This window comes from Camarhynchus parvulus, chromosome Z (genome assembly GCF_901933205.1).
Source record: "Camarhynchus parvulus chromosome Z, STF_HiC, whole genome shotgun sequence".
NCBI lineage: Eukaryota > Metazoa > Chordata > Aves > Passeriformes > Thraupidae > Camarhynchus > Camarhynchus parvulus.
In genome coordinates this window covers 43,455-165,350 of record NC_044601.1, presented here as the reverse complement: position 1 = coordinate 165,350, position 121,896 = coordinate 43,455, and the positions used below count along the sequence as shown (strand labels likewise).

Below are 121,896 nucleotides of genomic sequence, written 5' to 3'. Positions count from 1 at the left end.
ACTTTTGCTTATCGTACAAGGGGATAAAGTTCCTGCAGTGAACATCAAAAACATGCTGGGGAAAAGAGTCTGAGTTATCCCTACATCAGGAAAAGGAAAACCCATCCCTGGGATTGTTTTTGCTCAGGGACCTGGATGCATGTGGCGGGTCCCATGAAAGGATAGAAAAGTTTGGTGGTCAAAGGGAGATGATTTTGGGAAAGAATAGCCAATGAATTATATTAATTACTATGTAACGCTGTGAATTATCACTTTTATTATGGCCCTGTGCCCATCACCACATTGGCCACCCCATGGTGCCTGTCTGTGCTGTGCTGATTTTGGGGCTCTGACCCCAACTCCCTTTTGATCGCACATTAATGAACTTTGATGGAACCATCAGCACAGCAGTGATTGATTCAGAACTGCTTTCCACATGCAACAGTCCAACACCACACACCTTCTCTCCTGCCTGAACACTGGTTCTGACAGATGGAGCCCAGGGTCATGCACTCACTGAGCTCAATGGGCTTTTACAGGGATGGTCCACAATTTAAGGGAATTTTATCTCTGTGTGTGTATGTACCAAGAGAGGAAACTGATGAGGTTTTGGGAAGTGGGACCTGGCATTACAGAAATTATATGGAATAAGGGATGCCTGCTGTCCTGACTTCAGCTGCAATCCAGTGAATTTTCTTCCCAGCAGCTGTGAGTGCTGTATTTTAGATTCCGTGTGAGAATGCTTGCTAACACACGTGTTCTGCTTGTTCCTGAGCAGTGCTTATCTTAAACCCAGGACTTTTCTGTGCGTCATGCCCTGCCAGTGAGGATGTGTGGCAAGAAGCCATGACAGGTGCCCAAAGCTGGCCAAAGGGATGTTCCATACCACAGATTAGCATATCCAGTATATAAACGGGGGAGATTGACCAGGAGGGGCTGATCACTGCTGGGGGTGGGGTGGGCTGGGCATCAGTCAGCAGGTGCTGAATAATTGTACTGCGCATCAACTTGTTTTGATATTTTTCCTCTCAGTAAAAAATAGTATTTTTATCTCATTAAAATTGTATTTTATCTCATTTAAAATAATTATATTTTGTTGTAATCACTGTCACTTGCATTATTGAATTTTATTTAGTTTAAATTATTACACTGTTCTTACCTAGACCCCCAAACAACTTCTTTCCTGATTATCTTTCTCTGCATCCCATTGAGGGTGGGGAGTAAGGGAAGGGCTGGATGGTGCTTAGTTGCCAACTGGGGTGAAACCATAACAATTAGGTTGCTCAAAGTCCTCTCCAGCCTGGGACTGAACACTTCCAGGAACGGGGCATCCACAACTTGTCTGCACAACCTCTGCCTCCACTACTCTCATGGTGAAGAATTTCTTCTAATACAGAATAGCACAGAATTAAGACAATTGCTTCCTATAATAAATAAATAGTTTACTAAGGCAACCAGATTTCAAAACGTGCGTATTTCTTTTGGAAAACAATAATTCTCCCACCCACCCTATTTGCTTATGTTCTTCCACTTTTAATGTGGGTGCTAATGTCAGACGTGCAGACTGTGTGTAAAAAGAGATTTATTGTTACACAGATGCAAGGCAGTTACATGCATTCCAGTTCCAAGAAAAGCAGGCAGTTCTACTCAGCTTCACCTCTTGCTTCTATCTTCCCTTCAAAGTTGCTGCATGTTGTCCATCTGTACTTCCTATCTATAAGTACAACTATGCGATGCAACAGTGACTCCAGAAGTTAATTTATTTCTTTTTCTTCCCTTTACCTTTCTTGCCTCCCTCTCCTTGCTGAAGACTTTGATCACTACCTCCCATCTTCTGAGTTCTTGTTTTCAGTTTTGGAATGGTTTCTGCAGCATACAGCATCACTGATTTACCTAAAATACAGGGAGAGATCAATGCATGCCTGCTATGTTAACAACAGATATAAAGCCTGGCAGATCTGCTTCCTTCCCCAGGTACAGAAAGCAGCTTGTGAAAAAATCTTGGGGAAAAAAATGCAGGAGTGATGCAGTCTGGAAAAGCCACATAACCTGACAATCTCCGAAGCGTCTACATGCTTCCTGCTACTCTTTCCCTCCACCTCCTACTGGTCCAGAACACTGGTGACAGAATGATCAGGCAAATGCTGCTTGCATTTTCAGAAAGGCACTGCTGCCCTCCAGCAGTACTCTGGTTTTAAATCATCTCCCTCTGTCAGCACTCTTAGGCTACTGTACACCCAGAACTCTTCTTGCTCTTTCCTTAAGATATATACTGTTTCTCTTTTACACAGGGATTCATCTTCAGAAAAAATACAAAAGATGAAACTGTCATTCAAGATGAAAAAATCATATTAATTAGTTAAGGGCAGCTGCTTCATTGTTAATTCATGAAAATGGCCAGTGGAAAATTCGGTTGAACTCAGTATTGTGTTTTATCAATTTAACCTCCACTCTGATGCCCAGATGATGTATGTATCCTAAAAAAACAGTGGAATTTAGCCACTTAAGAACTAAACTGTTTTAAACGTCAACAAAGCAGTAAGCCAAAACTGAACAGATGCTTTGTTGCACGTAGCAATCACACAATGTTCCCCACAAGCCCCTCCACTGACACGGCTGCAGAAGCAGCAGAATCAAAGGCAACAGCATTTTACAAACTTTATTCAATGCTCACAATTTCATTTCGTTGACGTATACAAGCAATGAGATTTAATGGTAAACTGTAGGATTTATAATAGTTAAAACGAATTAAGCAGGCTGTTAACATAAAATAAAACAGGTCTTTCTGGTTTATTAACAGGTGAGGTACCTAAACCCAGGCACTCTACTCACGTGTTGGAAACTGAGGTAAACACGGGTTGCCATCATCTTGTTTGAGCTGGATTCGTACTCTACCTCTGTACTGCACATCTCTGTTCCATTCTCTGGGATACATCTTGTTCTTCTGTCACACAAAAAGAGAAATGTATTAACATTTGTTATAATTACGCATTGGAAGACACAACTGTTTCAGAGGCACTGCTGAAAGCAACTCCAGGTACTGACCAATTTTGTGAGTAAACTGTTACAGGGACCATTTTATGTCCCCAGTGGTCTGGACCACAGGGGCACAGGTTTTTGTTTTATCTCCACTGCTACAAACCCTTCTGGACCCCCAGGGATAGCAAGTGATAGGTTACAATCCCTGCTTATGGCTAATTACAGCCTTTATTCTTGTTGAAACATCACAGTTTTCTCAGTACAGATGGTGTGCACTGTCCAGACACTTCTGAAAAACAACCTGATTTTGTAGCAGGCTTTTGGGTACCTCTGGATGGGGACCTGTATTCTTCTTAGAAAAAATAACCGTTCTAAATTAATAATTACTTCAGAAAATGATGTGCGAAGTTACCTCTCCAGAAATCCAGACTCATTCCCTAAGGAAAAAGTAACCAATAAATTATTTAAAGAGCAAGCATGTACTGCAATAAAAAGCTAACAATGTCTGGCTGAAACGTAACTCCAAAGGACTATGAAGATTCCAATTATCAGAATCCTATTCCTATACAAGATTAATTGCAAAGGTCATTACCTTCCATTAAAAACATCTGGTTTTAGAAGCTTAATTTGCAGAGTTGCAGCTTGCAAGAACAGCTTTTTAAACATCCAGGAAAGTCTTCTAACAAGGATGGTAAAATACAAGTAATTTTTAATAAGCTCCAAAAGTCACATTATCTGAGAGATCTGAGATATTCCTGACTTGCATAAGGAATGCAACATTTACTTCATGATTATGGCCAGCTATCATATAAAGCAAGGAAAGTCAGTAACAAAACTTCTGAACCACAACTTATTAAAAAAAAACACGATGAGAGAACAAACAGGCATAATGAATTTGGAGGTGGTTTGTGGGTGGAGACTTTTTTTAATTACCTCTAGTAACACATTGAATCCTACTGCTGCACATACATCCTGGATTTCTGTAGATGTGGGATTTTCAACAGCCTGTTGAAACAATGTGTTAAAATTAATTAGTTTTCAACTATGACCTGCCAATAAAAAAAATTGTTACCAGTTTCCCATCCTATACTCAGTAATTAGAAAAAGCTGATGGAGAAAGAGAAGGTACAAATATAGTAGAGAAGGCATTTATCAGTGATGCTGTGCTTTAGAAAACATAAAAAAAAAAAAAAAAAAAAGAGAGAAGACACCAGGAAACAGTTGAGATAGAATTCACTAGGACAAGGGAGCAAGTTAAAGAATTGCTTGGAAAAAGTAATTGAAATTAACAGTTATTGTATGTGCAGAGGTACCAAAAGCTGTGAATCAACAACAGCAAACTTACAGTAGGGACTGAGGGAGGAAAAAACCAAAAATTTCTATCCACAGGGCAGCAGATTCCTCCCATAGGTAGACCTTTGATAGGCAATTTGCATACTCAAGAAAGATTTTATTTTTAAAAAAACCCAAACCCTAAGCAGTAAGGAAAGCCCTTTATATTCCCAGAACTGCTTGCTAAAATTATTACAAATGAGTGGCATGACAAACAACTACTTCTGGACAGATCCAAAGCAGCAGTAATTAGCATGCCTGTGTGTCACATGCACAGCACACAGAGTACAGGCGCATATAGTCAGTCACCAGCACCCAATCATTAGCTAGCTGCTCTTTTCTGCATTGCTTTCAAATTCTGCAAAGTATCTGTGTAGGCAGCTGAGTGTATTCAGCTCCTCATTACTTCACCTGCTTGCTCAAGGTGCTGCTCCCATGAAACCAAACACTTCAGCTCAGGACTCCTACTAAATTCACATGCTGGCACTAGGTTACCTTCAAATACACTGTTATTTCCATGCCATGGGGGAATGGAAAGATCAGAGAGATGTACTTTCCAGCACTCTACACACTGCTGCATTGCAAAACAAAATGTCCTATTTTCCCTGCCACCCATTAAATTACCTTGTCTATAGGTATCCTTCTTCCTTCTGCTATTGTCTTCTTGTTATTCAAATAAGCTGGATAAATGCAAATGAATCTAAAAAGAGAACACAGTGAGTTTTTAAACAAGCTATATCAACTCCTTAATGCTTACACAGTATTTTCCTAGTAGAACAGAAAATAAACGTCATGGCTACAACACAGAAGTTCTCACAGCAGCTTAGAACAACCATTTGTTTTCCCTAGACTGCTTAATAAGATGCTGCAAAATCCCACTTTGAGTTATCATGGACACTGCACGAGACCATTTTTCGGGCACTGTGTGTAAAAGGGATGGCACTACCCATTCTGAGGAAAAAAACCCAAAAACCCAAACCAAAACCATGAGGCTGAAATAGACCCCTTTGACCTATTCCTTACAATCTTGAAGCATGGTACACACGTATTTCCCTGAAAACAATTAACATTTTCTGAAAAGGTTTCACTACGCTATTAGCTAAGTTCTGTGATTGTTTTGGTCTTTTTAAAAGTCACACAGAGATCACCCCAGATTTGGGTACATTTCTAAAAGCTACTGAAACACTGCACTCTTAGAAACTGGCTTAAAGATTTTTCAATAGATTTACACTTGTCAAGCACATAGGCGGGATTGGCGTGACAGAACCTCAATTCTACTAATTAGACAATTTAAAAAACCAACTAGGTGAGACCAAGGGGATGTGGAAAAAGGCTCGCATTGATTTTATTAACAAGGATCTATGAGAGCATAATAAAATAGTTAAAATTAGCAAAACATATGGTGCAGACAGATTCCAATTACAAGAGAGTGACAATGATCACGCTCCTGGCTGCGTCTAAAAACCCTCAAATCACCTCAACTTCGGCTGTTTTCTCCTTCTCTTGTCCAGAGGTGTTCTCCACTCTGTGCTACTGCCATCTTTAGGGGCCGACTAGCTCTGGGTTCTGCCTGGGAACTCCAGTCTCGTCGCTGACTTCCCAACCACACAAGAGTCACCACCACCTCTTGTCCCACAGGGATTTAATGCCAACCATCATCCCTCGCTCCAAGAGGACTGAAACCACCACCCATTCCTCCGCGCACGTTTTCTCTTTCGCGAGCCCTGACTGACACGCCAACAAAGGAACCCAGAAGGACCCGACCCCAAACAAGCCATGCTCACGGTACCTCTCCTTGTCCGCCGGGGACGCGGCCCCGGCGGCGGCGGCCATGACAGCAGTACCTCCCCCCGCCCCGCCCCGCGCCACGGCGGCGTAGAGGGCCCGCCCCCAGCGGCACCGTGCGAGATTCTACTGGTCAATGGAGCCATCTGTCAAAAGCCGCAGCCTGTGAGAAGGCGCGACGTCGCACCGAGGCCGCGCAGGCGACTTCCGCCAGGCTGAGGGAGTGGGGGCGGAAATGGCGGCGGGCAGCGCAGGAGCTGTGGGGGTGTGCGGAAACGTTATGACACGCGCCCGCGAACAATGGGGCTGCGGGCGCCAGGGAAATACGAGCCCAGAGGGGGGAGGTGGGCGACGCAGAGTGTGTTCGGAGGGCGCCACGCCGCCGTGTGGTGTCCTTCACTCACCGAGCGCTAGCGGTGTTTGAATCAAAGACCGGTTTATCTAAGAAATGCCGGGAAATGTTTATTTGGTATTACCACAGCTTCCTGTACAATTACACGAGAAAAACAGGCAAAAGCTTAAGGGAAAAACTACGGGGTCAGTAGTGCGTCCAGTCCTATGTCGCACCTTCACTACGGCTGTGGGTGAGGGGCAGGCGCCCCCTCAGCGATGGTGACACAGCAGTGTCACCCTTGCTGGTGGCACCGAGCCGTGAGGGGGTGCTGATACACCACAGGGTGGTGGTGCTGTCCACAGGGACCGGGACAGGCTGGAGAAAGGGGCTGACAGGAGCCGCAGAGTTCAGCATGGGAAGAACCAAGTGCTGCAGCTGAGAACAGGCCCGAGCGCCAGCACGGGCGGGGAATGCCCCGTGGGAAGCGGTTTGTCAGGAAAGGCCCCGGGGCTCCTGCTGGACCGATGTGTGCCTGTTGACACCGCTATGACAAGGCCAGTGGTGTCTGGGCTGCACCATGAGAAGCGCTGCCAGCAGGGTAGGGGAGGTGATGCTGCCCCTTGGCACTGGGGAGGCCACACCGGGAGTGCCGGGCCCAGCACTGGGCTCCCCAGGACAAGACAGACACGGACACAATGGAGGGAGTGCAGTGATTGGTCACCGAGGCCATAGAGGGACCAGAACAGCTCATCCTGGAGAAGAAAAGGCTCAGGAGGTCTCACCGATGTACATAAACTCCTGCAGGGAGGCAGCAGGGAGGATGGATCCAGGCTCTTTCCAGGGGAGCCCAGTGACAGCACCAGAGGTGATGGGCACACACTGAAACACAGGAAGTTCCCTCTGAACATCAGGAAACTCCTTTTCCCTCTGAGGGTGACCGACCACTGGCACAGGCTGCCCAGAAAGGTGGCGGTGTCTCCATCCTTGGAGATACTGAAAAACCACGTGGGAGTGATCCTGGACTACCAGCTCTTGGTGGCCCTGCTGGAGCAGTGGTTGGACCAGATGACAGCCAGAGGGCCCTGCCAGCCTCAACCATTCAGTCACCCTGTGAATTTCACATCATATTTTGTGCACTCTTCATACAGCAGCAATGTACCAGGACAAAGAACTGAAGGTATCTATTCAGTATTTATCTGTGGCGGTGTCTTTTTCAATTTTTCTGCTTCACCAACATATCCAGCTGGCAATGAAATATGGAAGAGGGAATGTTAAGACCCAAGTGCAACACAGTGGTTTCCCCAGGGGAGAACTGCAAGTACCATTCATGAAAACTTGGAAGAGTTAAGAGTTACAGAGAAGCTTCAGAAGGAATCAGGGTGTCACAGATTTAAAAGTTATTGTCTATTCAGGTTTTTGAATGATGAGGAGTTTGTTGTCTTCAGTCTTTGCTCTCATTCTGTCAGAATGAATGCACTGCACAAAGTACTGCAGCAAACATGAGCAGCACAACTGTGTCGCATCAGCAAGAGCAAGCAGCTCTTGGAAGTGTGACTGCAGCTCTCTGGGACCAGCTCAGCGACTTGGCAGCTCCTCACAAACATGACTCAACAAGCTCCCCGGCTCAAAAACAAGGTTATGTAAATGAGGTGTGCTGGTTATGAAGGAAGTTTTTGCAATACTTGTTCAGTGCTAAAGACAGGTTTTTTGAGGGTTATCTCCAGATTACCTTGAAACTGACTGATACAGAGGAAAGTGTAGCTTTCTAAGAGGTAATACATTTACAAGTAATTACTTAGATATTTTGTTGCTTAGCAACAAAGCGTTCTCATCTTGTTAGCAGTAGCTTGATAATGGATTTCCTCTGCTTTTCTTTGCACAGTGTTTTTATTTTAAATCTCCATTCCTTGCACTCACTTGTCTTTCTGTTGAATGACTTTTTATTGAGATCCCTACCACCTAAGAGGTGTCAAGAGCTGCCATTACCTTGGGAGTTGCCCTGTTGTCCAGGTTGTCATTGCTTAAATCTATGCATCAGCCAACATGGGCATAAGTTTCTTCTGTCAGCTGCTGTCACCTGCTTTTAGCATGACAGATGTGGGCTGCCAGGGAGGAGAGGGGTGTTAGTGCATAGTGTGTGCACAGGGTGGATGTGGACAAACCAGGTACAATATATTCATTGTCTCTGTGCAGGCATGAAGTGTGCAGGGCACATTCATGATCTGACTATTGCATGAAACGTGGTCATCCTACACCTCATTACTGCCATTTGGTTTGAGCAACCCATGCATTGCCCTTTTTTGCTGGGTTACAGAGCTCTGAACCCACCAAAAGCATATAAACATAAATCTCTCTCTGCAGGACAGTGCTCTAGCAGGGTTTGAATCAAAGAACAATCAAATCTAATCTTTTAGGAAGTAATGCTAAGAAATATTTATTCGGCATTGCCACAGCTTCATTTTTTGAAATTCAAAAATAGCATAAAACTTAATGAAAAAATACTAAAATTTACTCCATACTATTCCCTTAGATTTCTATAGTGGTTTTAGTCTCTCAGATTGTAAAGCAATCTCCTTGGTGAAATCTGCTCTGGTGCATCTCCTGGAGAAACAGTGCTGTGATAGTTTGTTAAAGGCAGTGAACACAGCTAGCACAGCTGCAGTTTGTGAGTACCGTCGTTGCTTATTAAGATTGCCCTCAGCCAGTCCACCAAATAGACAGCATGAAAAAGGGTTTGTGTATTTTAATGTTGTATTATTTGACAGTTGCACGTTTTTTATTTCTTCAAATTCATGTAGCTTTTAAATACCAACATATTAATGGCTTATCTTGGAAAAGAATAGTTAAATTTAGTGTTGTGAAAAATACATAGCATGTGTCAGCATTTGTGAAATAGGGTGCAAAGACAAAAATTATTTTCCACATCTTTTTCAGATGGAAAAATAATTAAAAAGTTGTCAGAAATGGAGTTAGTGGAATTACAGACTGAATCACATGGCAAGCTAACTGACCACACAGGGGAAGCATGGGGTTTTTTTCTGCAGATCTTCTTATTACTTACCAGTCTCCTTTATAGGTGCTAGAATTCACAATGTCTTGAAATCAGGATGCCTAAAATGAAGCAGTGAGTAGAGACATATCAGTTTAATCCCCATCATCACTGTAGAATGGCTTCACTGAGTATATGGCATCCAATCACTGCATTTGTTCTAGTGCCATAAGAAATACATTTCAGAATTAAATTCTGCATATTTCCAGCCTGAGGAGTTCAGAGACAGAAGTAGGTCACAAAGCATTCCAGCTCAGGCACGCTGTAGCTGCATGCATTTCCCAAGTATCTGCTGGCCCTGGACTCAGAAATGGAATAGAGCACTCAGCACCTGACAGATTTTAAACAATTTAAAGCGGTATGAAGAGAAGCTACAATTGCTGGTGAGGATAGAACTTGTACACATCTGCAGCAAAACATCAAGACGGCAGCTAATGCCTTTGGAGAGCAGTAGCAGGGATACTGGTCTTGGAAAGCTGTGTATCACTTGCTGAGGTTATTCCTGTGTCTGTGGCCAATGCAGTGGGAGGGAAGGGGCAGGGAATGAAAATTACACTATAAAACCCTAAAGCAGAGAATTCTGTCTCTGTATACACTGTCACAAGCAAGTCAGGTGTCCTGATTGAGACTCTGTTTTTACTGTTAATGGCTTTTGGGGAAGAAAAATAACAAAACAAAACAAAAAAACCACAAACACACACACACAAAAAACCAAACAACAACAACAACAACAACACAAACAAAAAAACAAAACAAAACAAAACAAACCCCCAAAAAACAACAAAAACAAAAAAAAACCCCTCAAACCTCAAAGAAAACCCTTCCCAAACAAAACTATCCAGCAACAAGAGCCCTTTACAAATACGAAATAGCAATTCAAAGTGGTTGTGATAGATTGCTGCAATTCACCTGGGCTGAATGCAAATGCCCTGACTGGAAGTGGGAGCCCAAGGAAATGGAGATGATTTGAAGTGACACAGTTTGTATGTGACACAGAATTTTACTGGAAGCGTCACATACACTTTCTTATTCAGACATTGCATCCATGTTCAGTTTCTTCTCACTTGAGGCTACGCTCCACAGTCTAAACATGCTAAAAATACCTATATAATAATAGGACTAGTGAAGTTATTCAGGAGAAGGCAGATTTTCACTTAGATTGGTGGAACAGCTCTGTAGTGGAGTGCAGATAAAACACAGAACAGGGATGCAGAGGGAAATCTTGATTTGTTCAATGGTCACTGAAGGGAAGGGAGCACCATGGGAAGGATTTGCTTCAGAGTTTTCTAAATGAGAATTCCAGAAGGATATTTTTAAGTAAAATATAAGGGTGGGAAAAAAACCACAAAACTTTGTGAAAAATGCTTCATGAATTGTGACTCAAGTTGGATGTTACTGGCAGGTCTGTCCAACAGTAAATTTTCAACAGCATAGAGAGAAAATGATGCTGTCTTTCATTTAGTTTCATTTTGCTGGTATTTACTTACCATGAGACTTCAACATGCAGAATTAACCACTAATTGCCACTTTTACAAGACTGTATGCACCATTTTCCCAAAGCAAGGGGTGCCCTTACTCATGGCAGAGTTTCAGCCCAGAACTGGATGATTTATAAGGTCCCTTTCCTACTCAAGCCATTCTGTGATTCTGTGATTTTAAATCCACAGACTGCCTTTCGGTTTTAATGATCCAGAACCCTGTCTGCTACATAAGTGTTATCAGAAGATAGAGGCACTACCTCATGCCCATACAGAGAACACCAACACCAAACATTCTTTATGAATCAGCAGAAGCACCACTTCTGTTCATCTCAGTGGCAGAGGACTATAAATGTCAATAGCTTGTTTAAGCAGTGTTGGATGTTCTAAAGCCACTTGAGGCTTAAATGTTTCAATCTGTGAAAGAGCTGCACCACCAAGAGCAGCCGAAAAGTGGCCTTGAAACAACCAGCCTTACTTGTATGGTGTTTGGACCTAAAAGTCTTTTGGATTATGTCACCTAGACCCAAACCTTGACTTGCATGAATTAATGTACAGCAAACAATATATACAGTGTTTCACTGAGATCCTGAGGATAATGCTGGGCACCACAATGCCAAAATTCTATCCAAATCCCTATTAGCTGGCCACAATGGAACTGGCAAAGTGGAAAACCTTGTATTTCTACCCATCTCTCATTCCTTCTGATTGCAAAGGCTGTATCTCTTAAGTATGGAGCTCGGTTTTACACCCATCCTTTATCCTTCTGTTTTAGCTTTGTAAAGCAGCTGACAGCTGTGTAAATTCACAGCTGTGTACAGCCAGCTTCCAAGATCAAAAGAAACCATCAGTCATCTCTGTGTGATACAGTAATACAGGATTTGCTCTGAATTCATAGCTTTCACTTCAGCTAGATTTTGACTTCTAACAAGTCCAAATGATTGATGTTCTGGTTTTGGCTGGGATACTTAATTTTCTTTCTAGTAAGTAGTATAGTACTGTGTTTTAAATTTAGTATGAGAATGTTGAAAATGCACTGATGTTTTTGTTGCTAGAGTAAGTTTCTCATGCCTTGCCAGGAAGAGAGCTGAGTGGCACAAGAAGTTGAGGGGGGGACACATAAACCAGCCAAAATGATAGTTCCAGACCTTATGGCATCATGCTGAGGATATACCTGTGGAGAAAGTGGGCTGGAGGCCCATGCTCAGGGATTGCCTAGGAATCAGTCAGCAAGTGGTAAGCAAATGTATTGTGACTGACTTGTTTTGTAGATTCTCTATTATTATTATTATTATCATCATCATCATCATAATTTTCTTCTTTTTCTGTTGATTCAACTGTCTTTATCTGAATCTAGTCTTCTCATTTTTACTCTTCTGATTGTCTCCCCCATCCCACAGGAGGGGAGCGAGTGGCTGGGTAGTGTTTGATTGCCAACTGTGGTTAAACAATGCCACGTAAAACACTTAAAAGTGTCAAATACTCCATCACAGCTGTTCAGCTGCTCAGTGTAGTAGGAAAAAAAGGATGCCAATTCCTTTTCATCATCCAATGGAATAACAAAATATGACTACAAAAATAATAAAAATTGGGAGTTTTCTTACAAGTCATTTTATGGTTTAACTTTTACATCTATTTGTGTGTTCTTCCACCGTTCCAGTGTGAATGTGTGCCATCCCAGACCTTAGCAATAGTCAGGTAAGATGCACAAGTCCTTCCCTTCTACCAATGTGCTTTTTGCAGAGGACTGTTAGAGAAAAAAGGGCAGAATTAGGCTTAGCCTACCTTCATTTGTATTTAATACAATAATCACTCAAAGTCTCCTTGTTTTCATGATCCCCACTGATTTTAAATTGCAGGTGATAATTACAATGCTTTTAAAAATGTTATTTTAATAAAACATTTGAATTTCTGGCAAAGCAATTTTCTTTTCTGCATATAAACAAAGACTTAAGTGCATTTTTTTTCTAGAACAACTTGAAAATCAGTCCAGAAATTAGAACTCAATATGAAAAAGTGGTACAACTATTAGAAAACAAGGAATCTTAGTAATCAGCAATAATGCCCTTTTTGAGTTTAAATACTTTTGTGAAAGTCTAAAGTGAATAGGGGAGTGTAAAATATGTATGCAAGTATAAATATATATGTGTATGTGTGTTGGTAATTAATCAACTTAGGCCCCTTAATAGTCTAATCAGGGACTAAAGAATTCATTCTTTACAGGAAAAAAAGACTTTTTAAATTAGTCTCTGCTACGCTTATGAGTCATAATGAAATAAGCCTTGTGCAACTTTGGTAAGTAATAGAGGGATTATGGAATTATATTGTGTCAGAACTAGATTCTGTTTTGTGCAGTTCCTTCTAAGGTGAAACATGGAAGAGAACAAGAACTCTACAGATGAACCAGGTTTTCAAGGTTCTTTTTTCCTCTTATTTATCTGAAATGCAAGTATCTCTAAAATGAAAATGCATGGGGTTTTTTTAGAGCATTTGTTCTGATATATTGAATTATTGAAGTGTCTTAACAACAAATACCTTTTTAAATGAAATCATATTTCTAACATAGTGGACAGACACCTAACTTTCAGTAGTAGCCAAGAAAACAATTCCACTCTGACAAGGTGCAATCAGGAGGAAATTTTATGTAACACTGCAAGTAATAAATAAATTATGCATAGCAAGACTAAATTCAGAATAAGTATACTGTGAAACAAAATACATTAGAATAATTGAAGAAAGAATTAATTACAGAGTTAGGATATAAACAGTAATGCATCTCAGGCAGAAGCAAACAACAAAATTGAAGGAAAGATAATTGTGGGCCGAGTTTGTTCAAGAGAAACAACACTTACAGGTGGGCAAATTAATCTGATCTCACAGGATGACAGTTTACTTGCAGAGAACCAGCACAAGCTTTATTCATGTTAGATCCTACCAGAAAGGATGGCATTAGATATACTGTGTTTGTATGTATGGCTTGAGCTTTGCACAGAAGTGCATTTTACTGAGGGAACCAGCTCCCTCTACACCTTCCTGATATTCTAATTGCAATTCTACAGCCACTCAAGCAAAGGATGTTTTCACAAACAGCAACATTTGAATAATTTCTTTAAATCTTGAAGTGGCAGAAATTCACTAATACATAAGCCTGTAACTGTGTGGAAATTTCCTAAGAAAGGTAATTTGCAAAACTACTAGGGAGGTGTTCCCCAATCTTAGAGTAAGTAAACAGCATATCTGGTAAACTGAAACTTCACAGCAGAAAATTCATTTTGGCATCACAAGTTAATTGACACCTGCATTAATTATGTTGTGAACTCTTAAAGCACCACACCACATTCCCTTGCACTTCCAATATGTGACCAAACACAACACACGTAAGCAGTTAACTTACCATTCTGACTAAAAACTCAACCTTAGCTACGTAACATTCTCTATAAACACATTTACAGATACAAACTGTTATTCTGCATATAGGAAGCTATGATGCAGGAATCTTATTTCTACATGTGATCTGAAATGAAATTAAAAGCGGGCATCTCTTCTGGTTAAATGTCAAAGTGCAAAGGAGATGGCTGTGGAACCAGAGAGCGAATACACTTGGGTAATTTGGTATCAAAAAGGTCCTCAGAGTTTAAACATATGGAGAAAGTCATGCTTTACATTAACTGACACTTCACTTCTGATTCACAGCTTCATCCAAAACACACATCTCATCAAGAACAAAGCTGTCACACAGGTGGATCCAACTTTGCAAGGCATTACAGTAGATGTAGGAAGTTATATTTAGGTGGAAGTCTGTACGTGATTTTTAGTGATGCTCTTATAGCTGTTTGTACTATTTCATCAAAGCTAGATGGGAAAGACATTTGGGAGACATCTAGTAACTGTAGTAACTGTACAACTTCCTTGTAAGAAGAGTCCACCTAAACATTTTCCAGATCATCCCTACAATACTGACCTCATTAAGACAGGGAGATGTTATCTCCCTCTTCAAGCCTCTTCTAGGAAAGCAATAGTTGCAATAAATCTCTTCACTGGAAGGATTTACTGATTTACTGCATTGAATTTAATATTGCAAATCTAAAACAAGTCTCCCAGAAGTTTACATGTGGTAGACTTTTTTTTTTTTTTGAAGGGGGGGGATTTTTGATGAAGAAATGTATTTTTTCCACATCCATATACTGATGTAATACTTCTGAAGTTAAGTTGTCAGAATTTCAGGATTGAGGATTTACCCGAATATAAGGTACTTAAATGCAAAGCACTAGAGGCCATTAGGCAAAAATTCAAAAAACCCCAAAAACCCAAACCAAAAAAAACCCCAAAAAACCCAACTTCAATTTGCTTTTGCTGTGTCAAAATGGGTGAAGGTCTGAAACTTGGCACATAGGCTTAAAATTGCCTGTAATGGCTCAATCCAATGACCTCCTATAAAGTAAACTATCCCAACCTCTTTCAACCAGCCCTAGCTGTTTTATTTACTTTTTTGCTGGCTCAGGTGGCTCTTGTCCAACTATGCACTGAGCAAATTCAGCATGTCCAAGCAGCACTAATCCTACTAACCCCATTAGGTGAGAAGGTAAGAGGTGAGCAAGTGAATAGTCATATAAGAGCCAGGAGTTATAGCCAGAAGCATGGACTGCAGAAGAAAGCTTCTTTGAACAGCACATGCTATTTCTTCAGTTCTAGAAATAGTATGGATTGTTATCCTTAAGAAGAAAGAGGAAGCTAACACAGTTATCTTTGTTGGTAATATCAACTTCTGTTAAGGGGATCAAGGGGATGGACAGCTATGAAGTACTCCAAAGTAGACATCAAATAATTCAGTTTTCAGATTATCAGGCAAAGGTTATGCAGTTTTGTGGTCTACTGGTATACTTCAAAATAATGCCTCATTAATTTGTGCATAAGATGTTCTCTCTCTGGTACAGCTTATGTAATTTACTGAGGAAAAAAGGAAAGTACATCCCTAGGACAACATGACTCACTCTGAAACTGTCCCTTTTATCTCCCTCCTCCTTTACCAAAGACAGTGCAGCTAACTTCCCAAAGCCATCAAAGGTATTTGTCAATGTTGAAGAATACTGCAGCTCACTGACATTTATAGCATAAACTATGCTTGTATTCTGCAGCCAAATCTTACTTGAAATAATACTCCAGTCTCATCTGGAAACCATGGCAAGGCTTTCAATTTTTAAGCTGTCATATCTGACAGAGCTGTATTATCTTTAATCTTTCAGGAGAAAATACTCTCAATAGAGAACTGCACATGAAAAATAGAAATAGATTAATTCCCCTTTAAAGACTGCAATATTTAGTCAGAAGAGCTTATACAGAAATTGAGCAGTAACCTTAACTGTAGCACACTGCAAGAAACTAAAATGGAAGCACATTTTAAAAAGTGAACTAATTACAAATTGTGGGGTGGTCAGATCTCTGCTTTTCACACCAAGAGGACAAAGCTAGAAGACAGTCTGAAATGAGCTTTATGAGTTATTTTTCAGTATAAACTGATGTTTAAGTTTGGTATGCACTAGATACGATAAGCTAATTCAAGGACAAATAAAGGTCTGAGCATAAATCACAAAAAATTCTACCAAAATTGGTAGAAAGAAAGGCAGTGCATCCCAGAACAGTAAATTGAGTCTTGGTTTCCTTAGCTCCTTGCTATTCTTTGTTTTGCCTTGACATAAATAATGTCCTCTTACCTGCTGTGGCAACTTCATACAAATAAAACCAAGGAACGAGAGGTTATCTTTAGCAGCATAAATCAAATCTGACTATTGTGACTCTGACATCATTAACAAAATCCAAGACCAAATATACTTATTGCAACCATTTTTCGTAACTTTGATTTTATACTTCTGGGATCTGTTTTTTAGTTAAGCTTAAAGAATATAACTTTCTATCCCCATCATAAATCAAACATCATGGATGTCTTTAAATATTCTGAAAGGCTCTTAGTGGATACTAAGTATTTTAGATAAAGAGTCAGAGAAATGTAGATCTGGAAGAGATTTCAAAAGATCACCCATCTCTGCACACAGGCAATATGAAATATACTACAGTCCATCCCTATGAGATGTTTCATAAACCTCTTCTTAAAACTTCTATAATGGAAATTTAACAACTCCCATGGGAAGCATATTTTAGTGTATCACTACCCTTATAGTTGGAAAGTTTCTCTAGCTTGTCTTTGCTACAAATATAGGTTTACTTAAGTGGATACTAAGAGAAACTTTCCAATTATAATGATCATGAAGTATCCCCAAGTCTATATCAAGAAGCCACTATAATTTTCAAAGACATTCTGGTGTTTGATACGCATACAGTTATTTATATTTTCACGTTATCTTCTGATTAAAAAACTGATTTCAGTAGTTTTCCAGTAACAGACCTGAAACCAGAATTTCTTTTCTGAGACTGAGTTCACCTTTAATTCTTTAATTGACAGGACAAATATGTAATGCCAGTGTTAAACAACTATTCTGGATTATGTAGTATATTTTTGTATTAGTTGTTAAAAGCCCAGCACAAAATAATGATAAAAAAGAAAAAAATCAAAACATGTAGAACAAAAGTGGTCTTTCATTTAAAACTCAAGGATGGAGTTCCATATTCTACTCCAGCAGGAAGTCCTGACTTTAAACACATGACATAATCTGTTTCTATCTCATCTTTAAAAGGACACTAAATATTCATTTATATTAGAAGTTTAATGAAGATGCTTGTATGCAAAATATTTCAAATGCTAACACGAGGAGTGCTGCTTCTTAACAGGTTCACGATATGATACAGGAACATGGCATGTCTCTAAGAAAATCTGACAGGAAGCAAAGAACAAAACAGCAAGTAAGATACCACTTCTGCCAAATAGGTATTTTTGGTACTGGCTTCTATATAAAGTGACTTCTGTCTGCTGATAGTGTCTTGATTGTGTTCCTAAATCAGTGCATGATTTATAATGAATTCAATTGATTCATTTCAGTATCAGAAGTACAAAAGCCACAGAAGTGATACACTCTGCAACTGTGTTAAAGCTACCATAAAGGTAAATTGCTCTATTACAGGGCTTCCTGAAATCAGGGCATTCTGACATATCAGTTATTTAGAAAGCTACCTTTAGACAATCCAGTTGAGATACAACGAAACTGATATACCATTTCTTTTCATGGTTTGTTGAAACATGCACAGAATGGTTAATGTTCTGTTCTCTCATGTTACTACTTTGAAGTAATCCTCATCTAAACTCAGAGTATATTTATATTTCTAAAGCACAAATCTATTTTTTTTTCAGCATTGTTCTAGCAGAATCTATATTTGCATCAAAAAGGCTTGAGGCAGCAAATGTCATGTTTTGCATAAAATTCTTTTTCTACTATGGTAACAAATTTCTTGCTGCCATGGGATTCTTGTGATATTTTTCCCTTCATAATTTTTTAAAAAATAAATAAATTAAAAAAAAAACCCACAGAGCGCAAATAGAAGCAAAATTTCATCTTATAGTCATTATTTCACATTCTACATTATATCCCCAATCAAAAAATGTTTTGTTTTACAAATATTATTTGTATAGATACAATATTGTTTCAGGCTTGCAGTCGTGAGAACAATTATACTGCGTGGCTACTGGAAATACCCTGCCTTTAGCCTTGTTATGCACCTGAGATGTGTGAAACTGTTTCAATTACAAATATATTACAGAAGACCTAGGGCCTGATCCTGCAAATGTTAAAAGCATCCTACAACAGCCATTTGCCAGTGATAAGGAAGAACAGATATTGGAGGTGCAGGATTATCCTAAATCAGGCCTTAAGTGTTAAGTGCATACAACCACATTATATGGTGACATCTCAAAGTAAAATCCTGTATTTTTATGTAATGCAGAAGTAACACACACAACTTACATATAGTAATAATTTATTCTGAAATGTTCATTTTAGTCTCTGTTGAGACATCACCCACGTCTCATTAATAAAAGAGCAGCCATCTCACCTCAAATACCAGAATATACAACAAGTTACAGCTTAGCAAAAAAATTCTACCTACTTTAAGATAAAATCTAATTCAGGTAAAATAATTTTGTTCAAGGTTTTACAGTTACACAGTTGTTTTTTTGTTGTTTTTTTTTCTTTTTCAGCGCACAAAGAAAGTGTAAATTGTTACACCATAACTATCTATGCACATTATGTGACCACAGAAATGTTAATCATTACTTCATAAAATGAACCATCAGTTCCATTCATGCAGAAAAGCAGGCTAGGAAAGCTTGTTCAGCGGAAACCATATTACTGTGAATTTCACAGCCACATGATTAATTATTGGGTTAGATGAACTCACAAATACTAAACATGAGTATATTTTTTTTTGCATAAATAATACCAATTCTTCCCTGATGTAGTTTAGTTGGTCTGTAATCTAGAAATTATTGGTAAAGCAATATGACTGTATAATTTCTATTGTGCTATTCTATGATTTCAATGACAAGCAATATTCAAAGGATAATGGGATGAGATGCATGTTAAACATGGGAATACATGTTAAACATACTGTACAAATACACTTGCTTTAGCAATTTTATTCCAAACTGTCAATCAGGTATTCCTGCAAAATATCACCAGTGGAGACAAAGTATACTATCAAATATGGCTTCCAGAACAAGGACCATCTAACAGGAATCAAAGCTATTTACAACAAATAAAAACAAAACAAACAAACAAACAAAAAATCAATCCCCATTTTTTTTTGTTTCATTTGAAACAAAGTTTCTAAGTAGCTGCTGTATATAATACATCAGGTTTTTTTTTGTTGTTGTTGCACTTAAACAGAAGTTACCAGGTAAGAACCAGAGTGACGTTTAGGGCTTTGTGTTCCACTGGAGTCAGTGTTTTCAGACTTGGTGTCACGTTTCTTGGTGCTGTTATTCACCGGGGTTGGTATCTGTGAGGGCCGAGCAGAGCTATTGTCCACGCTGCTCTTCCTGCGGCTCGGGTTGTAGTTGAAAGGAGTCACCCTTGCTGCCACAGCACCGATGGGGGAGCTGTGCTTGCTTGAGCTACTGGAACTGAATGGAGTACGCTCGCTAACAGTACTTTCGTTAATTTCTGGTGCAGGAACGGGATTATTCTGCAGAGGCTTTGTTTCAGTGCCTTTCTTGTCTGGACTGTCTATCTGAAAGAAAGAGTTCAGACGGTTTTCTAAGCCAACGGTACGAACAGGACCACCTCCATTCCCTGGGGTTTGCTTTTCTTGAATCTCTTTAGGATCTTTACCATTCATACCCCCTTTCTCTGAAATACTGTCAATAACAGGGGGAGTATTTCCAGTTGGGGACCTTCCAGACCGAGGGTTGTTAATTGGGCAGTCCTCTATCCTCACCCACACATCCTCTGTCTTAGAGACAGCTGGAGCCATCTGATAGATGAGGGTTTTGGAATCAGAGCCATTTGCGGCACCTGAAGAAGAATGCTGAGGATCATTCATTATCTGAGGAATTTCATTTTCTTTTATTTTTCTCCAAGTACCTTTTGCTGGTGCTTGGCTTTCTTTACTTTGCTTGTGTCCAGGGAGAGAACCTCCATGCTGCTTTTCATCTTCACTTTTTGCCTTTTCACTGGATTCTGAAGAAGCTGACAGAATTGAGGAGGAACTTCCAGTTCTCCGCCAAGTGCTTACACGAGGAAGTGATGAGGAATGCTTACTGTGCTCGCGCTTCCACGTTCCTGATCTGTTGATCAGCAGCCTAGATGGACTCTCAGAATGAGAACGAGCTATGTCATGACGCTTTGATGGTCTCCCATCATATTCTATGGTAGGGCTCTGATTAGGGGCTACTTTTCGCCAACCACTACTCTGGGCAGGTGAATGAGTGGATAAAGACATGTCAGGAAGAGAAGGACTTAAAACTGGGGTCTGTAGTTGGGACCTTGTGGGAGAATCTGGCCTGGAAGGTGACAGAGATTCAAATGAAGCTGACTCTTCTAATTTCCGTCTCAGAGTAGGGCTCGGAGCCTCTTTAATGAAAGTTGACTGACGAACGAGAGCAGGTCTCTCAGATCTGTCAGATTCACTTCCACTAGACTTTGTGGATGGCATTCTGGATAGGTCAGTCTTTTTGTTTGATCCACCAGTACTAAGAGTTTGGTTTAACCCCTTTGAAGCAGATTCACTTCGTGGTATGCTACTGGTACTCTTAGGTAAGGCAGTTTGCTTTGTAAGGTTTTGCTGGCTCATCTGCCTACTGGGTGGTGTGTACGACATTCTACCTGAACTTGAGGATTTAGTTGAAGCCGTGCTAGGAGACGATGTTCTTGGCAACTGTGACAGTTTGTTGGGAGGACTGATACCATTTCTTCCTGGGGAAATGGAGCTTCGTCCAGGAGATTGCAGAGGCCTACTTAATGGCTGCTGTTGAGGTCTGGAAGGAGTGGAGTCTCTAGATCCTGATCTAGAAGGTCCTTTACTTGATCCACTCTGGTTCAACCCTGATGGCTGCCTAGTCACAGGAGCTGGCTCAGGTTTCACTGATGATTTGGCTCCTCTTGGAGAACTAGTCAAACTTTGGCCTTCACTGGGACTCTTGGAATTCATGTTTTTGAGTGGGGGTCCTTTTTTGGAAACAGGGCTAGTACTTGAAGAACTATTTCGAACCCCTGGAATATGGATCATTGTTCTACCACGTGAAATTGAAGGCACACTTGTCTGTTGTGGTTGCTTCAAGCTTGAGACTTCTGAATTAGAGCGTGCTTTTCCTGTGATCATACTTTTATACACTTTCTTCCCTCCTTTGATTCCCCTGCTTTCTGATTCTACTTTTTTAGACTCCAGTGTACTCTTCTCTCCTGGCTTAATAATTCTTGGACCTTTATTACTAGTGAAAGGTTTTTCTTCTTGGTCTGGGGTAAGATGAAATGGTGACCCTAGAGAAATACCAGACTTTAATGAAAGGATAGAGTCAGAGTCTGATGAAGCTTGTCTAGACAGTGATGCAGCAGCTGCAGCTTGATGCAAGCTACTAACTATAGAATTTGCACCTTCTTGTATAGCTTTCCAGTCAAAGTTTTCTGAATCAGGTGAAAAACCATGTTCTGAATCTGGCCTCTGTATCTCTCTTAAATCCAGTGTTAAATCTTCTGCTAGTATACCACCTGTGTTTCTGGAATTATTTTTTTCACCATCACTCTTCATTCTTGAGGGCTTTTTCTTTTTAGGCATAGCAGAACTAATGCATTCCTGCAGAAGATCATCTTCTGAGTCAATGCTAAGAGAACTCAGAGAGCTGTTTCTAGAGAAGCACACAGGAGTATCTTCAACATGAAATGATTTAGGTGCATAACCGGAAGTCTGTGGTCTGTTGGATTCCACCTGTGGCTCGGGAGCCTCAGGACGTTTTGGAGGTTCCCCTTCTTTGTTGTTATTGTTTTCTTGATCAATATCACTGAGGGAGCTAAGAGATGAATTGCGAGAAAAACAAACAGGTGTGTTTTCAATAGCAAAATTCTGCATTTTTTCATCTGTAGCTGCTCCTCTGTCTGGAATATCTTTAGTTGACTGAGAGAAAGTTTTTGTTTGGCTTCTGCCTGTGGGGTGTTTTTGACAAACTTGTGTCCTGTTACTTGGCTGCTGATTTGAAGACTGTTCTGCATTAGAGCACTCTTTACTTTCAATTTCCTTTCCTTCTTTTCCTTTTCTTAATTCTGCCTTCTCCCTTGAAAGGTCAACATCATCATCATCAAAATCTAATGAACTCAGGGAATCATTCCGTGAAAAACAGTAAGGAGTTCCCTCAATAGGTGTATAATGATGAGGGGAATCAAATGCAAAGCTTCCTCTTGCACGCTCTTCATTATTTGGCAATTTGTCATGAAACTCTCTTGAATTATTTTTAAGGTTCTGTTTCTTTGCATCTCTGTTCTCTGGATAGCCTCTTTCATTACTAGCATTGCTTTTGGGTTCTATGCTTTTTCGCACACGTGCTCTGTATTCATTGTTTTGGGAAACAGGCTTTACTGGTGATGTTGGCTTCTTTTTCTCACCTTCTGGTTGGTTTTTATTACTTGGAGATGAAGATGCTTGTTGAATTTGATCCATTATCTTCTTCACTCTGAAAGGTTTGTGACTTTTTCCTTTTGGCATAGCTGAGTTAATACACTCAGCCAGAATATCACCCTCTTCTGTTTTGTCATCATCCAGGCCAAGAGGAGTCACAACTGAGCTTTTTGCTCTCTGAGAATCATCAGTACTTCTGCCTTCTGTAGGAATGGTGTCCCGCTTTTCAAACTCCCCTGACTCTGCTCCCACACCCACATTGTCTGCATTGGCCAGCTCACTTGGGGGGGATTCTATTGTCAGGTCACTCAGAGATGTAGCTGTTGAAAAATTTATTGGTGTACCCTCAACACAATATACCCGTGGCATATCATCTCCTGGTGTAAAAGTCACGTGCTTTTGTGATTGCAGTCTGCTTTGTGAAGGCAAAAGTTTGTAAACTGGCAACTGGCTGGGCTTTCTGGCTACAGGAGGAGGTATTTTTGGAGCAGATGCTTGAGAAGGCTTTTTGGCTTTACGTGAAGACTTCGTTGGCATTGCAGAAATAATACATGCTTCCAGTATTTCAATATCATCGTCAGAATCATCCAGAATGTCTTTTTCTGCTTCAGCTGGCTTCTCTGGTTTCTTCTCCTGGTTATCCTTAGTATCATTTGACTGTTCAGGTTCTGCTTCATTCCCATGCTCGTTTTCATGAACTGGAGGCATAATTCTTAACTCCGCATCCTTCTGTATAAATGGCTCATCAAGGCTCAGAGCACTCAGGCTAGAAGAGCAAGAGAACCCATCCGGTGTGCTTTCTGTGGCAAAATGTAAAAGTGTATCAGCATCTGGCAGTACCTGAACTCTTTGAACAGCTGCATTTACAGCTGCCTGTCTAGGACCAGGCTCTCTTTTCTCTGTAGTGGTTGCTTTTCCTTTAGGTACCTCTCTTTTAACTTGAACTCCTTGAGCAGGCGGTGGTGTTTTACTTCTGCTTGGAGGCATTGTTTGTCCAGGGCTGTCTGGAAGGTCACTGGGACTTATAATACCACTTACTATTCCACTGCAAGGCTCACTTTGAACTGAACTAGCAATTGAACGGCTTTCAAAACTATCCAGGGAACTTACAGAAGTACATCTGCTAAACATGAGTGGTGTTTCCTGTACATAATGTTCTGGCGGGCTTTTAGGAGTTTGGGCACCACTCTTTGAGGGAGATTTGGCACCTGAAGAAAATTCAACAGCTTTATGTCTAGAGGAATCAGAAGGAGACAAGCTAGAAGTTTGAAGTCTAGTGGATTTTGTTCTGATGTGTTGTGCTGTTGATGTGATTTCACTTGCTGCACCTTCTGTAGGTAGAGCCCCACTGTTCTCCTTCAGTTCTGCAATCTGCAGTGTGTTATTGGCATCTGTGCCACGTGCAGATTGATCACGTCCTATTTCATCTTCAGCTGATGACAAGGATGACAAAGAGCTACACCTTGAAAAACATATTGGGGTATCTTCCACGCAGTAAGTTTGTATAGTTTCCTGATTAATAGAGGGAGTCTTACAGGAGGCGTTCTTCTGTGCATGACCACTTCTGCTCTGTGCAGAGCTTGGGTGAAGCTGGTTCTGCCTCTTTGAACCAGCTGAGGGGGCTGATGTGCTCCCACTGCTTGGGGCAATATGGTCAGTTTTATTGAGTTGCACTGAAGAAGTCTTTGGAAAAGTAAAAGATGGCTTCTGAGAAGGTGCTGGAACTTCTGTTGAATATTTTAAACTATAATCAATAGGCTGATCAACATGATGTTCCTCTTCATTGTACTTTATGCTGTAATTAGTTGGCCTGTCTTCCTCTTCATGTTGTTCCTCCTCAGAATAACGTTCACTATAGTTGGTTGGCTTATCATCATCATAATCATCAACCTGGCACAAGGACTGGTTTACTTTCTGATTCATTCCAAGAGTTGGGCCTACTCTGTTCTGATCTGAGCCACTGGATCCTCTTGATCTAAAGGAAGAAACACACTCCTGCTGCCCAAAAGGTGTCTGGTATTTAATGTGTTTATCCTCTCCACTTTCAGTATACACAGGGTAGGCTGCATTTTGGTTCCTTGACTGTCTTTGCTCATTTTGTTTCATTTCATCATCTATTATGTGTTTAGGCCTTGCCCATCTTTCATTCTGGGAGGGACTTTGCCTTCCAGAATTTAACTGCTCATCTGAATATTTAAGACTATAATTAATAGGAGTGTCTAGTTCTCCATCATTGTCATCCATGTGATTTGCACTGTGAATCTTGTGTGCCAAGTCAGCTGGATATTGGCCATAACTACAGAATTTGCTTTCATCATCTTCGGAGTAAGACTCAATGGAAGGTTTCATTTGGCCTCTTTTACCATAGCCATCACTGCTGCTGACACTATTTAAACTATCATTTGAAGCTCTTTTGTATTCCATTTTTGTATAAGGCACAGGACATGTCCTGTTCGAGTTCTCAGATTTTGGAAAGTATGTATTTGAGTGAGTATGGGCAGAGGCTGATCTCCTCTGGGCATTTCTGTCCTCTGTCAAACAGTGTGTTTCAGAAGTGGAACCAGAACTTCTGTCTTCCTGTGGAATGTGCATGCTTGTTACTTCTTCCATAACTTTGGCAATCTGAGCTGCAGCAGTAGAAATCTGCATTCCTATTCTCTTAGAAGAACTCCCAGTACTCTCTGCAGCTTGATGATAGGTATTTAAACCTACTGTTCGATCCCTTTCAACACTCCTGTCTTTCTCAGACCGAGAATTTTCTGCATTTCCTCTACTGGAAGAGGAGGAGGCAGGCAATACCGTAGTATTTACGGTATATGGTGAGAGCACAGTCATATTGCCAGCATTAAAGCTCTCTGACCTGCACACCCCATCGTCGTGGCGGCTGGCATCCAGGACATACTCACTGTATATATTTTGCTTATGTCTCTGCTTATTGCGGTGAGATGCTTTTGGGCTTAAGTTATCAATGTTGTCAAAAGTCTCTGATAAATGCTGAGCATCTAATTCTGCTTCTAGTGCCTTTTGCTTTCTGACATGGAGGGATGGGAGGCTTGATCCTGGAGACATGATGTTGGCATCTTTGTACTTTGCTGGCCTGTTTGCCATGAGGTTCCGTAGAGCTGCAGCACTCCCCATGGCTATCATTTTGTGTTTAGAGTGAATCAGGTTTTTCAGCATGCTCACGGCTCCCATGTCCCACAGCGCCTCCTGATCTTTTGCATTTCGAGCAGAGAGATTCCACAGGGTCCCACATGCGTTACTAACTATTGTCAAACTGTGCGACTTCAAGTGTTGTAACAAGGTTTGTAAGCAGCTGTTCTCTCGCAAGATTTGCCTGGTGTTGAGTAATTGAAAACAAATATCCGTAAGTGGCATTTCAAAAGGATAAGAGACAAAGCAAAACAGAAACCTATTCTTCTAGAAATTAGTTTTGCCTTTACAAAGGATAATTAAGAATTCTCCTGTGCAAGTAACTTGTATTTCCACTAGCTTTTATCTGAATGCTAACAAAATCCTATTACAAATATGAATACTTAGCTTTTAGTACAGTTCATCATTAGCAAGCAGCAGCTCTTAATCTGTTTACAATACATAACATTCCTGTTATGTAAGTGAAATACCCACTTCATCAAATGTACTACAAATTAACTGGTTTTAATTACTGTACTTAATACATGCATTCATATTAAGGCTTGGTCATAGAAACTATCTAACAAATATACATGTGGAACCACTAAAAACTGTCAGAAGTGTACCTACCTATGGTCCTCGTTAGTAGCAATTAGGCTAGAAACATTTCTTAGTATTCCTCCTCCACTTTCTATGATGGCTAAAGTGTTTGTTTGGCTCCGGTATGTCAGTGTGCCGACCAGAAATGCAAGAGCACCATCAACAGCACATATGTCAGCTTTGTTCCCAGTGCAGTGAGCTGACAAATTCCATAAGGCACTCAGAACGCTTTTCAGGGTGGATTCCTAGGAAAACAGCAACATGACAGGAGAAGTTTTCAGCTATTGACCTTAAGCTCTTAGAAACACATCAAGTTAGCTTCAAGGAGCTGCGAACATTCCAATTCTGCTTTCTGGGGTGGTAAGGTGGGTGCAGGCAGCAGTGCACATGTATTTCGTTTACTCTGCTCCTTCCTTCAGCCATGGATTTGGTACTGCCTGCCCCAGAAGTATCAGAAATATGTGCCTCAATACTTGTTTGCTGCCACAATGATAGAAGGGCTTGAAGACCAGTTGGCAGCAGTCTCTGGGATGGAATATACTCTCATCTACACACCAAAGATAGGTGCCTACTAACTAACTGAAAAGAGCTTTTATTAAATCACAAAATTATAAAAAAGACTATTTTAACAGCACAGCTCATGAAACTGAAAAGCAAAAGCAGTCAACCCTCATAAATAACATCAGATCAATACTAGTTTTGAGGTGCCATTACTCCATTGTGGTCTGCTGCTATGTTAAATCAAACTCTTCTTCCAGGCAAATTACATGAGCCACATCAACCAGTTCAGCAACTATTAAAAATGGTCAACGGTCATATTAGTGTTTTGTGTAACAGAAATGCAATCTTTCAAAAATTCAATTTAATCACTTATAGAAAGTACCTTTTTAACTTCTAAAGCACATTCCATCAATGCTTTCACACTTCCAACTTCTCTTAGAGTCTTTTTACTGTTTACATCTGCTCGCCAGGACAAGTTCCTTAATACACTTGCAATGACCTGCAAAATGAGAAAGAAAAGTAACATATTTTAAGATAGGTCTGTCTTTAGCAGGTTGTCAGACTTTCCTCTTGGTCTTATCAAATGCTATGTTAATTAACAGTGGTCATGTTCAGTTACTGAACTAAAATTTGCTAACATTTGCTTTTTGTTGTATTGTCTGCTACACTGGTCTAACGTTTCAGCATCAAGTTTGATCAAAAGTACTGGGTTTTGTGTGTTGGTGTTTAAAACAGAGATTGGAAATCAGGTTCCCTGCTTCCCACACTAGTAGAACATTTGTAGATAGATTTTCTTCTCTATTCTTATGCCTGTTTTAGAGTTATATCATCTCAGAGGAGAAATTTATATAACATTTTTCTCAGTTTTTTCACTTAGAAAATTGAACAATACCACTTGCCTGTCTCTTATATGGTATGATTATTTTGATGTTTATGAAGCTCTTTAAAGTATTTTTAAAATACACTCTGCCTTTTACAAGCAGAATAATTATCTCCAGAAGATGTCTTGGTACTTGGCAGCAGTTAGACTGAGATAGATTGTCACTGTAGTGGGCAGCCATTACACATTAAACTCCATCCATTTATGAGCAGCTGTAAGCATGCATACCCCTCATGAAATTAATTTGATAGAAAACTTTTGCTTATGGGTGTTCTCATGGTCACAGAAGTGCATAAACTTTTCAGTTTACGTGGTGAATGCTCCCTTGCTCACCCCCCCAGTGGAGCCCAGGGAGGCAGTGGCACATGGAAGGGCCTGGGAACACCCAGCCCTGGCTGCTCCCAAGGAGCCACCAGCCCCTCAGAACCCACCTCAACACAGCCAGAGCAACACAGGAGGAGCCCAGAGCCAGGTAGGAGCTGTGCCCTGTCCAGGCTCTTCCCAGAACTGTCCCAGGGAACCCACCACCCCGTGGCACGGCTGTGACACTCAGGGGAGTCAAAGGAAGCAGCTCTCTGCCCATTTTGGACAGAGGAGATGTGAGACACTGTGGGATCCAGGGGAAGAGCATTCTGGAACTGTAGAACACTTATTGCGGGATGGCAGGACCCAAAGGCTTCAAATGCAGGAAAGCAGACGGATTGAGGTGATCTTTCAGCACAGGAAAGCACAGGGGACAGAAAGGCACAGTGACGTCTGAACAGCTTACTGGCTGATACAGTTGTGTGGACATGCCTTTTGAGTACACTCAGTCCCATATTCTTACTAAATCCCATTTATAACTTGTGCTGAGTGGAGGACTTTCTGCTCTGTCTGTGTGTGGTGCCTAGGTGCCAGTGGCTGGAGACATCCCAGAGGCCAGAGGGCCCATGGAGCTGTGACTTTCTTTTCAAGAATACTCAATACCTGTCCTAATACCACATCAAAGAGTTTATCCAATAATCTCTACTGTAATTCTAATATTTTCCTCCATTGTAACTAGCGAGCTCCTCCTGTTAAGGAGAGAATATTTTGTTAACAGCATTTTAAGAGATAAGATCAATTTTATTTAAAATTGCTCTTATGTCTGATGATTCAGTCAGACTGCAAGGAAAAAGGAGGTTTTATTTTAAATAACTATTCCACTCTGTATTAAATAAGCATTAGTTAAAGTTGATTATAATTTAATATTTAGTGATTTTACACAAGTTCCAACACTTCTGCTCTCTCAGCTCTGAGGATTCCCCTAAGCACTTCCTAAAGGGTTTATTTCAGGCTGTTTTCCTTACACAGCAGGACCCATTAGAACAGACAGTAACAGATCAGAGTCATAAAAAAAAGATTTGCAGCCCACGCATTATGATTTACAAAAAATCAAACCACAAAAAAATCCCAGAACGTGATCCCACAGATAAGAATGTTTTACAAGAAGAATGTACTTCCTAATTAATGAAATAAGTATGAGAAAAATTTTGCATCAAAGTTAAGGCAGATAAGACAACAAAAGAAGTATTTTATCTCAAAAGAGCATTACCTGCTGTAAGTCTTCGCTTTCAGATTTCAGCTGGGCTACAAGAGCTCTCATGCAGCCCTTCATGGAACATAACGTAGCCTGTTAGGAATCACGAGAAAAAAGAAAGTGAGCAGTATTAAATAGCAGGTTAGATGGCTGCTTCTGCACAATGTTTTGATATTTTAAGCAAATCATATCTATGTTCAATAAAAACTTAGTAAATATGTTGTCAACAATAAATACTTGGTTTACAAACTACTAAAAATTTCAGCACAGCTATCAGTTTAAATATGTAAGTGGCAAAATTGTGCTAAAATTTTGTATTTTTTACAGCACTTCTAGGACATGATCTGGATCTTTACTGCCTTAGAAGCCTTCTTTCCTTTGCACCAGATAAAAACCCCTGTGAGCCAGCAATATGTTGTTACCTACTGCCTAGTGAGAGAACAAATCCTGAGTTCTCTGAAGTCTATTATTTCCATTTACTGCTGAAATGTCTTCCCTCTAGAGCAGAAGGGTAAGTCTTCAGTATTGAGTTATTTTAAGATACACAGACTGGCAAATCTATTGGAAGTTTCTAGTGTTTAAAACGAAATGTCCTTGCCAGAAATGAGGGGAACCAATTTTCTCTTATCATGATTGAAGTGGTGCCCAGTTTGATCCACATATACTCCATATATTTAAAAGCAAGCTCTACCCTGAATTGAGGTTGGAAAAATTTCATTAGATGGTAATAGTATTGTTAAGTGACTGAAAACTTCAGAAAACGACCCAATTATGTATTTTAATTCAACATTTTCAGAAAGAATCAGTTACTATAAAATCACTGTGTGCTGTACTAACCTAGTTCTCATTAAAAAAACTGGTCAACCGATAAAATCCTTGCTTTCAGTGACAAAAGTGATTTGAGAGCCAATACCATAGTTGTATGATGGAACATTCTGTTTGTGGTGCTCTCTGTCAGCAACAGGATGGAATAAGAGAGGTATATGAACTCAGCTGCCTTGAGTTTAAACTCAATATCCTATCTTGGAGATTTTAATCACCTGTGATGAGAACTGTAATTCAAACAGCTATGAACTGAAATTACTGCAAGTTTCTAGTTCTGCTCTCACCTTGTTTGCCACATCTCCAAAAGTCAGGTTTGTCAGAGCCATGCCAGCATACCTCCTTAGGGTAACACTATAGTGATCATTTGTGAGTCCATACATTTCACAATCCACTTGCAGCAGTTCAGCAATGGCCTGCAAACCTCCTTTAAAAAGATTCAGGTAAGAAAAAAAGTCATGGCTGTACTCTAATAGTTGTACATACAGGACATATGTAGCAATGAACAAATTGCATTTTTATGTATAGAAGAAACCTCAAATGTCTGAAAACTACAATGCTCAGAAAGAGATATGAATTGCTAAAATTTCATGCATGGAATTTACTGAGCACGGACTAAAAAAATTCAGGCTGTCAAATAAAAACATATGCAGGATGAAAAAACCCCACTAAAACACCAATCAAAAAACCACCCATCCTGGAAAGTAGTCTCAATTTTAAGTCCAATACTTGTAAAATTGCAAATATTTCCACAATAATATTACTCTTCAGAAATTGAGAATTCATGCCAGAATTGACAGTAACTGACATAATCATTTATCCACTGGGAAATGGTGTAGTTAATTTCAACTGCTTTCAGCACTTAGGGGGCAACAACTGACACAAGTGAATTGTTGTTAATAGCTTAAACTGTTAGTAAAAAAAAGCCATATATGCAGTGACATGCACAAAGCTTCTAGCAATTGTTTCTAGAAAGCTTCTCAAGTCTGATCTTACCAAGCTCATTCATTGCATGTCTGTGTTCTTCATCAAATGAAAGTTTCATCAAAACACACACTGCAGGACAAATCTGATGATCCACTGGAGCAGGCACTGATCCAGAAACAGGTAACAAATTAGTACCTTCCAGGTGATTTTGTCTAGATCATAAGTTCTCCAGAGCAAATCTAATCTTAAAAATAAACCAGCTGCAGTTTTGGTCAGGTCTGCATCTTCCCAGTAATCCATGAACACACAATTAGTTAAGACTATTACTAAAGGAAGTGTGTACTGTAAATATATTTGACGGTTGAAAACAAATTAGGGATATTTCTGAATGTATGTGCTGAGCTAGAAACATGACTTGCAGTGCAAAAAATATTACCTTATTACTCTTAGAAATTAACAATATTTGTGAAACAAATCAATATGATCAAATATTCTGGTGGCAATAAATAATATTCTGTTTCTTTGGGTGCCATATCCTTATGAATGGTTAATAAAACCTTCTGCTTCATAACCTAGAAGTTTTTAAGTTCATACTTTTGTGAGCTAGGTTCTGGATAAAGCAGAAATGGTACTGACACAGCTTGTGCAGAGGCCACTTCTGCTGAACTGAACCAGGCAAAAGGCTGCCCTGATTTCAGTCACACACCTGCCACAGACACCTACAGGCTACACTGATGGGATGCCCTCAATTCATAGGAGCAACGAAGGTAACTCTAAGCTTAAATCTATTTTTCTAACTGTTCCCTGAGAAAAAATCTATTAATTTACATTTCTCACATATAACATTATAAATAGCAGTTCATTTTGATAGATGGAGATTATTTAATTTGTTCTCTCCGTCCCTCTCCCAAATGGAAACTGCTATCTCCTAAACATCTGCATGAAGAACAATTTGGGACTGTTTATCCATAAAAATGTAAACCAGAATGAGTAAATATTCAGTATTATTATACAAATTACAAATATAAACCACTAGAATTACTGTCTGTAAAGCACACCAAAGTCCAAGATTTAAATAAAAAGCTTCTAAATAGGGCATCATATCTGTGACACATACTATTTACCAACAGTAGCTAAACTTAAATAAAGAAGAAATCACACACACATATATGTATGTAAGAAAACTTGCATACATTCAACAAGAAGTCAGATTAAAGCTGTACTTTCTGTAAATTCACTCTTTTCAATATATCTTCGAAATGTTTTTATATAGCTTGCAGAACCTACTTGGGTTTTTGTCTTGGTCCATGCCTTGTTCATGTGCCTCCTGCCATTCCCAACACGTTTCACAGTAAGCACGGATCTGCTCCAAGAGATGGAGCACACGGATTTCCCGTCTGCCTCGCTTATCATCGGGCTGGGAGTGAATGATGTTGTGCAGCGCTGCGCTGGCTCTGGCACGGGCCTCTTTACTACCACGGGAGTTTCCTAACAACACAGAGTCCTTATCGTTGCCATGTAAAAGCTGGATGAGGAGAGGGAGACATCCAGACTGACGCATGGCTATGCAGCTGTCCTGGGAGCTAGACATTGCTAGCAATGTTCTTGACATGTCATCTTTATCATGAGTACCAAGCATTGATAACAATGAATACACCATTTCCACCTGCAGGTCAAATGATTTTAAAAATACAGTTATGTTTTAAAAACACACATCAAATTGAAATGAAACTTGAATGGTACATATGAGCAAAAAACCCCCTTATTTAATGGTGAAAAAAATTGTGCTATTTCAATGTAATTAAACACTATTACTACTTCAGCATTCATAATCTTAATAAATTCCACTTAGTGGTTAAATGGCTGGAAGTGGGGTGTAGCTGTGTGTAACTGTATTAATCTACAAAACCAATAGCAAAGACTTCCAGATTTCCATCATACAAAAAGATTAAACAAATGTATAATGAAAGTGTTTCATTTTGGGAAACCAAAATACTTTCAAAATTAAATCTTTCTTTAAAAAGTTATCCTCTGTGTGAATTCATTACACGTTATTTATAGTCTACATCATGCTGAAAAAAACCTGACATCCGTGTATTTTAAAGTTTTCCTTTAAAATAACTCAAATTAACTGATAATTTTTTGTTATGATCACTGACTTTTATATAGACCAGATTATTTTGAGCAAATGCAAAATGAAAGAGTTAAATTAACACATTTTCAAGTTCACAGGCATAAAAACAGTAAAGCAAACAAATGCTTACTTAGTATGTATAAAATACTGAGCCTTTGTCAAATTAACTCGTGCCATGAAAGCCCAGCATTACTCATTTAACTTGGAGTGACCCACTTTTTAAAATTAAAAACAGTGATTTTTTAGTGAATCCCTTGGCTTTTGTGTAATATGGTGGTCAAAGCGCTATTTGTACTTCCACTCTTCAGTAACAGTTTTCAATCAAGAAATGCATTTGATTCTTCTAGTCAACTTTTAGCAGAGTAACAGGATGTAGAGGATGATCTTAGATATTATCTAAAAACTTAAACTCGTAAGGCCAAGATAAACAGAAACATTGAAAGTCAAAGCACAACATAAAGAAACTATCAAAGGGAATTATAAAGTAGCAGCATGTGTGTTTCTCTAGAATGTAGTAACTAAGGAAGAAATGAGACTTTGAACCATTAGACAAATTTTCCTACTAATAATTAGATATTTGCTGGTTACCCTGTCAGTGAATGATTTTATTTGGTGTCTTCAGTGACAATTTCAATGTACCTAAAGATTATTACACATACCAAGTTTAAAAAGAAATGAACATCACCAAGCAGACTAAACAGCAAGTCTGGTAACATGGACTTCTCTAAACACTACAGGGTTGCTGAGGCAATAGAAAATCTTAAGAGTTTGTTAAAATGTATGGTCACATGGCAAAACCCATTGAAATAGACTTCTATGACATCTAGTCTAGCATCCCAGTTTGGAGATCCTGTCTTCCTGGTCTGGGAAACCCCAAACGTAGATTTAAACAAAGCCTTTGATTCTTAAAGGAGAGTGAATTTAATTTGCTTTATGTGTATCTCTTTGCAGATGTTTCAACCGGCAGCTATAATACAGTGTTACTTGGATTTGGAAGGTTAAGTTTTTGCCAGAGAATAAAGCTGAAGAAGCCATCAAATCAGGCCTCCAAGTCACAGCTCATGTATTACAGGAAAAACAAACAAACAAATCTATTTGTTTCTCTTGTTTACACTGGCTGCCCACAGGCTCATCTCTTTTTGCACCTATAAATCTACTCCTCCATTTAGAATCTCTACCATTTTCCCTTTTAAGGCATTAATATTAATAATTTCCTACCCCAGAGTACACTCAGTTAAACCTGTGTCTTTGTCTGTATCCTTCCACACTCACTCCTCTTTCTGCCTTCAGGGCTTTCCACCGTTTGTAACTTTGTGGAGTTCTACTGTTTGCAGTGATAACTGGCAGACAGACAGCTGTTATCAACTCCATTTAGGATGTGCATACAGCGTGGGACGGAAATTACAACACTGTGACAGCTTTAAGGCCCAAAATCATTAACACTATGCAAAATTAATAGGTCCACCTTCCCAGAGGACTGTTCTTAGCACACCACCCAAAGTATCCACACTGCTGGTGATTCCAGAGGCAGTATGAGATCCAGTGGCTCATGAATTTGCCCTTTTCTTCCCCTCTCTTTTCATGCTGCCTATGTATTTTTTAGTGCAGTCTTCTATCTGCAGATGCTGTGAAGGGCTTAAATAATTTTTTTGGTCTGTTTAATTTCTTGGCAGCTGTGTCTGTTTTGTGGATTTGGACTCTGCAAAAGCATTCGAAGAAACGCTCTCAAAAAGGTTAATTTTCATCATGGATTGTAAAGCAACATCACAAGGTTTTTTGATATCCCAGTAGCTTCTAGGAATTGCTTGTTCCTTACTGTAACAACTCTTAACTCATCATCAAGTTAAAAAAAAGATTTCTGTGCACATATTTTCAAAGCTGAAAAAATACACTAAAATTTTAACTTAATAAAAATTACTATGTATGGACAAGACTGTTCAGATAATATTAGTACTACTGGCAGAAACAATGAGGTTATTGTATTAGTAAAAATGTAGCATTAGCGACCTGTGGTTTGTAATCTTCGGTTACCTTGGTACCCAGATGACTTGTCAGTCTGCGAGGAACAGAATAGTTACTACTAGAGCTCATAACACTGGCTGTCTCATGGTCCACTCGAGCAGCAGAACCCTACAGATTTAAACAACAACTCATATAAAACAAAGTCTGAGGGACAGAACAACATTGAGTTTCAGCACTGGATGATGCAGTTGTGCCGACAGCAATGAACTGCCAACCTGCTTCTCTTAGGTCCTCTCTGCCCTGACACAACAGAGGTCACTGTTAAACCTGGTTTTATTAACCTTTTTTCCTGAGATTCAGTCTCAATAGAATTGTATTTTCAACTGAATGGATTTAATTACTATTTTCACCAAGAAGAAGTTGATTTTGGAACAAACTGAGTAATAATTTTGACAGAGTGAAAAACACAGACTCCACTTTTACGTCAGATTTTGTAGTCCACTGGAGTTGTATCTGGGAACCCACCAGTAAGAAGAGACTGATCTAGGCAATGAATAACTCTACCTGAATTTGTTTATTTCAAAAGCAAAGCATAAGTGGTGTAGTGAAAACTATAGAATAATGCTGACAATACTTGATGTAATTTTCCTAGAATCTAGGTATGCTCCTACCTGTATTAGCAAGACTCAATTATTAGCATCTTTGTCTTATTTAAATTAGTTTCATGTATTTACATTTTTCCTTTTTCTGCCATTTTTTATCCACTCATACTCTTACTTTTTTATTTGCTGTTGTTTTCTATCTGTGATGTTTCCCTTACTATATCACTCCCTTCCCATCTACTCTGGGAAATTAAAAATATATTTGTTTAGAGAACACTTTTAGTACCAATAACTATTTTCCTGAAGTAGTCACCAGTTTTAATTTGATCCTCTAAAAAAGCTAAAATCAGTTAATGGAATTATTAGCCTAATTTGCAAAACATTTTCAAACTATGAGGATCAATGGATATAATTTTTTTCCCAGTAAAAATAGGTAACACACTGAAGAAAATTCAATGGAAGGCACTTTGAAATAATGTCTGTTTCTTCTATGTGCTCCATAAAGAAAGAGGAATTTTGCAGTTCATACAGTTCAAAATCTTAAACATGAAATTGAAAGAGACTTGTAAGTACAAGGTAGGAGAAACTCAATGAAGTGTTTGTATAGACAGAAAAGAATCTAGTTACACTGGAATATTTAAACACATTAACATTATTATACTCATTTCACTTCCATTTTTGAATCCAGAAAATGTGATACATGTTCCAGAAGTATTTTATGCTACAAGAGTATAACTGGAATTATTTATATTAACACCATTTATTCCATTCTATATTTCCTATGTAAACAAACCCTTATTTTCTCTGTTGACTACAGGGAAAAAATCAGATTCTAAAAGCCTAGGAAGAAAATCACACTACATTTTCTCCATAATTCACTTAAATAATGTTCAGTGCTATAGTGAAGTATATGGGAAATATTCCCATATACTTCACTATAGAATATGTGATGTATATGGGAATGAATTCCTGGAATTTTACACCCTGCAGTCCCTTCATACTTCCTCAAACTACATTCAGAGGATTACAGGTTCAACATAATGTACGTACCAAAATTATCCATTATTAAGCTCAGTGTGATTGTTTCATGCGAAAAGGTAAAAAATGACACAAGTCTGGGGCACTATCTATTAAAATTCACCATGGTGTAGACGGAAATAGCAACCTTAGTTCAGGTAACCAGTTCCCTCAGGGCCAGCACATGGCTCTGCTGCCTGCTCAGCTGAAGTGTAACTACATTTCTCACTGGCTTGTAAAGACTAATGCCAAGGAACTAATGTCAGATGAGCAGTCATTTATCCAAGAAAATGGGAAATGACAAGGAAATGTTAGGCAGACCCTTCCTGTGTAGGACCTTCTCCTTCAAAATCTTTTCCTGTCTACATCATCTTGTTTCTGCCTTTTATACTTCATTATCTTTCACTCATTGTTTTACCTTGCTATTTACCATGCCAGCTGAGTAATTTTCTCTGTTTTGTGATGTATTTTCTTAACAAGATGGACAATCTCAACAAATTCCTTTATAGAACTTCCAAAATGAAGCTACAAACAAAATTTTACTTCAGCAGGAAAGTAGTGAGTGCAGTGGAAAAGAAAAGACAGCTGAAAGATGGTGCTGAAAAGGACACACTTGAAAAGGGAAAAATCCTGGATTCAATTAACACTGACTACAGAACCAATTAGAACAAAATAAATTGGTGAAAACTTTTTTTTTCACTCCACTGAATGGTGATTGCTCTAAGTATAGTGAGCTGGTTTATCAGAAATAAATGTTATGTCCAATCCATTAAACCTTCTCTGTCTGGACTTGCACTGAAAGCAAATAATCCCCAGATGGCTGTTTTAAAACAGATACAGTGCCCTGGCTCTATCCCCCACCAGGAGGAAGGAATAGCCATGTTTTATAGATTTTTACAAGGTAAAGGTCAAAATTGCACAAATCCTCAACATTAAGGCCTCAACTGAATTATGAACAGATCTTCCATTTGCATAAGTCTGCCAAGACATGACAATCCCTTCTTCCTTCCTTCTCTGTAAAATACATTGTCCAGAAAAAACTCCTAATTCATTCTCTGAAGATGGATGATACAGCAACAATGCATCAATTATTTAAATACATTATGCTTTCAGCCCAAAAGCAGCAGTGAACTATTTTCTTCCCAAACAATAAAGCTGTCATAAGAATTAAGAGTCAGAACCACAATAAGATATGGATGATAAAATTTAATTCCAAATGGTGATCAAATGTATTTCAAAAGCAAAATTATGGGCTGTGCTTAATATTTAATCAAGTGAAATATTCCAGCCAAACCACAATTCTTTCTGATAAATCTTCTACAAAACACTTTCGGAAATATTTAAATAATTTTACTTCCCTGGAGTAACAAAAACATCCTGTATATGAATTCAGCTATTAAATCTGTAGTGTGAAGTTTTAAAAACCCAAATTACTAGTGGGAATGTCTAAGCTACAGTTGAAAATCATGAAAGAAAATACTCATGGTAAATAAATGAAAGTATTTTTAGCCAAAGAGAGTAGTAATAAATATTGATTTTAAAGGATAAGTAAAGAATTTAATGTATACCTCAAAATATTCCACTAATGTATTTCAGTAATAAAAGGAGAAACAAGCAATGGAAGATTATTTAGAAGCATTTATAACCCTTCAGCCAACTTTCAGGAGATTACCTCATTGATACTACAGTTTCAAAGCTTTAGATAATACAGTATTGAAGAAACATTAATAATAAACCTGTCATTTGCTTTTCTTCTTTTTTTTTTAAATCACCAGCATCTTAGTGGTAGTTTCTAAAATGAAAATTTGAACAATTTTCCATAATTTACTAGCACTTACTATATTACCGTTCACCTACAATGAAATACATTTCCTGTAGTCATTCTTGCCATCTCTTTCACACCATTAGGCTCATTAATCATTTAAACAAAAGAAAAATGCTCCCTGCATTACTGAATATTTATATGTCCCTTTATTCAATCACTTCCTTACAGTAAATACAATAAATTTCCCAGATATAGATGGAAAGAAGAAAAATATACTTTAAAAAAAATTATTAGGCATGCAAACACACTAAGTTAAATACCAGCATGTAAGCATCATATGTCTCAAATATTTAATTATATTAAAACAAGGAAAATACTCTACTTACCTGACCAGTACTGCTGGTTGCCACACTGATTTCTGCTGCTCCTTGACCTTCATTCTGCCTCTCTGTATCATGGGAACCTGCCTCATGTTTGCTTTGAGGTGCTCTCTGTTAATACAAGAGTTTATGAAATTACAAACAGAAATGAGGTACAATTTACCATTCAAAGCTTCCTTGGCTGTGAGCACATCAATACTGCATCCTCAGGAAGCCACTGAGAAGCACTTTGCATTTCATAACCCTGAGCCTCAAAAATTAAGAGCCTAGACTGAGCGCCTTCAAAAACTGCGAGATGAAAGAGAAGCATTTCCTCTGAGGATTACAGCCCTGCAAGACAAAGGATCTGCTGTGACACACAGCAGCACCATTTTCCACCAGCTGTGCTCACATCCCTATCAGAAATGTAACAGAATTGGAGCAAACAACTGTCTGCTCTGCTGGACACGTGATCCCTGCTTTTACTGGGGACCACGGCCAGCACTGTTCAATTAAGCTTCATGTTCAAAGATGAATAATTTCTGCTTGAACAGAAGGATGTCTCTACTATAAGAATATTTCTAAATGTCAAGGACAAACAGTGCACGAATTACCACTTTGACAGAAAAGAAATTTATACAGCCTGATACTGATCCATCTAAAATTTTGTCAAAATAAATTTAACTGACATGGCAAGCTGGTACAGAGAGGTTTCAGTTCCTTTAGGAAAACAGATTTTTATATATCTACATAAAAACTAAATTGGTCTTCCTGATGCTGGTAGGCATTTAAATGAGCAGTTATGAAATATGTGAAGTATCAAACATCATCTATTAATATGTTTAAAACATTTCAGATTTTCAGAAAGACATGAATAATCCATGGAAATGGCTGAAGTTTGGAGTTGAAAGCAATATTATTTTCTAAGTATTGCTTTTGTTGCCAAGCTTCATTTCACAGACTGAGAGGCTACTACCTAACAGACAACATAATCTTAATTAATTTGTTTAGCCACATATGGTATATGTCATCCAGTTTCTATGTAGCTCTGCAATGTTCTTGAGCTGGAGAGCCTAGGATAGCACAGTCTGCCTCATCTTGCTTTAAGGATTTTTATCTCTGACTTTTAGCAATACTTCTCTTCAATGTACACACCCTGAAACATCTTTGGATACTCTCAGTGATTAAATTCATACAGTATCACTGGCATAAATAACTCGGTTTTTTTCATCTAAGACAGAAGAGGCTCACTTAACATTAAGCGGAATTTCAGAAACCACTAATCAGCATGTGAAGTAATTAATTTAGGGAGAAATTTAAAAGTGTAAATATAGTTTAACTAAATGAATAAGGTATGTAAAAAAAATGCAGGCTATTATACAAACTAGTAATGTGAGGAAATTGGAAACAACTATAGGTTAAAAATTCCTTGATGTTATACCTTCACTTACAGAAAATAAGTAAGCCACAAAGCAAATCTCCAAGTATTTTAGCACACACAGTGTTACTTCTTTCTAAAATCTGATCTAATTTTTCACCCTCTCTGTCACTGTATATAAAATGAAACTGCTACTGATGCTCATACAGTAACTGAAGAAATTCTAGTTCTCAGTACAAGAGTGGGACACTCAGTCAAGATCAGGCCTTGCTTTACATGAGGTGAATCTGGTATAATGCTGAATTCCTGTCTCACAACACACTTCAATCTTGAATAAAATGTAATTATGAGTTTGACAAAATCAAGACAGATTTTTCCAGTCACTAAATGACTGCAAAGCACAAAGAAAGTAGTACTGGACATGCCTAGAGGTGAAAATCTTAATGGTTCATTAGCAGGGCTCTGACCCACTGGGTCACCTGAGGGGGAATACTACTCCTCTTCCAAGAACACTCCTGGGGGTTGGGACAGGGTAGTACAGGGGTGAATCTATTAAATAGTTCTGCTGCATCCACAGCACAGACAGAGAGATATTTCATTCCCTGACAAGAAAAGTTTCTGCTCTCCTTTAACACTTTCTGCTTCTATTAACATACATTTTTTTCTACAAGCTATTTATGAATGAGATGCTTTCCCATTTCCCCTAAGCACTCTCAAGAATATGCCAATACAAAATGTAGTCAACACACAAATTAATTTGCAAGGCAGTTTTTAACAGTTACTAGCAGGGTTTATCTGATTTGAAATGCAAAATGTGCTCACAACGTACAAACCCATTACTGTCACATGAGTTATCAGCTGGACTTGAACATCAAATCTGTGAGTTCTCAGTGAAGACTCCCTACCACTTCAGCCACTGAAGTCATTTGAAGTGAGCTGTTCTCTTCATGCAGACTGGCACAAAGGAGTTTATAACAACACAGGCAGCAGAAAGCAGGTTATTAGTTGAAAATTGAGTATTTATATAAATATGTATTATATTATTATAATGTACAACATGATTAAACACATTTATTTATTACATATGAAAATAGCACATATCCATGCAGATGAATAATGTAAATATATTTTTGTATAGATACAGTATTACTGTAAATGAATTAATATTCATCTGACAGACTGCAAATTAATGGTTAGAAAGGCAATATAACCACTGAAAGTATGCCCCTCCTTCATGGTGCATTTTAACACGGAACACAGGACCTGTGGAAGAAAATACAGAAGCCACCAACCACATCAGCAAAGAACAGCATGTGAACAGCAGCAGGCTCTGTAAACCTCACGTGAGGCACAGCTGCCAGAGAATGGCACACAGGTCCCCTGGGTTAACCTGTTTTGAAGCATGACTTTTGAGGAGGTCTAAGCTGGCTTTGTAACCCCTGCCATTGCTGAATTTTGGCATCGGACCATGAAAGTCAGTTTGACAGAGTTCTCCTGTTTGCTCTTGCAGCAAAATTGTGGGAGACTGCATGTGCTGATTACAGGGATATGGAGCTACTCCTTCCATCAGATTTGCCACAATGTTCTAAGTGCTTCTGAAGTCAGCAAGAATTATCATTATCAGTTATTAATTTCCATGTATTTATTAGTAGAAAATGATAAACTCTAGCTAGCACAGTAGACCTTGACTATTTCTGCTGAGAAACCCAATTACAAATAATTTTACCTAATGCTTTGTCAACCTGAGATGCTGACGCTTATATATCCATTATGAATTGCCATTACTCCATATTAAACACAATAGACATACATGTATAAATAAGAGATATAGGAGAAAATGGAAAATGCAACAAATGAAACTGTAAGAAATAATTTTGCTGTGGTTGATTCGAAGACAGAAGAAAGTCGTGAGAAAAATGATTGAGAATGCTCCTGTCCATCACAGTATAAAACCTGCTGAGCATAATTTCAGGAAGAAAAAAATCCTTTACATTTTATCTATGGCAACACTGCCTAATGGAAGTATTTTCAAGTTACAGATATTATGAAAGAAGGGCTTGTACAACTACTGCCAAAAATTTCCTTTTTCCTTTTAAATAATTTCATATTGTACCCAACAGCTGAAAATTCTTTCTGGACAGGTCCAGAATAATTTTTCTAGAATCATTCATGAGACTTAGCAATTTGCCAAACCTTAAAAATGTGCTAAAATGTGTGTGAGAATTTTCTCTGCTCCTTGATTCCCAAAAGCTGATTTTATGCCGCAGCATTATGTTTGGTCTTACTCTTCAAGATATACCGCACTTGGGTTCCACAGTAACTGGCATCACCACAGGGCCTACTGTATCAGCAGACAAGCTGTGATATTTATTATTGTTGTTACTAGATCTTTATAACAGAAGGAGCACATTAAATTTGGTTACTGGCACCGAAAACCAGGAAATAAACTCTCCAACCAATTTACCAGGTCAGAAAGCCAATATTTCTTTATTACCGGTGCTGAATGCATGGGGAACTCTGCTCAAAGCATGCTCAGTAACAGACTAACAGACCAGGGTATATTCCTGAAACAAATACATATTCATCACATTTCCTGAATACATGCATATATGCTAATTATCTTCATGGAGTTATCTGGATACGGTTCAGACCTTCTGATGAATCTTTTCTCCTTGAGAGTATCTCAAATATGTAATCATGCTATAATGTACTTCTCTTATCATTCTTTGCTGTCACACACAATCCTTGTTCTCAAAACTAATGTATCAGCTAGTACCTAATAATTACTGATATAAGTAAATAAGGAAGCATTAGTTGGACTACAACTTATTAGTCACAGGTGTAGGGAGTTAACACAAGGCTGTGCTAATCTCTAGCATTTGTACTAAGCACTGAATGGTACAAAACTAAGCAGTAACCACAAATACAGGGATCAAACACTATTGTGCTAAGGTTAAAAGAATTTTCCAGCTTTTTCCCACTACTGTATAGACTTCTTCTTTAAAAAATATACTTGTTCAGTATCAGGCACTGGGTAAAAATATAAAAAATGTCTCATGTTTGTATTTTTCAGTTATATGGACTTTGCAGTGTTACTGCACCACCAGACAATTTCAGATCTAGCTGCTCTCTGTAGGAGATGGTCATCACTTGGAAATGACTAAAACACACTGTAAAGTATTAGGTTGTGTCTAGGGACTGCCTCCTTTACCACCATCAGCATGCTGGTAAGTCTCTCCTAAAACATGTAACTACGCAACCAGATATCCACACACTTCCCAGATAAGACACATAATGCAAAAATTTCAATATATCAGACCTTCAGTGTATGAGTCAGCCAAATAATTTGGCAGGAGTGAAAAACTACGACAAAACCTTTTTTCTATAGTTGCATCTCAATGCTGTTTGAGTCTCTGAGCTCAAGTTCACAATACTGCTTCTTTTTTATACCAGAGTAGAAGATAAAAACTCTGACTATATGGGGCAAAAGTATCGGTTGAGAGGCTGGTCAACCAGGCAGTGAGAGCATTACACCAGAAATAACAGGGGACAGAAGGTAGGGCTGGCAAGCAGGAGCCCTGGCTGGTGGGAACACAAGGGCAATGTACACAGCTAAGGTAAGAGCATGTCCTTGAGCACAGGCATGCAAGGAAGAACAACGTGCAGCAGAGCTGCCTTGCTGGGAATGCTCCCAGGCCTGTGCTGGGCAATGGGCACGGCCGGGCGCTGCTCTCTGGCACGTCCCTGCACTGCTGCTCAGGGAGCAAGCAGGAGGGGAGGGACAGGGATGTAGACTGAAAACTGCTGGAATAGCTGGCAATCAGGGGAGTGCAATCAGTAGCATAAAGTACAGCTGGAAGCAAACCTGATCTGCATGATGGGACACGGTGCACCCTCCTCAAGCTGGAGAAGCTGATACAGCACAGGGTTCAGCTGCCTTCCAAAGGGGCCTGGATGGGTGGGTAGAATGGGCTGAGGGGAAGCTCAAGCTGTTCAATAAGGGGAGTACAATGTCCTGCATCTGTGAGGGAACAACCCCAGGCACCAGGACAGGCTGGAGCTGTGCAGCTGGGAAGCACCTGGAGGTCCTGCTGCACCATCCTTTCAAAGGCCTTGTGGCAAAAATTCCAACACTGTCCTCTGCTGCAGTGAGGGGCATATTGCCAGCAGGGCCAGGGAGGCGGCCCTTCCTCTCCACTCAGCATCCAAAGTCCTGTTCAGGCCTGCCCAGCACAATAAAGCTGGATTTATGACTGATTCACTGAAAGAAGTCCTCTGCAGGCTACAGCAGTCCTTAAGGGTCCTGAGCATCTCTCACACACAGAGAGGCTGAGAGAACCGAGACTGTTCAGCTGGAGAAAGACAAGGCTCAGGGAGATCTTGTCAATATATATAAACACCTGGACTGACTGGTATCAATAGCCCAGGCAACTTTAATTTCACACACTACGGTCTGCATCACTTATAAGAATTTATTTCCCCCCAAATCCTGGAACTATGAAACAAGTGGAAAATTTCCATTTACAAAATTGAAAAATATACATCTCCTTTAGTGATCCAAATGATGCTCTGAGCTTTTTCTGCAGTTATTTTGGGTGAAGGAAAGTCATAAAATATTCATGTCAAACACACAATTTAATTTACCAGTACAAGAAATGGAGTTGACATTCTAAGTGAATTTTCACGAGAGCAGTTTTTGCTAATGGCAATTACTGCTATGGACTTTGTAATCTACAGGAAACATCCTGCATTTCTTAATATAGATCCCTGTACGTAAACACTAAAATATACCAGGCTTTTTTTTATAATGAAGTCTGACAGAAACTCTATTCATCCATTTTTTACATCTTATCTCTTTCAAAAGACAAGCAAACCATGAAGGTGCTTATCACAGATTCATAATTACAAAGGCATGTACAACTGATTGTTTTAATTATTTCTAAAACCAGGACTCAGCCTTCATAAGCACATTGCACATTGACATTTTCAGTGAAATTTCAAGCTAAACTTTCAACTTACAGTCCTCATACTACTGCTCCACAGTAGTATGAGGACTAATCCAAGTATTCCATCCTCAGTTCATTAGAAACAGAGCAAGTAACAGTCCAAGAATATTGACTACCTGATTGTGACATCAACAGCTGATGGGAATAATCCTGCCTACCACTTTATTAAAGTATTTTGGGTTTTTTAGAGAAAATACACATCCCACAATAAAAAAAGGTAAGTTATTGCTCACTAACCTCTGCTTCAGCTGCTTGTGATTGCAGGAGCTGACGTATACGAAGAATGTCCTTCTCTATTTGTTGAATTCTGGCCACCCTTGCCTGAAATGAATGGATTTTCACATTTAATTTTATTCAAAAACTCCTTTCACTTACTGTACAGAGTGACAGCATGAAAAGTTCTTGGCAAATACTGCTGACTACAAAAAAACCTTCTTTAGTAGGTACAAGCAGAGGTACTACATGCAGTAATTCATGTGTTCTTTGTAATGAAAACAAGCAAGGGAATAGCTGGGGTTCTAATAACATTGAATACTCATTTGGATGTAATAGGTTGTCACACAGCACACATTTAGGTATTTAAAAATGCTCCCCTTAACTTGCACAATATTCCTGTTTCTGAAACTGACATTTTATGCAGATCTTTGGCAAATTACTTCACTTTCATCTCTAGTATCAGAATTTTACTTGCCTTTTAGTGATCTGAGAGATATTTTTATTTGCAGAGTGTCTTGAAGGTACGAGACCCTGACAGATTTTTATTACATTCAGTTACTATATTGATTTGAGAATTTTGCTTAAGCCCAGCCTTGGATGATTTTCTGCTCCTACAAATCTCAAAGAATTTAACAGACTAAGTGTATATATATATATAAAAAAAAAAACCTACATGCTGCTTCTTTGGTTTATCTGGGATTTTACAGACATATCTGAATCAGTCTTTTACAGGCCTATTGCTACACATTTCCCACTGCAACCATTCTGTGGTAAGAACAGGGAATGTTAAGAGACTCCAAATGTAACAGGATACACGTAACTCCACACAAATTGTAGTGAAGCACAGGATGCATTATCAGTCTGTAAAACAGTCAGTGTATAACCTTGATAATTTAATAAATTCACATTATTTGACTTTAAATGTGGGCAGAAGACCAAATTGATTAAACAGTATTTTTTTGGTGCCATGGATAGATTAATAAAATAGACATATTGTTGAAAAAAGTTCTAATGCCTTTATTTGATTAACATTTACAATGCTATACTAGAAAAGCAATCTAGTAGACACTGCAAAGATCAGCATTATAACCAACCTTATTTGACATGTTTATAATCTGAAAATGGAAACAAGATGAACTTTCAAAGGGTGCTAATGCCAGAAGATGCATGTGCAATAGAAACACAATGCTATCTAGAAAATTTAGAAACACAAAACGTAACCACAAGATATGAATTACTGAAACACACATCAGAAGCAACTGTGGGGAAAACACCATAAGCATCAACATTTAGCAGAGCTAGAAAGCTATAACTTTAAGCTATACATTTGATTTGATTTTGTAAAGCAAAGTATTGGAAAATACATAAAAGCTTCAGGACAGAGGCAAACAGATGATTTATCCCACCCTTTGCTAGTTCAAGAAATTTTTAAGTATTAGAAAGATAATAGAAAAATATTTCTGGGAATATCTATGCATTGGTGACATGATGCATGACTGACAAAATACATCTCTCATTGTCCTTAAGAATTACTTGAATTTTATAGAATTATGGAGCAGTCAGGGTTGGAAGGGACCTTGGAAGGTCATCCACTCCAAACTCCCTGCCAAGGATAGGAACATCTTCAAGTAAATCATGTTGCTGAAAGCCCAGTCTGACCTTGAATGTTTCCAGGGATGGGGCCCCTGCTGCCTCTTGGCAACCTTTTCCAGTGTTTCACCACTCCCACTGTAGAACATTTCTATCTTGTATCTAATCTGAATCAACTCTCCGTTAATTTTAAGCCATTACCTTTTCTCCTATCACTATTCCCTGCTAAGAAGTTTCTAACAGGTGCCCTTTCAAGCACTCAAAAGACACAGGTCTCCCCAAAATTTCCCATTAATCGAGTTTCTTTCTGTGTAACCAGCAATGTAGCCAATAAAGGGCATCAAGAATATCTGAGTATCTTTATATATGCACCTAAACACAGGAAAAAATGTTGTGCAGATGAAAACAATTAACTACTGCATGATTTGCCAAGTATTACTGAGTCCTCCAAAGGGACAAGAATTCTATCCATCCTTTCCAATTTCAGTCCAGAGATTGAAACATCAGATCATACTTCTAGTTAACTTTTTTTCTAGTACAGGGAACCTGGGGAGTTCCACTAACCAGGACTGTACTTTGTGCCAAAACTGCAGAACAGAAAAAAGGGATGCATTTCTTGCCACAAAGGGGTGAAGCCTAATGGCAAATGGGCAAGACAATGGAACAAGCAACAATGCTTTTAACTTTAGAACCTACTTGAGAAATATTACCTTTGATTTCTATTTGTTCATACTACATTCCCATTTATTATTGTATATACTTGTAATTTTTATAAACATAAAATAGTTGCAGAAAGTAACTTTACATTTGAAGTTATACATTATTTGGTTTTCACTGCCCCAGTAACATGTCTAACAAAGCAAAAATAAAATTCCTCCACACTCACTATTTTCTCTCAGTGAGAGAAAAATAATCACTATATAGAAAGTAAAAACAGGGAATAACATTTTGTTTTTAAAATGTTGTCTGCCTTTTTTGTTTGGTTGGGTTTTTTTTCCAAAATAAACATATATAATAGACAAATGCATTAATGGCTTGGTATATATACAAGACCACCATATAAATATAACAGCGATAAAATGTTTAGCTGTGTGAAACTCCAGGATCTAAATTTTCTTGTAACTTTAGTGTTCTGCTGTTTTAGCAGACTTTTAGAGATCTTGGGATAAATTCTTATAAGAATGGTAATTTAACGTAGGATTTTAAGGAACTCTTAACCTCAAAAAAATTAGATCCTTTTTGTTCTGGCTTGCAAAATAAATTGTATATGAACATGAATTCAGTCTTAGAATTGAAGTATTTTAAAATATATCTTACAGAAATTAACTTTGCTTCTACTTATAACTGAATATATTGGCTACTTGCCAACTATTGGTTGCTGCAGTAGCAACCTTTGAACAAATAAAAAAAGTAAAAATAAAACATCGTTAAGAATGCTTTTTTCCTTTTTTTCAAGTAGGCACTACTATATGAAATTACTGGCTTCAGAGAATACTCCCAAGTTTACAAGTTAGCATAAATCATTAAACTAGCTGAAATAAACTGCCAACAACCTTCTTTTTCATCTTTCTGAACAACTGCTGGGCAAGTACTTGTGAACAATCTTGATAGAAGACATCAACAGTCAATTGCTGTGAGTTAAGTTGCTTCAGAAGGAAACAAAGCCCAATCATGCCACACTAAAAATGGGAGAAAGCCATTGTTTCAAGGCTCACGAGAAAGGGCAGCCACGAGAAAAGTGCAGTGACTACTTGGGCAACTGCAGGTTTCCAGCTCCCTCACAGAATAATCTCTGAGACTCTCAGTTCAGAGATGTCTGCAATGGCAGCCTTTATGTAGCTGAAATATTCCCTCTCTTCAGCCTACATTTTGCATGGTATTATATACCCCTATCAATTTGGGTGGAAAGAAAATATGGAGCGGAAAGGAAATGGTAAAACTCCTAAGTTGAATATCCTTGCCAAATACAGAAGCTTCATTTTGCAAATTTAAAGATCACAGTGAAATAATGCAGAAACTGCTCTTATGTATTTGTACATCAGTGAGCTTCTACACATTTTTGGTACTGGTCCTTGGCAGAATGAAACCAAGGGGAATTACCAGTTAAATTCACAAGAAGCACATTAAAAGTAGTTACTTTGTATTCAATAATTATATATAATCACAATAGGCATGTAATTTCTGCAAGTATGTAAGTGTTACACGCATACAGAGAGAGAGTGAAACAGCTGTGATAGACCCCATGTCAAACACTAATTCAGAAACCCATAAAATGTTTCAACATCATCTTGGCAGCATTCTTCCCCCCACCAAATTTAAAATCCCCAACAACCAGGGAAGAAGCAAATGCATGGTCAGTTTGATTACTTCCATATAGTGTTAAAACTACAGCCAAGTTGTGTGTCTGAATAATTTCTTTTGATCTCTGCCTGAGTGCATTTAGAATGCTGCCAGCAGCCTAGCCTGTTTAGCTTATTTCTATTTAGCTTAATTCACCTTCCTCTCACTCAAGCCTGTTAGCAGCAGCAGAAGTTTCCCAGGAGTTTTGCTGTGCAGGACCTTCACCCGGGACAGGCTGACACAAAGTGCACAGCTGAAACTGTGGAGGGCATCACCCCTGCTGATAAACCTCGGTAACTGCCCTACAGCTCCCAGATCAGAGCCAGCGACTCCTCAAACACACAGAACCTGTGCCTGCCTGAGAACATCAGCACAGACAAATCCCTGCACAGCTGCAGGGTATCTCTTTGGCTAAATACTTTCAACTGTAGGAATTTTTTGAGAAGTCCTACTAGATTACGCACTTTAAAGTTTAAAGCAACTATTCTGATTACCTCTTGCAATCAGAACAGCTGCTTTACCTTAAATGTAAAACCAAATTAGAAATGTTTCTCATGTAGCAAAATTTTGTGTTGAGTCAACCTAGCGAGGGAGATAAAGCCTAAGAAGACTTTATACTGAAAATACTGATTATCGTCATTCACCAAAAAAACCCCAAATCTTACTAAGTTGGTTATTTAATACATATATTATCTAGAAATAAATGCTAATAAATAATTCAAATTGTTTTCCTACTATGGAGGATTCTTTTTTATAACCAGCAACCAAATGATTATTTAATTTATGATTTGCACATGACTGCATTCTAATTTATACTTCCAAATGGGTGGGCCATGTGGTTAGATATGTACATATCCTCATTATGAATGCAAAACAACTCCTGGTGAGAGCAAACAACTTCCAGATATGTATGTGAATTACATTTTACTTGAACATCTTGTGATACATCTTTTCTGGCTAAGGAAAATGAAGAACAGTAGCTGGATTTTATTCTAGACTTAGAAGCATGAAGAAACCCAGCAAAAAGATGCAAAATTAAGCAGTTGCAAATACATTGGCTTTTCTAAAGCTAAAATGGTAGTATATTGTAAGGAAATTATCATTAAAAAGTATTTTCTCTAGGATAAATTGTCTACATCTGCTGAATAAACAGGATTATTTACAACACGCAGAGGAGGGTACTTTTTGCCAAGTAATTATTTCCTTCATCCTGATTCCTATTTGTATATTTGAAAGGCTAACTAAGTGCTGTGTTTACACACAGTTTAAAGGTACGATTACCAATAATTTAATAAATATGCAGGAAAACCTTTTCCCTTGCTATTAATGGTGAAAGACAAACCCTACCTGTGCTCGCTTCTCCATGTCCTGACAAGTGCCCAGTTGTTCCTCCATTGCAGCTCTGATTTGCCTGGCTTCGTACTCCAGCTGCCTTCTAGTCATATCTGTTTGCAAGGAGAACTGAAACAAGAGTACAGGGAAGGCATTTTAGCAAATAACATTGATGCAACCAATGTATTTCTCAGAACGAAAGGCAGAACTATTACTTTTCTACAACAAATTTCATAAACAAACAAAACATAGTAATACATTCTTAAAACATGACTACATTATGAAAAGCAAATACACAACAATGTTCAACCAGCAGACTATACCTGAGTTTTGTCAAATGACAAAATATAATAAATAAGCATTGAGAAAATATAATTGCTTACAGGAACATCTGGCTGCTACCAACAAAATTGTGATGTGTGCCATCTGAATTGGCATTTTAAAAAAATATTCAGATGTATTAAGCTACTTTACATAGTGTTGGTATTCATACTGCTGCTATCTACATTATTTCTAACTACCCTGTGAAAAGAGCACAAGTGTTAAACCCAAGAGCAGCAATACAGCCTAAGGGACTTTTGAACTAAAAGAAATTTCAAGGCAGGACCAAAGCTCTTCACTGGCTTTGGACAATTACTCAGTCTGTAAATAAATGAGTTTCCAAGAGCCGTCCTTCCAGAAGACTTCACCAAGGTCTATTCAGAAAGTCTAAACAAGACAATCATCTGCAAGGACCAAATGGGACCTGCCACTTTGCTGTGTCTGGCCTAAGTAGTAATGGATATAAATTGCCACAAAAGACCTTTAGGGTAGATGTTAAGTAATGCATTCTAATCCTAAGAGCAGCTAAGTGAATTCATTATCTATGGAACAGAGGAGACAAAAACCTACAACAGAGTGACACAGAAACAGCTGACAGTGCTTTGAGAATGGGCTGCAGTTCCTCAAAATCTTTTTCAAGCTTTCTCCCTTGGTTCTGGTTCTCTGCTAAGCTCAGCCATGACTCAGTGTTACTTCTGCCCACTGAAGAAGTGTTTCTGCTGTTTCCATTTCCAAAAGGCTGACTGATCCTTCATCAGGTGCGATTCTCTCAACCACACCTTCCCAACTCTAAGTGTGAAGGATGCTCTGCAGATAGATGCATGTTGCTGACATCTAACAGGAAATCCTGCATTATGTGGGATATCAGACATCTTTATTATCCCAGAAAATGTGACTTGACTATAAATAGTTTGGCGGTGCCAAGGTAAAAGCTTACAGCAAACACCTGCATAGGTTATAGAATCACTTTACTGATTGTTATAAAAAAACAGCTCTTGTGTACACTGTCATATGCTAATATTATTCTCAAAACTAGAAAAATCCACCAAATAAAAGAACAGGGGAGAAGAGAGTTAAGGAAGTGTACTGACATGCAATTAATTTGTCACAATGACTTCTTAACGTTCCTCTCTTTTCACTGACATTTATACTGACATCTATGAATTTTGATGTGTAAAATTCTATATGAAATGCATTACTTAGGCTAAGTTATCATGGCGTACTGAATGAAAAAAAATTTGGAACTAAAGTGATAGTAGAGAATGCCACCAAATTAATAAAATACAGACAGCATCTAAACAGAGACACAACTCACCAAGCACTCTGAAGGTACTTACATTTTCAGTAAGGGGGAGACTATCAATTCTTTTAGTCAGGTTCTGAAGCTGGGCATAATACCAGTCCTTTTCTTTCTCTTCCTTCTCAAGCTCCGCAAGCAGCAGAGATCTATTAAAAGCAGAAGGAGGAAGTTTCTCACCATTAACACCTCATTTCCATGTGGACGTTTGAAGAAGGCACTAAGAAGACATTTGAGCTCAGTTCCCTGGCCCTGGCTAATCAACCTATCCACTCCTCTGTGCTAAGCATTTCAGGTCGTCATCTATGAGAGAGAAAAATACACATATTTCTCCAAAAAACACACTTCAAAATCCAAAGCTAAGAGACATTTTGTGAAAGCAAAACCAGTTATTAGTGGTGTGTTAACCTGTACCCTGCTTCTTTCAAAAATATATTTTGTATAGTGCAAACATTTAAGAAAAGGTCTGTCAAAGAAACATGTACAACCCTCAATCCCGAATTACTGAATAGAGAATCTTCACCTTTGTACTGTCCTTTTACTCATTTTGTCACCCATAGCAAAACTATGGGTAAAGCACACAAAACAAGCCATTTCTGTGTGTGTCTAAAATATTTTAAACCAGTATTGTCCAGCAAATGTTACAGACAAGATACGTTTACAGCTGTTAGAAACTTTATTTTAAATGGGTATGATAAGCACACTGCATGCCTCAGTAATAACTGGGAAAGACAAAATGAGTAACATATGCAGACTACCAGGGAAAAAAAATTATTAAAAATTTCACATGCTACTTTATCAATCCTTCATGAACCGAATTTTATATAATTCTAAATCTTATGAATATAGTAAAATAATGCTCATGTCTACAATACTCCTCAAAATATATACTAAAATTTTTAGCAAAATCTGTCTAGTAGGAATAAACAGAAAAGCCACTCTTTTCAAAATACAAGTTTATTATTTTCTTTCTAATGTTTTCTGTGAGTACTGTTCTTCCTTCTGATGTTTTAATATTGCTCACTAGCAGAAATTACAAAAATCAACACTTAGCCAGAAGACAGAAAGTTGAATACAAGTTTGCCCAGTATTATTTCCCATCCCTTAACTTTTGCATCCCTCTCTGGCTGTGGCAGTTCTGAGCAAAAGCATATGAACCTTTATAAAGCACACAAATACATTATAAATAATTACTGTAAGTCATTAAGGAACAATTACACAGCATACAACAAAAGTACAAATTTCCCCTGACTATTTTGATAATGCATCACAGACATTATTTGAGATGGTAATCCATCTTCAACACAAAACGAAGACGAAAGAATTTTAAAATTTGTATTTAAAAGAATCTGTTTGACTTATTTCCTGCTTTAATATTTCAAGCTAATTTTGATGATTTAACATTTATTCCATATCCTATACAAGTGGCTTGGCCTGTCTGCAAATGGAAAATTAAATGAGAGGATCCCCTTCAATGGGAGACTACAAAACTACACACATTTAAGAGTACTAAATGTTTGTAAACATGAACAAAATTACATAAATTTCCAGACTTGTTGAAACAGTTTTGTTTTAAGGCTGCCAAGGTTTACAATAAAAACGATTGAAAAGAAGTAACAAACAATTACCATAATTTGGCAGGTAACTGGAGCAGTATCACAGGACACCCATAGTTCTTCAGTCACAAGGATGTGGCTGGCAGAAATTCCTAAAGTCCTTTAGACAGACTGAAGGTATAACTAACTAATAGATGGTGTTTGGGAAAAGCTCGTTGAGAAAGCTTTTTTTGCCTCCCACCTGCTCATTCTCTTGCCACACAGCCCTAGTGCCTAATCTCTGGACAGAGTGGAATTCTGCATAGTTTCCCCTTTTACCACCTTGAGTGCCCAGGCACCAGTTGTGTCCAGGCTGTGAAATAAAATTTGCAAAAGCACAATTAATGCAATCCTTATAAAAAGTATTTTTACTTTTGAGGACTTGCAAATGTGAAAGGACTGACTAATTCTGCCTCTGGATGTCAAAGAACTGGTAGCAGAAACCGGAGGGATTACTTTCAGCTAAGTAAACAGGTGATTAAGTTCCTCTTATGAAATGTAGGGTATTCAGTATGTGAGACAGTGTGTCATTCAATCTGTTTTGACATGCACAATGGATGCTGGAAGCAAGAAAACAACTTAGGAACCATCAGTGCTGCAAAAATAACATAATGCGTGACCCAAGGGCGACTTGTTTAATTTAATATTGTCATTTTGTCTTCTGAAGTGATGCTTCATTTATACATTTGGGATTACTAGTTTGGTATCACTGCTCCGTAAGAACGCAGGTTTAACAGTCTTTAAGTTCTCTCAGCACAGAACCTGAAAGGTTGCTACAACTACAGCAGGTTGCACTTCAGTTTCCTTGAAAATAAGCAGCAATAAGCAGCAGTTCTCTGTAGATGTGTCTGATAAGCTGTTCCCCATGCTGAACACTACTCTAGCCAGAAGTACAGCTGTTTCTCAGCCTCCTGGAGCTTCTCAGGGTTAGAAGAGGATTTTAAGTGGAAGAGCTGCTACTGGTAATGAAAAACAAGATGGAAAAAACCACTGCAGTTATTCCATTTTTTTTATACCCCCCAAGATGTGTATATTAGGACTTTTACTTTTTTCATCAGCGAAAACGCTGTTCTGCATCATACCCTGTCAAGCTCACGGAGAATTCAGCAAAGCAAATGGAGGAAGCTTTTGGAACTTGACACTATTTTTATGAGTTAACAAAAAGTTTTCAATTTGAGTTGTTGTTCTGAAGGGCGGGTTTTTCAAACACTTCTCATGTGGCACTTCTGAAGCTCCCAACAACAGAGGAAGCTGAATGAATGCAGAAAACTCTTGACTCCTTTTGCAAGTATTTTCTCCATAATTATGTCAATATTATTCCTGGCTAAAAGGGAGATGAGAAACAAACTATATGCTACTCTACTTGCATTACATAAATTACAACTATAATTAATACTTTCACTTCAATTGGTGGGAGATAAAATAAAATCTTGAAAAGCATTGCTGATGCTGTAAAGTTTGAGGTAAATTTTACCAACCAGCCAAAAGACAGAAAATGCTCCAAATCAACATTAAAGAAATAAAAAAGGAAATGGCATAAACCAGAAGGAATAAAGAAGGCATACAAACGTTTTCATATAAAATATAAAAAAATATTTTAAATTTCACAGAAGACTGTCATCTTTAGTGGCCAATTACAGAATTTAAAAAGGTGAGATTATTAAATTTGCTAAATTGCCAAGGGCGAACACAAAAATTAACCTGCAGTGTACTCTGAAAAGTTTTGTTGTTGATATGATGCTCTTACCAAGTATTCCTGGAAATAGCCAGAGAAAGCAAGAGATATTTCATTATCAGAGTATTCTAAACTGGCAATTTAAAAGCACAGTGCTGCCACTGCCCGTTTTTCTATTGTTTTGGTTTTTTCTCTTTGTTTTTTTAAACTTTAGAATTAGAGGAGAGCCAAGCAAATGAGATATGTGCCAATAATTGAATCTTTATTCTGGCAGGTGAATCAGTTGATAAAATGTCTTCCTCTCAGAAGTTCACCTTCAGTCAAGTGTGGTGGGTTGACCCTGACTGGATGCCAGGTGCCCACTGAATTGGTGTAAATATTTAAATACATCATTTAGTCCTCCCACAAACACTGTTGCCCATAAATAGCATATATTGTGCCAGCCTGTTAAAATACTGAATGGAAATGGTCTCCTGCTGCGTATGTCTGGAAAGTGTTATTTTATTCTAAATTATTTTAGTCTTGTCAAGTTCAACAAGTTCTTGAAAGTCTGTTTAAGCGCAAAAATCCAAACTTGATTAGCAAATATATACATTTAGATACACAGAAATTTAGTAAATATGTCAAACAAGTTCATACACAAAACACGGGAAAAGAAGCGCTTAATTTTAGAAACGGTAGTGATTTTAGATGCACAGTCCTATACCCTCCCCCCACCCCAAGATTTGATTCATTTGGCTACCCAGGATTCTTACCAATGCCCTACATGCTTCCACATGTACCCTGAAACAGCTTATAGAACAGAGCAGTTTTGGATTATCCATCATTTCACTAATAATGAAGCCAGATGTGATCTGGCCATGCCTCCATACATCCATCTTCTCCACAGCACAAATATTTACCCCATCAGCTACGACAGTAACAGTGTCTAAGCTACTCTGAAATTAAAACATCCTCATCCTTTTTCTCCAGTGTTATTTGGAACACAGACTGGTTCACTGCCTAAGTTGTCTTCACTGCCAAGAAAAATGTCCTAAAAACTGTTACCTCAGAATCCACCATGATGGGGAAGGATCATAGATCATAAATCAGAGGTGCTAATCACCTTAAAGAACTCTGGCTGCTAAAAATGCATGCTGCTTGTTCCAAGTGAGCAGGAGTTCACTGGAACCACACTGGAAGTTCCAACTGTGTTTAAAGATTGTAGCATCATCCATAGCAAAACACAGCACTGGAAGAATATAAACAAATGCACAGTTTGTTAAGACAGTAAATAACAGACACATCAGACTCTTGAAGACTGAGATGAACAAGTAGATAGTTTCCCAAATTCCTAGATATTCTTATACAGCTCCTCAGGAAACTACGTTTTATGCAACAGAACAAGTATCATTAGTGGTGGTCCTGGCTAGGAGAAACTAAAAAACAGAGTGGCTGCTAGAACAGGCTCAGTATGGACCCATGGGAAGTTACTTTCATTCTGCTGATAGGACAAAAAAAAAAACCAGGGACCTAGATCTTGGAAGAAAAGCATCGTCCTTTCAGGTCTTAGCTGCAAAAATTTTGCTGATCTTCAGAGACAATCCTTTAGAGGAGGGGTTTCTAGAGGGCTACCCACAAAGCACTTGTTACCCACAAAGCTTTTTCTATTACAACTTCAAATTGGATTTTTTTGCTTTTTAATGTATACTAGGCATAAAAATACTATGTTCCAGTTTATTTGGTTTTGCAGCCCACAGCTTGATATCCCATCCATTAAGTAGGACAAAATCTTTAGGAAATCTTGTCTTGCAGATGGGCTTCTGAAAACATCTGGTATTTCAGTCAGATTCATTTTAAGAAATAAAGATGACTTCAGTGGAAACAGCTGCACATCTCTTACTTTGCCTTTCCTTTGTGACTGATAAAGTGCTACAATTCTGTATTATGACCTGAAAGTATGTTCTTCCTATAAATGGGTACCACTGCCTTTGAAGAAAAGAAATTCCATGACTTTATCAATACAAAATGTCTGATGGGAACAACACCTTGAAGATCAGAACACATATTTTGTTCAGCTGATATATCTGCTGAGAGAGTAAAGTCACTAGGTAAATGTCTGCTAATAGTAAATAATTGATAAACCAGTTATGGTACTTAATAACCATTTGCAAAAGAGAGAAAACTATTTCACCATCATATCGTTACAGCTTCAGCATTTATCAACAGTGGTGAGGAGATATGGAGGTGGTTAGAACGCTCCACCCTCACTATTTAAACATATTTCAGATAGTGACAACCTGCTTATCAAAATTAAAAAAAACCTTCAGCAAACAAAGAGTAACAATGAAATGCACAAATGAAGAAACAGTAGAAACTGAATATTTCATGATTTTAAAAATATTTTTCTGCATGTGCATCTAAATAAAAGGCAGATTCCTGGTTTCTTACCTGTCAAGGTAAATAACAGGTAAATACACCACTGATCAAAACCATATTCATGATAGCTAAATACTAGGTGTGTCAGTAAACTTCCACATTAAAATGAGAAGTCAATCCATACTGGAGGAATAAACAAATAAATTTACCTCTCTTTTTCTAGCTCTTCTAAGTAACCAGTGCTTTCTCTGCTTCCATTCATAAAGCCTCTTCTTGGAAATGACCCCATGGGGACTGGACTGCACTCCCCTGAGCGGCTCGACACGGACCCTTCCCGGCTCCCATACGAACGCGCCGACATCTTTGGCCTTAACTTCACCCCAGCGAAGCTGGTGCTTTCCAAATTCAGTTCTGGATAATAAACAGCAAACATTTTTCAGAGCTGAAGGTTCAGTAGCACAAACTCAAAAGATTGTTTCTATCTTAATTTCTTGCTTTCTGAACAAATCCATGTGGTTTTTTATAACAGCATCTTGCACAGAAATGCAGCAAAAATAATGTAAACAAAACCAATGGATATAGTGGACTTGGAGAACAGCAGTTATCTGAGTAGATGGCCAAACTACAATCCTGGCAATCAGAACAGTATCCTACAAAAGCCTGCCTGCCTCCTTCCCAGAGGACTTAAGAAATGGGCAGAGTTTTGCATAAACATCATGTGAATTACCTTGTGGCCCACTTCCTAACAATTTCTTTTCCAGAGATCCTGAAAAACGTTTCACCATCTCGTAACAGATGAATACCCTGTTCATCACAGGGGTCTCAGATATCCCTTTGAAATTTCTGGGTCAGAGGCAGGGATGATGGATGTATACAGGGAGTTAGTGGTATAGGCTTGCTGGCACTTCCCATACAACGGGATATACACATTCCAGCACGTGCTATAGGGAAGGGGCCATAAATTTGCAGAATAACAGAAACAATTCCAGTAACATGACATGGAGAGGGCAGGATATATAAACAAATATAGAAAATTAGTGGAAATGCACCAACATTAACTTTTTTTTATGAAGAAACAAATGTGAGTTACATCAAATGCAATTAATATGAAATTCTAGAGTTAAGTAGCAAAAGTACAAATGGAGACTTTTTTTTTCCTGAGGATGTGTCTTAAAATGTTAGCAAAAATATTTAGGCACTGAGACTAAGCCTAATTATCAAGGTCAGCACTGAAAAGAAGATAAAAATGACTTTGAAAATTTTATCCCAAACTATAAACAATGGACAAAGAAATTAACCTACTGAAAACATAATTCTAGATTTACCTTTAAGTCGTTCCAGTAAGTCAATTTGTCCAGAAGATGCCATTGTCTCATCTTCAATACTTCCTTGTAGCTGTTTCAGTACCTCCTATAAGAAATCAAGCTTAATTAGGAAATCATTACAATAGTAACACACAAGGTAAATACATCCTATCCTACCCTAAAGTGCACACTCATGTAACAGCTGCTGAGACACTGATGTAAATTATGTTTCATGTGAGCAGTGATCAAGTGTCATAATTTTAATTGCCATCAGATATATTCTACAATGTTTACCCCAGCACTGTCATGATGTTAATTGTATCTTGCATAAATCTATCTGGCAGTTCAATCTACTGGATTATTTGGAAATTCTTCTCAAAGGGAATACCAGTTATTTTGAATTAAGAGATGGAGAAATATAAGCACAGAGAAATCAGTCAGTCTTGTAAAAATAAATTCTAGATATGTAACTAACAGAAAAGTATCTTGACTAGAAGCAATCCCCAGGATTTGTTTTCTTTGAGGCCCTAGCACCACTGTAAACCCACAAGATGACTCATGTTATTCTTACCAGAAACGCTACCATTTCCATGCCTGCAAGCAAAAGATTTAGGTTTCCTTCATGGCACCTATTATTTGTATTATTACTACTTCTATTTCAACCACCATCAGGCCCACCAGAAAGAGATATAGACTCCTTCATGCAGTTGAAGCTTCAAATCCAAGAATACTGCCATGTGCTGTGTATGCTAAAATTATACATCTGAAGGAACATAGTTCTGATGTACAAAAAAATCATAGCCAACAATGACTATTAACTAAAGGGGCCTGAAAGCCCCCAGGTCCCAAATGCTCAGTGGCCTAAATTCATGTAGAAAATTAAATGCAAGTTAGTGAAAGTCTTTTCAATATCATCATGACAAATGTATCAATAGAAAGAACAAATAAAAAAGACTAGCTACAAGGCAAAAAGCCCTTATTGGAATTTAAAGTACCATTTTTCATACTGTGCCACAGAAAATATTTTTAGAAGCACCAACAGTCAGGAGATGAAACCAATTCTGAATAATGGAAGGTATTCTGTAGTTTTCATACATAGACCCTGTACACAGGATTCTACTTTTGTTTAGATCTGAAAACTAATGAATTCTAGACAATTTAAAAATATGTCCATACCAAAGTTTTGCTCTTTTAAGAGTCTAGCATACCTTACTGTCAATATTAGTGGGTTTTGCAACTTACACAAAAGGTACCTTTTAAATGCATTTTTCTCTTTTCAAGAGGAAAAAAAAACATATACAAAAAGGCATCAATGAAAAGTCAAGATTTTTTAAAGCAGTGCAGCAATGAGCTTTTCTGTATTCCAAGTGTTGTTACTTGTAACTAAAAAAAAAAATGAGGAGAGTAAAAGGATTTTGATTACAGAACTATGCAGTTCTGGGGAAATAATCTCAAGCCCTAGACTCAGATAAATGGTAGCAGCCCGGGCGCTGCAGCCTCTGCCATGCTGCTCTGGGAGGAAGAATTCTGGAGTACAGACATCCAAATTTCCAGTTTACTGATGGAGTCAAGACGTTTGTCCACAGTCATGTCTTAGTTTGGACCAGTTTGATGCCAGACTTCCATCCTCCCACACCAGCTGTACCTGGATTCCATTGCAGATATCTTGGAGCATGAACCAAATTCCTTTTGGATCAAGTCAAGCCAGCAGTTACACCCAGGAGTGCTGATGGGCATTTACTCCATGGGACCAGGCTGAAGCTAGTCCAGACAAAATACTCTGAACCATAGATTGATTGTGTGCTGGGTCCTCAAGGCAATTCACCTACAGAGCTGCTCCTACTGCACTGTCTGTTAATGTCAGCTTTGCCTTTAGGATCAAGCCTGGGATGATAAAATCCGCACTCTTGGAAAGACATCCTCCCTGTGCTCGTGCTTATAAGTATGTTCAAGGGCACCCTCATCAGCCATATGGCCCAGCCACCTCTATACATAACATCTGCCCTGTCAGCAAAGGCAGGCAAACAACTGATGTGGTGTTTTTCAAAGAAGGGTTCCTGCACTGTGTGATGCAAGAGCAGATCTGCAGACAGCAGTCTTGGCTTAAAGTCTAAAGGGCTGTATGGATACATGGAGTGGTCTTGAGAGAGTTTTGCATTCTTGTTGAAAACCTGTCAACTCAGATAAATATAGAAATAACTAACGGATCATTTTTCTCTGAAAACAGCACTGTTTTACAAGGGAGAAACCTAAAATCCCACATCTCCTTCCATTCCCTTTTTAGAAGCTTCTCTCTCACATGTGTGGCACATCTGCTGTTTCAGCATGTTCAGGATACTTCCCTATGTAATAAGTCTTCCTGTTCTAAGAGCCAATATGAGAAGGTAAATGGAACTACCATCAGCTTTTCCTGCCCTACCAAATTACATGACTGAGGTGTTCAGGCAGCAAGGGACTGCTCTTTTCTAAATACTGGCAACAATTAAACACTAGCACATGGATCACCTTGTTCATATTTTATGTTTCAATTCAATACTTTAAGTTTTAACTTTTTGTATAATTCCCTTTTTCCTCCAACAGCACATGCATTTTTCTCAAGTTAGCTTTTCTATATTTTTCTACGTTTCTTTTCCACAGTGCTATTGCTAAGGTGACAATGCCATTACGAGGCTGTGACATCAACTTTAAACTCCATCACAGTACACTTCAGAATCTAAGCTGACCGCTCAATAGGCAGTTAAATAAAGAAGACAAAGTGTAGAGCAGGAGATGCAGCCCCTGGGCCAGGTACTGGTAGAAAATGAGGCTGTGTGCTAAAATGACAAGTCAGGGAATTTGTGCTTTTACTTGAACAAGGAACAGAGACATTTTCTGCAATAATCCTTCTGGAGGAAACATGGCAAGTTACCTGTTACTGTGCTAATGAAAATTTTTATTGATTCACTATTTATAATCTAGGATTCAACACTAATGCTGTTTACATGCACATAGTGCTTTGAAATAGTATTTTTTCATGATAATTTTATATTAAATTTGATATCATGTTTGCTAAAGCATAAAATAGTCTCCAAGGTTCAATTAGTTATCTGTTTAATTATGCAAAGTTCAGTAAGTATTTTAGTAGTGGTTTACAGCATTATTCTAAGCAAACTCTTTACTGACTTAGCAGTGACTTACTGAAAATATATGCAAATGTAAATCTGTAAGAAAAGGCTGCAAGGTTTTTTCTGTTCTTTTAAAGAATGCAAGTCAAATTATTTTAATGGTCACTTAAGTATAACCTAGTTTATCTTGTTCTGTGCAGAAGTACAAAAGAATGTTTTTGGAAATGGAGCAGGCCCTGTGACTCATCATCATTTAAAAGGGTTTCTGTCTTCACAGTCTCTGGACTGTGAAGTACTGAAACATTGTCTATTTTTTGTCTGGTTGGGTGGGTTTTTTTGTTTGGACTCTGTGAATATAATCCTGATGTAAAACCCACTTTATGAATAATTAAATAAAAGAGATCAGATCTGTCAGCATGTAACTGCACAACTATGGTAAATAAAAGCACCTTAACTAACAACAGATGCACCCAGCTAAGTGGTAAGGGTTCTTGTAAATAACACGGTTTAAAGGCTGTGAATTTACTCAAGCTGCTAGTAAGGAAAGAGGAATAATGCTTATAATGGCTGATTTAAAATCCCAAGGAGTTAAGATCTAAAGTGTATTCAGTTTTTGGGAACTTCAAGTAAAAATATTAATACCTAGGACTATTTCAAAATATAGTATATGTAAAAATACATTTTGATGACAATTTAGATAAGTTTGGTCTTCTGTAAGCACTATTCTCTCCCCCCCACCCCTTAAACATTAAGCTCTATTACTTGTATTCACTTTTGTCAGCTATCTGTCAGCTATTCACTGAATGACAAAATCTATGAAAATCACAATGAAAATTAAATTTATGAAACTCCTGGATGCAGCACACCAGATATATTCACAGGCCAGTTATGTTGGTTACCACTGTATTTACAACATTTGAGTATAAAACCAGGTTTAATCACACAAACACAGAAAGTGTTCACAATTTCAGAGAGCAATCCAACATCTATTAGCAGCATACAGGATGGGAATAAACATAATAATGAATAAAAAATCATGGTTAACCAAATCAGCATCATTTTTAAATTACAGTATTTCTGACAGCATTGTTATGCATATTTTAAACCTGGTATGCTGAAAATGTAACATAAAATTTCTAAATTGAAAGTAGTTTTTGACCTCTAATGGAGCTGAGGGTTGTTTCAATTACTATTTAGAAGTGCAGAAAAAATAACATGTACTAAAAGAATATCACTCAAATTCCACAAAACCATTAAATGTCAGAACCATGGTAGGGGGGTAGACATCAGAATACCTTTTTTTTTAGAGGTAGTAGAAATTTAAGTTCAAGGTCTTACATGACCTGTCATAACTATGTGAACTTGACAGTGCATTAATTCTGTCACATATGGTAGAACATTCAGAGGGGCTGAGGGAGTGCTTGGAAGGAGCTCCTTGCTCCTACACTTTTTGGTGAATTGTGCTGCTGCTTAATCAGGCTTGCTGGGAGACTCTGTAGCCTTTGAAGTGCAAAGAACTGCTCAGGCTGCTCAACTCTGTAGCCAGGTCCAAATGATAACACCACTAGTGACAGTAGTGCTGACTGAGGTGGAACACTGGAGCAACTCCACTTAGACCCTTGCAGAAAGAGGAATGCATTTCTTAAGTGAAATGATGTTGTTCATTTTCATTTCCAACAATGTCATTTTCTAAATGGAAAATATTCACCCAGTGTCACCATGCTCAGGAGCTGTCACTTGCTATAACCACTTAGAGAAGACAGTACCAAGTTTTTAGTGCACTGTCAGGTCAACTAAAATTATCTGATTTTATGCTCAGAAACAGGGTTGTCTAAAGTAATGGAATTAACTATATGTATCATCAGCTTAATTTCAACTAAATTCCAAAAAGAAAAGTAAACAAATATTTTCTTTAATTTTCCAGTCAATTTGGATCCTGTTAGAAACTTAAGAACTGCAAAGATCTAAAAATATTTCTTATTGTAAAATCATAAAAAACACACAGACCCACAACAATATAAAGCTGTTGCTGCTTCTTTGCAGATTAAATAAATTCATTGATATTTAAAATATCTGTGTTTTGTAGAATGCTAAATGACTTCTATAAGCACATTTTTAGTTCATGTGGGCCTAAAAAGATGCCTGACTGCATAGATGTGCAGTTACTGAATTCCCAGAATTCACTTGATAAAATTTGTGAGAATCAATTTGGCTTATGACAGTTTCTTCCAGTAACACATTAGAATTTACTGAATGATCAATACACATCATTATTTTCAAAATTATTTCTATTTTGGAGGATCTAACCATTGTGCTATCTCCTGCAGTACCTCCCATGCCTATCAATGTTTTAATTCCCTCTGTCACTTTATCCTGATGTTACTTCATGTGCCTTCAGAACATCACCTCTCCCCTCCTGAAAGGAGTGAGTGCATGGGGCACAAAAAGCCACAAAAAAACATTCTGCAGATGCAAAATCCAACTAAGAGCAAACAAAATAATTTGAGAATGAAGATGAAGGTTCTCATTAGGGGGAAAAAATCTAAGTACATATAATATTTCCTGTGATTACTGCTTTCCCTTGCAAGACTTCAGAAGTTCAAGTGCTTACAAGCTGGGTAAGGATGTGTTGAAATTATATGAAAACCAGGCAGATATGAAAAGGAAAATACTGGGTGAATTCACACAGCACAAGTTACAGTCACTCAGAATTTAGCACCTATTTCACAAATATTAACACAGGCAAGGAATGCTGCTGCTGAATCAATCCCTTTTCTCCCTATTTGTTCACCAAACAATGCATTTGCTTAAAAAAAAAGAAAAAAGAAAAAGACAAATAAACATCATTTCACTCCCAGACAAGACCAGCTTTTACAATGTACAGTGAGGCTGTTCATTCAGGCAGTTAAAAACAGCAAATATGAAAAAATCAGAAAGCTAGCATGGCTACTCAAAGAACAAAACTAGTTAACACCATATTCTGTCCATTTTTATCACACTTGTTGTGCAGAATGGGATGAATTAAAAGCTAAAAGAAGCTCACACTGAGAGCAGGGGCATATGTGCACCCGCTGTGCAAGTGCCTGTGTAGCCAACCCTTTGGAAGGGACCTGACGTTTAGAGTGTCAGATACTCTTATGTTACCAATGTTCTCCGTCAATAAGCAGCTAAAATGCTAAATTTCCACGTCTAGCTGATTCACAGCTAATGTACTAATTTTTTAAAAGCTGTACTATTTCAGAGGACAAAACACAATTCAGTTACCCTGAAAGCAAAATATTTTGTTAGCTTGTATCAAGTGCATTTGGATTTTGAGCATGGTCTGTTCAGTGCTGTCTGAGGTGTGTATCTCATAATTCTCACTTATTTCTCCCCTACTAGCTTGGCTGTCCAAAGACAGTGTTTCTGATGGGGAGTGCGATTTCCAGAAAGTATGTGACCCACTTGTAATGAGACTGCAGTCATTCAAAGAGAGAGAGTTCAGCTAAGAAACCCAGCTGACAGAAGAAGATGGAGTTTTAGTTTACTTTTAATAGTATGAACAAAAAAAAATAGTTTCTAGTAAAAAATGTTCAATTCCTCCTGTAGACTCAATTTCTATAAAGGAATAACTTTCAAGAGAAATACTTCACTCATTACACAATACTACATGCCTGAAAAGTACAGATTAAAAAACTTCCTTTGCAGAAGCAAATTAGAAAATAACACTATGTTATACAAATATATATTTTCATACCTCCTGGGAGCATTGAGCACACTGACTTTGGAAAATTTTTTTGTAGAATAGGTAAAGTTGTATTATAGAATGTACGAACCAAGTGGCAAAATCAGGATGGCATCATCTGCCTAAAAACTGTAATTTCCTTAATATTTCAATCTGCAAACCCAAATAAAATGCCTTTGTTTATCTGTTTTTGGGGTTTTGGTTTGTTCTGGTGTTTTAAATCTAAAAATAAAAAGGAGTAAAAATAAACTCAGTTGTGCAAATTACTAAGGGTTGTTTGGTAGCTAACCTCAAACACAAAGTTTGTTATTGCTACAAGCAAAGAACAGATCTGGTGGTCAAATTCACTGCAACTGATACAAACATGAATTGCACATGAATTTTATTCATTTATGCTTTTAATTTATTGATTCCCTCTCATAGCTTCCCTCTCAAAAGGAGGAAACTTATAGCACAAACTCCTCACTTGTTACTGCATCTTTAGCTGCTCTTCCAAGCATTTCCAAATCCTTCTGCATTTCCCTTTACTGATGGCTGGAATTTATGTTCCTGCTTAATGCTCTTCAAAATAGAACAACAAAATCCAGTGAAGTATCAGAGAAATTAAGACAAAGCACCTCCTGTGTGCCAGACCGAGTAGAGATCAAAACATGCTTTAAAAGAACTGTAAGTTTAGGGAAGAAACACAAGCTCTGCTAAGACAGCAGAGCCTGCACTACTGTATAAACAACTTCTAAGAGCCGGGAGTACAAAAGTGCTGAAAAATCCCAAACCCCTTAACTTTGGCCACATCAGCCAGAGTGCTGGAAAATCAGTCAGACAAAATCAAGTTGACTCATTAGAGTTGGCTGGAAGTTGCAAGGAAACAATACCAAGACAAGGGCAGATTCAACATAGGCACCACTTTGTGAGGTACACTCCTTGCATAGCAATGAGCAAATGAAGAGTGTGCTAGAAGGCTCTCATCACTTGGTGACACATAGGCTAATTAAGGAGGGAAAATTTATGTTCAACTGCTTCAAGTAGGAAGCGAAAAAAAGAAGTTTCTTTTACTGCAGTTGGTATCCAGGTAAACAGGATTCTTCTCCGAAGAGCTGTAAGCCAGGCATGCACAGACAGACCTAAGATGATGGGAAACAAATAAATACCAGAACCGAAGGATGCAGTAGAAGTGGTAACATGTCTGCGACCTCACGGCAGCATAGTACTGACATTTCAGGATGATAGCAGAATCACTGAATCACTTAGGCTGGGAAAAATCTTTAAGATCAGCCATTAAAGCCACCACTGGGTTAGTCCTACATGAAACCATGTCCCTCAGTGCCACATCTACACATTCTTTAAATACTTCCAGGGATGGTGACTCCACTACTGCCCTTGGCAGAATGCTCTTGGGCTTGAAAACTCCTTCAGTGAAGAAATTTTCCATAACATCCAATTTAAACATCCACGGTACAACTTGAGGCCATTTCCTCTTAGCCTGTTCCTTGTTAATTAAGAGAAGGGACCTACCCCCAACTCACCAACAACCTCTTGTCAGGAAGTTGTATAGAGTAAGAAGGTCCCCATAAGTCTTATTTTCTCGAGACTGAGCCTCCCCAGATTCCTCAGCTGCTCCTCATATGACCTGTGCTTTAGACAAGAATCAAGAACAGAATCAAGAGCAAACACCATCCTTAACATTGAGAGAGACCGAACATCTTTCCAAACCAACCTCCTTCCTCTCCAACAGCAGGAAACTTGAGAGGATACATGAACAAAACCTATTGCTCATTTCTCTTGAATATCCTCTTCTCAGATTCCCTCTGGCCTTGACCTGCAGACTTCCTAAAACCACATCTCCAGGGGTTCTACCTCCCATGGCAAACACATGATGCAAAACCATCTTTGTTTTGTTTGTTTTCCACTGTCTATCTCACAATGTTATTTGATCCCCTTAGATCTAGTATTCAGGAAGATTACTAATTCCCTAATAACTTTCCTCAAGACATGATCTTTTATTAGAGCTCAACATCCATCCTCTGTCCCTCTCCTTTTCCTGTGTCTTCACCTGAAAAGTCCCATTTTATTAAATCATATCACTTAAGGAAGATTTTCAGGTCACTTGATTTTTCTGGCACCTAATATGACGAATTCTACTAGGTCGTCCCTGAGGAGGTTCATCAGAACAGAACATAATACTCATCTTCTGGATCAGCATGTATTCATCCTGGCACAATTATAATTGTTCTGTTTCCCTACTTATGCCCAGTAATTCCCAATATCAGACCAACTTTGTGGATCCAAACTAAGCATCAACTAGACACTATATGGAAAAACCCTTTTATTTTTCAGGTATTTAGAGAATCTCTAATACCTCTTTCTACACTGTTGCCATATTAATTCAGTCCTCATGGTGTACATAAAGTTAAGGCTCTTTTCTAGAAGCTATGATTCTTCTACGCTTTTGCCATGGAATTTTATTTGCCATGTATTCACTCACTCAACACCAGAAGACTCTTTTGCAACTGTTCACACTCCTGTGTTCATTTTTACGATGATGAAAATCATCGGTCAAACTCTTCTATCTCTTTTTTTCTGCATGACTTAAGACTATGTTGAAAAGAAATACAGGTAATGGCGGAAAATCTCACTAAGATACTAGTGTTTTCCTAAAGTAAAGAGACTATCTATTCTGCACTTCATTTTCTACCTTTAAGTTGAATAATCATCAAAGAACCAAGAACCTTAAAATTCCAGACAGGGCTACTGAGATGTTCTCAGCATACTAGGGAATACCCTCAAGTTCTCTGTGACCAGTTGCTGCAGAGATTTCACAACACTGGTTTTGGTCCATGAAGCAACTGTAATCCACTACGTTATATCTGACTTGATCTCTTAGCAGAAGTAACGGCATACCAGATAACTCAAATCAGAAATCAGATTCTGGAATCCAGTTCTGGAAATAATGCTAATATTCTTATGTACAACAGGATACACTAAGAAATGCGTATTGTACTACATTCAGGATTCAAATGAAGCATCTCAGATTATACAGCAGTTTAGTTACTACATGTAGCCTACTCACTAACAGTAATTCCAGATCAAATATATCTATTTTAACATATATATCTATTTTAACATATTTAACATATTTAACCATATTTAACCATTTCATTCTTGTCTGAATGGTTTGTTTTCATAGCTTAATGTAATTTTTCAGTTGTGTTTTTCTATATATGCCTTGGCCAAACATTTCACTGCATGCAATGCCAACCAAATGAAGATAAAATAAAAAAAGGAAAAGGCAGGATGCAGCTAAAAACACTCTCCCTTTGCACAGAGATGGAAAAGTGATGTTATTGGACACAGTAAGTATTCCCAGCAAAATGCGTCATTTCTGGTACCTTAGAAGAAAAACTGCTGTTAGACTTCTGGAGATGCTACTGCAAACCTGGGTATCTCTCAAATGTATTCATCTCCCACCTACTTGAGGAAGTACACACACTGACAGATGGAAACTGCATGTGCATATAGCACATGACAGTATGTTAAGAACTGTGTATTAGAGGTCTCTGTGAATATGCTGGACTTCAAATTCTAATTTGCAAGCATACAGCTTACCACAAGACATTGAACCAAAAATTGCTGTGCCAATTAGAATATCATCTCCAGTACCTTCTATGCTTTATGATAAGGATCAATAAGCACTGATGATCAGAGACAGCTGATCAGAACAAAACAGGTTTTCAAGGTTCAATCAAGAAGTGGTGGCTACACAAACTGTAAGGCCACCAAGTGGGGTTTGTCAATTTAAAAGAAAATGGGATCACCTGCTTACCTGATCAGGGAGATATCTGATAAGAGCAGTTGCTCATTCCTAAAGAGAGAATGGCCCAGTAGACATTTAAAAGGAAACCTTAAATTTTGTCAAGAGGCATAATGGATAGAAATAGTATCTGAAATCTTACTCCTAAAAATGGGTATGATTAAGCCACCAGTATGCCTGATGTAAAGGATCAGCACTTTTAAAATTTTTCTTGTAACTCTTATGACTTAGAGACCACAAAGTGCAGCTTCCATTTCAAAACAGTACAAGGCAAGTTAAGATTCTGGAACATTCTAAACATCCATCTTCTCTTTTTTATAGACAAACATTGGCTAACAAGGTCCAACCTGCAATCAGCACATTTTCCAGAGTCCCTCTTCTTAAAATGAGACAAACAAGCTACTGTAGCAGCTAAATTGCTAACTTGCTGGTCAATTGCTACTCCTGATAAGGATTTGTATATTCATTCTTTCCAATAGACATAAAAAGATACAATGGGAAGTTGAATTTGCAGACAAAATGCAACTAAATCATATTTAGATATAAAAGTACACTGTAGTTTTAATACAATATAAGCTTTCTCACAATTCTTTTAAAGCCATCATAACAGAAAATGAAAACCAGGCCCCATGGCATCTTCTTTGGCACTGTTTTTACCTTTAATTCTGAGAATTTGAGTATTAATTCATCAACATCCCAAAGTATCTGCAACACTGAAATAAATAGGGGATGCTATACTCTAGAGACTTAATATTCCTTTCGTTACCACATAAAATTACCATAGCTTAATATTTTGCAAACACATTTAAAATAAAAATCCTCAAAATAAAATATTTTCATTCTTGCCTTTTTATTTAGTGAAAATATACTTGAATCCAACATAATAGCATTGCTAGTTTTATTGCCCAGCTGGCTTATTAGCAGAAAAAACTCACAAACACCGTCAATGTCAAAAATAAATCACTCTTTGGATCTGCAATGGACATGATAGTAATCAGCTCTCTAGGACTTGGCCTTTTAAACATTAATTCCTTCAAACACGCAAACTAAAACAAAAAAACACCACAGAAAATTATTAAAACTAAAATATTTATATGAAGAAAATGATCTGCCTAAACACCACCCTCCACAACACACAAATGAACAGCTAATAATTTTCTGAAAAGAGTTGAACCACTACCATGTTTCTTTATAGTGTTTATTTATCTGGTTAGAGCACTTCTCAAAAAAAATCAACATATCTGAATCACCTCTAGCAACAGTCTTTTTATCTTTGATACATGTGAGCACAATACAGAAAACACTGAATAAAATGAAAAGCCATATGTAGAACAAAATTTTAAGTGCACTACATGAAAACAAAAGAGACAATGTCTTGCTCACAGAGCATCACATATACTAAAAACAGCTTTCTTACACATGATACCATGAATTACTGGTTTACTATAAAATCAAAGCATTCAAATATTGGGTGTGCAAATCAAGCATGATGTCACTCTTACGTGAGTTCTGGAGGTTAAGGTGAACATACCAGCTTCACCCCAGGTATTATATGGGGAAAAATGCTCATATTAATTAGCTATGACATTAAAAATAAATAAATAAATAGATAAATAAATAAATGCCATTCTTAAAGAGAAAAATACCAGTGTCCTACAAGAATCAGGCAGAAAAGTCTCACAAAAAATCTTCTGCAAATGTGGGAGACATGTAGGGATATGCACGAAGTAGTATAGCTGACATTGGATTACTTCTTGTCTCTCCATGAATTTTACAGGTTTTGAATTCAGATAAAACTGTAACTATTTTTTTAAATCTGTCCATAGTCTGTGTTTTATGCAGTCACTCTTACATCTAGATACTGACACAATTTTTCTTTATTTATGGTCCAACATTGTTATTTCGTTGACTATCAAACAGGGTATTTGTTGATTTAGAGAGAACATTTTTTCATACCAAACTGCTGTATTTCATCTGACAGTAAGCCAATAAAAACAACTGAATTTCCCAAGTTAGTCATAATACTCTGAGGGATTTCTTTTGTTTGAACAGTTAATCCCTAGGACAACACAAATTAAAAAACGAAGTGGAGATTGTTTTACTGATCATTTTGGCACCCCCCCCATTATCACATTTCTCTTTGTTTACTCATCATGTTTTCTGGTCAGTAAATGGAGTTTTCACTTTTAAATAAGAGATTTAGCTTTAAACAGGAAGCATTCAGAGATAGTTCTTATATAGGTCAGTAGTAGTTTATAATAAATACATGTGCAAGATGAGCTCATGTTAAGCTTTTAATTCCCATATGATTACCTTACAATTCTGAAATGAAGGGATTATAAAGATGGGGCACACTTACAAAACGTTTTAACACTGTTACTTCCAAAATAAAATTCTTTAAATATTGTCTTTAAAATGCCCTTCCTAACTACTGCCCTTCACAACTGATTAAAGAACATAAAGAAATGAGGACACCAACAAGGCAGCAGTCCAAAGACTCAGTGTGAGATGTCTCTGTACTGGGCCACAGACCAAAATTCACATTGCAAGAACAGGGATGTTTGCCATGGAGCCACAGCTTGTCTTCCCCACTGCTGCTCCCTGGCTAATATCTGGGATTTCACTTGGCAGGATGGGTTCCAAGGGCTCTGCGACAGTTCTGTGTTCCCAAAGGGTCATTTTTTCCAAGACATTTGGGAAATTTTTTGACTGCATATATGGTAGCCAAATGGCTTGCAATCCTGACTGCTCTCGCTCTGCTAATGACTTTGCTTGTAATTATCCCTAATTATGGCACTGGAACCGTACAAACCATGTAGTTTCTTTCAGTGCAAAAAAAGCCAACACATACTTTCTCCAAAAGCCTGCAAAACTAAAATTATCTTCCAGTTTAAGAGAATCCTGCAATTATCCCCATCAAACTTCACCCACCTACTCCAATCTGACCCCAAGATCATTCCCACACCATCCTTCAAGTTTCAGTCAAATCAAAACTATGTTGTGATCCTTTACAAAGAAAAGGGTCTGAAACAAACAGGGGAAAGACATGACTTCTTAGTTCAGGTGCAGGAGCAAATAAACCAGAGGAATGAACCCATGATTTCCTAATAGAACGTGGTTTAAAAAAAAAAATCTAATTAATCGGAACAATCTCCTCTCCACCCATCCCCCAAAATGAAAAGAAACATACCGAGTTTGATATTTGAGTTGGCAGTTTTTTTGTGTTACATTCCTTAGATCTAGAAGGGAACTTTAGGACAGAAAAAAATAAGACCTCTACTCTGCATATGTTCATAAGCACAGAGGAGTGCAATAGAGCCGCTTTCTGTTTGGTGGTCTGCCAGATTTAATGTAAGAACATAAAGCCATTCCACATCCCAAATTAATGCCCCAGAGACCAGCTTGTACAGCTGGACTGGCTTTAGGTCACTGGAAATTTAATTATCTGCACAAAAACTAGAAAAACCTCAAACAAACAACCAAAACCCAAAACACCTGTATGTGAATGAAGAAGAGGAAAAAAAACCATTTTTACTCTTTTTTTGTAAAACTAGCAGGAAGATCATCTGTCCTGTTCTTCCCTTCCTTAATTTAGACTGCAATGACAAGAAGTGGAAGGGAGTTACTAATAAATTTGTTGCAATATTATCTTAAGAAAAATAATATAAATGACAGAACTAGTTTTCAGACATGTAACTCAGCAAGTGAACATTTTTTCTGCAGGTGTTAACGACAACCATTTCAAGTACCTGGTGTAAAGGACTATAGTATCCTTTTAATTTAGGTAGCAAAGTTGTTTTCATTTTACACTGCAATGCAATGGTTAAATGCATCTGAAGTATCTACGTTTTTTTTCAAGTGTTGTAACTAGTGTTTCAGAAAGCAGGAGAATTTTCTTCTTATGGTCTACATGCTGGAGGAGAAGAAAATTGAGTTCAAATATTTTTAATTGCTATACTAATCAAATTACCATATTTTAAAAATTAAACATTGCTTGTAAAGGAACAGTAAGTCTATCATAAGAGGATTGGCAAGCAAGGAAATGGAGAAAAAAAATTTAATTTAAATTTAATACTTAGAATATACGTACTCTATACAGGAGTATACACAGAAATACCAACAACTTCTGAGTCCTTCTACCTGAGGTATGAAAAGCAGACTGGTTTTGCTGCTAGCAGCAGGATTTGTCAGCTTAGGAAGAGTACTGCATTAATGCAGCTCTAAGGCTTGCAAAATTCTGCCTTGTTCAGTATCATGGATCACATAGATGCAGCTGACAGTGTATCTTCCTACTGATTAAAATCCATCTAAATTCCACTTGAGCATAGTGTTTGCTCTTGGATGGGTGGCTCTGAAGGCCTACACTCAGCCAACAAACACCAGCAGGTGTGATCTGAGTGAATTTTTAAAGTATTAATTTAGGCTTTGGGAAAGATTGGAGAACTTGTGGTTTATGTTAAAAAAAACTTCTCCTGTTAAGACATTAAATATTGTAATTATAGTAAACCCTCAAATTTTTAAAATTACCTGAAAACACTGAAAACCTCCAGTGTTTCCCACATTTTCAAGAGCCAAACAATACTCGCTTTGTGAACCTTGGTCAGCACTCTGGACTTCCTGCTGGGAAGCACAGCTGTGCTAAAATGGTAGTGCTTATCAGAGCATGCTGGGAGCTGTTTCTAGAAAACAGTTTTGAAATTAAAAACTAATAATAAAGAAATGTAGCTTTGATAGCTTTTCCTTTACACAGCCTGGAAAAGGACTTCAATAGGAATCTAAAAGTACACAAAACTCTCTGAGCGATTCCCAGTCCATGACACAAAGGGCAGTGACAGAAACCCCACACACAGGCACAGAGCTTGCAATACCTTCATAGTGGACGCCTCGGTTTCCAATTTTGTGAGGTGATTTGAGTTATCCTCTAGCTCTTGCCGAAGGTTGGAGTTCTCCATCTTTAATGCCTCAACTTGCTTTAACAATTGATCATATGAAGCTGCGGCCATCCTGGGCTACCCTCAGCCCTTAAAAAAGTAAGAGAAAACATTAGATTTAAGCATTTTAGAAGAAACCCTTCACTTCCTGAATGTATCTAACCACAAAATCATCTCTCTCTCCCATTTACCACATGTCTTTCTAAACATTTAATTTAAATCCATTGCACCAAACTGTTAACGACTATAACTAGTGCCAGATCAAGACTTTTTTTTCTGCGGGCTTCCACTTGGTGTGCAAGATTAAGCAAATGAAAAAGGTTCACTGTCAATTTTATCAGATATTAGGAGAAGCTAGAATACATGAAAGAAAATCACTGCATCACACAAAAGCATCTTTACTACTGGCACTTCAGTTTCAACATGGAGAACTGCAGATAATAGACCATATATAGTAATTTTTGGGTAGATAACAAGCATCTTCACACATATCTAAAAGATGCTGACTGCCTACTTATTTTAGGAAAATGAATGGTAGTCACAGATGTTCAATGCTCCTAGGAATAGCACACACTCTGAGGGAGATGCTATACGAAAGGAAACAAGTAAATATTGGGGAATTTTAACTAAAGAAACTCCACATTATCAAATGTAGTAAATATGTAGATATTTTGTAAAAATATCCTTCAAGGTACAAGATTAAAACAAATTTCTTCCACACGAAGTGGTCATATTGCACTATTTAATTTAAAGATGAAAGGCTACTCTTGATATCAAGGCATCCCACACTGTTTTCAGTAAAACTGTAACACAGTCCCAGAACACCAGCACAACTGCTCAGCCATTATATAGGAGAAAGAAACAAATACTTCAATTTCCATTATGAACTACAAATTGTTCCCCACTTTCCAAACCAAAAGCCGGCAGAGTTGTTAATCTAACAACGTAAGTTAACTAAAACATGGCTAATGAATGTTTGAAGCTCTTCAGAATCAGTGCTATCAGTTTCTTATTAATCAGCCATTACAGAGAAAAAAAGGAAGCCTAGCTCTTCACATAACACAAGTTACCCTTCCAATGTCATTGCAGACATTTCCTAAGTACATGGCCTGTAACTCGGAGGAAAAAAAAACCTAAAAAAAGAATCCATTACAGGGCAACATTCCCTTTCATCATTATTGCAGTATATGTATTTTGGAAAAGATGAAACAATTAAAAGCTATTATTTAGCATTTTCATTGTAACCTCTGACCAAACTCTAACCTGCCTGTGTACCTCCTTATAAATCAAGTTTCCACTTCCTGATGAAACTCAATTGAATTATCCAGTCAACCAAAAATAAGATAAAATTATTCAAAAACATTTTAGTTCCTCAGTACAAATTTTGAAAATTCTGTTTAACCTTTCTAAATTTAAGCTGAATGAAATGTAAAGGAGAGAGTACACCACTGAAGCAAGGAACAATGACAAAAGCTGTGGCGTAGTTGATATGACTGGTTTATTTCCTTTCCAAGCACCTGCCACCATCAAAGAAAAAAGAAGACACCTGCCACTTATGAAATCATGACTTTCATGAATGAAAAGAATCTGTAACATTTATTTTTCAAAATTTGATCATGCTTTACTGAAGACCTCATTTTTGAGAAATAAAGGCAATCTGAAATAACTACTCTACAATGTGAATTCTAGGATTTTAGCATCAGGCTGTTTCACCTAAAAGGTTGAGTCTTGTCAAGGAGAGTTGTAGGAAAAACAAAACACACAAACACCAAAAAACCAGTCTGTTTCTAGTTCATGTATGCCTTTATCTATTAAGTAACAGTTTCCATTACTATTAAGAAAATTAATAGCTATAGTTCACATTTCAGAACACATTGCATGCACAAGCCCAAGGAAAAGCAGACAGAAGTGAAGAAGAATGGAAACTTTTTCCCATTATTTGTCATGAATTAGCACCATATTGTAATATTGATAGAATGTTTTTACTGAAGTATATCAGTAAAATATATCACATTTATTCATCTACATGTGATTTACAGAAGCTGCCCTGTGCCACACAGGACATGCATGTTGTTTCTAGATAGAGTGTATTATTCTTCCATTGCTATAATTCATTACTAATATGAAAGGACAGGTAATAACAACTAAGTATTCAGTTTTTCCATTTCTTGTCCATTTTTAGGAATTCTAACTTACAGATTTGAAATTTAGAACAGTCAGCCCCATTAACAAGACGTACACACACAATAAATTAAATGGAGAAAAATGGACAAGGGGAGAAACTATGGTAGAAATACATAAATTGCATAGCTCTGGTATTTTACACGCATAACAAACTTATGTATATTTTTGCTAAATGAGTAAGGATCCTAAAGGAGAGATTTGGTGTGGCTTTCCGCCCTTCTGACCTAAGTTCCTAAGCTTCCTTTATTCCTGTAACATGAAAGCAGGACGTCACCATTAAGAGACAGTACCCTACCTCAAACTAGGAGTTACTTCCTGATTTGTTGAAATGTCAGGCTTTGTGGGTTTTCAGATTAAAAAAAAAAAGTTAACTAACTATCACAGCCTAGGTAACCCGAAACAATTTTTTCCCCTGCTAAATAAATGCCCACCAAAGGAAGTGACACTGTCACCACAGTTGCAACAGAGATGAACAGAAAAACTGTACATAGGTAAGGAGCAGTTCAAAGACATCAAGATGACACAGGGCAGTGCTGAGAGCCAAATTATTGTGCTGGAGGCAGGCTGTCAGAAAAGTTCCCCCAAAACCAGACTGTGACAGGCATTTTAAAATGTTTTGCTATTGACTTTGGCACAAGAAGTAGCATCAAAACTTGCTCCCATAAATTCACGAGGTTGCACAAGGTCAGAGGGCTCCACAACATACACAATGAATTGGATGAACTGAGAAATAAAGCAGTAGAAACAGGGTGGAATTGCAGAGCATGGTGACACAGGGTCACTCACAAAGGAATCTCAACCTGGAGCAGTGGAGCCTCTCAGCAGCCAGCCTGCAGGGCACTGTGCGGTGGCAATGAGACTGGCACAAGGAGAGCAAACACGATTCCCAGAGTTAGCAAATAATTTTACAAAGAGGTGGGTAAGAAAAGTGAATTTAAGTGGATGCAGAGAAAGATGTGAATTGATCAGGGGATGACAGAGTATCTTAGAAGAGATTAGCCAAGCAAACCTTGGCTGCCTCAGCACATCAAAGGCTGGAACGACACAGCCACACTTTGTTATTAGGGAGCGGAAAACACTGAAGAGGGAGAACAACATTTATGTTAAAACACAATACTGACACAGAAAAAATGGGTGTAAGTCGGTCATTTATCAACCTAGGCTGGCAACATTAATTAGAACTTGTAGTTCAGTGGGATCCCTGCCAAGCATACTACACAAGGAGCCAGACTTCATGGCTTGAGAAATCCAATCCTAAACTTCAATACAGACAAATGCTGTACTTATTTTTGATATCTCCAAGATATTTGCCTCTTCTTCTTCTGAAATAATGCAATGCCAAAGTATTTCACACAAGACACTGCTATTTAATTTTAAAACTGGTGAAACTGACAAAGGTAATGTATGACCACAAAGCAGCTTAGGCCTTCTGATACTGAACACTGTGTGATCTCAGACACGTGATTTGTAGAGTGAAATCACAGGGCTCCATTACACATAAGCTGGTCCATGTATGAGACAAACCCCTCAAAATTAAAATCTGCCTATCTTCTGAAAATACATTTTTACCAGCTGCCTCAAACTTGACACATGAGATCAGAATTCAGGTCCCAAAATGATCCTAGGATTTATGCTCTGAGTAAAAAATAATTATAAATTAAAAATAATTTATAAATTATATATTATAGGTTTTCTAAACATAGAACTGCCAGCATAAATAGAAACCGACTGTATCATTTCATCCCCTTTTTGAAGTTTCTCAGTGGCTAAATTACTAGCCATGAGGAAAGAGTTAAACTCTGGACCCTCTTGGCCAGACAGGTTTCCCAGCCACATCACACTTCATTTGGAGCAGAATTAACTAGCCCATGAGAAAACAAGGACTACCTTAGACATGGCCCACTAGTCCGAAGCTCTACCACTGCGCACACAAACATGTTCAACACCACTAGTGTCAGAATCAGCTGGATCAAGAATAAAACATCTCTTCTTTCCCCCTGTAGGAAACCACTACAGCAAGGGAAAATAGAGAAGGGAAGAATTCTGACCTCCAGAATCCATTCCACATTTCACCCAGCCCAAGGGAAAATACATCACAAATGCAACACAAAACCCACCTTTGTGAAATTCAGTATTATGCTTCAAGTCAAGCTCCCTTTTACACTCTTAACTGCATTGTTTCTTCAGAAAGTGGTCATCAAAGGCAAGAACAGATCCTGAGTTCTCTAGACTTACTCTGAAAAATAACTGTCTCAGAATGCAGAAAGTTTGAAATTCAATACTCTCATGTCAGAGACACCCAAAAAAATCTACCTGTGCTACTTCCCTGACCCATATTTCTCATCATTAAGAAGCTTCTTCTCCATCTCCTATCAGAGTAAAGGGAAATTGTGACAAGAAATTTCACGCTTTACTGAATCAGCACTTCACACGAATATACATATCAAAAAGGAATTTCAAGCTGGATAGAACTCTTTTACGCACTAAAATCAGAATTAATGAGAAGCCTAAATTTATGCAAACATACTGTTAAGATTTAGATATGCATTTTCCTGTATTAAGAAAACTGCACCAGTAGCCATTGCCCAGACAGGAATTTACATGCAATCATTTTGATCTCAAATCCCAAGTGATAGGAAAAATGTAATGTTGCCTGAAAACTTAGAATTTCTTAATTGATCAGAGCCTTCATCTTTGAAATCAGCAAGCATATATACTCAATAGGCTCTGAAGAGGTTCCACTTAAGAACCTCAACCATTTTTTCATATATTAAATCTCCTTATGAAAATATTTCAGAGTCCTATTATTGCTTTTTTGCATAAAACCTATCGATACTACCACCACCAAGCAGATTCACTCCTAAACTGTGTAACTCCGATTTTTCACAATGTTATCTTAACGTAACAAATTTATCTCTACACATAGATACAACGCATCTACATGCTTATAGCTTTGATCTTTTTGATCTTTGTATCAGAATTCTGAAAATTTTTTGTATCTACATTTAAATGTTTGTACTAGTCCAAAATTCATGACTATCTACAACATAATTTAGTAAGGCTGGGAAGGATCATCAACTCAGATTTCTTTCTACATCCACAAATTCTATGCAACTCTTCAGTCCACAGCCCAATATCTCATCCTTGTTATTCTTTACCATTCTGTCAATTTTTGTCATTCATTTATAGGAATGTGTCTAATGGGGAATTGTTTCTTCAAGGGCACACTACATTGAATTCAGGGAGGAAATGCTGACACTGTCATGACATTTTTCCAATTAGTTACTCTAAATCCCCTTTAAAAACAGACTATTTTTAAGCACTAGGCCTAGGGGTTCTGAGAAGCAGTGGTTGTGGCTAGTGGCAGGGAGGGCTGCACTGGTGCCTTCCCAGCTGTCTGCTCCACCCATCTCCTCACGGTTCCCAGCCAGGGAAGAGCTCAGCTGCTCAAGTGGCAGCTGCTAAACCACTGCAGATTACTGCTCAACTGCCAAGGTAATCTGAAATAGGTGTCAGTTTAAGCGTACTGTGCTGGGTCATTAGCCACGATGCTTCTGCAGCTGTTGCAGAGCTATTTCCAAAAGAGGGGCAAGGCTGACAGACAGGGGCAAAAAATCCAGCACAGCTGTTCCAAGCTAAGTTCCTTAAGTGGACCATTTTCATGCAGCTTCCTTATCTATACACTCATAAGAAAAAAGTGTGTGGGGGTTTTGCGGTTCTTATTTTGAACATATCAAACCACGCCAATTTGCATTAGTTCAATTTCTCTGTTGACCTAATACTGTATTGAATTTTCTGTTATTTTGTTTGAAGCTCGCCTTCAGGTTTTCAGCTCTGGCAAAATACCAGCACTCCAAATGCTGTGTTCAAGAACTTATCAAAAATGAGTATCACTGTGTCAGGGATTGTTTTATCCATTTTAGTATGGGCAAGGTTTCAAGGTTTGCCAATCTAAAAATGTTTATCCTTCACTGGCATTGTCTAATTCTCTCTTTCCCTCCACTGGACTCAAATCAGAAAAGCCCATTATCCTGACTCCCTCCAAACAGCAGAAAAAATATTTCTGCCTTCTCCAGCATCACACTGAAAAACTATGTTATTTCCATGTGGTGCTAAGTCCACCCTTTACTAAAATGGCCTTTGTTGCCAGCATATTTGATCCTCCTATCCCCACCCGAATTTAAGAACAATCCCCCAAATTTGAGTCAGGAGCAGCTGAAAGGGAAGCCATTTTGTTTGGGTTCTCTTCAACTGGGCAATGCGGGCACATGAATATAATGAGCTGTCTGGAAGTGGCTTTGAGTGTGGTCAGAGACAACTAAGAAAATACTCAGGCCAGAACAAGAACTGCCCATGAGTGGAGCAGCAGATCTGTTCATGTTCTCATTCACTCTGCTTTAGCACACTTAGGTGATTAGAGATGGAGGAAGGAGTATAAAAAGCAGTCATTACAGAAAACTGCTCTTCATCCAGTTTCTTTCAGCAACAAGGGCTTTGATAACAGAAAATTAATTGCAAGTTATATAACACTACTCTTTTTAATATATTTGAAAAGGATGGCATTGAAAAAAATTGATAACAAATTACAATCTGTAGATTATAAGTACTGTGGATTCCTGGGGTTTTCAACCATGGCAAAGGGTTTTCAACCAAAAGGCAAAGGCCAGATGAAGAGTCACTACTGTTATTAGTTATCCTAACACAACTTGTGAAAGCATTAGTCCCTTTAAAAGAGGACCACACAATTTTCTCTACACTTCAGTTCCATGAAGATTTTCTTTTTCATTTTTTATCCACTTCTGCATGAAAGCTATTTTTGTGGACAGCAGACTAAAACAAATGTTAATATACGCAACCTTCCTAAATCCTTTTGGGTGGTGATTGGGTAAAGACTGTGTTTTTGTGTTTAATTCTTTCAGAAATGAATTCATAACTTGGCAAGAGCTTTCAATCCATCATTATATTTTGGGATACTTCAGTAAATTCAATACTTGGCCTGTACTCACCAACCATGAACAGAAGCATCATCTGTTCATTTTAACCAAAAGTGATAAGTGATCCATGTTCTCAGCATTCCGTAAAAGACCATGAGGAGAAGAAATGAGAACACCATGGTCTGAACTCTTATGTGCCCAATTACATGTCAAGCACGATAAAGGTCAAGTGTGTGTTTGTGTGAAAAACAAAAATAATTTATTGCTTGGAATGCCACTAAAGAATGCTAACAATGAAAAAAACATTCTTATTAATACAAAAAGAGTAAAATCAAGAAGTCGTATGTTTCAGGCTATGAACTGTCAAGTTCAGCTTCTTTACACTGTCAAGAAAATTCCCACTTCTTCCTTTATAATTCTGGGTTGGGAAGTTCCTTAGCTGGTTAGTCATGCTGTATTCAGAATATGACTGTGAAAATTCAAACCATGATTTGCATTTAAATACTATATTGAACACAAACAACTCCAGACATCATTTGAATCATAACTTACATTGGATCAGGAATGATTCACAAGCCTGAACACTCATCCTTCAAGATGATCATCTTTGTAATTCATGACTAATTGAGTATGCCCTCACTGCACATGACTTGCTCTTGTTTACTTTTACATTTCTCGTAATCTTTAAGGATTCAATTCTAGAAAGTTTAAGCTATTAAAAAGTCTGAGACAGGTATTTCTTTTCCTATTTTACCCAAAAACGTATACTCAAAACAACTAACATGAAATAAATCAGTTATAATCAAAAACATTGTACATACTATAGAAATTCTATTATATATTATAAAAATAATTTACAATAAATATTTCTCCATCTTGGGTGCCCTATCAGGGCCATCTTCAGGATTCCCTTCAGGACTTTCAAAGACCAGAAAACAATTTGTCTTGCAGGAAATGTATCAGCACCTAACCACACAGGTACTGCATGAATTTTGGAAAACCATGAGTGGAAACTAGATCTTTGCTGACAATAACTTACCATTACAGCACACCATTAGTAGTATGGACTATTTTAAACAGGATTTTGCCACACTGACAATAAAAGAATTGACCATATGTCATCAACATAAACGTTTTACCAACTAAATCAAGATGCATACTGAAATCCAACATAAGAATTTAGAGATCAAGTGACCAATTGTACCCATGCGCATTTCCACCTTGTGCTGTATCATTCCATGCCGATATAACAATGGCAAAGTGTGACAATATGTACCAGAACATTTATCATAACCAAGTATTTTGTACTTCAGGGATGATGTTTAGTAAAGTTTGCACCCATAAGTAAATTAAAGTATTATATTGAAAAGTGATCTTTTATTCAAGTTATCATTTTAAGAGTGTGACTTACAGAACTACTACAGTGGTTACACAGAATGATACTATTTAAGAGTAAAAAAAGTACAGGAAGAAGCATCACCATAATAATCATCATAATCACTACTGTGCTTGTGTCACTCTCTTTCCTTTTAGAAAAGAAATGGTGAAAACACCTCTGCATCTTTGTTTCTTTTAACATTTAAGCAATTGTAAAGAATGCCAAAGCAGAAATATCTCCTGTCACAAATTTACCTTTTGAAATCCGTTATTCCAAACAGTAAGTTCTCAAGTGATGTTTTAAGATGTAATATTATCCAAAGCCTCTGTAACTGATAAAACAGGAGATTCATGATTCTAAAAATAATGGTGTATGTATAGAAAATGTTTTGAGGGGATGTATAAAGCACAGGTATTTAAACTGATGCTTTTCGTTATCAAACCTTTTTTGCCTATCACTGTATTTAACAGAACCAAAGAGATGAGCTTTTTATAGTTACTTCAAGTCTCCTTAAAAATACAGAAGAGTCTGGTTCTAGGAAATGGCTTTCAGTATACATGCTTATGTATATTTTCGAAGAACTATAATCTTGACAAAATACTCATAAATCTATTACCTGTATTAGATAACAGAAAAAAAATAACCAAATGGTAAAAAGACAGGAAAAAAATTAAGAAGCATTTTCAACAGAACAAATAGCAAAGGGTGGAAGAAGTACTTAGAAACAGAAATAGATCTATATTGTTCTATTCACGTATGCACTGAAATTTACTGAAAATACTTCTATGCACACTAAGAAGCTGTGTGTTTCTTGGTACGCCTTTAAAAAACATTTTTCAGGGTATGACTCTCCAAATTAAGTCAAAACCGGGCCCTACTGGTCCTCTGAAGAAAATCCTATCAAACGAAAAATGCCCCTTACGGCCCACAGACAAGGTCCTCCCTGTGAGTCGATAGGAAGAATACCGTATCTTGACAAGAAACCCGAATAGGATGAAATGATCTGGCAGCATATGTGTCCTCCAAAAATCGCCACACATTTTTGCAAAAGCAAGGAGCGCTCTGCTAGCAATGACCTAATTACTAGCATAAAAGCTGCGTATCTGACAAAGGGGAAGAAAGGACCCACTGCTTCATACATAATTTATTAAGATTTCCCACAGCATTCAGGTTAAGTCGCGGACCCAAGCACCTCTTTGTGATGTTAAATCAATCTGTGAGAAGTCAGCGGATCCCAGGGTGCGCCGAGGGCGCAGCGCTGCCCCCCGAGCGCTCCCGCCGGCCGCCCACCCGCGCGTCCCCGGCGCTGCGGCAGCGGAGGCGCCGCCGCCGCCCGTCCCTAACAAAGCCGGGCCGGTGCCACCCGCGGGCAGCGCCTCGCCGCCAGGCGAGAGGCACCTCCACGGCTCTGCCCGCACCGAGACCCCTGCCCGCCGCCGCTCCCCCTCCTCCTCCGGCCCCGGAGCCCGCGTAGGGGCTGCGCGGGCTTTGTGCCTCCGGCCGGAGCGGCGCGCTGCGCTCGGTCCCGCCCGCAGCGGCGCCCCCGCCGCGCCCGCCCGTCCCCGCGGCTCCCCTCCCCGCCGCGCGAAAGCCCTTTCGCGCACCCCCGGTTTTTGGTTTTTCTTTTTGGTTTTCGGGTGGAGAGGGGTCGCTTTTTTTTTTTTCCCCTTTAACCCGCGAAACAGCTTCCTCCCCCTACCCTCGCCCGTCCCGGGCGCGGCGAGCCTCGCCCGCGCGGGAAGCCGCCGCCGCCGCACTCACCCCATGGCCGCGGCCGCCGCGCTCCATCCCCGCGCCAGCGCCAGCGCCCGGCCCCGCCCGCGCCACCGGCTGTGCCAGCGCCGCGCGCACGGCGCGGCCCCGCGGGTCACGTGCGGCGCAGCCAATGGCGCGCGCGGCCGCCCTCGCCCCGCCCCGGGCGGAGCTTCGCGCGCGGTCCCGGGCGCGGCCCCGGCGCTGCCCGAGCGCCCGGACACCGAACCCGCGCCGCGCAAACCCGCCCCGGCTGCACCGCTGCCTCTCAACCCGCCCGCCGAAACACAACACTTAACACTTTTCATGTAGAAATGAAACGAGGTTCTGCGTGTAGTAGCATTAAAGCTGGCACAGCTCACCCAGAAATAAATTGAGACATTGCTTATTAAAAAGGCAGCAGGAAGCGTGTCCTTCAAGGGCATCTCAGATTTCTCTGCGGTTCAGTAAAACATTGTTTCCATGTGCTTTTCAGATATGAAGTTGTTACTGCTACTTGGTAGCTTAATAACAAATCAAATATATTTAACTTTTAAGTGATGTTAAATCAGAACAATAAGTACAAGTTGGGAAAAAAATCCTAAAAGACAAATGAATTTATAAAAGAAATCAATTTATGAAACTATTTTATAATCTCCTTTCAGAAATTATCTCTCTCCAAGGGTAAGGATGTAACGATGTGTTCATGCGGATGACTTAAAACTCCAAAGAGGCACACTACTGAAATCCAAGAGACAGCAGAAATTAAGCCATATTTCAGCTGTGTTTTTCATTTTAAAAAACAATTATCTATATAGCAAGTACTATAGGAATATTTAAAAAAACTTTGATATAAAAGTCAGCTTTGCAAAACCAGCACAGTATTAGACCTTTTAAATCCCCTAGAATGATTCAAGAATAGATCTATGAGCAGTGCAACCCATCTCAACAAAATAGGGCATGATAGAAGACATCTGAAAAGGTGCAGTGGTTCCCCACCCAGAGCAGAACAATGCCCTTCCCTGCGGTCTGTTACATAAATTATGGCATTATATGCTTATACAAGGGGTCATAAGGATAGGTAACTCATTAAAAACATATGTCCTGATATGCCTTTCTATAATCCTTCATTCTGCTTATAATAATCTTTTTGATTTGCATGAGACAAGCAAACATGTAGGACCTCGTGGTTGGGATAAGATTAAATTAAAGGCACTGCAGGCCTGTGCATGCAAGCAAGCAATTGCACCACACATTACTTAAATGCTACTAATTTCATTTCAGCTGTTTCTTCATACCTCCTTTTTCCAATCAGAGAAGGCAACAATCCACACTCAGAAAAGATGCCCTTTACCAGATAACCTTTTACCAAACATTTTCATGATTAAGAAGACGTGTGACACGTCATCTGCTACCTTCAGGATGGTTTTGCACAAAATTCTCTCTAACTTCCCCACTCAGCCTAACTGCAGAGGTACTGCCACTCCAGCTGTTATGGTAAAACACTTTAAGCCAAAGTTAAGTGGGCCATTAGTTAAGAGTGTTCCAGGCTTTCTGATTTTTTGCTACAAAGCTTCTATTAATTACAGTAATTGCTGACATTCTATGGTTTATGGTGGTTTATGATCCACTTGATTCCATTTCACAGCCACCAAGTTTATCCTATCCTACTGTAACAAATTGTCACAGTACTCTTAACAGTTCAAATTTTAGAACCTAGCTAGTCATTCAACCATAAAGCCATCTCACTTGCTATCTTAGTGATATACACCACTGCTCCACCCCTCAGAAAAGCAAACCAAAATGCTCTCAGTTGTTATTGTAAAGGTCTCTCCACCCTAAAATTCTTTATGTTAGTATAAGTGTACATTCAAATAAATACAGACACCACTCAACACCTTCGTTATCAGTTAGTTGTAGCTTAATGCCAAATCAGTACACTCCAGTAATAGTTTTAAACCTGAAGAGTGGCAAGTGTTCAGAGGTGGCAAGTGCCACACAGCCTGGAATGACTATGTGTGCAAAGATGACACCAGAGAACCAAAGAAACTGAAATACTAGGTACTTTAAAACTAAATTCCATACTTAAGAGTGAAAAACTAAGCTTTGAGAAGTAATTTTCTAGAACTCAAACCAGGTGTACTAAAGCTGGAAGGCTACGTAATGTATTTACACACACCATAGTGCATTTTCTGCAGCTCTGAACAACTAACTGTTCCCACTGTATGAAAAGATTTTTGCTACTCCTGGTACTGGTTAATCCTTTTTGAGTCTGGGAGTCACAATCTGAGCAAATTCACTATTCTGTAACCTGAAGTCCCATATTTATTTGCAGAACAAGCAGAAACACAAATTCTGTAATGTTTTCTGCCAAGATGACAGCTGAGTGGGAGGGAAAAAGCCTTCCCTTCCTCCCTCATTGTAATGCCCACTCTGTTATGATTTCATAAACATGGCAGCTTATGGTCTGCGTCCATGTCACATGTACTTGCCTCTGCAGCAATATCTAGTATTAAGTCAAATTTAGTTTAATAAACAGTATGTTTTGACCCTTCCCACACTGCATCTGTCAGTGGTGTCAAACCACTGCTATACAGGTGAATATATTCCCCCAAAAACTGCTTTCTATGTGCAGTGCTGGATTTTCTTAATAAAACTGATACCAATGAAACACTGTTTGAGGGGGGAAAAAAAAGGTCAGGCTCTCAAGAAAAAAGAAAGGAATTTTACAGGAAAAAGTCTTTAGACTAAGTTTATTTTTGGCTAGTTATTTTCTATCTGGCAGATGGAACAAGATGACTTTTTCATTCCTTGAAAGAAACCATTAACAACACAGACTTAGCAATACCTGCAAGATATTACATAAACCCACCCTTTAAAATCTATCAGAACACTAAAATCTCTGCATGAATCCATGTAAGCTATCAAATCCAAAGGACAAAAAATTTTAGTATCTAAAGATACCTGTTCAGTTTCAAATTACTTCTATGATTTTGGACAAGTTCCCTGCAGCCTACTCAGCCCAGCATTCTCAAACAGTCAGATGGGAATTTGGGCTCAGAAATGGAATCAGCAGTACTTTTTAGGCAATTTTTGATGCAATCTCTATGGTGTTTCCCATTGCATTTATAAAAATATATTTTGCGACCAAATGAAATTGTCATTAACTGTTACAACCCACTACTAAGTAGTGCTAATTAGAATCTCTGAGTGGATTTAGCTATAAATTTTTAGAAACATAAGGTACATTCCCCAAAGTATCTCTTTGCTGCATAAAATCACAACTACTACAACAGAAATTGCAAGAGGTTTTCTGGTTTTAGATAGCTGGCTCATAAATGATAATTCTCTCAACCTTTGCAGCCTCAGCCTCTGCAGCAATACTCTTCTCTGTAGAAGCTTTTCACTACTTAATATATTTAAAGTGATTGATATTTCATTATTAGTCATTGAACATGCACAGAACTACCTACCTCAGAAACCCTGGGCAGGGAGTGGCTGGGTAATGAACTAAATTCTCCCTCTGGTGCCAGGAACTATTCTGGCATTGCTTGCAAATGTAAAACAATAGTGCTGCTGAAATCTTGCCTTCAGAATTTTCTAGTGCAAGATTTAGGCTTTGACTTGTATTAGACTGCACTTTTTAGAAAAAAGACTGTACTTCACAGATTTCATTAACAAAATTAACTGAAGACATTTCACATCTGTTTTACATAGACAAAAGTTTTGTCTCAACACAGGACTTGATGACAAATTTTAGCAGCTGCCGTAACCACAGGTTGTCTTGTGTCTTTCAAGTTTACATGGGGGAAAAAAAATCAATGAAGCCAAACATTCTCTTTGTTTCCTATTTTCTTTAGTACTGTGAAGGTACATTCATGTCTCTCACTACCACACAAAGACCAGGTTTCCTCTGAGGCCTGTCCTTACCATGCGACCAGGACCAGTGGAAGTTTGTATATATTCACTTGAGAAAACTCACAACTTGCTCCCATTGGCATTAGTATCACTGTTTTGGCCATTCAGAGCTGTAGCCCTGCTTTCTCCATCAAAATTCTCTCATACACATTGCATATTATTTCCCCAACTATTGGAACTTCCAACTATGAGCACTAGAAAGGTCATCAGAAGTTTTCCTGAGGATCAAGAACCCACAGGGACTGCCTTTCTCATGCACGTGAATAAAGAATGAAGAAAATAACTCTGTTCCCAATGCATCATTCAGAACATATGCAGTAGTCCTACAAAACCAGGAATTTTCTGTACTGAGAACAGAAAATTTTTTACCGTACTAATGTACTAAATTCCACGTTGTTTTTTTTTTTCCCCCCAGGAAGCTGTGCTACCAGTTCCTGAACTTCCAAAGATTTTTCCACAAACAGTGACAAGGTCTGTCTTTCCTTGTCTGTGGGGTCAATTAACTACCCCACAGACGTGTACCATAAGCTAAATGAGAAAAGCAGAAAATGCATGCTGTTTAGTTATTTCATAACTAAGTCAGAGGTACAGAAATACATTACTTGCTCTTTAAATCCTTTACTATTTAATGCTCTCTACTGTTTGCCAGTTCCTAACTTTTGTCCAGAAGTAGTCTGCTCTCTGGGGCATCTCCCATACTTTCTTCCCTCTCACTAAGTTTTTCCATCTGCATGAAGCTTTCTTGCTCTAAATTAAAAACAAAACAAAACAAAAAATCCAAGGAGAAATACTGCTTCCTTCCTCACATCTGTTAGCTCCAGCGTGGAGCCACAGCCCAGGCTACAATATTAGTCACATTTTCTAAAAACAGTAAAGCAATAATGAAGAGTTTGTTTAGAAAACCATTAATCCAGTGTATTTCACCATCCACTTTTCTATCTCAGCTATATAATAAACATCACCTGACAAAACTTTGTGTCACATTACCTATGATTTCCTCCTCCATTAATTAAGAACATCACACTATCCTGGCATTATATCACTTTATTTCCTCTGCTGTAGCTCCTTCAGGCTCATTAGGTAGTTTACTGTATCTGCATATTGTAAATTTCACTTCTTGCTTCATGGATGGTGCTTATTCAATCCACAAAGGGGCTCAACCTTTGAAGAAATGTGGAAGCTGATTTTAGAGATGTGAGCTAGGAATCTTTGTCTGTAATCTGCAGAAAGTGAGTTCATAGTGATCAGATAAAGAGCTGACTTTCAAGTGTAGCTTAGCCCACTGACCAGGCTGTGTTGGTATGTGCCAACACACTCATTCCAACTTCTTATCTGGCGAATTTGAAAACTTGTAATTGCACCTTTTAGCCCATCTGTAATTCTGTTTCAATAGTCTGTTAATAGTATTGAAGGCTGAACATTTTCAATATAAAAGCCCTTGGTCAGCATACCTCAAGGATTCTCTGGTGATTATTTTTTAGATGGAAGATTATTCCCAGAGGTCTTTTTTCAATAATACATACTTTTTATCTTTTCTCCATTGGGGCCATAGACTAGAAAAATATGTTTAAAGAAAGATAAAAACCAGTATATTTTCCCATGTTTCTTGGGAAGTCTCAGACTCTGGATCTGTCTGATGGCAGATCTGCTCTGAGTGCACACTTGGAACACTTGCAGTGGCCTGGATTGCAAGATAAACCCCTATTTTGCTGCTTCTTCATACGCAGCATTAACCATAAGAAATCACAGTACTCACATGACACATGGATGGCTGCATGTGTCATTCAGTTTCTTGTTACACTGCGGTTGACAGAGGTCTCTGCTAAAAGATGGATGCTACATGGTTATGTAAGCTTTATAGTGCCCAGGAGCATCCCAGAATTCTACACCACTCTGACAAATGGAAGCTCTATCAGTAGAATATTTACCTTTTTCTTCACAATCTTTTTTTCGGTCCTCCCTTTGTTTGGTTTGAACCAGATGTTCTTAATGCAAGAGCTGATTTCTTGTAAGCATTCTGACATTTTAGTGGTAATAAATCAGTTAGCTGAAGGTCACCTATTTAGCTAAAGGTCATCAACACATTTTTTGCCAATGGTATTGAAAAGGAGAGAAAGTAAATTTTTGTGGAATCCTGTAAGCAATGACCTTTTCCAAAAAACATATGTTAACCATGATGATTCTCCAAGTCTGCTAAGATTAAAAAAGTTCCAGCTAGACACAAGTTTCTTAAACCCACTGCATTAAGAAAGGCTGTGACAAGATCTAGAAACACAAAGATCTTGCTAAGTCATGGCTGTGAGTTCTTTCACCATAATTATAAACTTTTGAACACTTAAAATTAAGGCTCAAGCCTTAGAGGCTCTTAGCTACAACAGGACAACTGTATCAAATCAATCTAGAAAAACCATCATTTACAAGATAAAGCGCTGGCAAGGAATCTGAGGACACATACATCATACTCAGATATATAAAAAAATTCCACATTTCAGTACATAAAAGTAATTACTAGGGAGTTTGAAGAAAGGCCACAAATAAAAATGGCTTGTCAAGGAAGATTTATGCTGTATGGTTTAAGGAGTACAACTTAGCTGGTTTAGAAAAAGGTAGGCTGGTTTTTATCTCTGTATACTGAAAATATTTTTAAGTGTCACAAGTTTAAAGAGATCCATCAGCACCGATCAGACAACCTGGGAATTAATTTCTCAATATTACTGCTGTTAATCAAATCACAAAAGTTCAGTAGGAATTAAGTCCACAAGTTGAGACAAGGTATTTCAAAAACACCAATTTTTACTGTTCTACAGCCTCTAATGTGGGGATCACACTGAACAGTGCTGGAATCCACTGCAGGACTGAAATACATGAAAGGTTATGATTCAGTTAATTCAGATTTTAATTCCTTGCAGTGCGCATATACTCATACGGTCTTGGAACAATTATAATCAAGCCTCACACCACCAAGATCAAGCTGATTGCTTGGTAAGGTTGAGAAAAAATTCCCCCAGCTCATTTCTTGGGACCAATACGGAACTTCACCATTAACTGATTTCTGTGCATGCAAAGATCAGCTGCTATGGGAGGCAGTACTCCTGTAGAAAGAAGAAAATTAACTCTATCTCAGCTGAAAACCAGGACAAGAATGGACTTGTGCTCTCAGGAAGCACAACCCTCCAAGACACCTGGCCAACATGCAGTTTATCTGCTCACTGCCATATTAATCACTCAAATAATGATTCATGTCATATTTTTGGGTTAGCTTTTGTTTTGGAAGCCTTCTTACTCGCTTCAGCTTATTTATTCACCATAAAAATGTGTCATTGGATGATTTGGGTCTCTCTCCCTTAGGGAATTGCTGTTACACAAGCCTCTATGCAATGCTGGCATACCAATCTTTTCCCCTCCTCATTTGGCATACTGTTTAGTCAGTTTATTGAAAGTTAAAAACACACAACCTCAATTCAAAATATGTGTTGCTGGTGTGGGGGCTAGGAGTTACATTCTTTTGTTGGGGTTTTGAATGAATGACATCTCTAAATCTTAATTTCAGTAACACTAGCAAGGAGGAAAAGACTTTTTTCCTTTGATTGGAGCAGAAAGTGTTTTTATAAAAGTGTAAGAGATCTGTAATATCTCATGAAATATTCTCCTACAAATGAAGGTCCAGCTTACTGAATAGCCAACAGGGGATAAAAACTCAAGCATAAGCTGCTCTGCCCAGTATTCAAGCAGTACGAATACTTTTTTTAAATTGGTCTACCTGCAGAGTAGAAAAGGAATACAAATTTGAAATATTCATTGTATTTCCAGACAAGCTGCTTCCAGTACCAAGTTCTACACATGTAGCAACAGTGCTCTGTGAGCCACATTTTTAGGAGTCACACAAAACTGCTCTTTCTTTGGGCCATTCATCATCTTAGAAATCACCATGCATCTCCAAAGTAACAAAACCAGCATCTGAGACAGCTACTACTGAAAATTTATCACTACCCAAGTTATTTCAGTACAGTACTGGGAAAAAGCAGTTGAAGAAAAGGACTGATATCCATGCCCAGAGCAAATAATGCATCAGTGGAGCAAAAGCGCTGAAAAAACACATTTAAGTCTGTCAAAAACTGAGAAGGGAGGAATTTCTTGATCTAGATAGAATACATACTTCAGTTCCAGTTTCTCTTCCCAGTTTGAATTCAAGGTCACCAGCTACGCAACCAAAATCCTTAAATTGCATGCACTAAATCTTAGAACCCATAATAGAAGCGCATGATTAAAGTATATAATGTTGCAACTCTGCAGAAACAGTCAGGTTAAGATGTAACAATTTAAAACTAACATTCCTGGTGTACCTTGCATCTTAGATTTCAATCCCCATAGATATGAGAAGGGAAAATTTTAATTAATCACAACAATACCTATAAAAGTTCTCCATCACTAAGTGTACTAGAGGACTACTCTTCCTCCTAATACATAACCCAAATACTTCAATCTTAAATGAAAAGACTGTATTTTCAAAAATCTCCAGTGCAAGTCAGCCAGAACAACAGCCCTCAGTCATATTTGACACAGTCCTTCTCAGCATGGATTTGCATTTCACAGATCCATGACTCTTTATAAATGTATATATTTCTAATCAAGTACAGAATCCCCTGCTAGAAGTAATTTGTAACATTTTAATGATAAAATTCAAACTACTCAAGATTAAAATTTGCCTTGCAAACTCAAGTAAACTGAACAATCTCACGAAAACTCTGGCATACCAACATAATACATTCTTTCTACACAAAGAAAAAATCCAAACAGAGTAGTCTTGCAGGGAAACTTAATGCCTGAAAATTAAGGTAAGATGAGAGTTCAAGAATTTTAAGTATTTCCCACAACACTGAAGGAGTTAATTTTGTAAGCTAATTACCCCAGGTGGCAAGAGAAAGGCAGAAATCTTCACAGTAGGTAATACTTGTTCTAACAAGGAAGAAACAATAGGAGAGATCCCATGCCATTGACAAAATCCCTTCTGTCACTCAAACAGAATACCAAAGTCGTTCTCCAGAAACACAATAGGCAGTAATTGAAATTTTCTTATTCAAGACTATGAATGACCTGTTGTCCAGTCTCACTTTTTTGTTTTTCTGCTTTACTTGATTTTTTTTGCCCCATCTTGTGACCGGACACTGGGAATTTTGTTCGACATTCATGTTGTGGCACTCATTCCTCACATTATCACACACAGATGTGACCAAAGTGACCTGGATGAGTGACTCAACCAGAACTGGCTCTGTGTGCCCAGATGTGCATCCACCACACAGAAGGGTGGGACAGCACCTGTGACTCCACAATGTCCAAGCACTTCCAGGAAAGGCTGGAGTCACAGCATGACTTCACTGAGCGAGCTACAAGAGCAGGGGCCTTCTAGTCCACACCTAGCTGACACTTTTCCGGGTGCTCTCCTATTTACTGGTTTCTGCCCCTCCTTCCCCCGAGGAGCAAATGCTGCCAAGGGCTGGTAGTGAGGCTCATGACAGCCTTACTGCCCAGTCCAAGGGCCTGGTAGTGTTCTGCACTGCGGGCTTCGAACAGCAGAATTGCTTTAGCACAAAACCTGTGTCTTTTTAAGGATTTGAGGTTTCCACAACATAAAGCAGTTCTGAAGCTTACGGGGCTTCTAGAAAACAGAAGCAATATAATTATACTTAGAACTTATAAAATTCAAAACAGAGGCAAGAATGATGAAAAGCACTATCTGTCCATATTCAGAAATGGTACACTAAACTTAAAAGGAACACAGTTTGAATAAAACAGACAGCTCTTCTTCAAACAGCGAACCAGGTGGCAAACTGCCCACATTAACAATTACTTGCCATTCTAAAGAACTCCATCACCTCTATGTCACTAGTCAGAAAATTTTCAAACAACAGACACTGGCTAAGGAAGTAACAGGTAAGTACCTTCCAAAGCCACCCATATTCAGAGCAGTTGACTTTAAGACAAGAGTTAATATACTGGCAGAGAGCAAAAATAAAACAGCCACAGCAGCACGGGTACCTTGAAGGTAGACACATCTCCCAGTATTTTCTGAACAAGTTAAAGTATTCTAAACCTAAGATTTAGAAAACCACTGTTTTCTGAATTAGAAAACAGTGAATTACAACCAGGCTTTGTCACTACAACTTGTTTCAGGTCTTCCTTGCTGCATGCATACCAGACTGTCACATGGACTCTTCAGTAGCTTTACCTCATTCTGGGCACTATTTCACTTGTGGGAAAAAAAAAAAACCTGGACATCTTGCTCACAAGTAAAATTGAGAGAGTGATTTGGAACAGTATAAAGACAGTCATGTATGGACAACTACTCTTTCATGGAAAACAAAGCAATACACAAATCCACTGGTTTTAGAGGAAGACAAGTTCTTTTTCTCCATTCAATTAATTCTTTTCAGCTTCCAGTACTTGAAACATTTTTTTGGAAAAAGCTTTATGAATCAAGTCTAGTTCTCAAGGTCTTAACGACATTTAGACATTTAATTAGCAAGCCATCACTTGGACTGGCATCTAAAGCTTTTCTCAGAGACCTAATTCCATGCCAATTCAAACACCCCATTAGTCTTATATTAACTAAAAAGAAGCCTCATAATATTCTGGCTACTTGATTGCACTGACATGCATTAACACAACAGTGGAATGAATCTAACTGAACGCAAGGATATAGATTTACAGTGTATACATGTTAAATTAACAAAGATGTTCTAGGACAAAAATATAATCCTATACCATATATGTATATGAATTGGTACTCGGGCATACTTTGTGCTTCTTGGTACCCTGTATGAAATGTAACAGACAATCAAGTGAAAAAAAGGAAAAAAAAGCAAGAAGATTGACTTAATTAAAACTGTTTAATTGATTCCAAGCTATGCCCTGCTCTTAAACCTTTCTAGAGCTCATTCTGAACATATTTATACACTTATACATGTGAATTAAGTATCATTATTCTATGTTGTCATTTCTTCCCTAAGACATGTTCAGTACATCAGACTTCTAAAAAGTCATTAACATATATAACAATACGTATAAACAAATAAGCTATATTTGGAAAGAAAGAAAAATCACAGTGCCCTTTTTAATCTCGTATTTCTAATTTAGACCTGCAGTTTTCACTGAAATAACAAAACAAGAAGCAAAAAAATGCTACAGCAAATACTAGAAATCATTTGCATGCGTTCCGTAAGGTTTTTCCTTGCTTTTGTGGAAACAGAGACATTGCTTCACTACAATGGGCTAAAATTAGAGTCCTATACAATGAAATGCTTGCAGTTAAACAATTTGAATACCATGGAACAAAACCCTAATACAGTAATTCTGCTGAAATACAGACCAGAAGGAAAACTGATACCAAGAATGATTAAAGGAACAGGTATATAAAGAAATTGGGAAGTATTCAGTTGTTTTTAATTCTGGTATTTATAAAGTCTGTAAACAAATTTTTTCGTATACTAAAAAATTATTTTTAAAAATCAGTTTAACTTTACGTTAAAAAGTAACTGTGTGGAAGGATATATGATCATATATTGGATTTGCTAACCTTGGAATCTGAGGTATTTCAGCACTACCTGCTGACACTATATCCTCAGCAATGACAGGTGACAATTGTAGCACCAGGGTTACTGGCACTGAAGCTTTTACTCCAAAACTGCTGACAAATGCACTTTTGATGACAGAAGTAAGTAAATTGTAACATAATCAGCTTCTTTTTAAAATCGGTCTAGATCCTGGTGTATAGCAGGTGCTACACAGCAGTTATTTTTGTTGTACACCACCTGCTGATAGCAAACAATTTGACCCAAACTTCATTCCACATCCAAGTCTTTCATGACTAATACAGAGTAATCAAGGAGACTTTACTTGAGCCCTTGGATTGCAAATTCTTGGGAAACAGCTTACAAAGAATAGAGATCTTAAATATAGATCTTTCTGAGCAAAAAATACAGACTTTGCAAACAATCTCAGGGAGAAGAGGCAGGTATTTAACTCCAGAAATCCCATTATTCAAGGCATATACAGCATTTTCTTTGTAGAACATCTAACTCAAATACCTGTATCTCTCCCTCTGCAACATAGCTGAATTCTAAAAGACACAACAAAAAAACCCCAAAACCCACAAAAAAAAAAAAAAAAAAAAAAAAAAAGTATTGAGGAGTTCAAGACGACTTTGGTCTGGTATCACTTCTACTGCAGCAGAAGCAGCATGGCTACTCAGCCCTTTACGATCTATGCTTTGCCCATCATAAGCTGGAATTTTTCACTCAAAGAATCTCTAAACATGAGGATAAGAGACACTCTTTCCTCTGGGCAAGCATTAGGGGTGCTGGAAGGGCACTGGCGCAGGCCTGAAAGAACAAACTTTTCTTTCAGAATGAAAGCTGATTTCCCTTTGTCATGAAAATGAAGTCTCTACTTATGTACTTGAAGCTTTAACTAAACAGCAAAATGGTAAGATGGCCAGCATTTTCACTGAAATAAGCAAGTTGCTACAGAATACCAAAATTTCAAACCAGGAACTACATCAGCTACAGGAAAAGTATTTTTTACTAAATAGACAGGAGCAGTGCAAAGGTCACCCACTTGGACCCTTAAAAGACAATAAATAGACTTCTGACAATGTTTCAAAGTGTTGGGCACTAGAACTCACCACTTAATTGCATGAAAAAGCTAACAAATGAAGGCATACCAAATTTCTGGTCCCAAGAACAAGCTTACACTTTTTTTAATAGTAAAGACCAACACGACCAACCATCCAGATCAATATGATTACCAAAAGACTCTGCAACACACAAAAAAGTACTTTCAAATGTGTATTTTCAAAACACATCAAGTATCAGGATGGTGTTTTGGAAACAAGTAACCATAGAAAAGACACATGAAATCTGAGCAGCACTAACCAAGATGGACAGTAGCAGTATGACACTAAGATGTCAGCGACTTGAGACAAAGTGGAAGTTATTTGCAAGACTTGCATCTGAATTTAGAATTACAAAGACAGCGCTACTATGACCTGTGTCCAAGAGGAACAGCTGAGGAACTCAGTATTTTTATTCAGACACTGTACACACAAATACAGCTTAATTGTCTGATAAAACTACTTCACTCCATTTCCAAAATAAATGTCTTGTTTCATAGTTTGATGAAGCTTAGCCTATTCCAAAGGATGTTAGACTTACAAAAGCAATGGAAGTAACTGTTGATGACCGAAATGACAATCAACACTACTGCGCTCAAAAAACGTTGCACTACCCAATAACCTCTTTACAGATGGTTCAAGCAGACAAGGAATGGATTGCAATAGTAAACTACATCAGAAATTAGGCAAATTTTACTCCACTTTTTTTTTTATAAAGAAGCATTTTAAATATTTTGATTATCAGCAACAACTGAATGTTTCAATATTTCCAACAGAAAGAAAATGAATATAAAAGTGGTTGTTACATCACAATAGTAGAAAAAACCTTGACCATCTATGAGGGACAAGCAGCATCACTGCTTCTCGTAGAACATGAACTAGTCAATTACATAACAGTCCTGTTACTATATTTGTTTCCATACAAAGTTATATTTTTTTTAAAAAAGAGTCTGTAGCATCGCTACATAGGAAAATACAGGAAAGTGTTGGAAAGTGAAGGAAAATGTTGTAAAATTCTTATAACCTTCACAAAATAATGCTTGATCCCTATCCAGGACTAATGCTTAGTTTTGTATCATACAGTCCTTAGTTAATGATATAACTTTCCCAATAACTTTTCTAATTAATTGTTTTAATTAACTTTTCTGATTTATTGTTTTAATTAATTATAAGTAGTGTAAATTTCTGCTCTGTCATCTGTCACTGTAGCCAGAATTTAGCAAGGTTTGTCATAGCCTGCTGTTGTGGGAACAGAGTTTGGGAAAATTACTGAAACTCTTCTAAACCAATTCCAATCAACCTGGATAAGCTTCAGTGATCTCAGTCCTAGGAGGAGGTTAACAAAGCCTGGGAGAGAGATCTATTGCTGAAACTGGACACAAGGAAAACAGAATTTATGGACCACAAGGACATTTCGCAAAACTCTAAAACAAGAAAGTAACAAAGAAAATTCAGCAATTGTATTGAAACCCTCTCTTTCTGGGATAAAGATAAAACGAGTGAAAAGGTGGGCTAATTAGGATGGCAAGCAAGAAAACAACAACCAATGGAAGTCTGAACACTAATTAATGAAGATAATTACCCTATTTATAGACAATGAACATTAATTTCTTTGCTACAATGTGTAGTGAAAAGTTCTGACACTGAGTGTGGATGTTGGGTGGAGCTATCCCCATGCACTCAGCAAACTGAGTAATGCTGACATCCTAACCTAACAAACTGGTTGGAGAGTCTATTTCAATAACAAGTCTGAAACAAAGAACACTTCTAAAAAAATTACAAACTAAACCAGTGTACCTTCCAAGCCACTAAATTCCAATGACCCAAAGTAGGTATCAACATGGTAGATTTCCTTCCCATTCCATCCTGCATATGCTTCAAAACATAACCAAAGGTTAATTCATGTTAACTATGCAGCATGACTTTCTAAAACGTATGTTCAGAATTTTAGTAATTTGTACACACTATCTGTGAAAAAAATATTATCCTCTTGCATAACAAAGAGCCTGCATACCTGTGCAAAAAGAGATTTTAATAGGAAGTCCTCTTGTAATAGCATACATGACTGCTTTTTAATAAACTGCGTAACCTTGATCTTCAGGTCTCTGCTGCCAGCAATAACTAAACCTTCCCCTTCTCCTCCCTGCAAATAAAAACACTGAAATGGAGGTCTAGCTATAAACTCACCTCAATTTTCCCTTTCTCTGCAGCACTAGCTTTCTTGTAGTTGTGAGTTATAATTAAGAGAAACCTAGGAGTTGCATGAAAAACAGCATTACTTTCAGCAAACTCCGCTACTTGGCAAATGAATAATTTCTGAAAACAGAGATCAGTTTCAAGCAAGAGCTTTCTGTGCACACTGAGAAACAACTACCTACAGCAATCAGGAAAACCATCTTTATAATGACTTGTGTAATGAATTGTAGAGAAGGAAAGAGTCTGCAACTCTATCCCAACTGAGAAGGACACAAATTTATTACAAAATGACTTATAAAAAACCTATTAACTATAAAACCCAAAAGCAAGAAACACTTGTCACAACAAAGATCTCTGTACACTACATGCCCTGTTTCTTCATTTCTAGTAACACACTGTAATTTCCATTGAATTATTCCAACACAAAGCCACATGAAATATAACAAGTAGATTGGACAAATTCCTTATCATAATTTTGATGTAGTAACACTTTGCTTCTATCACTCTGAAGTTTATTCTGTTTCTCCAAGCATAACACAAGCAGCAACATGGAATACTGCTTGTGTACAGATCCATTCTGTCTATATCTGAACATGAAGTCTGTGACCAAAGATATTCACACAGCTTCTGCACAAAAGAATCTTGCAAGACACTGATGGGTAATATCCACTGAAATTATATGGATACATTTAATGTTACAGTACTTTTAATTTTCATCTCTATGTTGGAACCTCATTTCTTATTTCTATAACCAGTATGTATTGTATTTTTATTCACACTCTTACCTCTCCATATTCCCAAAAACAGTTACAAAACAATATACACTAAAATCACAAACCCCAAAACCAAACAATTCAGATGTCAGAAGACAAACCAAAATGAGGAGCAGGAATCCACTTCAGCAAAAAGTTCTATCCTGACATGCTTACTCAGGCATTCATTTGCCATTTTTTTAGCATTAAACAATCATTTAGGTTGGAAAAGACCCTGAAGATCATCAACACCAATAACACTGCCAAGACATCACTCACTAAACCATGTCCCTAAGGGCCACAGCTACATGTCTTTTAAGTACCTCCAGGGACTTAGAAATGATAATGTTTTCTACCACTTTGTGATATTCCATAAATTCCCCTGGCAGCCTCCTCCAATGCTTGACAACCCTTTTGGTGAAGAAATTTTCCTTGATATCAAACCTAAGCCTCCCCTAGTGTAACCTGTTTCCTCTTGTCCTATCATTTATTACCAGGTTGAAACAACGTCCTCACTACAACTTCCTCTCAGGCAGTTGTAAGGAGCAATACAGTTACCATTAAGCCTCCTTTTCTCCAGGCTACACATCCACAGCCCCCTCAACTGCTCCTCACTGGCCTTGTGCTGCACCCCCTTGCCCAGCTGCCCTGTCCTTCTGTGCACACGCTGCAGCCCCTCAGTGACTTTCTGCTTCCCAGGGCCCACAAGTGCACACAGCACTCCAGCTGTGGCCGCAGCGCTGCCCAGCACAGGGCCACGCTCCCTGCCCTGCTCCTGCTGCCCCACTGCTGCTGACACAGGCCAGTGTGCCCTTGGCCTTCCTGGCCCCCTGGCCACATGCTGCCTCATCTGCAGCTGCTCTTGACCAGCTCCCCCCTTTTCCCACAGGGCAGTTTTCCAGCCTGTAGAGCTGCAGGGGTTGTTATGACCCAAGGCAGGACTGTGCATTTGCTGTTTTTAAACCTCAGGCCATTGGCCTCACCCACTGATCCAGCCTGTTCTGATCCCTCTGCAGATTTTTCCATCTCTCTGGCAGATCAACGCTCCTGCCCAACTTAGTGTTGTCTGCAGACTGACTGAGGGAACATTCCATTCAACAGGACTGGTCCCAGCACTGGACCCTGGGGAACTCCCAGCCACCAGCTGGATGTAACTCCATTCATCACCACTCCCAGGGTCCAGGTGTCCAGACAGTTTTTCACCCAGACACCGCAGCTGAAGCCATGAGGAGCCAGTTTCTCCAGGAGAATGCCATGGGAGATGGTGCCAAAGGCTTTACTAGAGCCCAGGCAGGCAACAGCCACAGTCTTTCCCTCAGCCACCAAACAGGTCACATTGTCACAGAAGACCAGGCTGGGAAAGCCAGACCTGCCTTTCACAAATCCATGCCAGGATCCCAGGCAGTCAGGGCCTGATCCCTGGTCATCCTGCAGACAGATGGCACTCAGCACAATTTGCTCCACGGCCTGCCCTGGCACTGAGGTCAGCTTGGCAGACCTGAATCAGAAGTCACCTCACTACCAACACAGAGTCCTCAACCCACAAACTCCAGCTGAGTCTGTAACACAACAAGCCAGTAGGAGCTTGAGGGAAATGCTTCTCATTCATCAGCTGAATTTCACCTTATAGTATGCAAACAAATTTAAATCTTATTCCAAGAAATAGCAAAGCACAGCCAAGTACTATACAGAGTTTTATGACTTATTTCACTTAAAGTGAGAGAACGAGATTAAGTAGGCATATTTGCTTCACGCACCTAAGTAAAATGTGTTAAATTGGACTTTTTAACACTATTGTGTAAGAAAATATATTGCTTAGTTCTAAAGAGATTCTTGGCTGAGGTTCTTTAAATAGAAGAACAGCAGCAATGTGGACTCTCCATAGCAGGGGTTTCAGAGAAGAGAAAAAGCTCATGTGATCCTGAGAACCTTTTTCCATTAATAAAGGGAAAGCCAACTCACACAATTTATGCTTTCATGATTTCTTTGCACTCTTGTCACACAACAATGAGAAGTCCTAGTTTCCTTCCAGTTCCCTCCACATGCCAGTTACTACAAAAAAAGGCCAATCTACTAACAGCCAAACTCAGCTTTGTGAAACTCAGCACATTTCAGAATCTATTTAAAGCAGCCAACAATCATACCATTAACAGCAAAAGTAAGAGCTTTTTATTGGTATCTGATTTCCAGAAAAATAAGCAACTTTCACTCCAACAATTTAATCTATGTGTGAAAAGCTAAGTATTAAGTAATGTTTGACTATGTCACCAAAATTCTGTTATAGGGTAAGAATATCAAGTTTGTAGCTTCAAAAAATCACTGTATTAAGAGCGGTATCATTATACTATTTTGCACAGCCTAAATTCTTTTTATTTTGAAAATAAAAGTCTACCTGAATAAGGTTTCTTCTTCCATTACAGATAAATATTCTATCAGCTTAGGGTTAAAACACACCCCTGAAGAATAATACTACACCTATGAAAGCCATATCAAAATGCTATTGCTACTTAAACTTCAATGCTTTAGTTTAACATCTCCATAGAGAAATCAAACTACTTGTCCTGTAATACAACTGTATTTACTTATTCAGACCATAGTCTTGTCTACTGAATTTTATTTCTTATCTTCTTAAAATCCATGTGGAAATAATGGCAAAATGCATTCTCTCTGATCTCAAAAAGCATTAATGCTTCTAAAATGTCTTATTTCCACTAGAGATGACTAATATTTAATAAAGAATAACTGCTTTAAGACACAAATGAACATACTCATGAACCCAATTAATCTTTGGCAGTCAGTTCAAATTAGCATATACTATCTTTGTGACCATGACCAGCAAGCAGTATCAGAGGTAGTGTCAGAGTAGCACATGGAGATACCAAATCCAAACAAGTATTTATCTTTTTAACCTTTCTTCCAACCACATACCTCTCCCCTATCCTTCATTATCCCTGTTAAATTGAGGTACAATATTGAGCAAATGCTCACTGCCCAGTATGTTTATCACCCAGCTACAAATGATGCAACTCAATGCTACCTTTCAACTAAAACTGAACAACAAACAGGCAACAGCTCATGTTCTATGACAGCACACCATGGTTTGCTGTTGAAATAACCATCATAGTTGTTTTTAACACTATTTTATCCAAAGTTGTATTTGTAGTGATAATTCAAGTTGATTAGAACCAAAATCCCAACAGTGTGAAGTACTGAAACTTTTTAAGTTGGGTATGTTAATCTGAAGAGTGTCAGAGGTATGGCTATGAAGTAATAGGGGTTTTACTTTACCAATACTAGTAAAAAAAAGGATTATGAAAATAATATAAGCTTGAACAGCAAACAATTAGAAGATTCACTGAAAAATGAGTTACAACTATTTCCCAGCAGAGTTCACATACATTCATTCAGTATGTCTCATACATACATTTTTAAACTTACAATGGAAACTTCCAAATACACTTCAATGATCATAAAATAATCCTGACACTTTTTTCTTTTAACATACATAATACTGATACCCCCATTAAAAGGTAAGAAGTCTGTATCTTATTAACCAAGTCCATTACCTAGAAGCTAAATGATTGCTTATTTTATCAATATCTGGTAAGTTACTAAAACCATACTGTGAAAACATGGTAACTTGATATAAAAAAACTACTTTCTTATACTACTACTTATAAAAATACTGCTTTCTAATGTCCAAATTATACTGAGATAACTCAAAGAAGAATATGAGGCACAACATAAAACCCAAAAGATTCCTACACTGAATTTCAGGTAAGTGTGAGTGAAGACCACAGAATTAACAGATTTCTACTGTACAATGCTATGGAACAACTTTTGAGAAGTTGTGGAAGTAGAGACAAGATTAATATTAGCCTAAATCAGTGGAGTGTTTTCACTTCCCACTCACAGGATGTGCAAGGGTAGAAGGGACACAGCAGCTCAACTGGTCCAACCACTCTAGTCAAGCAGGGTCATCCTAGAGCACACTGCTCAGAACTGTGTCCAGGTTCTGGAGTATCTCCAATGAGGGAGACTCCACAGCCTCTCTGTGAAATCTGTCCCAGTGTGTGATCATCTGCACAAAGAAGTTCTTCCTCATATTCTGGTGGAACTTCCTGTGCATCAGTTTCTGCCCATACCTCTTGTCCTGTTGCTCAGCACCACAGGGAAGAGTCTGGCTCTATTCCCTTGACACTCTCCCTTCAGATACTTGCAGACATTGATGTGATTCTGCTCTTGTCCAGACTAAGCCAGCCCTGCTCCCTCAGTCTTTCCTCCATGGTGTTTCATGCACTCATGATAGTTCAGAACAGCTTGCCAATATTTCCAAAAGCATACATCTAACACCTGTGTGAATAATTCTGTTTATTGTTACTTAGTTGCTTGAAGACACTACAAAAGTTAACTATTAAAAACCAATTCAACCTGTTTTGGTTGTGCAGAAAGAAGGAATTTTTAGACTTTAGCCAAGATAAAGTGAGCCAAATCAAAATTTTCTTTCTCAATCATGACAGGATTGAGGAAGATTTATTGTTAGCTAAGCTGTTTAGTTTTAAATACAATGACAGAGAGATATAACTGCCTTACTCTAGAGGTTATCGAGATAGAAGGGATTCTAAAAATAACCTGAAAGTATCTATGAAAAGTAAATTCTTAAAATGAATTTTAGACATAAAATATATATATTTGTGTATCAAGCACGCTCGAGATACTGCAAATACAAAATGCATGCATTTGTTAGGGTCAACAGCTACTAGTTCAGCATTAACACAAACCCAAACAGTATCACAAAGTCTATACATACAATGGCATAGCACACTGCTAATGGTATTTGTTGTAGGTTCCAAAAAACCTGCATTTGTGTATTTGTGATGTCAGTTATGTGGGGAATATTTTGTGCAAGAGATGTTTGGGTACCAACACTTGACACACCTGAGCATGGGTTTCATTGCATGGGGGATGTGCATAAACAAGGCAGGCTGTAATACACGTTTTATGCTCAGCAGAGTTCCTTATTGTATTGCTTAGAAATAAAAAACAATAATTCAGTAACTAGAGCACCATATGGCTGTCCACAATCTTTTTTTCTTCTTTATGCAACCAAGTACATATACACCTCTGACCAAATATTATACTTTGACACCTAAAGCATCTAAGGAGAGGAAGCACTTGAAAGGCCTTTGTCAATGAGTACAACTATGCTATAAATAGTCTTCACTCTAACTAAAGGAAAAAAACATATCAAGGAAGTTGAAGCTGAAGCATAACAATGATCTCATGATGTCCACTTCAATACTTCTTGAGTGCTTATGATTGGACGAACTCATCTGGCATACAAGCTTTTTCAAAGTCAGTTTAAAAACGTAGTATTACAGCACTTGGAGAGCAAAAGGTTCCATTTCTCTGCATTTCTATTAATGACCTAATCTGACTTAACTCTTAATGTAGTATTAACTCACCAAAATGTTAGTAGTACTTCTGAAGCAAAGTTTGCAAACCTGTGCTTCTCCACCTGTACAAAAAGCTATCTCCTCTAGTTCAACCAGTAGCCGGTAGAAGCAACTACATGAAAACAGATTCTGCAGAATTATGTTTTATTTTTTCAGAAAGTTAGAAGTTTCTGTGACAGCCTTAACAAAAGGCTTGTCTTACAGCTCCACAGGTCAGCACCATTATATTATTTATAGCTTGGAGAGGACATGCAAGGCAGCAGCAAACAAATACATCAGTTTAGTACACCTGACTTCATTTCTCTGCACTTACTCAACAAGGTCTGATGTTTACAGAAATCTGAGCTATTTTGCTTTACATCCAGCCAATTCTGAAGCTGTGAATGGCCGCTAAGGGTAAAATGACTACAGAATCTGAGGCTGTGGTCACAGACACCTGTACACACCCACCCTTCATCACCGGGGTCAGAGGGCACATAACAGAAGAAACAAAGCCTCCTAACACAGCGTTTCGAGGTTTAATAGTGGAGTTTTTAACCATGGTTTTTGCAGGTCAAGGCCTTTAATTATCTTTTCACAGGAGAGAGCGGCTCAGCTCTTCCCAAGACGCAGCCTTCATATTCCAGGGGTATTCTAGCTATGGAGTACCTGAATGCTTTCAGACTTATTTTGAAGGACCAGACCACTAAGTGATGTCAAATGACATCGCGCTACCGCAAAATGACATTTTAAAAAAGGAAAGCAAAGCAAAGCTGCTGCACGGGCTTCGAGTGACACGCACTGGACCGGACGGGGGCAGCGCCCCGAGGGCTCATCCCGCTCCCGGCACTCACCTGTTCGCCTTACTCTGCCCCCGCCAGAGCCGTCGCGGTTCCTCCGACGCCTCCGCCGGGCCGCCGAGCTACGCCCCGACTCCGGGGCGGCGAGGGGCGCCGGCCAGCCGCGCATACGGAGCAGCCCCACTCCCTCCTCACCGGCTCCCTGCCCCGGCTTCCCGGCTCCTCATCCCCGCCGCGGAGCTCCGGGACACCCCCGGCTGCCTCCTGCCCAGCCCCTGCCGCTGTCCCTGCCCAGTAGCCGCCTCCCCTCAGACGCGGCGCCGGGGCCGCGTCGCCCCCGTCCCTCACTCGCCGCCCCCAGCCGGTGCCCCCGCGGCCGCCATCTTGTCCGGGAGGGGAGAGGGGCGCGCGCAGGCGCGGCCGCGGCGATCCCGGGCCCGCAGCGGCGGCCGCGCGCACGCGCGGGGGGCGCTCCGCCACGCCCCGTGAGCGCGCACCTGCCGCGGCGAGGCGGGAGCGCGCGGGGGTCGTCCCGCACCCGGGCCCGGTCACTCGGAGTCGGTCACTGCGGGTCAGTCACCTGGTGCGGGTCGGCCACTCAGGGTCAGCCACCTGCCGAGGATCGGTCATCCAGGGTCAGTCACCCCTGGAGGGTCAGTCACCCGCAGTTCATCCCCCTCACAGGGCCCGTCACCCCGGGGAGAGTCACTCACTCAGGATCGGTCACCCGGGGTCGGTCACCCGTGGAGGGCCCGTCGGTCACGCAGGGCCGGTCCCTCAGGGTCAGTCTCCCGGGGCTGCGGCGGCGCTGCCCGGGCCGGGCAGGCACGGTCCGAACGGAGGGCGGTGGGAGCCCGAGGCTGCCGGGGTGGCAGCAAGCACAGGTCCCTGCTGAGGGGTGGCTGCGAACAGCTCCCAGGTGTGGGAGGGAGGGGACGCCGGCGGAAAGCTCAGAGTGCCCACGGGCACCGTGGAAGCTAAAGGATAACAGGGGAGGGACCCTCGTGATGTGTTTCTCGAGAGCCTCACGCAGCAGGCAGTCGGGCAGTTTGCCTTTTAAAGATCACGCAATCACGGGATGGGCAAGGTTGTGATGGGCAAGATATCACAGCAGCTCATTTGGACCCTGCTTAGGAAGGGTCACCTGAGTAGCAGAGCATTGTGTGCAGACAGTTCTGGAGTATCTCCAGGGAGGGAGACTCCATAACCTCTGTGGGTAGCCTGTCACTGGTCCCGTGGGGATAAAATCTTCCATGGCAGCCCCTGCTTGTCCTTGTGCTCAGTGAGCTTTGCCACAAGTTTTTCAGCTTCACAATGGACGAGCTCAGACTCTCCAGTTTCTCCCTCTCATGCTGGGCTGTCATGCCCTGGCTGGGCAGTGACGCTTTGGTGGTCTCCTCCCAACCGTGAGGATGGATTCTATGCCACAAGCAGTAGTTCCATAGTTTGGTAGCTGAGGTGTCTCATCATTTATGCCTCAATGTGGCCTGGTTTGGATGACTTTCTTCACTTACAGGTGAAATGTTTGCACAGCCCGTCCGTCTCTTCCCTATTTAGGCTTGTATTTGCTGTGAGGTTACTTCAAGTTGATGTGGATCCCATCCTCAGTGGGAGGCAGATCTGGTGCCATGAATTCCCAGCATATCCAGATGCAGCCTGGGGCAGACAAGTTTTTGAGCTCCTCTGCTCGCTTTGCCATCCTTGACCACACCATTGTACTCCCTTCCCCCAGCTAAGACTTTTGTTTTTAACCCATCTTATGGGTTCTGTAACTACTTTCTTTCTTTTGATGTACGTAAAGACCTTTTTACTACCAGTTTGAGCATCGTTAGCAAGGTGTTCTTCAAATTCTTTTCTAGTCCTCATTTCCTGCCTTGATGTGACCTGCAGTGTTTTACAGCTTTCTGCTGTCTTTATTTTGGTCTTGACAGGTTCCGCCCCCTCATTATCAAAGGAATTGCCTTGGACAGAGATCACACCAGAGCCTCTCACAAGAGGCTTTCAAACCACAAATGTTTGTGAGTGTTAAACACATATTTAGGAAAGCTGGTACATACTGATGAATAGCTGTGTCTGTGCATTTTAAGTTTTTATATTTTTTTTCTGCTTAATTTAGCAACGAAGTTTTTCTAGGATTTGAATATAATTTTTAAATGCAATTTCTATCATTGCTGTTTCATGATTATCCCTGTTTCAAGTGTCATAAAATTGTATCCTACAAACCATGATCAAAAATAGCTAAATACAAGCTGATACAAATTTGACCCATATTATGAAAACTGGCACAGTTAAATATATGGAAGAAATCCTTTACTATGAGGGTGTTGAGACACTGGCACATGTTGCCCAGAGAAACTGTGGATGCCACATCCCTGGAAGTGCTGAAAACCAGGTCCAGACTGGATGAGACTTTGAGCCACCTGATCTAATGGGAAGTGTCTCATGACAAGGGGTTTGGAACTGGATGATCATTATAAGGTCCCTCCCAAACCATTCAATGATCCTGTGACTCAGCTGTTCCAAATGGTACCTTTACAGAGCCATATGATGTATCACACTATTATGGCTTTTTGAAAGACAGTTTTTCTCAATAATATTTTTGTAAATTCGGTCACCTTTAGTTTTGCTAGCATATTGCCCAAAAGTTGAAGGATGAGAATCATAATAATTTTATATTCTAAGGAATTTGGATTAAATCAAAGAATATTCAGCTGTGTGACAGTCTAAGTAAAGACAATTTTGAATGTCTCTGTGGTACACACAGTAACTTTCCACTCCATAAAAAGAGAGAAACCTTCAACTTTTCTTGAATCAAATTTATGAGAATGTCTTCAAACAGATTTCCTCCTGACTAACATAGTAGCCCTCCACAGCAGAATAACTGTATCAGGACTGTAGCTGGAAAAGGAAGAGTTAAGGATGTCATCTAACTGGGCTTCTGTAAAACTCTTGGTACAGTCCCCCACAACATTCTTATGTCTAAATTGGAGAGATTTGATCTTGATAGATGGACTGTAGGATGGAGAAGGAAGTGCCTGGGTGGCCATATCCAAAGAGTTACAGTGAATGGCTCAATGTCCAAGTGGAAACCGGTAATGAGGGGTGTCCCTCAAGGGACTAATCCTATTTAATGGCTTTATCAATGACAGAGATGGTGGGAGTGAGTAGACTCTCAGGAAGTGGACAGATGACACCAAGCTGAGTGATGAAGTTGACGTGCTTGAGAGCAGGGACGTCACCTGGAGAGACCTTGACAGACTTGAGGGGTGGTCCCATGTGAACCTCATAGAGTTGAACAAGACCAAGGGCAAGGTCCTCACCTGAGCTGGGGAAATTCCCACTATTAACACAAGCACAGGAATGAAAGAACTGAGAGCAGAGAGAAAGGACTTGGGGGTACTGGTGGATGAAAAACTGGACATGAGCCAGCCATGGGCACTGGCAGCCCAGAAAGCCAAGCGTGCATCCAAGGCCATAAGGAAATATATGCCATTAGAAATCAGTAGGAATTAGCCCTAGCTATTTGCCCTAGGAAAAAAATATAGCTGTGTTAAAATCTGTCTCTCTTCTTCTCTGTATAGGAGTAACTTATTGCTACAACCTAGTGATGACCTTTCCTTTTCCTCACATTGTGCCTTCTGCTGCTGAGTACCTATTCCAGAAGTAAACACAGGATTTGTCTGTATGCTGGATGGGGAATTCACTGAATAAAGATGAATGGTATACTGTGGTAGCATGAAAGTTGTGGATGTATTTCTCAAAATAGTCTCTGAAGCAATCTACTTTCTTGTCTTTTCAGCTTGCTGGCTAGTCACTCAATTGGAGATTATTACCACTTATTTAGTTTTTAAGACAATGTTCAGATGATGATCAGATTAATATTCCATTGCACTTAAATGTTTGATACATGTACATAAGTCAATTTCTACCCTCAATCAGTAAACATAAGAACACAAGAATAAGCCAGAACCTACTGAACAATGTAAATTGGCAGCAGCTCTAATTCAGTAATTTGACAGTTGAACAAGATGATAATACTGAAGATTCACTCTGAAAAGTTCTAATGGGAATTTGCCCACCAAGACAAGTTCTCTGGCTATTGGCCCATATATTCAAATGTTAGTTGTAAGATGGATGTTTTCAGAAGTGCTTTCATTGGAGCAATTCTACAGCTCACTGTGAAAAACTTTTCTGTAGGACTACATTTTAAATAAAAGCACGAAAAATGTCGATGTTGTTAACTATAATACTAAGTATAATAATATTCTCCTCACTCTGGAGAGTATAATTACGGGAGGAAAGCATTTCTTACAATTGGCAGTTTGCTGTGTTGTGTATTTAAACAACATTTTGTTGGAACACTTATCTTTCAGGACAAAGGCCAATCTGGAGAACGCCAAGTAAGTAAAAGTGTAGACAGAAAAGTTTAGGTAGTAGTTTTACAGATGTTTGCTACAGAGGGACTAGCCTTCTCTATTTATGGATTGCCAATCCCAAAGAAAATTCACCCGTAAGAAGAATGACTTCCCTGTTTTGTGTTTGGTTCGAGCAATTAATATTTTAATATTAAAAGGTCACTCATTAATGTACTTAGTTTTGTGCTACACAACAGTAAGTTGTTTACTGGAGAAATTTCAATCAATAGAAATAGGAAAGCATGAACCCACAACACCTTATGTCTTGAGTCCATATTACAGAGGAAATGCTGAGATTATTTTCAGGATAAATAGTCTAAACTTGGACATTCTGTAATCCTGTAATCCTAAAGGTATAATTAGAACTGTAAAGATTGTTGTTTTTTATAATTTTATTTTTGGTGTAGTTAAATATCAATGCATTAGCTAATTAGATCAGAGAATTGAAGCAATGAAGCATGTGGTGGGTAGTCTTGTTCATGTTAAGGTTCACATTTCTAAGAGAAAACAAAGAGAAAAAGAAAAACACTAATATCAGAAAAGAAATCCCAACTTGGGATCACAGGATCAAAAGCCACATTATTTTTAGTTAATCTTATCCTGTCAATATAAAGGAAAGGGATAGTTGAATGGAATATGTCCAAGTTTCCCGTGCTGGAACTGAAACGGGAAAGAAAGTGAGATATGAGAGTCTTGAATATTCATGAAAAATGGCTTTGAGTTTAGTCCAGAGAATGAGTCATTTTGAGTTATGCTCAAGTCCTGACATCAGAGAGGTCTGAACTTGCACCCTGAATTTCAGCTTTCTAAAAAAAGGGTGTTTTTTCCACAAAAGACAGATGTCTACATCTTTAAACAACATTGTTGCTTCCCTTGCAAGATAGAAGGGATAGAGACATCCTAAAGGTAAAGTTCAGTTGATGTGCTTTTCTTACCCAAATCTCTTAAACCAGGAAGATTTTTAAATAGTTCTTTCTATACAACAGGAGATGTCATTAGGCAAAGACACAGAGTGAAAAATTTTTCTCTTGGATTACTCAAAAGTATTGCAAAGGGTAGAGAAGCTGGTATCTAACAGATGGGCAAGGGAAGCTCTTGAGGAAAGGTTGAGATAAAAGTCGGCTATAGCTACCAAAGGTCAGGACACAAGTGACAGAATCTTTGGAGAAATGAGAATCCAGTCATTGCATCTAAAAGATTGCCTTTGATAAATAGAAGAATTACATATGGTGACCCAAGCTACTCTGATAAGAGCAGACAGGCAGCCATCTGCATGATAATGTTCCACCGCAGAGCAAACAGTAATGGTAAACACTTCACAGTGAAGACACTAAAACTGAACTTGAAAAATAAAAGTAGGTGATTTTTGCTCATGTGATCATTTCCAAAAGTGGAAAAAAATATAGCTGTGTTAAAATCCGTCTTTCTTCTGTGTATAGGAGTAGCTTACTGCTACAAACAGCAAGAATAATATGGACTTTGTATGAGCTCTAAACCCAATAAAATTAGCAATGTTACAAATTTTTAATGTATTCTTTCAAAAGAAGCAATGTCTGTTATCTTCCTCAAATTTTTCTTATGATCAGAAGTGACTTCTTTACCAGGGAAGCAACTGTGTCAGCATATGGGCTTGATAAACTTCTCCCCTCTATTGGTTTTTATGTAGAATAAATGAACTAACACTGCTGATACTTGTACTTGCAATTTTCTTGAAGGAAGAATTAAAATTTTTTGATGGGGAATGGAGCAGTACATTTCAATGTTCTCCAGATTATGACATTTATATGAAAATCTTCATACTTTGTTTTTGCATGCTTATGCTACAGTACATACTAAAAGAAAGTACATACTAAATTTCCATATTAAGCCTTAATTTCTATAAAATTTGAGTAAATATGGCAGATAATACAGAGTGCTGTTAGGACATGGTTTTGTACACTCTGGAAGATTTAGCTCAGCCATCTGAAGCTGGGTTGAACATATCACACGGGGCAATTATTCTAACTTATTTTAGGCATTTAAGAAAAATTGACTGCTAGTTACCTGATTCTGTCTGCTGATTATAAGTAGAGTCTAGAGGGACCAATATAGAGTCATAATTTAGCATTCATGTTCTTAAAAGAAAACATGATAATCTTGTATTATATATCAGTACATTATAAGATATGATACAATCCAATGAGTTAATGCAACTACTACACTTTTAGAAACTATGAGAGAATGAACAAATGTAGATAATTTTCTCTAAAAGACATACATTTTTGAAATCTGAACATCTGAAATGTTTGCATTTCTGATTGTTTCTGTCATTGGTTTTTTCTTAAGTAATATATCCTTTTCCTGAAATATTACTACTGCTTCCCTGGGAAAAAACCCAAACCAACACGGAGGCTTAATTTATTAGGTCTAGGTCAGACACAACTCAATTTAAACTAGCACATCAATATCAGTGAGATTAAATAGCCACATTCATGACCATCTTTACATTCTTTCTTTCTAAAAGTCTGCATCATAGTTCACCAATACCAACAGTATCTGCATTCCTTATGTAAAGTTCAAAATAACCATGATTTCTCTGTCCGCACAGTATTTTGGGAAAAATCTTTGAAGGCTGCCTAAATGAAAAGTTCATGATTATAACTACATCACTGATGCAAGTCTTGAGAAAAAAGTATTAGAATCAAGTTGTTTCCTTGAAAGCTTGTTGAAAGCTTGATTTTGTAGAGTGTCCAAGCTTCCTTCATTTACACAATTCATTTGCTGAAGTTCATATAAAAATTTATATTATTTACACGGACATTTTCTGTGGAGGGGTGTATTAGGAAGCAGAATATCTATAATTAGAATTGATTTGGTTGTTGAGAAATGGTAGGACTTTAGGAAAAAATATTTAATTTTAGATAAAACAACATTTTAATAACACTTGTGCAGTAGAAGCCGGCTGAGTTAATAAATTTTCTGTGAAAGGGTAAGAGAGTTAGAGTTAGACTTTAGATATCAGTATTGCTAAATTCATCACTATAGGAAAGACCACACAAAAGGTCATATCTGAAACCACTTTAAAAATTCCTGGCATGTTACTAAAACTACACATGATAATCTTATTTTAGAAGCAAACTAGATATTTTTCTAATTGAAAATCAGTGTACTTCAGCTCAAGTAAGATATCTACTGTCCTGCTCTCACATGTTTCATGTTTTTGTGGAAGATAAACTGCAGGAGTTTTAGTAATGGTTCAGAAATAAATGCATCTAAGTAGCTACTCAGTTACTTAAAAGGGAAATCTGTTCTGACATGCCCATCAGTCTAGACCATGAAGTGGCGACAGTGTTTCCACGTTCACAGGTGTAGATTTTTTGAGGCACTGGTCAGTCATAAATAGTGCTGATCAACTTGTAAATTCCAGTGCCAGGACAGCTGACAGAAGCTCTCATGCAGAATAAAAGTCACAATTGAAAATCAGTTCTGAAACGGATGAAAACTGCAGTGGGGTGCTGCAGGAGTATTGGAGAGAGATGTATATTTCTTCAGAAATACATCCATCTGAATGCTGTCATTTGCAATAATTTCAGGATCTGTGTGTACAATTTCATGGAGTGGTAGTGCTCTTAGGCAGAATGTACAGACAAGCTTATAAAACATTATTTGCAAAGAAAAGCACATAAATATTAAGAAATCAAAAGGTTGCCTGTGCAGTATTAATTAATTTGATTTGTATATTTGTTTTATTCCCTCATGCTGTGAATCAGTGCTTGTTCATAAAATCATGATATCTTCTCTGCAGGGATCAAGAATCAATCAGCAAACCACATCTACTGAAAATATGAGAACGTGGTGTGTCTTGGTATTGCTGTCTGTGAAGAATGCATTGTTCTGTTTGTTCTGAATGGGTATACTGTGAGTTTTGTTTAAAGCCACTTAATTAATGTGTCCAGAGAGATAGTAAAGCATCCTCTGGTAATCCTTTCTGATCTGAAATGCCCTGTCAGTCATATTTTTTTCCCAGGATGAACCGTCCTAGTTAAACTAGTCAGTCCCAATATGGAAGGTGTACCAAGTCTTTCACACTCAGCTGAGTTCCTCTTTGAGTTTTGCTCTTTGCCTTTTCAGACAGAGGCACTGCCACTGTGCCTAAACTTACAAAAACAGGGGTACATTATTTGAAAATTGAAGTAGACTGTATCAGCAGGACTTGTCTAATGCACATGATTTTTAACCCCTTCAAAGAATGCCACTGGATTTGTGTGTAAAGTCATAAAGTGCCCATACAGATTCTTTCCTAGTCAAGATAATTTAGCCACACTACCATCAATTTTGGATTGTCCACACTACCATCAGTTTTGGACTACCATTCTTTTGGATGGTGTCCACCAACTTATCCTGTGAAGAATTCAGGTTTACTGCTCTTTAGTTCCCCTTCTGCAGCTCTTTTGGAAGCCTTTTGAAATCAGTGTCATATTGACCATTTTGCTGCTGAGCAAAGAGAAAAAAATTAGAAAAGTCTTTGAAACGTAAGGAAGTAATGGAGCCAAATCTTGCAAACTTCATAGTCCAAGTAGAATTGCATGCTAGTGAATCTCTGTTAAGCAATATTGTCACTACTGCATACTTATTTGGTAGTGCAATAGGATAGAATTAATAAGTACATATTCCAAGTCCATTTGAAAAACTTGAATGTGATAATGTCAAACCGCTGAATTTAAATATTTGTAACTTTTAGAGTCCTCAAACTACTTTGATAAATGTAATTTAATATTTACATCACAGTTTAATTTTCTAAGTAATTGTAATCTTAGATTTCTGTTCCTGGTCAGTTTTGGTTACCTGAATAATATTTTATCCAATGTATTTTTCTGAAGTTTTTGGTTAAGGTAAATAAAACCGCCTTCTGACTATGATGAAGCATGTTTATTTGGAGGTGCAGAAGATAATATATAGATTTTAAGCAAGTACAGAAAGAGAGAGAACTGAATAAACTGAGATCTAACTATAATACTGGAGTTGTTATGTACAAGTGAAGGAAAAACTGTATTTAGTGTCTATGATTATAGCTTAACATCCCTATGAGAAGTATCTCCAAAACATTGACACATATGTCTGTACGTCTGTATGTTCAGGTTGCCCTCAAACTTCAAACTACAGGGCAAACAGTGTCCCTTAAGTGAAGATTTTGAATATGAAAAACAGATAGAAACTAAGAGACTGTTCAAAGAGAGGTAACCTAAGCAAGAGAATTGGCTTCTTCTACCTGAGTGGCTGATTATTATCGTACTTGACATTTTTCAGTTGGTAACAGCATTATAAAACCAGCGCAGGAGCTAAACTCAAAGTTGTCAGAAGCTTAACCATATATGAGGACCTTGGCAGAAGCAAAACACAAGTTGGTTGACTTGATTTTTGTTATTGACATGAATGCATAACAGGAAGATTCCAGTCTAAGTAAAATTTATCAAGATAAATTTACATAATTAGCAATTGGAGAAAAAATCAAATATGGGATGCAGCACCATGAACTTTTAAACTTATTTTTAGAGCCTGAGTTTAATTACCTCTGGCACTGTCACAGCTGCTACATGATTCTTAAATACTTTAACTGAGCATTTGCATCCTAATAGAGAGGCTGTCTCCTGTACATGTTCTGTCCACATTCAGATGAAGTTTCATGAAATAATCTAACTGGGTGGGCTATAAATACCCTATGGAAAAAAAAAAGGCACGGTTCACTTCTTACACAGTTCATTAGATGGATATAATAAGGAAGGGCAGAATAGTGCAGGAAGCCAATTTTACCCTTCTTCTTACCTGTCACCCTGTAGCTATTATGGGTTACTTAAATAAATAACCAGAATAGATTATCCATTGCATATTTGGAGAGTGGGTAAGTAACTGTGCCTTCAACTCTGACATAAGCGAAACCTCATCTGGTAACTTCATTTAACAGTTATTAAGAAATTGGCATCTAGAAATTTGGGAACTCACATATAATGTTTTATACATTCAGAATCCCCCAAATTTATATGATTTATAATTTAGATATTCAATTAAGCCTAATATGATTATGTTAGACGTTCTGCCAGTTTCTGAAATTAATCTATTATCATATATTATTCAAAATATCTCATAACACACAACTTCATCAAAAAGCAGACTAAATTCCTGTTTTGTCAACAAAGAATATTAAAGAAATTTTAAAATAATTAGAGACAGATTATGATAAATAGTTAGAAGTAGGCCTGAAAGAGGACCTTATTTTGAGACCTTGAAAACATATGACTGCAGGCTTACTTTTTGCAAATTGAATTGATTAATGCATAACTGTTCAATATCTACAGCTTTATGTTTTCATGATATTAAAGAATAAATATTACACCATTTACTTTGACTAAAAGTTGTGTGGTCTTAAAGTGGTTCTTGTAGTCTAAAGACCCATATATTGCTACTATCTCCACTGTCTTCTTTTCTCCTCTGAGTTATTCCCTGATGTTTTTCTGATTTTCTCTGTTCACCTTGTTTACAGAAATCTGCTCTGCTAAGCTGCTGTAATAGGAAGCTGCTATGTCAGAAAGGAGAGAGACAAGAAAGAGGACAGAGATACTTTAGCTCAACCATCAAATATGTGGGATTGAAAGAAATTCAGGCATCAGTCATGGAAGTATTTGATCTTTTACTTAAATGTATTTCATAGGAGGAATAGTGCTGTGAAAGATTATGGGTTTATGCAAGCATTTCCATGATTACAGCCTATGGATTATGGATTAGAATTTTTCATGGTGGAGTCAATAGAATTCATTTATTTAATTCTTCTGAGGTCTGAACTTGAAACTATTGCTGAAGATGGAAAATATGTATAAACTTACCTATAGAAACAAGAATTTTAAAAGGTCAAATGCAGAGGATAAGCTTTACAAGCATACCTGTCTTCATGTCATGTACCTGCCTGTTCTGTACTGGGGGTGGAAGATAAGAGTTGAAGTGAGGGAGAGATGATGCAGGGCTTTTTCTGGATCAGTAAAAAAGGCTTTGACAACAAATGGCTTAATAAGATAACTCTATTAATTAGACAAACTAAGAAGATTAATATAGGTAGGAGTGAAACCTAGGAGTTCCATGAGTGCCTGGGGCACCCTGGGTTTGTGCACCACGAGATGTAACCTGGATGGATTTTCCTATGGCACACTGTGCACAGCAGATCCTGTCTGTGCAGAGGAGCTCTCCCTTTCAATACTGGGAGATATTCCATTGTTTCATTACAAGAAAACAGCACTATTCCTAAGGGATTATAATTGGCACTCCTTGCTGCACTTATAGGTAGAGGTGAGGCCAAGCAGGTGGTGAAATAACTGGTACTCAATGGGAGCTGCCTGTGGGCTCCTCTGTTCCAGTGACCTTGCTGTGTTTATCCTGCAGCCGAGAACTTTGTGCAGCAGCACAGAACAGCCCTGAATGCCACCCTGTATATTCAGCACAGCTCTCTGCCTACTCAGGTGAACTGTTGTGTGGATCACTAGCTCCTAAACATGGAATGCTGTCCTGATCTGGACCAATACACTACCTAGGAGGACCAGGCATAGTTTCTTTGAGAGCTCTCTGTTGATGCCTTCTGAAGGCTGACCTAGATCAGAAGCTAGACAGAGTTAAACAATAAAGTAGACATTTATTAAAAGGCTTCAGTGGATACACCTTGGGCAGTACAAGAGCCTACCCAGGGCTACAGCCAAGATGGACCCAAAATGGTCGGAAAATGGATGACCAGTCATGTGGTCTCACACTTTATTAAAGTTTTGGTTCATTTGCATATTGGAGTTAATTGTCCAACTATAGCTTTAGGTTATGAAGTTCCATCCTCCTTGTTTTTCTCTCTTCAATTCACCATTCTTTATACTTTTTAGCCTTGGAGCTTGTAACAGTTGTCCTTGGACAAGATGGAAAAGGATTATTTTGTCTACCTATCCTGTGAAGAGAGCTTGCTAACACCTACCGTGAAGCTCAGAGTTACTAAAGCAGCACAGAATCTGAAAAATATAGAAGCTAAAACTTAAGCAAATCCTCATTCCTTCATGTTTACTTTGATGGGTAAAATTATGGTTTTAAGGCTGCAAAAGTACTCTTCCTTCTAATGAGGGACTGTTGTATCAGTGTTGTCTAAGGAAAAAACAGGAGGAATAGATAGATTGCCTAAAATAAATAAAAATTCTCAAATTTAATCTTATCATCTAACATCTTGTAAAGTAATTTCAGATCAATAAACTAACCATCTAGCAAATAACCAAAAATAATTTTCAGAGTATAATACAGGTGCTTCTGTGTGTGCATTCTAACAAGGATGTTTTCTGTTTGAGAAATGAAATGTCTGTTTCAGACAGAAATTAATCACTGCTTGGAAGAAAGTAATCCTTCTCCTGTCTGCTAAGGGGTACAGTAGATGCACCCTTCTTTATCTCCTCCTGGTTTGGATAACATGGTATATATTTCACTGCACATCCTATCACAAAGACCCTGGGCATTATACCATTGTGTGACCAAGTATGGTACTTTCTTGTTGATTAATGGGAAAAAAAAAGAAGCAAAATAGAATCTATTCTCATGACTTTTTCTTGAAAAATTAGTGGGATACCACAGCAATGAGACTTCAGTTGGCCTTGTTGACATCAGCTCAGGAATTTGTGAAGATTTCTAACTCCAAGCTTGCATGTGTGATTACATATATTTTTTTATTTGCCTTATGAAAATTTTTCTATTTAAGATTAACTTTTTCTGTCTCCCTATGATATCAACTCGCTCTACTTTTTACAGATTAGTAATGCATATCTGTATATTAATGGTATTTTTACAGCAGAGGCTCGGCTAACTCACAGACTTCTGTTTCAAGTGCAGTCTTACTGTCATGTCAGCATGATTTGTGGTGGAGCTAATAAAAAGTGACCACTGTTAAACAGGTATCTCTGTTTCCAGGCATAAAAATTTACACCTTTGAAAGCAATCCCTTGGTTGTATCTCTCCACTGCATACACACTAACATCGCACCTTAATTTCTGGAAGTTAAGTTAATTTAGTAAGTATTTTAGCAATAAATACATGAGAATTTTTTTCTTGCATTTTTAAAATAGAAGCAACAAATCCTAAAAGTCTTTCTGTACAGGAAGGGAATGGTAATGTAAGTCAAAATAATAAAAGAGAATCAAGCTTAAATATGAAAACATAAGGCTGTTTTTCACATATGAGCAGGTTCAATTTGGGCCCATCTGTCTGACATCTAAAAATATTTTGAAAGTAATTATTTTGTTTATTCGTCTTAAAATAATTGTAAAACATATGGGACAGTGTACAACATCTCTGTTTCTATGTATTCTCTATTTATCTTCCCTCTAAATAGCCATTCTTAAGTCCTACTATGCAATAAACAATGCTCAGCAATAATGTGTACATAAACAATGCACATAAATAATGTGAAACAGAATAAAAAAATTGAAGGAGTGGTGCAGGCTGCCCTGAGAGGTGATAGGTGCTCCAGCCCTGGAAACATTGGAGGTCAGATGGGAGGGGGTTCTGGGCAATCTTTCCAGTTGAAGATGTCCCTGCTTATTCCAGCGGTGTTGGATTTGGTGACCTTTAAAAGGTCCCTTTCAGCCCAAACCATTCTGTGATTCCATGTAAAATTAGAGCTGTTGCATTGTCACTGGTTTAAGCTTCTAGGCTGCGATCAGATCCTCATCAAGGTATTCTCAAGCTGTTTTATCCACGTTCTAACCAGTAAATGCTACACTGAATTTACCACATCAGGATAGCACTACTCTCACACTGTTCAAGCTGGAGATCATAAGTGTGGATTTTGGACACAGACAGGGATGTAGACAGAGCTAAGCTAAACCAAGAGGACCATGGAGGCTGTGCAACTTAGAGATTTGTGATTGTGCTATATTCCTGTTATGGTATCAAGTACTGTTTACTTCCCAAATACCATTGGGGTTTAGACGACACAATATGCAAATAATGAAGGGGGGCATGCCTGGGTAAGTGACATTTCCTCTGTAAAACAGTTTGTATTTTTCTAACAGAGGGGACTGGTGTTTTCATTTCCCACGATGGTCACGTAGATTTCATCAATCCTGTTTTCCAGTGTGTTGCATTGCCTCAGGCAATTTGATTGGTTTTAAGAGAGTCACTGTCAGCAGAGTGACACTTGCTGCGCTGTTGTTGGTTGCTGTGCCCATACACCACAAACACACACATATCTCCTGACAGCTTTTCCTCAAGTACACA

The 121,896-nt window shown here is 38.5% G+C and overlaps 2 protein-coding genes across 4 annotated transcripts; both read right to left on the bottom strand.

Moving 5' to 3' along the window:
• Positions 1-1,544: 1,544 nt before the first annotated feature.
• SRP19 (signal recognition particle 19) lies at positions 1,545-6,153 on the bottom strand. Its single transcript, XM_030968534.1, has 5 exons — positions 6,080-6,153; positions 4,915-4,990; positions 3,892-3,963; positions 2,812-2,923; positions 1,545-1,872 (listed from the first exon to the last, which is right to left on the bottom strand). The coding sequence occupies exons 1-5, from the start codon at positions 6,121-6,123 to the stop codon at positions 1,739-1,741; spliced, it is 438 nt and encodes a 145-aa protein (XP_030824394.1). The 5' UTR covers positions 6,124-6,153; the 3' UTR covers positions 1,545-1,738.
• A 7,405-nt stretch (positions 6,154-13,558) lies between these two features.
• Positions 13,559-107,565, bottom strand: APC (APC regulator of WNT signaling pathway). 3 transcript variants are annotated; one of them, XM_030968611.1, is made up of 16 exons: positions 107,276-107,565; positions 75,163-75,315; positions 59,680-59,764; positions 58,564-58,765; positions 52,767-52,875; positions 51,124-51,237; positions 45,868-45,951; positions 39,274-39,378; positions 35,549-35,671; positions 32,695-33,073; positions 31,477-31,572; positions 30,768-30,907; positions 29,674-29,751; positions 27,603-27,719; positions 26,750-26,964; positions 13,559-26,324 (listed from the first exon to the last, which is right to left on the bottom strand). In XM_030968611.1, the coding sequence occupies exons 2-16, from the start codon at positions 75,295-75,297 to the stop codon at positions 19,760-19,762; spliced, it is 8,547 nt and encodes a 2,848-aa protein (XP_030824471.1). In that variant the 5' UTR covers positions 75,298-75,315; positions 107,276-107,565; the 3' UTR covers positions 13,559-19,759. The 3 variants fall into 3 exon arrangements, with proteins under 3 accessions (XP_030824471.1, XP_030824470.1, XP_030824472.1); XM_030968610.1 differs by lacking the exon at positions 107,276-107,565 and adding an exon at positions 85,483-85,541; XM_030968612.1 differs by lacking the exon at positions 107,276-107,565 and adding an exon at positions 85,483-85,541 and having other exon boundaries at positions 35,573-35,671.
• Positions 107,566-121,896: the final 14,331 nt, after the last annotated feature.

What these genes read in the sequence shown, in the direction of transcription:
- SRP19 (XM_030968534.1), bottom strand. Translation starts at nt 6,123, where the DNA reads ATGGCCGCCGCCGCCGGGGCCGCGTCCCCGGCGGACAAGGAGAG. An exon ending in GAAGGATACCTATAGACAAG is followed by an intron (nt 3,964 to 4,914) that starts GTAATTTAATGG and finishes TTGTTTCAACAG; the next exon opens with GCTGTTGAAAATCCCACATC. An exon ending in GATTCAATGTGTTACTAGAG is followed by an intron (nt 2,924 to 3,891) that starts GTAATTAAAAAA and finishes TTTGTGTGACAG; the next exon opens with AAGAACAAGATGTATCCCAG.
- APC (XM_030968611.1), bottom strand. Translation starts at nt 75,297, where the DNA reads ATGGCCGCAGCTTCATATGATCAATTGTTAAAGCAAGTTGAGGCATTA. An exon ending in ACATGGAGAAGCGAGCACAG is followed by an intron (nt 45,952 to 51,123) that starts GTAGGGTTTGTC and finishes CATTCATTTCAG; the next exon opens with GCAAGGGTGGCCAGAATTCA. An exon ending in TTGGAGATGTGGCAAACAAG is followed by an intron (nt 29,752 to 30,767) that starts GTGAGAGCAGAA and finishes GATTCCTAACAG; the next exon opens with GCTACGTTATGTTCCATGAA.